This window comes from Malaya genurostris, chromosome 3 (assembly GCF_030247185.1).
Source record: "Malaya genurostris strain Urasoe2022 chromosome 3, Malgen_1.1, whole genome shotgun sequence".
NCBI classification, from domain to species: domain Eukaryota; kingdom Metazoa; phylum Arthropoda; class Insecta; order Diptera; family Culicidae; genus Malaya; species Malaya genurostris.
Genome location: NC_080572.1, coordinates 203462577 through 203606755, shown reverse-complemented (window position 1 = coordinate 203606755; position 144179 = coordinate 203462577). Strand labels below are relative to the sequence as shown.

General features: G+C 36.4%; 2 protein-coding genes across 3 annotated transcripts; both read left to right on the top strand.

The window, feature by feature from the left end:
- The first annotated feature begins 31256 nt into the window (after positions 1-31256).
- Positions 31257-49468, top strand: LOC131434858 (uncharacterized). 2 transcript variants are annotated; one of them, XM_058602071.1, is made up of 2 exons: positions 31257-31587; positions 48243-49468. In XM_058602071.1, the coding sequence occupies exons 1-2, from the start codon at positions 31582-31584 to the stop codon at positions 49362-49364; spliced, it is 1128 nt and encodes a 375-aa protein (XP_058458054.1). In that variant the 5' UTR covers positions 31257-31581; the 3' UTR covers positions 49365-49468. The 2 variants fall into 2 exon arrangements, with proteins under 2 accessions (XP_058458054.1, XP_058458055.1); XM_058602072.1 differs by lacking the exon at positions 48243-49468 and adding an exon at positions 46812-48049 and having other exon boundaries at positions 31260-31587.
- A 15830-nt stretch (positions 49469-65298) lies between these two features.
- On the top strand, positions 65299-125108 carry LOC131435973 (cadherin-23). The gene is made up of 7 exons (XM_058604294.1): positions 65299-66332; positions 108839-108982; positions 109210-111202; positions 114848-116214; positions 122372-122613; positions 122817-124243; positions 124311-125108. Exons 1-7 carry the CDS (start codon positions 66125-66127, stop codon positions 124420-124422), a joined length of 5493 nt encoding a protein of 1830 aa, XP_058460277.1. The 5' UTR covers positions 65299-66124; the 3' UTR covers positions 124423-125108.
- Positions 125109-144179: the final 19071 nt, after the last annotated feature.

The following is a 144179-nucleotide window of genomic DNA, read 5'->3' as shown; positions in this document are numbered from 1 at the left end:
GGTTATAAATTGAATGACTAAATTGATCGCCTTAAACAACAGGCACAAATATGTCAAATTCATATTAGTCAATTAAAAACACTCATGGTTTAACCACCTAGAGTTAGTGTCTGATTTACTAGCAAACAAAACGTGTCGTAACTCCACAACATTCAATCACTGAAAATATCCCGTATTTCTATGTGTCAGTTTTACACGATACGCTTTGTGCAACGATACGTTTAACTCATGTGTTTGGAATTTTGCGCGCCTTATTTTAGCATTGAATTTCACCTTGATGCTCATTCATACCAAACATTTAAGGCAACTTTGAGTTATTTTTGGATATTTTATACTACCTTAAATACAACAAGAGATATTCACGATTAAGTTCTACCCATTCTTGTACAGGGTAAAATTTGAAAAGTTGCTTCATAGTGAAGTAAAGCGAATTCACTACAATACAGCGATATAGTTACTTTGAACTTCGTTATTTTATTCAATTTACTTGAAATTCGTAAACCTTTTACTTAATTTGGCAAAAAGATTACCTTTCAAAATAATTACCGAAAGTCAAAAAAAAAGAAATTTAGTTTGCATATTTTGAGAATCTTTACTTAAATCGATCAGTGATGGGACATATATCATTTTCAAATCATCAAATTAGAAAATTTGGAGAACTGATTGGAAAATGATTTACGGGAATGACTTGATTGGTAACCCTATCACCTTTTACGCAGCCTACCTTGGTTCGATTCCTCAGAAAGTTTTGCCATCTCAAGAAGCGAATGAACGCCTCTAAACCTCTATTATTGAAGTATAAAATTGCAAAATGGTTAGCTCAGAAGCTACTTGAGATAATCAGGTATGCAAATTCTAAATTCCGATTCCGGCCCGTACACGATTGAAAATAAACAATCTTCACCGGTACCCGATCCGAACCCAGGAATGTTTTTTCGCAAACCTTTTTTCATTATAAACCCGAACATAACCCGACCTAAATGTCAACCGAACCGTGTCCGTTAAAAAATGAAAATTCGTCACTCATACCCGATTGGGATCCGACATTTTTTTCTGATCCTGAACTCGACTCTTACTTGTCGGGTTTCGAGCGCAAAAAAATAGATCACAGTTTTCATTTATTTTGCACATATCACCCTATATATCCTGAACCGACAGTCCGATCCAGAATAAACTCGGGAATTTTGCATGAGAAGCTAAGATCTTTAGTTTGAATCTGATTTTGCGAGAATCCTTTCAGTTATCTTAGAGAATTCCATTTTCAAGTTTTCATCACTATTTTCGTTACTTCCGAAACCGGATACCGGAGACCGGAAAATGATCTACAAACAGATTAATTATTGGAAAAACTCTGCTTAATCCACCTAGTAGTGTGATAATGCATTTCTCTTGCTTTTTAAATGTCGATTAAAAACATTCATCTTCAGAGCAAAAATTATTCACTATTAGTATTGTGAACTTATCAGATAACCTGATAGAAACTGTCTAACGCGTCTGAGATTTTTGAAAACGTTTTAAGTTTCTCCGAGAAATTTAAACGTAGTGATAAACACTGCGAATATTCGATTACGATTACGAATATTTACGATTACGATTACCTATAAGACTACATCTCACGAAATTCACCATAACCTTTCCCAACTTGATCGATGACAGCTTTTAAATAAACTTAAATTCATCTAAACTCATTAAGCAATCTCTACGAAAAATTTGATCATGAAAAATAGTGCGGTTAACCAGTTACGTCACTTCTACCATTATACATCCGGAACCGGAACTGTCCGTCATTTGAATTTCGAATTCAATCAATGATTCAATATTAGCTGTCAAACGAGTCTAAGATTGTTCAAATCGATTCAGCCTACTCTGAGGAAATAAAGCAAAAAGAAGTTTTTTATGTCTATTATGACAGTTATATTATTTTGACAGTTCCAGAACCGAAAGTGATAGCAGTTTGATCTTAAAAATTTATACATTATGCAATATGTTAGTAACTTCCAAACGACCCTAAGACCTAACACATCACTTTCCAAGTAGCACATGTACCTTGTTTATGAAAAATAAAAACAAAACAGATGCTGTACAATGGTTGCATGACAAACACGACGAAACAAATCGTATTATGATGATGACAATGGAATCAAAATAATGTTACGAATTGACATCTCATCATACTAAGTTACAATAAGTTCCAACGTAACTTTACATGAAATTTTCGAAATCGAAAAAATAATTTTGATGCCAAAAGGTTTAGAATTGCATGAAACGTCGAGATTTAGTGTCATCTCGAAACAATTTTTTTTTTAAATCGACTTTTTGGGAATATTAAAAATTTTCTAAGTCCCAGAAAGTTGATTTTTTCAAAAAAAAATTTTTTTGAGATAACACTAAATCTCGACTTTTCATGCAGTTTTAAGAGTTTCGGCACCAAAAAAAAATTTCGATTTTGGAAATTTCATGTACTCCCCCCTATGGTGCTTTTTCAAAATCGAAAATTTTCAACCCTTAACCACCAGCACCTCTTACGCATGTCCGATTTAGCTCAAATTTTGCATGAGGACATTTATCGAGGTGCTTAAACTTTTGAGAGCTAGCGCATTACGAAATTAAAAGTAATCCCAAAATATTGGCACCCTTATATTTATAAGAGCGGTAAAAAACAACGTGTTTTGTCGGTTACGTTACTTATACCATCATATCTCTGGAACCAAGAGTCACAGCCATTTGATCTTTGAACTTGATCAATGGCCCAATAGTATCTTTCAAACGAGCCCAAGCTTGTTTAAATCGGTTCAGCCATCTCTGAGAAAATTGAGCGCGTATAAATACAACGCGTTTTGTCGGTTACGTCACTTATACAATCATATATCCGGAACCAAAAGTCACAGCCATTTGATCTTCAAACTTGATCAATGGCCCGATAGTAGCTTTCAAACGAGCCAAAGTTTGTTAAAATCGATTCAGCCATCTCTGAGAAAATTGAGCGCGTTCAAATATCTTCGAAAAGTGCACACACACAGACATATTCCGATCTCGTCGAACTGAGTCGAATAGTATATAACACTATGGGTCTCCGATGCTCCGTTCGAAAGTCGGTTTTTCCAGTAATTTTAATACCTTTCTATAGAGAAAGGCAAAAAGGTCTAACTGAACATATTTCGACTTTTTAGCTGTAAATTTCATATGAAGGAAATAAAAATATGAACATTATTTTGTGTGTCAATGTTCTGAAACCCAAAATAACGAAGGCGCGCACGTTTTCAATAAGTACAATGATCAACTTCACCATAAATATCGAATAGCACTTAGATTTTAAGTAGATATAGTGAGTTTAAAGAATATTGAATTCTATATTTTAGCTCTCATTATCGGATGCCAATTTTTGGCCGTAAATGTTGAATGAAACATTCAATCAAATATTCTTTACTGAGAAGTTGTTTGGCAACCCTTGGTAAGTCGCACAAGCTCCGCCTCTTGCGCTTTTCAGATTACATAGCAGTTATAATGCACGTTGCAAAGTCTTCAACATGTTCAATGAATCTGTTTCATATAAGTTACTGTCATTGAAGTATAATAACATGTGCTACTTGGGTTAGTAAGTTTTGTAACTAACTAAGAAAAATACTGTTTTTCCAAACATCGATTTCACTCAAGAGCAATACAATCATTCCAACGGTTCTTTAACTTCCCGGTATCATGATTGTAGAAGGATTTTCAACCATCGTTTCCAGGATATTTTGCATTCAAACAATTTAAAAATGCTAGTCGATGAAAATTATACTATGTGCATTCCAAAATACTGAAACCTTAACCTTCCTTGCTGACTGTTGTGTCTTTGGACGCTTCTAACGTGTTTCACCGACTGCAGTTCACTCAGATAATCATCGTTTTGATATCAGAGTGAAGTAATGAATCCATGTGCTATCCATTGTCTCATATCGACGCCAAACACTGTTCTGAACCATCAACACGTTGTTGTTTTTATAGACTGTGAGTAAACGTGGCATTCACCTTGAAAAAAGCTTTCTCAAGGTCAAACGTTCATGCATAATTATAAACACACTGCCTTCTGATATCTTTACGGCCTCAGCTATTTCAAGCAATTAAAATTTACAATTAGATATAAGGAGTGTACCTAAAAGTAGTTAGCAACCTTGATTATTGAATAAAAAAGCGAAAAAATTTATACGAGGTCTGTTCAAAAAGTTCCCGGAATTTTTTAATTGCGCGCGTCTGGGAGTCCGGTGGTCAAAAAATTTTTTTTTATTGTGTTGGTACATATGTCCCTAATGTATGGTGAAATTTTCAGCTGTATTCATTGTTTACATTCTGTCTTGCAGTGGCTGGTGTAGGCGTGTTTTTATGAGCTCGGCGATTTTTGTTAGTTTAAACAATGGAAGAATTGAAGAGTCAAAGAATTTGTATTAAATTTTGCGTGAAAAATGAAATAAAGTGTAACCAAGTGTGCGAAATGTTACAGAGAGCCTACGGTGAGTCTGCTATGAAAAAACAAGTGTTTACGAGTGGTATAAGCGTTTCCAAGATGGCCGCGAAGACGTTGAAGACGACGAACGCTCCGGTCGACCCAGCACGTCAATAATCGATGAAAATGTGGGAAAAGTGGAAAAAAATGATTATGGATGATCGCCGAATCACTATTAGAGAAGTTGCTGATGAAGTTGGCATATCAGTTGGCTCATGCCATCATATTTTTTCAAATGTTTTGGGCATGAAACGAGTGGCAGCAAAATTCGTTCCAAAACTGCTGAATTTTGATCAAAAAAACAAACGCATTACCATCGCTCAGGAGCTGTTAAACGAAGTCAACGACGATCCAAATTTACTTGAAATTTCTTTCCTGTTCCCAAAGTTGAAGAGACCCATGAAAGGACAGCGTTTTTCATCGATTGAAGAGATAAAGGCAGAATCGCTGAGAGTGCTACAGAGCATTACAAAAAGTGACTATCAAGGGTGTTTCGAAGACTGGAAAAAACGCTGACATAAGTGTATTATATCTAGGGGGGATTACTTTGAAGGGTAGATGTAGACAAATAAATGAATGTTTTTTTAGAAAAATGAGAATTCCGGGTGCTTTTTGAATAGACCTCGTATGTATATTGTGACATCAGTTTTCGATATATTGTAGAAAAATTACATTTTTATGCATTGAAGAAAATCCTAGTTTCAGTGAAACGCTCGCACTTTGGACTTGACATTCTTTATTAAATTCTGCACAGTTACTTTTGTGACTTTCCTGGTGGCAGCTGTCCATTTTTTTTAACTCCTGCATGTTTTGGGATACTGTACCTTCCTTCCGAAAGTACCGCTTGACAATTGCCCAATACCTTTCAATTGGCCGAAGATCCGGGCAGTTCGGTGGGTTGATGTCCTTTTCCACGAATTGTACATTATTTTTGACAACCACTGTAGAACGGAGTTGGCGTAGTGGGCTGAAGCCAAATCCCGCCAGAAGAGAGGAGGAGCATTATGCTTTCTGTACAGTGTCAGCATTCTCTTCTTCAAACATTCTTCCTCGTACACCTTGACGTTAATTGTGCCCTTCGTGAAAAAATCGACGATCGCAAACCACAGGTACAAATTGCTTGCCAGACCAACACCTTCTGCCCAAACTTTTCCATCGCCACCGTGGTGTCAGCGTCGTCCAGGTCTTGGTACACCGATTTCGTATAATATTGCGGTCCGGGCAGCGCTCGAGTCTTCCTTGGTGTAGGTTTCGTCGTCGATCAGGATGCATCCGTCTTTATTCGGTAGAATCCGGTTATACAGTTTTCGCGCTCTTGTTTTGGCCAGAACTTGCTGTACCAGGGACTTTTTCGACACCTTCTGTTTCTTGTACGTTTTCAGGGAGTTCCGAACTTTGATCCGTTAAATCATCCCTGGTGTTGAACTGCTTGGCCGAGTCCCGCGTCGACGCCGATGGGTTTTTCCTGATGTACACAACCACTTTAAAGCCCCGGCCGGGCTGGCTGGGACCAGTTTTCCTACCGGATCGGGGCAAATCCTTCATGGAAAGGGTCTTACCGAACTTCTCGATAATATTTTTGACACTGTTGTGGTGTACTTTCACCCGTTTTGCAATTTCGTTGTACGTAACACCACTTTCTGAGCACCAAGTGTGCAGAATTTTCTTTCGCGTTTCCGGATCAATTCGACTCATTATTGAAACGATAAACCGTACCGAAACCAATCGATTGCGCAGCTGTTATTGACATGTAAACAAACATGTCACCGCAAAACACGCTGCAAAAAATTAAGCCATTTCAGAGTAATAACTGTATGAATGTTGCTAACTACTTATCGATACACTCCTTAACCAATTTGTGGACTATTTTTTATGTTTTCTGGAGTTACCATTTCAATTGGACGACCAGAACGTTCACCATCATCGGTGTCTGTACAACTACGTTTAAATTCAGCAAACCAATAACAAATCGTTCGTTTCAATGAAGTCCGGATAGCACTTTTAAAGCCATTTCTGAGCTTGTACAGTATTTTTTTCGTCAAGAAGATATGATAATCTAACACACGAAATTGTTCTGATTCCATTGTTTTGAAATTACAAAAGTGGCTGAGACTTTTTGCAGACGAATCTAAATCTCATAAAATTTCACACATAGTCTTTCGAAAGATGGTTCTTCATAAGCGTCATATTGATTTCACGATGATAGCACCATCTTTGTGTCAGTCACACGACTTATTGAGTGTTGTTTGTTAGGTTTGTTGAAATTGGCTTGGCTGTCTTCGAGAAAATTGAGCGAAGAGTGATCATTGGAACTCACTTAAACAGTCGTCGTCAGTTCATTTCTTCAAATAACAAACATCTCTGTCAATTGATTCAAATGTTGAGCTCCTAGTGAATACACAGTTGGTTAAAGATAATAACTAAACGGTCAACCAGTATTGATAACTGAAATGTTATTCTTTATTTTGAATACTTCGGAACACGTCTCAATGCATACCAAAAATCGAAAATTATCTATTCACACTTGCTGGCGATAATTGTAAGTTTAAATAAGAACCGCCACCCTTTGTTTATTAAACCGGTCGGACTAATCTCTGTCTGTCATCGCTGTTCATTCGAACTTGTTCACTGTCGGCTGCTGAAACAGTGAAACAGATGAATTCATTGATGCTTGAAACGGAGCAAGCGAAGCTTCAAATGACTAGACATGGTTATTAAATTGACTTTGAATATAGTGGATCTCATTTGAGGATGACAACAAAAGTCAAATTAACGAATTGGAGTATATTGACTGTGAAAGGCCAGAAATTTCATTCTAATCAAATAATTTCATACGAAAATGAAGTTTTGCTGCACTCACAGTGATAGCCATTTGATCGTCAAACTTGAATAATGAAATCAATTGTATCCTTTAACCGAGGCTAAACTTGTTGAAATCAATTAAGTCACCTCCGAGAAAAATCTATGAAAGCACGGACTCACACCGACGTTTTCCAATCTCGTCGAGCAGAACGGAATGGTATAAAACACTATAGGTCTCTCTGATAAAAAACCGGCTTTCTCAGCAAACCAGGGAAGTCAGATACGAACTACAAATTTCAAATAAAAAAATTATAGTAATTATCCGAGGAGTAACATTCGATCTGGATATTTGTTCGGAACATTTCCTTTAATTATAACAACCGGTAGTGCAATATTTCAAAAATATCGTTGGACAGTTAACAACGATTTCATACGCGTAACGACCTTTAACCCTAGTGAGTTCACTTACTGGTAAGATTAATCTAAACACAAAAATCCAAATGCAGCCCGAGACGGCAATGGAGCCTCACAAACAATCGTTCTCTAATGGTTTTTGCTCGAATGCGCTGGATGAGCCAGAGTACAATTGCACGATAATGTCACTTGTTCCGCCATGTGCGGTTGTATGGACGCTACCAAAAAATTAGACACGGTCCGACATTTACCAATCATCACTATTCTTTGTATGAACTTCCAAGGCAGCAAAAGCTTAGATCCTCGTCCAACGAATAAAATATCGTTTACGTGGAGCGTGTTTGAACTATCTGTTTGCCGAGCGATCATAATTGTACGGCAATCTGGCGGCAAATTCTGATGATTAGTTTTTTTTCTAATTCGAGACATCAATTACGAGGAATTCCGACATCTGTATCGGTGAATCGACGAGGACTCCCTTAACGAGCGGCTACGCCAAGGTCAGTCCGAGCAGCTAAACTGCGACCAGCAAGAGCAAAAACTCATGGGTAAATATTGGTCGAGTGAAGAATCGCGGAACTGGAAAGAAAATTTTCTAATTTGTTTGATGATGTTATCTCAATCCCTCTTATGGGTGCACGTGTCAGCCACCAGATATTTGTCGATGGGTAGAAGGCGGTAAAATGGTACATTGCTCTTGCCTCGGCACTTGGGTTGGGTAACCGCACTGACTATTTACTCGGCACAGAGACCGATTGAAGTATTTGATGTGCTATTTTATGGTTCGAGATTCAGTAGCATCAGCCTGACAGCGTTAAGTGATCGGTTAAACCAGCCATGCTCATGTTATTCGCTTAACATAACGAAGATTTATAGCGCGCCACGTGAATTTTGCAACAGATTTTGTATTGTTTGAGGATTGCTGCATATAGACAGTATTCAATATTTCGCGTCCATACCAAGGTAAACTGAAGTTATAGGATGAACAAATTGCGATCTTTGAACCAGGAAATGTATTGATTTTCATGCTTGTATCCAAGCCATGATTTTTAACATGTTCTTCTCACCAATTTTTTGCGCCGAAATTTTAATGAAACTGAAAGTCCATCAGAACACGATAGTACTGTAAAATTTTGGTAGCTATGTTTAATCATATGTGAGAATAAATGTCATTATTATGCGTAATTTTTTGTGTTCGTTCCATTGCAATTTACTAGAGGTATGAAGGCAATTTTAATTATGTATCCAGTGAACTTCTGTGTCAATACGTCGAACTCTGAATTTCCCAGTGCCGACGGTTCGAAAAACTCGGCGAGGAATATCGGCGGCAATCAAATGGATTTTATGCCGGATCCGGGATTCCAATACATGCATACACCGGCAGCTCAGTCATCACCGATGTGGAAAAAAACGTCCCGGAATAGTGCGAATAGACTTTTAGCGAATTGAGTAACTGGCCAACCATTCGGTTAAAGAATCAACGACTAATGAATAGAAGAAAATGAGCCTCATGAGCAAGTTTTTGCCGCTTGACCAAAAGAAGTTCGTTAGGCCATCAACTATCAAAATCTGTTCATAAGAAGATTTTACAAACCAGTTTCTAAGAATCCGATTTATTTTGCCTAATCACTTATAAAAAAAAAATCTTGAAACTTAGAAAAACACACTGAATTCTTGCATGACTATTTCGAAAAACACTCTTCTTCAAAGTACTCTTAAATTCTTGCAGTTATCACCTTGTATCTCCGGAATTTGAAGTTGGATCTAAATGAAATTTCGGTTTCATCTATATGATCCTGAGCTTTACTCACTATTATAATCACTGTAATGATAACAAGTAATCGACGCGTTTTTATATTATATGATTATGACTCATATATGTCGGCTGTCCTATTTTTGGCTTCCTCTATAAAAAGACAATAGGCTTGCTAAAAATACGACTTTTTATCGGAGCTCCATAGCACCAGCTTAGGAGATAACATGGGAGTAGTAACGTAAACTATAAAATCACTTTTCTGCCTTTCTCATAAAGAAAGGTTATGCAATTACTGTGAAAACCGACTTTTTAACCGAGACCCGGAGGGCCGAATGTCATACACCATTGGACTCAGCTCGACGAAAATGCCTGTGAGTGTCTGTATGTGTGTTTGTATGCATGTATGTAACAAAAATGTTCACTCGATTTTCTCGAAGATGGCTGGACCGATTTTCACAAACCTAGATTCAAATGAAAGGTCTCTTGGTCCCATAAAGTACTAATAAATTTATGAAAAATGAATAAAAAGTGCATTCGGTTTTCACAGAGGCCGCTCTATCGATTTTATTCAAACAAAATTTAAATTCAAGGCCTTGTAGTCCCATAGGTTGTTATTAAGGTGACCGTGCACAGAAGGCAAGGAAAATAAATTTACAAGTATTGGTGAAACAATACTTTTTCATATAGTAATAGTATTTGTGAGTAGAGAGGAATGAAATAATGATATTTGAGTGCTGAAAGGAATACAGGTGCAAGAAAAAAATGTAAACATTGAAACTATTCAAATCACCTAGCAGAACAGAGTGGACTTATCTCATCTTCATGCTCATTCTTGAGTTCACAAATTGCAATCATGCGACCAACAGAATTGTACCAAAGAAGATAGTTTACTGTTTGCCCTCGCTTGGTTCTTGGCATTTTTCTTACATTACAATGTAAAAAGGAAGCTGTTACATTGATGGATTAAGTATAGTAACACGAAATCAGAACAAACTCTGTTGCAATGGCTTTTTATATTAATTTTAATGTTTTAATATGAAGCTCCCATATTCAAAAAATACAAACCAACAAATTCTACATTTTCCGTTATAAAGACAACATCTTCGTTTTTGAATAGGAAAACAACATCACCCAGAGAACAGTCAAGTGGCACTTGACGAGAGGGCTTGATCACAAATCGGCTATTTGGTCAGAAACGATTTATCATGCAAATTTGACGATATAATTTCATATATTGACGAAAATATTTTAGAACTTTACCTATTGATACCAAATTATTGGATCCAGTACAGTTTCTAAATCCCGTGGTATTGTTTTGAACCGGCACATCTGGCAGTGCCATCTACCCAAAACACACTCTATCAACGTATTCCATCTATTTTCCTATTGATTTTCGCGAATGAGCGCTGCTTTCCTCTTCTTAGATGGACGAGGCATTTTGAAAAGATTTGCATTCCATAGCGACGGTAAATAAGACAACAGGGTTGCGGATAACTTGGAGGGGAAGCAATGTTTGAAATGGAAATAAGGGAAATGATATAGTTTTTTTTTTAATATTGAAATTTTAGATGGTGACATACGAAAGTAGTTTTGATTCGTGATTTTAACTATATCACTGTGCGACTTATTGAAAATAATGCCATTTTTAGTGCATTGCAAGGTTTTTTTCTCTAATTATGTATGGCATCACTGCCAATGTAAAAGGGTGGTATTACCAATACTAAAGCAAGCCGGCACACTAATTATCGTGGATATTTGTCATGGTCACCTTAAATTTCATCTAAATCCGACTTCCGGTTCGGGAGTTACGGGGTAAAATGTGCAAAATTAACTAAAAATGTGCAATCGATTTTCTCATAGACCGCTCATCCAAATTTCACTAGCGTAAATTCAAATTAAAGGTCCTACAACCCCATATAATCCTACCAAATTTCATACAGATACGACTCCCGGTTCCGGAATTACAGACTGATAGGTATAAAAATTGATTTTCAGGGACGAGTTTCGATAAATAACACGGCCAATTCTATCAAACACATTCAAATAGCCGTATATTTCTTGAGCTGGACAGATTTGGTTAGTTGATGACCAAATACATTGATTTTGGGTATACCGGATCTACGTTCCAGATTCCGGAAGTATCGAAAAAAGTAATCGTTTACTCCAAACCGGAAATCACTCCAATTTCTTAGAAACGGCTGAACCGGTTTTCATAATGTTCGATTCGAATGAAAAGTCTCTTGGTTTCATAGCCTGTTATTGAATATTATCCAGATTGAACTTTCAGCTCGGGAGTAACAGGGTTAAATGTGCAAAAATATTAAAAAGTGCACTCGAAATTCTAGGAGACTGGTCAACCGATATTAAATATTCGATCGTAAATATCTCTTGTTGTATATAACGTGTAAACATCATTTTTGCCTTTCTCATATAAAAAAGTTATGCAATCATTGTGAAAACCGACTTTTGAACTGAGACCCGTAGGGCCGAGTGTCAAACACTATTCGACTCGAATGTCTGTGTGTGTATGAGTGTAACGTTTTTTTGCTCTAACTTTTCTTAGAGATGGCTGATTTTCACAAGCTTAGATCCAAATGAAAGGTCTTATAATCCCATACAATATTTTTGAATTTTGTTTGGATGAGTCTTCCGGTTCCGGAGTTATGGAGTAAAATGCGCAAAAAATGAAAATATGTGTACTAGTTTTTCTTCAAGATGGCGTGACTGATTTTTGCAAACCTATTTGGTGAAGTGTGTTAAAAATTTTATACCATCACTTAAATGGGCGAAACAAGCACTTGAAATAATTTTCTAAACTGGCCTCAAAACTACTCCATTCGATAGTCATTATCAGTAGACGGCCAACAAAACTGATTCCGGCTATCTTGGCTCCCGGTTTCCGATTACGGAGGCACCGGAAATAGTGGTTATACTTTCCCAAATGGATCTCGTTCACTTTTCTCAGCGATGGTTTGGCCGATTTTCACAAACTTCGATTCCAATGAAAGGTCCTGTGGCCCCATACGGTATTCCTGCATTTCATCCGGATTCGAAATCCGATTCCGGAATTATGCGGTGCAGTGTTATTAGGTTATTCCTTCAAGAATCGAAGAAAAGTTCAAAGATTAATTTACTGTCACTTTCGACTTTCGACAGAGATGTAATGGAATAAGTGACACAACCGACAAAGCGCATGTTGTTTCCTCCGCTCAATTTTTTCCGAGATGACAGAATCGATTTCAATAGTCTTTTACTGGTTTGGAAGCCGACAAATCGCGTTTCTTTTTGTATAAGCACATTTTTCATATATTAGGTGTACAACTTTGCTTCCGCCGTTTTTTCCTAGATTTAAAGTTTTATTGAGAAAAAGTGCTTACAGATGTATTATTCAAAGTATTGTCCGTCGCTAGCGACAATTTTCTCCCATCTTTCCGGAAATTTTCGGATCCCGGCTCGAAAAAAGGAGTTTTGACGAAAGATTGAAAATGTTGATCTGCCATGGCGTGTGCCATCGAACAGAATAGGTGGAAGTCAGAAGGGGCGACATCTGGGGAATACGGCGGGTGGGGCAAGACTTCCCATTTCAACGTTTCCAGGTACTTTTTGACCACTTTTGCGACGTGAGGGCGAGCTTTGTCGTGTTGGAGGATGACTTTGCCATGTCGGCCTTGATACTGTGGCCGCTTTTCTTTTAGCGCGCGACTAAGGCGCATCAGTTGCGTTCGGTAGCGATCTCCTGTGATGGTTTCACCCAGTTTTAAGAGCTCGTAGTAAATTGTTATTCATCTTTGAAGGTTTTTTCTTTTCCACCATCATGTTTGTCTTCGACATCGAAATCACCATTTTTAAAACGTTGAAACCACTCCCGACACGTTCTTTTACTCAGAGCAGCATCACCGTAAGTTTCTGAAAGCATTCGATGCGCTTCAGTTGCATTTTTTTCGAATTGTAACAGAAAAGTAAAACTTCCCGCAAATGGCGAGAATTGGGCACATAAACAGACATTTTCAAGCGTGAATAATACGAAAACAAGAACTGTCACTGAAACGGCGATGACAATTCGTTAGGCACTGTACACACTCACTTTAAAGGCATTATCATCTATGTATTTCAACCAGCCTCATCCGGTAAGCCACCTATCGGAAAACGGCGGAAGCAAAGTTGTACACCTGATAGTAACCAATGCTCAAGTTAAAATCCATCATTAGTGATACTTTTGGTTCAAAAACTGCTGTTAGATTTTCGACGTATGAATTCAGCCAGTTAGAAATTTTAAAAAATATTGCAGAAAAGGTTTGTTACAATGAGACTGTCTGAATGACAAAAGAAAGGCATTGTAACACCTATAGGTGGATTAGGAAGAGGTCTTTATAATCGTACCCAAACCATTAGACTTCAAATTCAGCTAATTGTAACCTCCGGACAAAATATGATTTGCAGACATCTGTATATCATTCTAATAGACAAACATATATGCAGAACTAATTATGTAAAAAAAACATTGTTTATAGCCATGCAGAGGTATGTTTCACGGTACACAGTGAAAATATCTGAAAATTAAATATAACTGAATTTCTATGCTAACTTTAAAAAAGATTATGGAAATCTGCATTAGTGGCTGTCCATAAAATACGTCACGCTTTTTTTTTTTTGGTAATTTTCGACATCCAAGCGATATCCATAATTCCAAGCGATTGGTGCACCCAAACTTATTGACTAAAATTGTCAGTGCATAATTTAAGTTAAACCGTTTGAAGACACCTTATTTACCTTTTTTTTACTCATATCAGGCAAATTTATTAATTTTGCTAATTTACTCGCTCATCCGTGCACTTTTGCTGATCACAACAGAAATGATGTCCTGCATCATTCATTTCCGAATTTACAAGAAGAAGCTTTTACATCAACAAATACACGTTTTCCTATACAATGTAAACGCTTATTGTGGAGATTTTTTCAGGAAATAGGGCAGACCAGTAATATAATTAGTTATTTCAAAAATGCGCTTATTGAAAATATTGGACGTCACATTCCAACAACCCTACTCCCTTCCCCCTGTCACAAAAGGTCACGTTTTCTAAAACACCTCCCTCCCCCTTGCGGCGTGACGTCTTTTATGGACAGCCCCATTATACATAATTTTCCATTAAACATAACATGAATTTCCGAATATTTTTTCTTATTTTTTCCATTTGAGTTTGTGTCCAATTAATTTTTATACTTTCCGTCATGACTGATTGAGTTTTACCACAGAAAATAGAAAAACACGATTGAGTATTTTTTTCTAAACTTGTGTAAGTCTTAAGATTCTTAGTGTCTGTAGGATCATAGCACCAGCCATGTAATGGTTCTGTACGCTAAGAATCGGCTGTGAAGTCTGTTGAAACAGAAAGTCAAATTCTACAAAAGCAATACCATGTCATATGTGAGCCGGCATATCTCACAGAAAAAAATTATGAATTTTTCATGTGACGCAATTCTGCATATGGTACAACTCACAACTATTTAACTTTTCAAATGACGCAATATGCCACTAGTCTATAATTCTACAGAAACCGAGTATAATTTGCTCTCGGCTAGCAAGTGCGATTGTATGAATTTATATGCACCATTTACCCAGATATGAGCTTCTGCAGTTCAGTCTCTTAATTGACGTCTCTTTATGATCTAATGCTTCTCGGTTCGAGTCGCGCTGTTCCTATATCGATCCTTTGTTTTTATTTCATTCGATTTCAAGCAATGTAATTTTCAAATCACACAATTTTACATGTTCTTGGATATGAATTTGCGTGAAAAACTACGCTCCATCAATGTGAATTTAATAAGATGTAAAATCACAACACTTTTTCGAAAAGTGCTGTTATAACAGGTAATTTTATTTAAATGCGTCCAATTCATGTAGTTTTGAATCGAAGATGACTTTTTGGTCAATTGGTTTCTCGTCGAAACATTTATTTTGCGTTAACCGCCGACGTTTCGAAGGTTATACCTTCTTCTTCAAAGCAACTATAAATTTATGCATTAGTCCATTAGTTTTCACTCAACACAATGGTTTTACAAAATGTGCAACGATAAATATTTTTCTTCAAGTATGAAGTGACATTTAAAATAGTTATGAAATCATTTACTGCACATCGATTTAGATTGAGCTCTGAAATATTGCAACCACGAATATGTGACAGAAATGTAATGCAAGAAAATGGTTCACATTAGCAGAAACAGAAAACATCAATGCGTTTTGCAAACTCTAGTACTTACACGGTTGCTTTATATACAAATTAATCTGAATTTTACTGATTTTCAGATAAGTTTTTGACAAAGATTCTGTACGTACACACACCTAGAAAAAAGTTGTGTGAATTCACGTCTAATGAGATGGACATATCCGAGCCTCAAGAAGACTTCATTTTACAATTGATCTAAACATATTTTATGCATTTTTACACATTTTTTAGTGCAAAAGCCTGTAAGTTTACACACCTGCATGAAAAGTTGGGTATGTTTTACACATATTTAAATCATTATTGTAAAATTCAGTCAATTCACGCATTACGATCTTATTAATTAAGTCGGATTTGCGTCACCTGTAAGTTTCAAAATTTGTAGTTGTGCAGATTTCCTATTTTTGTATTGAAATACTGATTTTGCAGATTTTTGATAGTGTGAATTAAAAACATTCAATAATGATCGAGTTTAAAGATAATACCCACTTCGAAAAAAACATGTGATTTTACATCTTATTAGATGCACATAAATGGGGCTCGTCGCAGTTCACGCAAATATACGTGGAAGAACATTTAATATTGTCTCTTAAGTTCCATGATATGAAATTAATTGAAATAAAAAAATGAATGATAGCGACCGCCGCCACTTGAACCGAGAATCATTGGATCACAAAGTACGTCTTTTAATCGAGTGAGCCACAGAAGCACCCATCTTCTTGACTGTTAAAAGGTGCATTTAAATGAATACAGTCGCACCTGTTAGAAAAATTCAAGTTACAGTCGAAGCCAATCAAATTCAGGTTAGTCTAAAATTAAGTCATTACAAATGAAACTTTCCTTCATTTGAAAAATTAGGTCTTTATGAATTACATCGTATGAGGGATTCAGACACCTGCAAAATTCAATTTTTTAGTGGGTAGTACTGCTTTTTGACGTTGTAAAATTAAATAAAAAAAATATCATTGACAATAAACACTTCAAAAGGTTATCCCTGCTACTGACGGATTTTCTATGTTCACTTTTTCTTGCAATTATTGTAGCGTAATTAGTCATGTTTTCAAAATTTTCTTTTGAAATGACAGAAAGATGACGGCCTTGGTCTTAAAGTAAGGTAGTAAAATAAGATTGCTAATTACATTAGGCTAAAGTGGGGAAAGAAGCCATACCGTTCTTTTGATTAATAAAAACTGAACAGGAAATCACGAACCGTTACTGTGAATATTTCAAAACTACTATTAACATTCCTTATTAATCTAATGTATTTGTTTAGAGAAAAATCATTGACTATCATAATAAATAATTAGTAACTGTAAATACTTTCGCCGCTTTGCAGAGTGAGATGCCACTTGTTGTAAGCTGAACCGGGAAAGTACTCGTTCTCGATTGAAAAAAAAACTACAATTTTTTATATCAGTTCACTATTTTCACAAAATTGAAGAAGTAGAAAAATAAAAAAAAATCTGTTGCCTTTCTTCGACAAATTTCATACCTTCAGATTTTCAGGTAACCACAGATTTAACATTACACTAGGCTTCTTTTTATATTGGATAGGCATCCTAAAACTAAACAAGTGTGTCATATCAAATAAACATATCGAATGAAAAGAATGAAGCTCGAATCATCGATCAGATGAATTCGGTTGCTCAGAGTTCGGACAGTTATTTCCTAACATTCAATAAGGACAAAATTAGCATTGGATTCAATTAACACTTAACGCGATACTGATAAAAATCACAAAGCTGAAACAAATTTCATGCACCATGAGCGTCTAGCATGACTGTTGCATGGCGCTATCGGCGTCACCGGCTGGATTCAATGGCACTGATACGAGAATGGTTCTAAAATCGTTGTTATCTTTGTAATGAAATCACCACAAATTGAAATACGACGGAACTGTCAATTCAATTATAGATGTCTTTCGTATAGAGGAATAAAAATCCATAAACATGTCACCATCAGCATAGTTGCTCCGTTGAAACGGAAGTTCACTAATTTAACCCATCGCCGTTAAACCAGTTTTATGAGAGAACGATGAAGCTGCTTGTACATTGATTCCGATTATCACCCACACATTATCTTCACCTATATACCAGTCGCACTGGATTCGGTGAAAAATGTATCGAACAAATTAATCCAACAACGAAGATCGTTTGCCTCAACAGAGAATCATCTTAACATCACGACTCTTTGCACAACAGAAATGGTTTTTTTCGGTTGGTGACGGCAGAACGAACAGATTGGGTAGAATTTTTTTGGTGCCATGCATGACATCGGGTGGCCGTATGACTTTTCTCCTAGACACGGACTTTGTCGAATCGGTTACTGTTTTTAAAACTGAAAGAGATAGCATCGTGCGGAAATTGTTTTTCGTTTCATGGGTAGACTAATTTGTAACATTTTAGTTGCCTTAAACCATATCTTTATAATACATAAAATAGAGCTGTTTGTTCTCTACGTTAATCATTGAAACGAGTTCAATATCGAAAATGTACTAAAAGGCGTTCAAACCTCAAACGTCCATAGTAAACAATGATTTATGGTTTTAAATATCTTTTTTTGTTATTCAGACCATTTCAATCGAATCAAACACTACCCACAAGATGCAGTAATCGATTTAGGGCAAACTAGTTTTTGAAGTAAAGCCCTGACAAAGACACGCTCCACACAAATTGGTATTAGAAAATGATTGCCCCGAATTGGTAAAGGGCTCTCTTTTCATTTAACGACTTTGCCTTGGCAATACAGGTTTATTTCATAATGGAACATAATTCAACACTAGTTCCGATACCTACTAATCATATTTCATTGTTAATGCATTGTTTTTGGGGTAGTGCAGTGGCTCCCATTCCACTAATACTACCTTAGTGATTGTTAAACCTCGTCTAGCCTAGAAAAGAATGATAAAACCCATGAACAGATCAACTTAATTCTTATAATTATGTGCTTCAAGACTGTCGCAGTAAAAAGCGAATGCTTATCGCATTAGTCGGGGCATCATACAATATATTCGTTATTCGGTCTACGATCAATGCATAACGCAACTGTAGAAGTCTTCGATTTGGCCATGAGAAAAAATATTTTTAGAAAAATGAATGTCATAGTTTTAGAGTAGGTACCGTTATAATTTGGGGTAAAGTTGCGAGTAGCACACACCAACTTCATCTTGGCCGTTTCAATTTTGATAGTCAGAAAAGTATTGGCACGTATACAAGGAATCAGTACCATTTAACCTTTTCGGTTTCCTCGGAAACTTTTGTAAGGATGACAGTAGAATAATTCCTAGAATCACTTACATGATGACTATAGCAAATCTCAAATGACGGGTAAGTTCGTATTTGATAGTTTACCATAATTGTAAAACAATTTAATAAATTTCCGGCAAGAAATATATTGGACAGAATAATTGAATAAGAAAAATGAAAACTCGGTTTATTGGATTAATGTCTGAAATTTCCGTATGGTGGACAATACGCTTTGTTTTTCTCTTTTTAATTCAACAGTCTTGGAATCGTTAGAATTTGTTATTGGTTTGTGGATCAAGGTTACATAGCGGAGTTTCACGATTCCGAAAACATAATCATAGAAGTGATATAAGAAGCCAACGGTGACTTCATTTCCTTAAAAGTGCACACCTAGAAAAAATCGTATAAATTTATGTTTTCTGAGACCGACATATATGAGCGTCGAAAATGACTCAATTTTACAGTAAATCTAACTTATATTTTTGCATTCTGATATATTTTTAAGTGCTAAAGAATGTAAGTTTACACGTTTGCTTGAAAGGCGGGATCTGTTTCATTCGATTCGATTTGCACTACGACGACTTCCATGGCAAAACCGTCTTCAATTACCTAGCTATGAAAATCGCTGCGCTCTGATTGATCTTCCTACACTACAAAACAGACGAATTTTTCTTCAGCGACTGTTTGTCTTCGACTTACTTTCAAATAACATCGACTGCCCAGCGCTTTTGAAGAGATTGCATTTTAATATTCTTGGAAGATCGTTGCGGAGAACAGACTTTCTTCGACGATCATTCCATCGCACACAGTACGGTCAAAACAATCCTATGTATGTTTGTTATCATCGCTTCAATAGTGTTTATCATTTATTTGATTTTACAATGGACAAAGACGCATTTAAAATTAAAATATTTATGGTAGGTTAATGATAGTAGTTGTATAGTAATTAGTCTGTGCGATAATTTTATTTTAATCGAAGACAAATTTAAATAAATAAGGCGGGATATGTTTGGTATATATTTATGTCATTCTTGTAAAATTCAGTCGTTTCACGGATTACGTTCTTATGAATTGTGTCATATGTGGATTCGCGCCATCTGTACATTTCATAATTTTTTGCTGTGTGCTCATTTTACAATATATGAACCGTTAGTGTGAAACATAATTACCTATCTTGATACAAAACATTAACAAAATTCAAAATGGCATCAAATGTTTGGTTAGTCAAATGAAACTAAACCGTTTTTGAAAAAATGAAAGTTTCCTCGAATTCCACAATGAAGAATTTTAACTATTTAGGTATGATGCTAACGTAATAGTGACAAACAGATACTAGTATTTCGACTGCTATTTGCATTCATCCCCAGTCTGTGACTTCTAAACTGATAGACTGAGGATGTACGGACGAACGGATATATGTACAATTAAGAATAAATGCAAATAGCATTCAAAATACTAGTATCCAAAAATGGCTTTTATCGTATCAAAAAACGCTCTCTACCAACTCTTCACACAATTCAATCAGTGCCATCAAAGAGAGACGGATATCATCTCAGAAACAAGAAACAGGTATGATTAATTTTACATAGAATTGACACCAGTGCGAGAGCGAATTTCTCTCGATGACCTGTCTGAGCATCACGAGTTACCACGCTGCTGTGGGAATTCTCTCTGAAGCAACAAACGGTCGCTTATTCTCGTTTCGCGATACGATTCTATATGGGCAGTTAATAATTGCGATAGAATCATTTTACTATTCTTACCCCTTATTCTAATTATGTGCATATAACCTTTGTCTATGAAAATGTTTGCGAATGCTCCACACAAGGGTTTTGAAATATTGCAACCTAGTATGAGAATCATCAAGTCGAATCATCGATTCGATTTTCTGCGATAATTGTTAACTTGCGATTCTTTCTTGGTAAATTCCACACAGCAACGATCATTACCAGACTGTAAATTATTTTTACTAGCCGTGAAATACTCATAGTTTGAAGTGGAGCGAAGAAAGGTTCATGCATTGAAAGACACGAGTTCTTGTAGCATCTTCTACCGGAATGAAAATGTTGTATACAGTGTAGAGAAATATCGAGCAGCTTCTGTCAAATTATCGGCAATCACCAACACTGCTAATATCTGTCTGTCACTATAATGCTAGTGACATCCATTGCCGGTACCACGATTAAGAAATCATGAAAATCATGAAACATTAATTCTCATGAGATCATGCCTATTCCTGATGATTTTGTGAGCAAATCTCATAAAAAATTTCATGATTTAAATCATTTTGTTTATAATATCATTAAAAATAGGTATGATCTCATGAAAAGACACGTTTCATGACTTTCATAAATTCTTAATCATGGTACCGGCAATGGTTTTTCATCCGTGCGAAATAGTTAAAATTCTTCATAGTGGCATGTAGGAGAACTTTCCTTTATTTTCAAAAACGGTTTAAAAATGACGTGTTATTGTAAAAAATTTTGAGATTGACTTTTTTCAGTGTATGACTCAATTTAAAAATTTTTCAGTACTTTCTTTCGGTAGTTTGATTGATTTGAGGAGAATCACTAGTACTACACATTTTTTAGAATTTGTCATTTTTCAACTATTGATAAAAAAGCTTAGCCCTTTTCAAAAGCTTCAGACTAGATCAATTTTGGGAATATAAAGTATGCAAAGTGGCTTTTTATGTCAAAGTCGCGGAGATACCGAGGCTAATACAGACATTTTTGGAAAATTGAAAATAATACTCATTACAACTAGCTTTTTACCAAAGTTATCTATGTTTTTGTGTATCTTCGTCTATAATTCTCAATTTGTGATTTCGAAAAATTGGCAGTAGTTGAAGTAACCTACCCCAAAATCCAATATTTCAAACACTGCGGGACGAATGCGGACTGTAAAATTTATAACAGAAACAAATACAGTTGGGCGCCTTACGTCAAGAAACCTTCATGAGCGCGAAGAAAATAATATTATGTTCAAATGGATTGTCTGTTGGTTTCAACCTTCCTGCTTACCGTATAGCTACTATCTCGAAGCTTGGCGCCCTGCTGTATTAAATAATTGATGCAGAAACTGACTTTTGAGTCAATTTTTGAAAGACCATTTGATTTTTTCGCTACATATAGGGAAAGTTTTGCTTAAATATATAGTTAATCTTAATTTATCTGATTGTCTGAGCGTTCCTTAAGATTTTCTACATTGATAAGCATGCAACGAGCTTTATATGGCGGAAGTGGAAAAGTGGTTCAATTTAGTCTACGTAGAGCAAATTGTTTCTGGACTGATTCTATGTGCTCTTCATGCGTGACGTTGTATGGATTCCATACTACACCACAATATTCCAGTATTGGCCAAACGTACGTGATATATAATGCTTTAAGCTATTGTAGTTTTCGGTGAATGTGAGTTTAGAGTTTAAAATACCATGTGTAAAATCAATTTCGTTTTGGAACATTTCTGCATCAATGCATAAATAAGTACTTTTACATATTAAAGTAAGAAGGAAATGTCATTAACATACAAAATAAAAAAGAGAGAACCCAAATGGGAACCTTATGGAACACCAGAAGTGACATAGATTCATTCAAAAATATTATTTTGAAAGCGAACAACTTGCTTGCGATTCGAAAAAAACTGGCCTTTGAAAAAAACTGTGTCGATTATTTGTTAAATACGAATATCAATATGGGGGCATGTTTCGAAAATCCGTTAAGAATGTCAAGTTTAAAATTATCTATCCGGTTTAGCCGCACTTTTTGCCTTTTTCAATAGAAAGGTAATAGAATTGCTGGAAAAATCGACTTTTGAACAAACAATGTTCTCCGTTCAATTTTATATTTTCTGTCCGCTCAATTTTCTCCGAGATGCCTGAGCCGATTTGAACCAGTTCAGGCGCGTTTTAAAATTACTATTGGGATGTAAATCATTTTCGAAGATCAATTGGCTGTCATCTCCGGTTCTAGGAATAAAATGGGGGAAAGGACGCAACCGACAAAACGCTTTGTTTTTCATTCCGTTCAATTTTCTCGGGAATAGCTCAACCGATTTCTACAAACGTTCGAAAGCAGATAATGGGTTGTAAATTAGGTTCGAAGATCAATTGGCTGTACTTTCGGTTCCGGAGATATAAAGGCACAACCGACAAAACGCATTTATTTCCTCTCCGCTCAATTTTCTCCGAGATGGATTAACCGATTACAAAAACTTAGGCTCGTTTGAAATTATCTATCTATTAGATTGTGAATCAAGTTTGAAAATTAATTGGCAGTCAATTTTAGAAGATACAATAGTTTTAGTAACCCGCCGAATAACGCCTATCTGTCCCATGAAAGCGCGTTTACTAAATCAATACATGGATCGACATAATTACTGGTTTTATCCTCGGTTTCCCCCAAATCTCTAGAAAGTTTCATTCAAATCTGAGAGGGTGCTACCACCTCCGGATACGATTTGGCACAGAAATTCGTCAAAATTTGTGAAATCGCCCAGAAAAAAAGACTATTGTTATTTTTTGTTTAAATGTAGATAATTCAACTCTATTTGATAATTAAAATTGCTTTTAAAAAAATAACGTTGAGATAAAATTGAAATTGTTTTGTTATTGTAAAATGAAATTTCTCTTCACTTTTTAACAAATCTATACCATTCCTTAATAAATAATTACATTTGAATGAAATTTTCACAAATCAAAAATACGGAAAGAAATTGATATGTTTCAATGTTCTGGACCTTCAAAAAATAAAAAAAATACAATAAAACATCGTTGAATCAGAATCCGTCTAGAAATCGTATTGATAAAAAATTTCATAATTTTTATACAATAGACGAATTTTGCGCTAAATCGTATTCAGAGTTTGCAACACCTTCTCAGATTTTAATGAAACTTGTTGTACATAAAAAATTTGTCACAAAAAACCACTTTGCATGTTTCGTTTTTCCAAAAAAGATTACTAAGTTACAAAATAACTTAAAGTCGATTTGCAAAAAAAAAAAACATTTTAGATTTGGATGAAATTTGATTTGAGAAGAGATATTCAATCGACTCCACGAAAAATCTATACACGACCCACTGTCCTCAGGCCTTAAGAGCAGTAAAAAGGCTAGAGTAGCTAAAATTGTCTAATATCTTTCTCCAACAGTCATAGAACCTCTTAAATTTTCATATCAACAGATTAACAAATTTGAAATATGACTATATGGTCAGAATTCATAGGATCGCCCAGAAGAAATGATAAAAAATTTGTTTTGTTATAATTATATCGAAATGAACTTTTTCGTCACTTTCAACAAAATCATATCATTCTTTAACAAATGAACTTATCTGAAAGAAGGTTTCATGGATCATATATAATACAATAAACTTCTCCTTTTTTCCGAACGCAACCAGGAAACAGAAACGGATAAAATGGCGGACGCATTGAAACTGACTGTGTTTCACAGAAAAATATAAGACTTAATTTTTATCGCAACAACATACGTGTTTTTAAGCACTAATCGTATGTAAAATAAATTAGTTATTTTTTTAAATAGATTTATGAGATAAACCATAAAAGTCGAGATATTATATGAACAAGTAGAGGTATGCCATTCCCAGTGTTGCATTTTTCGGCTGTTCTCCAATTAAAAGAAACACAACTCGAGCGGTAAACTCAATGAATCAATCTGAAAATTTCAAAGGATATTCTCAGCTAAATTTCAAATACATTGTCAGGTGGATTTTTCGTATCAAAAAACTCACATCTAAACATACTGTCATCAACCCTTAATAAGTTCATTAAGAATTTCTCTGCTTGTTTCAGTTACGTCTCACCTTTCCATTTTATATCCTCACGTCCTTGTGTACTGATGCTATATAATTTACATATTCGTGCATCCATTGAAAAACAAATGTATATGATTTTTTGTGCCGTATTTTGCAAAAAAAAATGAAACAAAAAATTTTGAGGAATAAAAATTGCATTCGAATATTATAATTTTTTGAATTTTTTATCCAATGTTGAAGAAATATAAAGCGATCGATAAATGTTTCGATTTAAGAGAAATTTTTCATATCATCGTTGATGTACGTATCGTGTGATCTTACCATTCGACTCAGTTTGTACAGATCAGAAAATGTTTATTTGTGTTAGTAACAGAAATTTGTACTCACTTTTCTCAGAGATGGGAGATCCGAAAAACTCAAACTTAGATTTAAAGGAAAGATCTTATGGTTCCATGAACTGTTATTGATTTTTTTCGGAAATACAGAGTGAAGTGTGCTTAAAATCGCAAACCGTCGTTTGAACAAGACGATGCAAAAACTGAAAAAAAAATCTTCTTAATTTTTATATATAATATGAGATAGACATCATTACACAACTAGGTGGATTAAAACAGGGTTTTCCATTCCATTTAGAAAGAATGGCAATAAGAAAGAGAATATTTAAATAACCTGATTTCAATATATAAGATTAATAACGCTTACCCTAGGGAATTCCCGCCTGATCCAACAGCTGCCACATCCGCTAAACAATGACCTTGTATCCCAGCTCAATTTGAATATTAGATAATTTCCGAAGCTTATTCAATAAATCCAAAAGCGATCGATAACAAGGGACAAACCAAATGACTGGATTAAGAAACGAGCTTAAGAGACGAAATAGTAGTTTTTTTTAACGGAAGGCTCCCGTTCCTATATTTTATCCTGCAAAGGTTAAGGTTGCGCCTGGAGCTACACCATCCGATCAGCTGGTCTTGTAGCATTATTGCCGAACCGCAAACCATCGTCAACTTGACTATTTCGACGAAAATTTGGAAGCAAAAAAAAAAGAAATATTATTATTACTTGCATGAAAATGAGTAATATTTAAGAGAGTATGAGATAGATCTCGTTATACACGCAGAGAAAAAATAGTAAAAATGACCGAATTTGAGTTGCACACAACAATTTAAATAAGTGTTTTTTTTTAACTAATTTTCAAGGTCAGTTTCAAACAACTTTTGTTTAGATTTATATCCGTTTTCAAATTCTCAAATGTCTTGAATTACTTTTCTGGCTTTCTAAATTTCCAATTCGATCGATTCCCACGAAGTATTCCGATACCACATAATGTGGCTCTGGTATATTTCTTTTCATAGTATCCAATGATTCGGTGTTCCATCAGTCCTGTAGCTGCATCAAATATAACGTGTTACATAATGTTATGCAGTTTTTAGTAACATGATTAATTATCCACATATACACTTTAATTGTTACAAAAAACGTGCTTAATCTACCTAGCAGTGAGATGATACCTTTTTTATATCATCCGCATGTGTTTTATGCATGAATATTTTTCGGTGTTTTAGTTCTCATGACCACAATTTAATGACCGTCGTATCAAGCGGCATTTTAAAGTTCTATTCACTCATTACCCTGTAATGTTGAAACTGCAAATCGAATCGAATTTGAATCTAAAAGTGTAATAATCCATTGAACGTTCCATGATATGTCGAAGTAAGTTTCACTTTAGAGTTTTTCGCCATTATTTACGGTACTTCCAAAACCGGTATTCAGGAACCAGCATAAACGAAAACGATTCGTATGGCCATAAATTGATATGACGAATAAATTGCAATAGCTTTGAATTCAACTTTGAAGCTTTTTGGTGTTGTCATCTTCTATATCGGTTTGAATTTAAAAAGCTCACTACCTTGTAATTCCAGAATTGTAAAAGTCAAAGTCCTGGCATTACATTCCTGTTGTGATATTTTGCTTTTCTGTTTCAACAGACTTCGCAGCCGATTCTTAGTGTATATAATCATTGCATGGCTAGTACTATGGATCCTACTGACACTAAGAATCCTTCCAGGTCGGGGCTCGAACATACCGACAACTGGCTTGTAAGACCAGCGTCCTATGCATTGAGTCGCCAACCCGGGACAGAATTGGAAACTGGAATCGAATAAAACTCACCAATTTTGTATGGTACCATAAGGAACCGGAATTCGAAAATCGGTGTAGCCGAAGTCAGTTAAATCCACCTCAGGAGCTCATTTGATTCAAACTGTTTGAAAATCAGTATAGTCATCTTTAAGAAATCGTAGTGCGAATTAAATTTTTGGGTACCTTCCGAATAAGAAACTGAATACCACTAGAACTGAATTAAGTTTATTTGGTTATCGACTATCCAAATCTGCAAACCCGATAAGCCTGATGAATTTATGTGAAATAGACATTTTTATATTAATCACCCTGTATCCCCTAAACCGGAAGTTGGATCTGACTGAAAAGCAAGATGTTTTATAGGAGCTTAGAATTTTTCATTTGATTCTTAGATTATTCTTAGATTTCATTTGAATCTTAGATCGGTTCAGCCATCTACGAGAAAAATGGGTTACACAATTTTAATTTCGTTTCACATTTCATCCTGTAGTTCCGGAACCAGAAATCGGATCCATAATTCAGGAAACTTGTTTAGAACGACTTTTCATATGAATCTGAGTTTATAGAAAACGGTTGAGTCATCTACGAGAAAATTGAGTGAAATTATTGGTCACACACGCATTTCCTGATCTCGACGAACTAATGCGAATGGTATATGGGTGTTATGTTCTTCCAACATTTATTGCTGTAAGTAGTTTGAATCAGTATAATTTTGGAATTGCTTTCAACTGGAAAATGCTGCCATCATGTGGTTTACAATCATTATGTTGCCAAAAACGAACCGTGCTAAATTCGGTCAAAAGGATAATGTCATGAAAAAGGATGCTGTACACAGTCTTTTTGGTACTTAGGAACAATTGTATGTAACAGTATAAAAAATTGTGTTTCACGTTGCTCCCAAACATTGCTTTGTCATACAATGCACAAAACTCCTACTGCTGGAATAGGGGGAAAAGACGCTTACACAAAAATGTCGATGTTCTAATAGGTCCTTATTGTGGTTACTAGATTAAAATTGTTCTCACTTCTTTATGTATATTACTTACTGAAAATTGAATAATTTTAGATTGTTAAAATTTAAGTTGAATGTTCAGTTACAAATGGTTGTTGCTGTTGCTTACAAAATTATGATCATTATTGTTTCGATGTTATGTTTATGATTGCAGTTAAAAACATTTTAAAAGAGACACGCAATGCGGGATGCGATAATAAACATAAACGATTTCGAATTCGAAAAGAAGATGGGATTTATTTCATACTCCGAGCTTCAAAGCTATTTGTTAAACCGAAAAACGAAAATGGAGATAATTTTACAATCTTGATTAAATAAATTATTGTATGGATGATAAATACTATAAACAAAAGCATTTTGATGCTAAGAGTAATGAAAACTACTAAAAATGAGTGATATTCGCACAGCAACTTAAACTTTGTATGAAATCCTAATGTTTAGGTGTGTGTGAACTGAATACAGACTAGAATATACCTTGAACAAAAAATTGTTTGATTGCTTTTTTATATCGTTTATTTATACCCGACTTCAACAGTTTGTTTGTTTGTTTGTTTGTTTGTTTGTTTGTTCGTTTGTTTGTTTGTTTGTTTGTTTGTTTGTTTGTTTGTTTGTTTGTTTGTTTGTTTGTTTGTTTGTTTGTTTGTTTGTTTGTTTGTTTGTTTGTTTGTTTGTTTGTTTGTTTGTTTGTTTGTTTGTTTGTTTGTTTGTTTGTTTGTTTGTTTGTTTGTTTGTTTGTTTGTTTGTTTGTTTGTTTGTTTGTTTGTTTGTTTGTTTGTTTGTTTGTTTGTTTGTTTGTTTGTTTGTTTGTTTGTTTGTTTGTTTGTTTGTTTGTTTGTTTGTTTGTTTGTTTGTTTGTTTGTTTGTTTGTTTGTTTGTTTGTTTGTTTGTTTGTTTGTTTGTTTGTTTGTTTGTTTGTTTGTTTGTTTGTTTGTTTGTTTGTTTGTTTGTTTGTTTGTTTGTTTGTTTGTTTGTTTGTTTGTTTGTTTGTTTGTTTGTTTGTTTGTTTGTTTGTTTGTTTGTTTGTTTGTTTGTTTGTTTGTTTGTTTGTTTGTTTGTTTGTTTGTTTGTTTGTTTGTTTGTTTGTTTGTTTGTTTGTTTGTTTGTTTGTTTGTTTGTTTGTTTGTTTGTTTGTTTGTTTGTTTGTTTGTTTGTTTGTTTGTTTGTTTGTTTGTTTGTTTGTTTGTTTGTTTGTTTGTTTGTTTGTTTGTTTGTTTGTTTGTTTGTTTGTTTGTTTGTTTGTTTGTTTGTTTGTTTGTTTGTTTGTTTGTTTGTTTGTTTGTTTGTTTGTTTGTTTGTTTGTTTGTTTGTTTGTTTGTTTGTTTGTTTGTTTGTTTGTTTGTTTGTTTGTTTGTTTGTTTGTTTGTTTGTTTGTTTGTTTGTTTGTATCTTAATCGCTTATATATTTTTTATCTAATAATATCTTCTAATATGTAATATGTACCTCAAAAAACTTATTTCAAGATATCTATACGAACTATTAGGTGTCATTTTATCGGATTAAAAATACTCACTTTATAGAATATGTTGACTTGATCTTAAAATGTTACCACGAGATTCGTTTGAATATACGTTTACTTTCAGTTGCCACAAATAAGTGCTTTTAAATTACAAAAATCTTACTTAGTTCAATACAAAACAGTAATCACCAATTTATGAAATAAATTTATAACTTAACTCAGTTAACTTCACTTAATTCTTGAAGACTCTAGTTTTTTTTAATTCCTAATTAATAATTTTGCATGAATCGCGTAAATACGAAGCTTGGGACTTTTTCAACATACGTATTTACGGGTAAGTAATCGTAAGTGTTATGTATACCAAAATTTGTTATTTGTACATTTTTTTAAATTATTTAAATTATTCGTATTGTTGATACAAGTTGGACAAGTATATTTGTGTATCAGAATTAATGATACAAAATTAATGTACGTTGTTCAAATTGAAAAGCCCAATTATTAAAATGTTTTGCTCCTAAGTGGTTGGACTAAGTCAACGCAAAAAGGATCATAATTAAGAAGGAAGCAGGAATTTGATGTAAATCTACATATGACCCAATTCATGGAAACGTTATTCCAACATACTCAAAATTTCGAACAGGCATTTTATATACTTGTTTATAAACGTAAAATACATTACAATCCTTGAATCTTAAGTTAAATCGACAGTAAAATGTGTCAATTTTGACGCTCACATATTCGACGCATATTTTGAAGCTCGGTTTAAAAAAACGTGAATTCACACGGTTTTTTCAATGTGCAGGATTAAATCGATACTATTTAGGCCATCCTTCGTGATTCATGTTCACTATCGAGAACATATTCAGAGTTCCGAAGTCGGTTTGTATTTCTAATCCAGGGGTTCCCAAACTATTTTGGGTCATGGACCCCTTTACTTAAATTAACTTAGGCCTCAGATCCCTATCAACAAATTTCTTTGAAAACTTAATTTCTTGATTTTTTTAATATTGATGTAAAATGCTTACCAATTTCTACGGATGGTAAAATAAATAAAAGGGGGTCGATTTCTAGACCTTGATATCGATCCCAGGGGGTCTATACCGACCACTTTGGGAACCCTTTTCTTAACGAACGAGCACAATCAGTCCAGGAGTCCGAATTCCTATATTGTTGAATTTTAAAATCACTTTTGAATTTAATGGAAACGTTCATTACCTCCACCATAGCTTCAATACGGAGTACCAAGTAACGTAAAATTAGAACAAGTGATTATTCAACACAACACTACACAACAATTATATACAATATTCGATCGGAATTGATTAGTTTTTATTGTAATTGTAGACTATGTTATGTATGTAAATTGTCTGATGTTATGGCGGTTTCCGATGGCTTTTGAAAAAACTGGACTAAATTCCTTCTGAAAAAGACCAAACATAAATAAATGCATGCTTGTTGATATTTGTTTTTCATAGCAGAATAAATATTAATATATTTTCATATTTAAATAAAACGTCACACATTCAAATGTTAAACGGCATTTGACCAAAACCTATCTTTTCCAATAGTATGAAACTGTGACTGGAAGATATCCGTAAATTTCAAAAGAGAAAAATATTGTATCTCTAGTTATGATAAAAAGGTGTATCTGATACTTGTCGGGGTAAATAACGAAAGTTGATCTGAAAGGTCTAGTCAAAAGATTATGGAAACTACAGCTTTTTTACTCTGATAGCCGACAACCCTTTTCTTTTAATTATCCCCGGCGGTGGATTAATCTACCTTTGCTGACCACTAATAATGACAGAAACGACGGCGACGCTTCAATGATGGAGATGTCCACCTGAAAACATCTCATCTCGTGTTGTCTTCTGCAGCGTCGAGCGCCAATCTTGCCGGTGCCATGCAGTTTGCGACGCTTCTTGACCAATTAGATATAAATAAGACCGGTGCCTTAACGAGTGTTTTAGTTCCGAAGTGGCAATTGGGCAGGATCGTTGGTGTGCCGTCGTGTGCTCATAAATATAGAATAAATTAACATCTTAGAGTTCGCTCAGAAGTCTACATCTCGAGGCTGACCGGCGAGTTGGCAAATTGAAGGTGTGAAATTGGATCTTCTAGCCCGAAGAAACGAAACTTTTGTTCTCGTGTGCCGCTGTGCGAAACATTACGAAACTGTGATAACGAACAGGTGGTTGTGCAATATTTGCTTCTGGCTGTGAACTGAAAGTGAATCTTGGCAGTGAAATTCGAGAACTCGGAACTGATACTTGTGAGAGATGATGGTGAGTGAAAATAGACCGACATGGATACGATTTGAAGTAAAGTCAGTTACTCGCTCTGAAACAGAATAGCAAAAAATTACATTGGGCGGATACCCGGGTAGAAGTGATTTGCAAACCAATAACAAATTCTGTTATTAAAACCAAACATCTCAATGGTAGAAATTAACATTATTTAGTTTGAAATAAGAGTTAAAATATCAAAAATCATAACAAAACTTGCATGAGAAAATAGCTACAAAATATAAAATTCTGTCATTGTAATATGAAACCAAGAACAAAATATTTATAGAAGACTAATTTCTCAATTATTTTATATTCTAGCATTCAGAATAAAGTAATATCATAAGTATTTCTCTTATCTGATCCTGATGCAGTTTATTCAATAGTATTTTATTTGAAGATAGAACTACTCGATCAATTTACTTAATGAAATTGGAAAAGCTCATCAATAACAAAATAAGATATTATAACTAATTTTGATGTTAAACAGATATTGTATAATTTCTTGATTCCTTGGATGCAATATCACGAAAATATCAAGTATCGCTGTGATAACACAGAAACATCAAGCCAAGATATGATGGTAAAAGTTGTTATTATTTTAATCTTTGTTTGCTATTTACACCTACCCGGGTACTGTCTCAGAACAGGTGAAATTGGATACGATGCTCTACATTCGGAGCTACTGTTGTGTATCAGAACTTGATAAAACTCAAGTACAGCTAGTAGTATAAACGCAAAAAGACATTTCAACAGAGTTATGAGTGCAGCAAGCCAACCTTCTACAGTTCGGATTATGTTCACGTGGAACGACTGATACGGTTTATTTCTTTACTGAAAAACTTTTAGAACATCTGCAAAAATATTTATGATTATGGTTAAGTTTAAATTAAAATTGACTGGGGTGGGTGGTTCAGAGTATAAGCTGCAAATCTCGCAAGCCAGATATCGTATGTTCGAGTCCCGACCTGGTAGGATTTTTAGTGTCGTCAGGATTGCATAGTTTTGGCCAAGCAATTGTTCTTAAATACTGTCCAATCTACTGCAAAAGCGTGTTGAAACAGAAGGTCATGTTCCGCACCGGGATGTAGTTCCCTGGCTTGGCTTGGGTTTAGGTATTAGTTCAAAATGAGTTGTCAATTGAATTAGCTACAGAACGTCAAAACTTTTAGAAATCCGATTGTTCCTGTTTCTGAGACAAATCGACATCGAAGATTTGAACAAATATTTTTAATTTGATTTAATTGAACGAAAATTTAATCAAAATTATTTGAAAACAGTAATTAAAGTGACAAAAGCAATTTTAAGAATCAATTTTAAAATTCTCGGTTTCGCCTTCTAAAATTTATATTTTATAGATTTTATATCAAGGAATAGAATCCTCGGAACACTGCCATTAGGAAAATTCAAAGTCACGATTCTAAACTTCGTGGCTGACTATTGATAAGGCATAATACTTGACCAGAGCTACAATCATTCCGCCAGAATCCATACAGATCGGGATTGAACATTTGAACTTGTGAGCAATTTATAAGAATTCCGGCAACAGACAAAAATCGGGCAGTTTTCAAAATCAGAAGTTATGTCATTTTTTTGATGATTAACAATTGCAAACTCCCAATTTAATTTTTTTAATGAATAATAGGGTGTCAAAAAATTGTCATCTCTAACTTTTTAAAACGGAAGTACATAAATGCTTCAACACATAAAAAGTCACTAACGAAAATTTGAGCTGATTTGAACATGGGTGAGTTGTGCCGACTGGCGGTCAAAGCTTGAAATTTTTTAAACTTGAAAATTAAACAATCGGATAGATGTATAAATCACTAAATTTCTTAAATCGAAATTATTAGTTGAACTCAAATGTCTTAGCAATGCATGAAACATCGAGATCGGGTTTTATCGCAAACTTTTTTTTGCAGAAAAATCAACCTTATGAAATTTAGAAACTCCTTGAATTGTGATGCGGTTGAATTTTAATATTTTCGCTTTCAATGTAACTGCTTAATAGTTGTTCTCAATAGTATTCAAACGTCTCTTAGATCATCTCAACTCATGTTCTACATGTGGTATTTGGTATTTTATTTTTATAACTTCAGTCTTATGAAGATCTTCCCTGAAATCCTAAGCTTGAAATTTCCCATACTGGAACCGCAGGATAGCACCACTTACCCTTGTTCGATTTAGCTCAAATTGTGCATAGGGACTTTTGTGAGGTTCAAAATGGTTTAGCAACTACCATTTAATAATATTTTTTATGTTTCGTCTTCGACTCATCAGTGCAGAGCAGTTCAAATTGACCTGCTCTGCACTGATGAGTCAAAGATGAAATGTTCCACTTGCAGTCTAATGAATATAATATCAGCAGTCTATTAGATATCGTTCTTAGGTGGAATAGCAGAAAGCTTTTGGCAAATATTATTAAATTTGGTCAGTATCTAACGGTGAAAACAGATTAGAAAAATGACATGAGAATGCAACTATGTAATGAAGACCGCAAAAATGTTAGCGCATAGACGGGACTCGAACCCGTGGCTAGCTCGTAACCAGGGAAATAGTTTTACCAATTAAACTACCCTGCATATGAAAACACATGAAAAGAAAGCTCAATTGACTAGAGGAACCAAGCATGCTTCACTTTACTTGGCCACCACAGCATTCAATTATAGTCCTATGTCTACAGGGTCCGGCACTCGAAGTGTAACCAACTTCAGACCGCTCGCGCAGCTGACGCACGGGCATCAGCTCTCTAGAAATTTGCTAAATGACAGTTCGGAGTTGTATTGTTTACAAGCGCAAGAAACCATTTTGCCAAAATTGAACGTGAAAAAAAAATCTTGACTTGAGAGAGCGAAGGAGTTGCTTCGTTTGGCCGAAAGCGGTCAATTTCCGAACATTGTATTTTCTGACGAGAAAATTTTTCCAATTGAGCAATTCGTAAACTCTCAAAACGATAGGGTTTACTTGACCGACCGTTCATACGAGAATTTGATTCATCGATTGGCCACCAGGAGGCAGCACCCCAACAGATAATGGTTTGGGCCGCTGTAACCGCAGATGGGCGCTCTCCAATCGTTTTCATCGAGCCTGGCGTCAAGGTAAATGCGACATATTATCGGGAAAGTATTTTGGAGGTTGATTTGAAGCCGTGGGCAGACAAACATTTCGGTGGCAGACCATGGACGTTTCAGCAGGACTCGGCACCGTCTCACAAAGCTCGAGTGATCCAAGAATGGCTGAAAAACATCGTTCCGAACTTCATCACGTCCACACAATGGCTCTCGAATTCACCAGATGCGAATCCAATGGATTATTCTCTTTGGGCCATTTTGGAGAGCAAAGTCCGAACTAAAAGATACACCAGTCTCGAGGCACTGAAAAAAGTTATTGTCCGCGAGTGGGCCTAAATACCTGCAAGTCACATTCGGCAACTTGCGATTCGTTTTTTGACCGTCTCAAGGCCATAGTCAAGGCAAAAGGTGGTCATATCGAGCAAAGGTGAATTGATTCTGAATTTTATATTATTTTTACACATTTTGTACTTTGAATTAAGTAAAAGTAATTTTCCAAACTGAATTTATGGCCTTTTTAATTGGTTACACTTCGAGTGCCGGACCCTGTATGGAAACAGATTCAACAGAAACACACACCGCGTCACAAGTCTAAACAAACTAATCATTGGTTTAAATGGTCGTATTTCAACAACAACTTGAAGCTTTTTAAATTATTTTAGCCTTTTTACTTTTTTATTTATGACTTCTGGTCAGTCAGTATTTTTTACTTTTTTTCGGTTTTTTAACGATATCAAACTAACTAGAGATTATAAGAGGAGAAAGAATACGAAATCATAGAGCCATAGTACTCAAGGAAGAGCAAGGATGTGAAGAATAAAGTGCGGAAAAGTGAGACGTGACAAGGGTCATTTAAGTAAGCAGAAGGCTTCTCGTATCTAAACTTTTACCTTCTACCAGAGGAGTCGAACTTAGGCATCTTAGCGATACGAGTTATCCGAGTCTCTGATATGTCAGAAAGTAAAGGCAAAGGTCGTTCGTACAGTAAATGGACAGAAAGTAAAGGCAAAGGTCGTTTGCCGGTTCGGACAGTAAATGGCAAACGACCTTTGCCTTTACTTTCTGACATATCAGAGGCTCGGATAACTCGTATCGCTAAGATGCCTAAGTTCGACTCCTCTGGTAGAAGGTAAAAGTTTAGATACGAGAAGCCTTCTGCTTACTTAAATGACCCTTGTCACGTCTCACTTTTCCGCACTTTATTCTTCACATCCTTGCTCTTCCTTGAGTACTATGGCTCTATGATTTCATATTCTTTCTCCTCTTATAATCTCTAGTTAGTTTGATATCGTTAAAAAACCGAAAAAAATTATTTTAGCCGTAACTTTTTTTGTTTTTAAACTGTATCTGAAATTTATGTATGTGAAGTCTGATGACTGTTTTTGGAGTTTCTCTGATTTTTATCGCTAAATATTTTTAACCACATTAATCTCAAGTACTATTTTGAACATTCATGTTACCACTATTCAAAATCTTGCATTGTGTATCAATAAAGGGATTACATTTAGTTTTTGAGCCATAGAGGCGTGTTAAAATATCACGTTCAATATTTTCCTGATCATAGAATCATCCGTAAAACTGCTCTTCAATATGCATACTTGAAAAAAACACACTTTTCAGAATCAACCATAAAGCATGGTGCCTTCACAGGTAGACTGTGTACAGTGCGAACAATGAGTTTATGTTTTTAAATGAGTATTGAAATATTGAAGTAGATTTGTTGAAGAATGTATTATTTTTATTATACACAAGTCGTACCGCTTGAGAGAAACTTAAAGAACTTAATTTCCAGAAACTTACTAAACACCCAATGAAGCTTGCCTTGACTGTTGTTTTTGCATACAGAGTCAGCGTAAATTACAGTACCGAAAAATTCTTTATTTTTATTAGATGTTAATAAAACTAGTTTGTTAAACAACATCTACAAGCTAAATATTTAAAAAAAAAAAGGTCTGAACTTAACTGCTTTCAGGCCTGATGTATGAAGAACTATACTTTCAAATTTTATTAGGACTGGTAACATTGTGGAATCATCTTAGTAAATAGTGTTAGATAACCGAAGAAACTAATCGAACTTGATATTTCTGGCTCATAACATTCACAATTCGATATGGTACACATTATAAGAAATTTTAGTTATATATAGGTAGTGTGAGAAATAAATCAAATAGGAAAATCGATTCGCGAGACCAAGTAAAATATTTAAACTATCTTTGTAAATTGTGAACGAACAAAAATTTATTTGACTATAGGTTGAGAATCGGTACCAGATAGGCTGCGTGAATAGCGATGGTCTTATCCATCACGCTATTGTTTCAATAAAGTCATTGCTATTTGCAACGCACTTACCTAAATGACTACAATATGTTTGGGGTCATAAAGTCGAAAATTTGTTTTCGTTTGAGACGTTAGGGTAGACATTGCAAAATAAGTGCGTTGCAAACAGCAATGGCTTTACGTCTGCTTAGCAGTTTATGTTGATCCGCAAGGTTGCATTATCAGTCCAACATAATCTGCTAATACACTGATAAGCTGAATGCGAGACGTTAAATAATTAATATTTTTTAGCTTTTCCAGCAGCTACTAAGCAATAGAACATTTATCAGCACTCAACGAAAAACCGACTAGAAAAGAATGATAAATGATACAGCCGAAAAGAAAGTATGCGAAAAACTACCCCAAAGACGGAACTCGAGCCCGCTACTTCCTCCTATGTGCTGAAATCGTTCGGCCAATTGAACTACTCTGGATGTGATAAAACACAATTCAGAAAGAAAACCAGCTGAGAGAACTCCGTATATGCTCAGACTTTCATCGGCCGATGTGCGATTCAAAAAAAAATTTCACAAATAACCAATCGAATTTTCATTTCTGTTATTACAATCAACATTCTATTTCCAGCCTGATTTACTTTAGGTACTGATAACAATTTAACAACGTTCATAACGACTCACGTCATAACGAACAAAAGGATAAATCGACTCCAAAATACCGAGCGATCGAGCCCTTAAAAAAGTACAATCTAGCATTGATAGAGGATAATTTGACCTCAACGCCCCTCAAAGGTGCAAAACCAAATGACATCCTCGTATTAAACACTTGCTTTTCTGTTATTAACTGTTTTTATCATTGAATTTTGAGGCTTTTGTGTACAATTATACCTAGGAAACACATTACTATCCAGCACTATAGTGTTCGAAAAACTGTACAACTACAAAATAACACAGAAAGGGACCAAAATTTCTTATTATGTCATTCTATGAATACTCTTTGTTTCGGTCGTCCTCCTTATCCTTATTATTCAGCAATATTCAGTATGAAGTAGGACCCGAAGAACATATCATAACAAAATTATATCTAACTTTTTTTTACATCTTTGTGAATTTCGTTATTATAACTACGAACGAAACCAGAACTACCGTATGCGTGAAAATGTTTGCATCATTGAGTAATGCCAAAATTAAAAATTTTCGGTTCGGATTTTTTTTTTTATTTAAATTAACAATTATGCTAATCACTGTTCGATTCGAGTTTCCATTTGGTACCATTACGGCCTCCACAGAACCCGAGTTGACCTCAGAAGACCACTCTCGCGAATAGTTGACCTTTCTTTTTGGTTATGAAACCTACTCTAAATCTCCATTATAAGTAGACGGCCAAATAAACGAATTCTGGCTATTCCTTCAAGAGTGTAGGTAAATTATTTTGAAAAATAGCGCAGTATTTTATATGAGAAAATGATTGATATGAGAAAGGCATCATTGCACCAAAGCAAAAAAAGTCTTGGCATTACATTCCTTTTGTGGAATTTGGCCTTTCTGTTTCAACAGACTTCGCAGCCGATTCTTAATGTACAGAATCATTGCATGGCTAGTATTATGGATCCTACTGACACTAAGACATAATTTTCAATGATTTTGGGAGATTCAGAGTTATGCCCCACAACAAGAAACATTATGCCCCATCATGCAATATGCCCCTTGAAATGTCGATATAGAAGAAAAGCAGATAAAGAAGATATTCTTTGCATCAGAAATCAATTGCATAATCAATTAGTTACAATTGGAAACCAACATTTGTATCCTCCCAACGCTACATTTTGTTTTAATAACTGTTATAAATCTTTGAATGGTATTTGATTTCAAGTTTGAACTACTGGAGCAATTGAACTTAATAGCCTAGATTCATTTTACATCGGGCTCGATAACAAACTGTTTAAGCATTCCGTGCGAAAAACTTACTAAAAACTATAAATATTACAGCTATGTATAAACCACAAACCAATAATCGGTTCCACATACATGAAAAGTCATTTTTCTGAACAACGTTGAGAAAAATAAATTGTTGCCTTCAAACATTGCTAAAAACGTTAAATATATTATCAACGTAATGATTTATATCGACGGTTAATTTTCAGATATTCTTCAAAGCCTGATAGTAAATAGTTCGCGCAGTTCAATACAGGTGGAACAAAAATTTTGTTTTAGAAGAATTTACTCATAGTGTCATGTCTGTTAGTCTGTGGTTTAAAGTTTGCATGGGATTTAGTATGGCGAGTAAAGGATGTAGTATTTTTACAAAAAAAATCGGCCGGAGATCAACCTATAGACTATAGAAAACAGTGCATGTGTTATTTTTATAGATAATTTTACCAGGAAGAAAACCTTTGATAACTTCTAGACAATCCAACATTTGTAGAAAAGGCCATTAATGGAAAACCGACGCAAGATCCGGGCTCATTAATTGATATATCTATAGCCAATGCTGCTAGTGATAATAATATGATGTGACTTTCTATTATTATGCTATACCAGTTGAACTAAGATGTTTGATGTCTTCACGATTGTTGCTCAGCTTAGTATGAAGATTCTGTTCACGTGACAAGCCATGTACCAAAACTGTCGGATTGTTTTGCTGTCTTTGAACGTTTTTCCTACAAAAATAACACATGCACTCATTTTTAGAGTTTACAGGTTGATCTGCAGCCGATTTTTTTGTAAAAAGTCAATTTTCCAATATTAAATCCCATACGAACTTCAAACCTAGGACGTAAAAATATAGTTTCACCTATAGAGCTAAACCTTTGCGTAGTTCTTATGGGATCCAGAGCAAACAAGAAAAACTTGGTAAAACTGAAATCTAAATTTTGTTCCACCCTAATGCACAGGTCAAAAAAAACCATATTTATACCATCGTTTAAACATTATTACTCTTACGGTATATTAGCATTTGTTACTTTCGTTACTTGAAATTGCTCTTTTATAATGAACTTGTAACTGCTCATTGATCGATTATATACATCAATCAAGATGCGAAGTTATCTCGACCAGAAATGATTCCGGCTCTGAAATTGAAGAAGTCCAGAACACACTCGTACTAAACAGTCCGTATTTCCTTCGCATAATATGACTCGTATCAGATAAACCACTAATTGGTCACATGAACACTAAATAAAACATCAATGCAACTACTATAGTTTGTTATATCTTCAAACTCACAAAAAAAAAGTGAAATATTGTGATTTTTATTGAGTTACCACGTCTTATATGAAAAAAAGCTGATATATGCAAAAATGTTTATACATATTCATTAGGATTTGCCAATTTTAAAAAAAAATAACACAAAACAAATGGTTTCCTTTGTACCATTAAAGCTTATGAATGTTAGAAGCAAGCTTGCATTAGTATGGCAGCAAACTGGAGATAATGTTTAGATTGTTTTTTTTTTCTAAAAACTACCTAAAAGCGGAATCAGACAGAAGACGTTTCAAGTTGAATGGAAACGCGCTACCTAGTGCTACTTGACAAACAGATCAAAACGTAGATATTAGGGAAAAAAATGGTTCGCAATATACATGCAAAGTAGCCACATGATGAAGTTAAGGTTTGACCTTCTTGAATAAACCCGCGATTAGTGCCACTTAGAGTGCATCGGTAGTCCGGTGCTTTTCACAGGCCTCGTTTGACCCACTACTCGTTGATTTGACAAAATAACCCGTGGCTTAATAAGCTGGCCATTTTACGTTCACAAAGTTCATTCTCGTGCTAAAGTTAATCCCATCGACACGCGTTTCCCATGGAGGACAATGAGCTGGGGATGTCACCTTTGTTGGCGTGTTTCAGTCCAGCACGAAGCCACAGTTAAATTCACAAAGAGTGATGCTCGACACAGCCTCAATTTGACAAACGAAATCTCAATTTAGCGTAGGTTATACAAAACAGCAGTAATCAAGCGCATTCGTCACCTGTCGAAATGTTTGCTTTTTTTAACATAAGTCAATGTCAACTGCAATCAAAGTTCAAACTCCTTTGGGCAACCGAATGTTCATTTTTAGCTAACAACCAGCGGCGATCATTTTTCGTCGTTCACCCGCACATCGTGGACGCTAAAATGCAATAACACAAGGCGTGGAAGATTAATTTCAAAGGTGAATGCATCAATTATCGTGCTAATGCTGACCCAAGCCAACGAAAGTTGCTAAAAGATAATGCCATAAAAATATTGTGGCTTTGGTTGGATTTCTATATGCATTGAAATTAATTTGCTTTTCTATTTCTGGAAAAAATGCTTTCCAACATTGAGGCTATAATTATTCATTTGCATCATTTGACAACTTATCAATGTAAAAAAATGTCCCCATATACCAGTAATAACGGTTGGTAGAAATCAGTTTCCAAGAATAATTGCTTAACACCTACAGATACAGAAATAGACTCAGCACTTTTGAAACAGGATCGTTCCTTTCTTTTTGTATCATCATTTTTTGTAATTCATCTGATCATTAAATAACGGTTTACTAAAAAAAAACAAACTCCTAATAATGAATCAAGGCCTAAAATTGTTCATTTCTTCTAAATGCTATATTTATTCCTTTTGAACTACGCGAACAAACCAGCTCTTCGTGGTAACAATTAGATCATCGACCTTAGAGCAAAAAATATTTCTGGTAATTAAATGACTTAGAATCTTGTTACAGATCTTCCTACACAGCATGTATATAGTAATGCCAAAATGGGCACGTGGATTAAAATCAACCATTGCACTGTTGAAATATAAACGATGTTACGATCAAAAATTGGTTATGCAGGAATGTAAAAAAAATGTGTGACCAATTTAAACCTTTCATAAAGCTGGAACATGACATTTAAGATAATTTTCTGTTCAGCATATGTGTGTTCATTGGATTATAGTTTAACTCATTGCAAATTGATGATTTTAAAGAACATGCATTTGTTGTCGGCAACTCCTTTTGTTAGCTGTATGGGAGACCAAGGCTAAACCAGATACTCTTGTAAATTGAAAAATAAAACTTGGAGTAGGTAACAGAAACAGAAACATAGCCACGAGATTGACGTCGTATAGTTGTAGCGTTAAAGATATGTATAGATAATAACTTATTTGATACCGTTCGACCGTTTAAGACCGTGTTATAGTCCAGAAAAGGACCATTTGATTTTAAAAGATTGAGTTTGTACTCTAGGAAGTAGGGCGGCGATTTAGGACAGTTTTATAAAGAAAACCTCTACGTTACTTTTGTGATCCTGAAAAGGACCGTTAGTGGCCCTGGAGTCCTGGAAAAGACTATTGGGTTACGGTTGGTTTATATTCCAGGAAATAGGGCGCCATTCCAAGCCATTTGTAAGTTTGAGACTTGATCTAAAGGAAACCATTACAAAAATATAATCGTACAATCGCTCATATATTTCAATATTTCATAAATTTCAATATTTAAGTGAAGGAAACTATCAAAATGCTATAAGGGATTAATTTCTGGCGAAGGGCCAAATTGTGAAATTCTACAAGGCAGCTAAATTACAACTTTATTTTCGCTCGTTTGGTGTGAATGTTGTACAGCGAAAGGTGCACAAAGCCAATCAAACTATTCTTGATTTGCACTAAACTGATTATTTCTAATTCCGATTTACAAAGATGTAATCTTAGTAGTTCTTAGATAACATTTAGAGCCATTAGAAGGGTTGATTTTCTATAATGTTCCCCATCGTTATTCATTTTTCGTTTACTTTTTCTCCAATGCAAAGGACCAGCAGTTGGATGACGCAGTTGCTCTTGTTTGAAGCGAAACTCATACTTCAAACGTCCAACAGTAGATATGCTCACAGAAGAACTAGTTGTTGTTTTTCTGCGTTTAGGCTTGAGCAACGGAACCTCATATTCGCCATAGACTGAAACACCAGTTTAATATTGCCGGGTGTAGTTCCATTGTCTTAACGTAGATGGAAACCTGCGAACTTGTGTGTTCATGGATTATCATAGACTAAAGCTAGCAAACGTGTAACAGAGTCGATTTATAGATTCAGTTGATTTTGATGTTTCGTGTTTGGACCTATTTTTTTCACTATTTAATAAATGTTTACGTAATACACATGGTATTAACAAACAATCTTACACCTTCTTCCATTCGTTTAAAAAGTTATCAAGAAATCAAATCTGGAGTATTTTCGTTACACTTTCATATTGTTAAATTTTGAAAATGCATCCAAGTGAGTAAAGTAAAGAAAAACGAAGTCCTACGCCAAAAACATCCATCACAACTAGGTTTTCTCCCAAGCTATCTAATGAAAAACGAATACAGTAGGGTGCTAAATCTCAAGATACCTTAATCAGCGCATAAAGACTGTCCCAGAAAGTATGGAGGCACTTTGATTACGCTGTAAATAATTCACAAGTGTTAGATATTCAAATTTTATTCGATATACTGATAATATTAGACTACAACAACAGAATATTATTCTCAACATTTGCTACTTAGCCATTGTAGACTAGCTGGCGCACCTTCTTGCGAACGTTCCTCATTAAATTCCGTACAGACTTCTTGGCGACAAATTTTGACACTTTTTTCCAATCTTTTTCGAACTGTTGAATGGTTTCGGCTGCCGAGACATGTTTCCTAAGATGTGCCTTCGTTAATGCCCAAAATACCTCAATTGGTCGAAGTTGTGGGCACTTTGATGGATTCATGTCTTTTGGGACGAAAGTGACATTTTTGGTAGTATACCATTCTACTGTTGATTTCGAGTAGTGGCAAGAAGCAAGATCCGGCCAGAAGACAACAGGATCCTTGTGGCTTCGAATCATGGGTAAAAGTCGTTTTTGTTAAAATTCCTTGATGTATATTTCGCTGTTCATTGAAACAGTGGTGATGAAGAGTTTCGAAATCTTACCGCAGCTACAAATTGCTTGCCAGACCATAGCTTTCTTAACAAATTTTTCGACTTCAATCGATGTCTCGGACTGGTTTAACACTTGCCCTTCTCGCACCGTATAATATTGTGGTCCCGGTAAGGATTTGTAATCGAGTTTCACGTAGGTTTCGTCGTCCATGATTATGCAGTTCAAATTTCCAGCAAGAATCGTATTGTACAGCTTTCGAGCCCACGGGCTGATCTTTGCTTCTTATTTTGGACTACGTTTTGGTTGTTTTTGCTTCTTATAGGTTCGTTCTTTAGCACGAAGAACATCTGACTTCGAAGTGCCCACTTTTTTGGCCACATCCCGAACTCAAACCTCCTTTTTTTGCCCGATCGCCTTCAGTATACGTTTATCCAACTGAGGGTTAGCAGGACTTTTTTCTCGACCCGTTTTCCGGTTTATCCTCAAAGGTGTTATCCTCACCGAACTTCCTGATTGCATTTCGCACGGCTTTTTCACTTACTCCTTCCATTTTTTGCTATCTTTTTCAGTGACAGTCCGCGTTCTGTGCATTATTGGTACACAATTTTTCGACGTTGTTCTGCTGAAAGTCCACGCATTACGAAACAAACTAATGAAAACGAATAAACAACTGCACAAGTGGTTAGAGAAGAGTGTTAACAACAGGACGCAGCCATTGACAGATTCTGAACCATTGCGAAACGGCAGTGGTTTTTGGTTGCGTCCATACTTTCTAGGACAGTCTTTAGAATATGAAACGACATTTGAATGGATTGAAAATATATTTACTGTCTCGAAACTTAACGCCCTGCTGTACCAAATAGTTCATACCGACACTGACTTTAGAGTCTATATTGCAGACTATTTTTATGTTTCGCTACATGTAATTAACATTTGGCTTAAATATTTAGTACACGTAGTTTTAAAAAGTGATTCAAAACAGAATAGAAGTATATAGGTATAAATCTATTGGTAATTTTCAAGAATCTGTTAAAAATTACAATTCGAAAATGATGTTGTTGAATCTCACTTTTTTATACGGCTTATTCCCGCACAGAAAATTAATTTTCGAAACGCAATAATAATTTTGTTTTCCATGTAATTGAAAGCACTCAATAATCACTGTACTCCGAACGAAATGAACTGTACAAAGTACCAAAAATACCGCTGCGATGCATTATACGCGAAAAATCAGCTGAATTGACTCAGCTTTATCTACTAACTGACGTCTGTCTGTCACACGAAAGCGCATTTACAAAGTCAATCCATGGATCGAAACAGTTGTTGGTTATATGACATTTTAGCTGTCCAGTTCAGCCTCGGTCTCTCTTAATCAATAAAAATAAAAAAATTTTGATTGTAATTTTTAAGTTCTAACATTTATCGTCAAAAAATGGCGTTCGTACAGAAGATCCGAGGTGGACATATGGCCGAAATCATATTCAAAAATAATTGTCACGAATTTCAATTTTGAATTTGTCTTTCAAATAAATCCCACAATTTGATGATAATATTTGTACGACTTATTTTTAGAAAAGTTGTTACACTAAAAACACACTTTATAACATGATTTGTTTATATTGGTATCAATTTCTTCAATGTTTCACCTTCGACTCATCAGTGCACATAGCAGATCATGTGGGACTGCTAATGCCACCTCGCCCATCAACTAAGCAAACGTTTAGTATTTGCTATTTACAAAGCACTTGTTTCTACCGAAATGCAAGGTCCTTCCTAATGAGCCTAAAGAACGAAAAAAATTGGATCTTGCAAACAAGAGATTTGTAGAATTATGTTGAAATTGTATCTCGTTTTGATATTTATACCAAAAAAGACATATAAAAGATGATACAGTCCATAATTAGTTCTATGTAAATTGCACAAAAAATTTGATTTGTCAATAGTAGCATTTATTTACATATAAAACTATGATCAAATAATTTGTGCTTTTTTTGTCTTACTGATAGAAAAGGCAAATGAACTACAATTCACAATATTATTTTGCATGAATGTAATCTTAAACACAACAAGATACAATCGATACTAGCGAATTTATATCAAATTCAGATTTTGTTATGTATAATTCCAAAATTTTAAACAATAATCAATCAGATCGAGTTGTGACTGAACACCCAACTGAAGTCTTAATAATTTAAATATAATTGATTTTGCCATAAACAGTATCGAAAACATAACAAAATCAGTTCTTAAATTACAATGATTTGACGAAAATGCATACCAAAATACATGCACATTTTTGAAAGTCAAAGTTTGAGTTAAATCGGTTTTTACACCCGTGCAATAAAAATACTTCATAAATGAGTAAACATGTCTGAAATTTCACATCTAAAATATTCTCGATCGGTACAAAGTGTACACTCGATTTAACCCGAAAGCAAACGGAACATCTTAATACATAAATTCCGTTGACATTCCATGTGCTGGTTTCCTATGCGTCCCTCCAAGAAAACCCTCTAAATCGACAGCCCATCAACAAAGCATGTCCGCAATTATCAATTTCAAACCCCACTCGACAAGATCATGCCAACGAAAGAAAAAAACCAGCCAAAGTTTGCATTAACTCTGCTACCGAAAACTGCCATTTGTTTACATGCAGTCACCCATAAATGCTCTCGAAACTGGTCCGGCGGCATCTGCCTTCAAGCAATTTCAACAATGAATGCTCCGCGCATAAGGTTGCAGCAGAATTAGCTATGCAAGTCACTTCATTCAAAAAATGCATATTAGCTGTGATTACATAATTCGGTTTTAAGTCCATTTAGTTGTTGGCGATGTTTGTTCGTGCCATTTAGTCCGGTTAGTTTTGATGACCTTGAAATCCATGTTCGTCAACAGAAGTTTGGCAAAAAAAAGTTGTTTGGCTGTTGGCCTGAGATGGTGATCAAGCTCTATTATATGATCTTTGATGATACTGTGAGTACTTTTTCTGCTAATATTTATTTTTTCGTTTTGCACTTGTAGAGATGTGCGGCACTGATCGTTTTGGCACTGGCTGTCACAGCACATGCTGAGGATTTCAACGGATACTTTTATCCAAAGCCGAGTTGCGCTTTTCAACCTGGCCAGACGGTGTACGTAACGCAAACCCAAACCGATTATCAAGTATATACGGAAACGGTCCAAGGGAACATTCAACGTGATGAGCAAGTTATCACGCAGACCTCGTCAATTTATATTACATCGGCGTACACGCAAACGGTACCGGTTTATCAAACCGTTACTAAAACGAACACCTACTCTGTAACGATTCCGGCGGGACGTCCTCAAACGGTGTACAATACTATCACGCTACCTCCCGTTGTATCGACGTACGTTTCTACACAAATCCAAGCAACTCCAGTTTATCAGACGATCCGTGATGTTAGCACAGTGACACTTCCACCGCAAGTTATCCCTGCCCAGACGGTTTATAATACCGTTTCACTGCCACCAGTTACCAGAGTATCAACCGTCGTTCAAACTTCGACTATCCCAGTTATTCAAACTGTCCGGGATATTAGAACCGTTACTGTTCCGGCCGTTACGTTGCCACCACAAATCATCTATTCGACAGTGCAACAACCAGCACAGTACATCACCTCGACCGCTTATCTAACCTCTACCAGACAAGTCGTTCAAACGGTTCGTGACGTAGTCACTGTTCCGCCGGTTACCCTACCGGGCCAAATCTCCTATCAAACCATTACCCAACCAGCGAAAATTGTAGTTTCGACCGTCATCAGTACCACGGCTACTCCTGTGTATCGAACCATCACCAATACACAAACCATCACGCGCCGAGCACCGCCTGCCCAGTACCAAACCATCTACTCCACGATAACCGTTCAAGGACAACAACAGACTCAGCACAACGTCGCCACAACTACGCTTCGAGACGTCCAGTACATTACTAAAACCGTAACCAACACAGTCCCCGGTGCACTGTACGACGCACCGACTATCTATTCCACGATAACACTTCCAGGAGTAACAAAGACGTACTGTGGTCCTGAAAATACCTATTTGCCCGCCGCTGGCAATGGCAATAACGGAGGATTCGGACGGGGATTCAATCAGCGCTATAATCTGCTCTTCTAAGCAACCAACCAAGACCAAGTCACGTGATTAAAATACTCAAAAAAGCTGCCAGTGCCAGTTAATAAGAGATTGTTAACATAATGGTTAATAAATGTCTGCCTTTACGATAGTGATCTTCTAAACTAGTTCGAATTATTCCAAGAAAAATCACTGCCAAAGTTAGTAGATTATCTCATGGTCATTTTTTGTTTGTCTGTCTGAATCTTGCGAGTTAGTCTAGACACCTTGAGTATTCTCGACTGTTTAGCGATAACAATTCAACAAAATAATGAAACTGTTTTAATAAATGTTTACTTTCTCATTTTGAACCTGTAGAGATGTGCGGCGTTGATCGTTTTGGCACTGGCTGCCGCAGTTCGAGCAGATGATTTCAATGGATACTTCTACCCCAAGCCAAGTTGCGCTTTTCAACCTGATCAGACAGTATATGTCACGCAGACAACAACCGAATATCAGGTCTTCACAGAAACTGCCCAAGGACAGATCCTGTACGATGAACAAACCATCACTCAGTACTCCTCGATCTACATTACATCGGCCTACACAGAAACGGTACCGATATACCAAACGGAAACCCTGACAAACACTTACACCGTCACGGCACCTGCTGGACCTCCGCAAACCATCTACAACACGGTGACGCAGCCGCCGATTGTTTCTACCTATATATCTACACAAATTCAAGCGACTCCAGCTTACACGACAATTCGGGATGTGACCACGGTTACGCAGCCACCACGACAACTTCCGGCTCAAACCATTTACAACACCGTTTCACTGCCACCGGTTACTAGAACCTCAACGGTCGTTCAAACTGCGACCGTTCCGGTTATTCAAACTGTACAAGACGTCAGAACCATAACTGCTCCTCCGGTTACTCTGCCACCACAAGTCATCTACTCAACGGTTCAACAACCAGCCCAATACATCACAACAACATCCTATTACACAACCACCTCGCCCGTTGTTCAAACCGTTCGTGACACCGTTACTGTTCCACCAGTAACGTTACCGGGGCAAACCATTTACCAAACCATCTCGCAACCGGCTCAGACGGTTGTATCAACAGTCACCATCGCCAAGCCGACTCAAGTCTACCAAACAGTAACCAATACGCAAACCATATCTCTACCGGCGCCACCTGCCCAGTACACGACCTTGTACTCAACGGTCACCGTTCCGGGTCAGATTCAAACACAGAACAATGTCGCTACGACCACTCTGCATGATGTCCAGTACATTACCAAGACGGTCACCAGCACCATCCCCGGAATTCAGCACGACGCTCAAACCATCTACACCACGATTACGCTGCCAGCCGTTACCCAATCCTTCTGTGGTCCTCAAAACACCTACCTTCCGGCCGCCAATGGTAACAACGGTGGTTTTGATGGGTTCGCCAGAGGATTCAGCCAACGATTTAACCGACTTTTCTGAACAGCGCAGTTCAGCTATAAATGAAATACTCACAAACACTACCAACTCTAGCAAATAAGCGTCGTTCGAATTGTTGTAAATAAATGTGCGAAGGATCTATCGAATGCGTAGTTTTATTGGAATATCACACTCGTTGACTTACTTCAAATTTCCGTCATTAGGTTACAGTTTACTACAACTGTAACTTTACAACCTTTACGATTATTCAATCTGATGTTTAGTCTTTCATTTACACTGAATCACTATTTTTACTTCACTCAACCGGTTGAACCGTTTGAAGTTGGTCTAGGGTACAAATGTATCCAAACTAGCGCGTTTACGTTAGTGTTTTGTTGGGAGTAAAAAAATACGAAAATTTTATTATAACTATTTTGTGAGCAAAATATCTAATAGCGTATACATCATTGCTGAACAATTGATAAAATAACCTACAGCAGAGTAGTGGCATATACGAGTGAAGCGATGTCTCTCTAGCGTACGTACTGAACTCACCCCTATCCCTCTATTTCTCATCTTCTGCAGTCCACCTTCCTATCTTTTGCGTAAGTAATATACAATAGTTCAACCTATATATGGCGTTAATTGGAACAAATACACTTTTTAAACGGTTTGAAAAAAAATCCGCTAATAAAATAAACAAATTCAAAACGGTCGTCAAAAGTTGAGATAACTAAGTGCCCATAAGTTTTCCGAGTAAAGTTTAACATCAAAATTAGAACAAATTGATATTTGATTATGATAGCAACATCAGATTGAAATCCTAATATGATATCGACTGATCAAATTTTCAATTAATATGACATTATGTTATCATTTTGCTGTTTAAAGGCAAAGTTTTGTGAAACTCAAAAAATGAAAATATTAAAATCAACAACTTAGTGAATCAAATTTCAAATGGCAGCACAAAAGTACAAAGTCAAGTTTCAATGGAAGAATTATTCCTTCAATCCTTTGTTGCCTTTTACCGCAAAGAAACGATTTTTTCAACATGTTTTCAACTTTTACGCAAATAATGCTCTTTCTTTTTAACCACGAGAATATTGGTGTCAAACCACACGTCTGTGAGGCATTAGATAAATTGGCGATCATCGGTACCACGTTTGTCTGAAGCAGTTCAATCTGAATAATGGCATTCCCATCTCGCTGATCGTCTGCCGTAGAAGAAGCTTATTTTAGAATTTGATATGAGAAATATATTTAACGTCATCGATTTCCTTCTAGATACGTTAAGTATCCGATCCTGTAACATTTTTTGCGTTTAGTTTAAAAAAATGTTTCGATATTTATAATCATACGACGTCGTGAAGTTCATTCCAAAGTTTTCAGACCATTATTTTCAGTGCATCCAGAAATCAGAGATCTGGATGGCGAACATAATCTACTCGCCAAACCCGTTCTGAAAATACTCATAACTTTATATCCAACAGTATGGAAAAAGTAATTGTTTACGAAGTTCGAACATCGAACATTGAATGTCTCAGATTTAAGAACCTAGAGCTAATTCTTACTAATACTTCAGTGGCTTAGAGGAGCCACCAAGAAAATATATTTTTAAATAATATATTCCTAAGTAGTCCACAAACTGTGTCGAAGAACCTCTTCAAAACAATTCTCATTCCTAGTTTTAAATGCTTAGAACTTCATATTCTCATTTACGCTAGATACTATGAGAAGTATTTTATCAATCATCTAATAGATCTTGGACCTGTAATACACTTTTCTAAAGAAACCGTCTAACTAAATCTTCATAATTTTGAGTCACAGGACTAATTCTGCATCAAATGATCGTAAATTATAAGTCTACACAAGAACTAAAAATTTACTGAGAAGATTATGGTTCTATCTGTGGTCAGAAGCGAGATAATCGTTCATTGTCCCAATTAGATGAAAAAACAAATGATCTGGAATACCTTATTGCCGGATTCCTAATTCACGTTCCATGTGTTGTAGGAGACTTCACTGTACAACGTTCGGTCTTTAGAGCCTCTAACATGTGCGAGTTGTTTGAGATCAAGTAGATAACTCAATTTAATGTTGAAATGTTTGAATGCTATAGCTTTGGATATGAGAAGGACAAAGAGAACATTTTTATACTGTGCTCAAAAAGCCACACTGCTATCCACGGTGGATGCGGGATGGAAGCGACGCAACGAGTGTGCACTGACAGAAGCTACCTGCATACAACTTTGTGAAACAACACTGCTTGTCATATAACCGAACATTTTCCATCTCCTTATAGCTAGCACCTACAGTCCACAGCAATCGCAAAAAGTTCGCATTCTAAAACACCTAAGTTCGAAACAGGATTCTCTCGTGACGTGTCATTTCGAAAAAAATCGACATCATATTAGGTTTTCAATGGGCTTTCACTGAGAGCAAAACTAGTTTCCAGTTTGATGTCACGCAGCATTTTTTTGCTTTCAATTTTGATCTTTTAACCGTTAAAACGACTAAAACGATAGCAAATTAAGTAATCGATATATACGAACAGCACAACATCAAATTGAGTTTTCTTTTTGATCTCACACTCTACTCGGGTTCTATCTCATCCCTCCCTGTGTGTCTAACATTTGGTCGATAGAACGGCGTCGACTATATGCTATCGCCTTCTGCGTTAGTAGCAGAATGAGAGGGTACAAAGTGACTTGTATGTAATAGTTCATTTGAAACGCGAAAATTATTGAAACCCCATCAAATAGGTCAAGTATTTCGCCTTGACGAGATATTCCTGAAGTATATTTAAACCCTTAATGTGACTTTAAATTGTCAACTTATTTTCATGAAAACCGTTTGCAGCATTCTCTGCAATTCATAAATAAGCATTTTACATATCCTTGTATAATTTGCATAAAGTTGAAGAATAATTTTTTGTGTATAAGTAATAATTCTATTTTTATTAGAAGTGTTTTATGCAGGAGCGTCTATAGACAAAATATTCAGAACTGAAAAGTCTCACACCATGTTCAAAGGGTGTAATTGGCAGGTTCAAGAGACTGAAGGTTTGGAAGTTTTCAGTACGGTACGGTAAGAAATTATACATTTAATGCAAACTCGAGTATTGGTAAGATTTGAAAATGTTGGTTATTCATACAAAACTGAAAAACATAAACTGAGTACGCGACGGTTGCTTGCAAGAGTTCAAAAGTTTCTGTAATGTTTGAATCCATTTGACGCTAACATTCCACTTAGGCAGGGCTGGTCGATGGAACGATGACCTCGGAACATGATTTGCTCTGTTTACGAAATTTGGTTGAGTCAACACCTCCTGGAGTCCTGGACTAACGTTATTTGTATGTAAAAACAAAACACATGGCAACACATATTTTTTTCTGTAAACCTCTGCCAGACAGAGGGGCTTGAGATAGGTTAAACACACACACACCCACATCAAATAAACAATTTCAAAACCTTTACAATGCCGCATAAGTTTTGAAATTCGGTTATAAAATGCTAAAATGAAATGAAAAAGAGAGTATTTACGTAATTCACACACTAAGATTTATTTCCTTTGTTCGGTAATATTTTTGACGAGAACTTTCGGTAATCTATAGAAATAACCGATATTTCGGTACGTGAGTTTTATTTTACAATAATAATGCAAATTTTCACCGGACGATCAGTTTTACGTATATTTTCATTACAGAATTCTGTAAATAGATATACAATTGATACGGTAAATCTGAATAGTTGCCGAGTACGGTAAAAATCCGTTTGGTAAAGTTATCTTCCAATAACCGAACTTCTGTGAAAACTGATCGTCATGAAAATAACTGTCAAACAGTTAAATATTCAGTAAGTGTCTTTTTATCAATCAAACGAAAAAAAATTTGAAGGGTTCATCGAATGGATTGGGGTACAGGTGCTAAAGTTTTTAAAACTTTAGAACCATTGAAAACTTTTTCTCTACTTATGGGCAGAAAATAATAGTGTATCACTTGTCCACTTGCTGCCAACACAAATCGTTCAAGGGAAATTTCTGGTGGACTCGACGGATTGTGCAGTGTTTTGGAAGGCGCTCATAATTCCGGTCAGCCCGGACATTAGACACTTTTTAAATTTTTCGTGAAATAAAACCATTTTCGCCAAGAAGTCTGTAAATAAAACCATTGTTGCCAAGAAGTCTGTACAGAATTTAATGAGAAACGTTCGCAAGAAGGTGCGCCAGCTAGTCTACAATGGCTAAGTAGCAAATGTTGAGAATAATATTCTGTTGTTGTAAATTAATATTTACAGTATATTGAATAAAATTTTAATATCTAACACTTGAATTATTTACAGCGATATCAAAGTGCGTCCATACTTTATGGGATAGTCTTTAGTGAGCCCCAGTTCCTGTAAACAGCACTTGGAGATTTTATGTAAAAACTTGAACAGTCCATAAATTTTTTAGGAAAACGAAAGAAAACTAAAAAAGTCGAGCAGTCCATTAAACATTCATCACTCAGTTCGTCTAGAAGACATTATGCGTAATAGTCTAAAACTAATATGGTCATCTAAATCGAATCAATGGAATAATGGAATGATTCTAAAGGTATATTCGAACCTTTCCGGTCCGGTTCAGTGCCGGTACAGTTCCGGGTACGCACGCCTATATTCTTCTAACCGCTCCAACTGTCCGGACAAGTGTGAATACACGCATTTTAACGTGTGAAGGAATATTGGCATTCGTGCCCGGAAGTTGCATGACAGCTCAACATTAACTGTGATCGTCTTACGAATCGATGACGAAACGTGAAAAAATAATTATCAAGTCAATCGGCAATACTGTTTAGAAAAATTCACACTCAGACAACACGAAAAAGGTTCAGAATCTTTAAATTTCACTGTTCCAGCGGACGATGTGTTCAGTCGTTAATTAAAAATTACGTTATAATAATAGAACAGAGCATAAAATTTAAATCAATGACGCTAATGACACCTCCAAATTTTTACTGCGACTTAAGACCGGTTAAAATTGAGAATATTTCCAATATATAACATATTGGTGTTTCAACCACGCGCCAACCGGTTATGTGCCCAGACACGCTTCAATTCGATAAATGAATGAATGATTGGACTGAACAGGGCAAAAGTTAGGCAGTTGATTAATAAATAAATATTTATCTGTTTTAATTTATTTGGTTCTGGAGAATAGAAGCCTTTTACATAGGATAAATACGAGTATAACCGTTGGACTCTTTAGCCTTCAGCCTCCTTTAAGCCTTGTTTGAAAACAAGTCCGTTTGTTTGGAATGGCCACAGGAACAATTGTTTAGGGCAGCATATGAACTCTGGGTAAAATTATAGACGAGCACCTTGGGGAGGTGTGCTGTGAAAATCTGAGTATGTTTGCTAGAATATCAAGACCCTCTTATAAGATGCGGTCATTTAACAAAGTAACAGATCGGCTGAAAAGTTCGTATCGTTTCTATGAGAGGGCGCCACTAGAATTAAATCCATACCATTTTCAGTTAGTACCAACCTTCAAAAGATACGTGTATAAATTTGACAGCTGTCTGATTATTAGTTTGTGAGATATTGTATTTTGAGTGAAGCTACTTTTGTTATTGTGAAAAAAATGGAAAAAAAAATTTCGTGTGTTGATGAAACACTACTTTTTGATGAAAAAAAGTGCCGCCGATACCAAAAAATGGCTTGATGAGGGTTATCCAGACTCTGCACCGGGCGAAGCAACAATTCGTAAGTGGTTTGCAAAATTTCGTACTGGTCATATGAGCACCGAAGACGATGAACGCAGTGGACGTCCAAAAGAGGCTGTTACCGATGAAAACGTGAAAAAAATCCACAAAATGATTTTCAATGACCGTAAAGTGAAGTTGATCGAGATAGCTGACACCCTAAAGATATCAAAGGAACGTGTTGGACATATTATTCACGAATATTTGGATATGAGAAAGCTTTGTGCAAAATAGGTGCCGCGTGAGCTCACAATCGATCAAAAACAACAACGAATTGATGTTTCTGAGCAGTGTTTGGAGCTGTTATATCGAAATAAAACCGATTTTTTTCGTCGATATATAACAATGGACGAAACATGGCTCCATCACTTCACTCCGGAGTCCAATCGACAGTCAGCTGAGTGGACTGCAAACGATGAACCGAACCCAAAGCGTGGAAAGACTCAACAATCGGCCGGTAAGGTTATGGCGTCTGTATTTTGGGATTCGCATGGTATAATTTTCATCGACTACCTTGAAAAGGGAAAAACCATCAACAGTGACTATTATATAGCGTTAATAGAGCGTTTGAAGGACGAAATTTAAAAAAAAGGCCTCATTTGAAGAAGAAAAAAGTTTTGTTTCATCAAGACAATGCACCGTGTCACAAGTCGATGAAAACCATGCTGAAATTGAACGAATTGGGCTTCGAATTGCTCCCTCATCCACCGTATTCTCCAGATTTGGCCCCCAGTGACTTTTTCCTGTTTTCAGACCTCAAGAGAATGCTCGCTGGTAAAAAATTTAGAAGCAATGAAGAGGTAATCGCTGAAACTGAGGCCTATTTTGAGGCAAAGGACAAATCGTACTACAAAAATGGTATCGAAAAGTTGGAAGATCGCTATAATCGCTGTATCGCCTCTGATGGCAATTATGTTGAATAATAAAAACGAAGTTTGGCAAAAAAATGTGTGTTTCTATTAAACGATACGAACTTTTCAGCCGAACTGTTACGTTATTATGACTCGAGCGATTTCCGTCGATTTACGTCACCGGGAAAATTTTTATTATTGCATACCGTATAATTCATTCACGTAAGATTTGTAATTTAATTCCGCAAAGAATATTCAAGGTGCAATTAAAAACAGCAGTTATCAGAGTGGAATCAATTTAATTTCCATTTCCAAATTTTACATACTGGTTAATGATTCTATTCCGAAGCTAAGATAACTTAAACGATAGTTGAATTTATTATTACACAAAGTTTTATACATTAACAGTTTTCAAAGCTCGGCAAGGTATCAAATAATTATGAAAACCTTAGAGCCCTTAATCCCGTCCAATTAATATCATAAATGCGTTAATTTAGACAAAAGTCGAAAACAAAGTTTCTGTGAGTCGTCACTAAACAATGCTCGGGTACTGGAAATGTTCGTCTGATTGACGTAAACAAGAAGAAAAATTAGCATAGTTGCAATCTTGATAACCTCAATTAAATTGAAATCAAAATATAAATTCTACTTTGTACTAATTAATCATTCACGAATCCGAAACATGCAAGAAGCGACCTTCTTCTTAAATCGTAGCGGCGACATCCTACTCTTAACATGCAGTCTGTCTGCTTCGCGCTTGGCATTAAAATATGGGAGTCATTCACTACCGATTATCAATCCGAAAAGCAGCCAGACAGTAGCTAGGATGAACCGGAGAACAATTAAGAAAGAGCTGTATGAATAAATAGATGACGAACTGGAAAACTAGAAAATAAAATATCCCACGCTTGAGAATTCAACGTATTTGCATGAACTTCAGAACAAAAGCATACGTCAGAATGAATGAATAAGCCGGATGAAACAAAGCATGAGCGAAAAAGTTAGACCATATTATTACTAAGTGGATTAGTTCAAACAAAAAAAAAGACATTGCGAGTTCAGACATCACAGCGTTTACCTATATAATATACTAAAAATGCTCCTAATTCTGTGTATAAAATTCTTTTCTATAGCGATCCTGACATGAGACAATATCATAGACAAGCTTGAGTACTATTAATTCTTCAATATATTTGAATAAACGCGGTTGTTATCCTTCACACAAACAATAGTATTGACAAAATCTTGAGTGCATGCTGAAGCAGAAAGTAACGGCACACTTTCCTAACGCTACCAAATCAATATTTTTTCCGGTAGTTTGTTACATCTCATTGTTACTAATCAAATGTCAAATCAAACATAACTCATCAAAATATTTCATGCGTATTTCGAGAGATAGAAGAGATTTACGTTAAAAAAACACTGCGTCTTCGTGTACAGGTAGTACTCTATTTCTGAATTTACACTAAGAAAGTTAGCGAAACTGGTAAATGACGATATAAAAGCAACACGAATAGAAATCTGGAAGTTTGTGAAGGAATAGATGGACCTGATGAATAAATGAGTACGACATTCAAATTGAATATTAGAACAAATTCCACATGCCGGTTGTATCATATATGGCAAATAAAATATTCAAGTTAATTCCAAACATGGTGCAATTACACTGCTTCAATGGTAATGAATAAAATCGTTTTTAACGTCAAGTCACGGGCACAAAAGGTGTTCCTGTTCTAGGTGCACAATTTATGTCAGTTTTAAAATTTAAATCTGGAAATAATAACAAGAAAAACTGACAGCCCCAGCAGCGTTTAACTCGTTTTTCAAAAATACAAAAAATGAAACGGCAGCGTATCCAGTTTTAAATTTGACAGTAGAACTGTTCGAATAAATAAAACTAAAAAGGCTTGCTGGGTATACGTTTGTTCCTGTTTCAGTTCTATTATAAATCTTCCAAATGAAACTTCCAGCTGCTGAATTTACTCTTACCGTGGAATGAAAAAAAGCTCATGCTTTGGTTCACAGGAACTTCCAGTAGAACTCGTAAGTTCTGGACGGTTCCTAGGAGCTAGCTGCAACTGCATTGCCCATCTCTAGTTCCATACCTCTACTAAATAACACGGCAGCTATAAAACGAAAATCGTTCAAAATTAATCGCCTTAATGTAGGCTACTTGCCTCATTCATTATAGCTGAGACTTAGGGGAAATCTTACGTATAGCGTGCGTGTTTACAATCTTACATCTTCAAAGTTAAGAAGAATAAAATGAGCTAAGTTTGACATTTTTTTAAGGATTTTAAGCAAATTTGGTTTGAACAAACAAAATTCAATTTGCTGGTTGTACCATCGAATAAAAAAGCAAGTTGATTTATACAAGTTGCCTGGCTACACGCAGAAAAATAGAACACATTAGGTCGAATATATTGAATCTTTAAGCCAACTTCAAACAATTGTTTGAATCAAATTATACTATTTTTGAAATAAAATTTGAATCAAATAAAACTCTTTTTGAATCAAATTTAGTGTGGCAATGCATATGGATTCAAATTTCATAATTTTATTGAATCAAATCGAAAATTTATTTCATTCAAATGTTTGTTACAGTACAGTAAATGAATTTGAATCAAATATGTCGTTGGATAGATTCATATAAAAAATTATGTTGACTCTTGAATTAAACTGAATCAAATTTATTGAGTCTTAGCTTCAAATTCATGGATGTTGATTAAAAATTTTCGTCCTTGAATCAAACGCCAGAGATTATTGATTCTAAAATATTTTCATTGAATCTAGTTCAATACCGTACTTAGCACACAAAATGCATTTAACAATGAATAAAAAATCAATTTATAATAATTAGTCAGAACTTCTTCTCAAATCACAATTTATTGAATTTGAAAAAAATTCTTAAATGAATCTACACACAGTCGCACGAAAGCCTGTTTTTTTAAACAAAACTAATTTGCTTTGATTCAAATAACAATTGTCTTTGATTCCAAATAAAATGAAACTCAGGAGAAAATTAAATTTATTTGAATTTAAAGCACAATATATTTGAATTCAAAGCACAATATATTTGAGTTTAATGTATTTGAATCAAAGGAAAATGAAAATAAGCACTGATTCAAAATAAAACATTTTTGAATTCAAAGTGTAATATATTAAAATTTAAAATAAATTTTTCTGCGTGCCATTGTGAAAACCAACTTTTAAATCATATAAACCATTCGAGTCAGCTCGACGAACTGAGCAAATGTCTGAGTGTGTATGTGTGTGTATGTATGTATGTATGTATGTATGTATTTTTTTTATAATATAATATGCATAAAAAACGAAAAAAATTGTCACTCACTTTTTTCAGAGATGGTGTTACCGGTTTTCACAAACGAAAGATCTTATGGTACCATTTATCTTTATTCGACTTCCGGTTCCGGCATTATTTATTTATTTATTTATTTATTTATTTGAATCAACAGACATAATTTAGTCCAAATCATTATTTCTTAGTATATATAAAAAATTAGATCGTATGGCACGGCGTGGCAGATGGAAATCAAATCCTGATGAAACTCTGTTGAAGAACCGCTGCATTCCTGTAATAGCACCGTTAATTCCATAATTAGTGCGACGAAATGGTAAGCGAAGGAACAAACTGTTACGAAGAACACGTGATCGAACGTTGAGGTTGATTTAGCTAAGAAGCGCGGGGCAATCGATCCTATCAGTTAAAATATCAGATATTGTCATTGCTCGTGATAAATCACGTCGAAAATGCAGTGTGTCAATTCCAATTAACATCGCTCGACTTTCATAACTCGTGAGCTGTTGTGGATTATTCCAAGGGAACCGGCGCAGTGCAAAGCGAATAAATCTGCGTTGTATCGATTCGATCCGATTGACACCGTTGAGGTAGTAAGAATTCCATACCACTGAGCAATATTCAAGAATAGAGCGTACCAGCGAACAGTAAACAGTTTTCAGGCAGTAAATATCATTGAAATTTTTGGTTATCCGTATTACAAATCCCAAGCATCGGGAAGCTTTCGCAACTATGTAGCTAACATGTTGCTTAAACGTCAGTTTCTCATCCAGGAAAATGCCAAGATCGTTCACACATGTCGTCCTTTCAATTGAAGTGTCACCAATGCAGTATTCAAAACGAACAGGATTTTTCGTTCGTGTGAATGTTATGATAGAACATTTCTGGGGATTTAGAATCATTCGATTGATCTCACACCAGTCAGCAAAAATTAACAGTTGGCGTTGCAGGAATACAGCATCATCTATTTTCCGGATTATGTTATACATTTTTAGATCATCAGCAAATGAAAGCCGCGGACCTTCCAGGACAAAATTCACATCGTTAAAGTACAGCAAGAATATCATTGCTCCTAGATGACTCCTAGATGGTCCTAGATGACTGCCTTGTGGAATTCCGGAAGAAGCGCAAAACTCATCAGATACACAATCACCGATTCTTACGGCAAGACGTCGATCGCTTAGGTATGAATTAATCCAGCGAAGTACGTTCGAGCCAAAACCGAGTTTGTCTAGTTTAGCAATGGCGATAGCGTGATTTATTTTATCGAAGGCTGCCGACAGATCCGTATAAATGACGTCTGTTTGATAACCAACGGACATAGAATTTGTAACATAATTCGTAAGCGAAAGCAGATTTGTAGCAGTAGAACGTTTTGGCATAAATCCATGCTGAGTGTGTACAATATACTACTTACAATGGTGGAAAATTGGCTCAAGAACGATCATTTCAAAAAGCTTTGGGATGGCGCTGAGAAATGCAATCCCACGGTAGTTGTCAACTAGTTTTTTATTTCCTTTTTTATGAACTGGAAACATAAAAGAGGACTTCCACAGATCGGGAAATATTCCGGCAGTTAGTGATTTGAGGAACAAAAACGTAAGAGGTGCTGCTAAACTAGCAGAACATTTTCGCAGAACAATCGCCGGTATACCATCTGGCCCTAAAGAGTATATGCCATATTACAAAGCAATATGTAGAAAACTATTAGAAAATGCCCATTCAATTATCTTGGAAATTCCTTAATCGATTTTGACAAACTGAATTACAAATAAAAGGTCTTGAAATTCATTGAAAAGTCCCCCAAAAATGGATCCAGATCCGACTTTTAGTTTCGGTATTACAGCACGATAAGTGAAAATTTTTCAATTTCATGAGTTAGTTAGTGGTTATATAAATATACTTTGAGATTACTTGTCCTCGGTTTCCGCTTCCGAACGCACCGGTAATAGCGAAGAAAAGCTCCAAAAACGAAACTTACTTCGATTTCTCAGGAACGGTTTAACCGGGTTTCACAAATCATGATTCAAATTAATGCTCTTTGTGCCTTAAAAGATACCGTGCAATTCTATCCAGCTTCGACTGTTTCAAAATTATAGGGCAATGTGTATCAAAACATTCAAACTGGCATACAAAATTATGCAAAATCGGTACGTATAAGTACGTGCTGGTCCGGAACAAGAAAACGCAACTGCCTACCACACAGTGCGTTTTGTTCAATTTTGTATAGTGGGCAGGGTTGCTACATTTAAATATACATCAACTTGGCGTAACTGTTTACAAATTGCAAAGGTGATGGTAGTTTATACTGAAGAAAGTTTTTGATTTCATTCAAGTTTGAAAAAAAATCTTGATATAATTTTCTAGTGATTATTTTGAAAATATAAGTAATATGAGAAAGGCATCATTACACCACTAGGTGGATTGAAAAGGTTTTTATCCAGAGGCTTGCAAGAGAAACCGGCAAAACAAACATATCAAAAGCAATGAAAAAGGTAAAAATTATTTTAAAGAAAAATGTATCGTGGTGCACTTCAACAGTACGATTTCCTAACAAAATGTCTTTTTTTGTGTTAAAAGTAGAAACCAAAAATTATGGCAAGTTATCAAAACTGTTCAGATGAAAAATGAAGTGTTGAAGAAAGCAAGTATGGAAATACGAAGAATTTATAATGAAAATTATGAAAATCGGTTGAAAAGTTTTTCAGCTATAACGTTCGCCGCTACAGTACTGGTCGTCAAATGGTGAGATAACTAAGTCCTCACAAGTTCCTATTTCATGCCTTCCCGTGTGTCTATGATGACATTTGGTCAATAGAACGGCGCCGACTGGGTGCTATCGTCTTCTGCGTTAGTAGCAGAATAAGAAGGTGCGAAATGGCTTATAAGTCAAAGCCCATTCTAAAGTGCAATATTTATCATAGTATATTAAAACATATAATTCTGTTGTGTATTAAATTATTTGAATACTGTCCCAGAAAGTATGGACGCAACCAAAAACCGCTGCCATTTCATAATGGTTCAGAATCTGTAAATTTTTATGGCTGCGTCCTGTTGTTTACACTCTTCTCTAACCACTTGTGCAGTTGTTTATTCGTTTTCATTAGTTTGTTTCGAAATGCGTGACTTTCAGCAGAACAACGTCGAAAAAATGTGTACAAATGGTGCACAGAACGCGGACTGTCACTGAGAAAGATAGCAAAAATGGAAGGAGTAAGTGAAAGAGCCGAGCGAAATGCAATCAGGAAGTTCGGTGAGGATAACACCTTTGAGGATAAACCGAAAATGGGTCGAAAAAAAGGTCCTGTTAACCCTCAGTTGGATAAACGTATACTGAAGGTGTTCGAGCAAAAGAAGGAGGTTTCCGATCGGGAGGTGGCCAAAAAAGTTGGCACTTCGAAGTCAAATGTTCTTCATGCTAAAGAACGTTTGAATCTTCGAACCTATAAGAAGCAGAAACAAGCAAAACGTAGTCCGAAACAAGAGGCGTCAGGCCGAGGGTTCGAAAGCTGTACAGTACGATTCTTGCTGGAAATTTGAACTGCATAATCAGGGAAGACGAAACCTACGTGAAGCTCGATTACAAATCCTTGCCGGTACCAAAATATTATACGGTGCGAGAAAGGCAAGTGTTAAACCAGTCCGAGACATCGATTGAAGTCGAAAAATTTGGTAAGAAAGCTATGGTCTGGCAAGCAATTTGTAGCTGCGGTAAGATTTCTAAGCCCTTCATCACCACTGCTTCAATGAACAGCGAAATATACATCAAGGAATGTTTACAAAAACGACTTCTATTCATGATTCGAAGCCACAAGGATCCTGTTGTCTTCTGGCCAGATCTTGCCTCTTGCCACTACTCGAAATCAACGGTACAATGGTATACTACCAAAAATGTCACTTTCGTCCCAAAAGACATGAATCCATCAAATTGCCCACAACTTCGACCAATTGAGGAATATGGGCATTAACGAAGGCACATCTTAGGAAACATGTCTCGGCAGCCGAAACCATTCAACAGTTCGAAAAAGATTGGAGAAAAGTGTCAAAACTTGTCGCCAAGAAGTCTGTACGGCATTTAATGAGGAACGTTCGCAAGAAGGTGCGCCAGCTAGTTTACAATGGCTAAGTTGCAAATGTTGAGAATAATATTCTGTTGTTGTAGTCTATAATTATCTGTATATCGAATAAAATTTGAATATCTAACACATGTGAATTATTTACAGCGATTATTTTCAATATTATTATTATTATTATTATTATTATTATTATTATTATTATTATTTCATGGATTTGATGTGTAAGTACCAAAAAGGAGGTTTGAGGTTGTTTCGAAATCCAAGATAGCGACTTCCAGTTTATTGATATTTCTTGATTATGGGTATTTTCGAAGCGGGTTTGATGAATAGGTGCCAGAAACAAGATTCAGGGTCGTTCCAAAATCCAAGATGACGACTTTCGGTTTATTGATATTCCTTCAAAACACTTACAATATGAATATTTTCGAAACGGATTTAATATCTATAAACCGGAAGTCGCCGTTTTTGATTTCGAACCGACTTTAAACATAATTTTCCGGCTCCTAATGAAATCTGTTCAGAGAATAGTCATATTATAAGGGTTTTCAAAGTATTTCGATAAACCAAAAATCGCCATATTGGATTTCGAAAGGAACTCATATATCGTTTTCAGATATCTATTCATCATATATTCCAAAAATACCCATGTTCTTGGAATATCTGTAAACCAGAAGTTCCATCTTAGATTTTTACACAACCCCAAACATCATTTTCAAACACCTACTTTTCAAATCCGGAAACTAGACATATGATTCGGGGTTTCCACATTTATTACACAAAACTATTTTCGCGAAATAAATTCCAAATAACGTAAACTTTTTTTACGAACCACCTCGATCTACGATTTAGTTCGTAAACGGAGGTTTTGGTGTATAACAGAAGCATTACAATTTTTTCTCTTAATTTTCTACGTAATATAGCTTCTAAGGATTGAAGTAAATATACATCGACGGATTACAACGCAGTCCGTTTAAGGTAGACCGAGTAATAAGCAAAATAATATGACACAGAAAGAAATTATTAATTTTACAGGTGACATAATGCTTCAAACGATACAATTCATAACTAATGAACTTCTCAAATGACACAATATTCCATTCGTACAGAAATTTACTGGCTCCGAATGTAATTTGCACTCGGCTAGCAAGTGAGACTGTATGAATTTATATGCACGATTTACCAGCCAAGCAGATATGTACTTCTGTGGCTCAGTCGACTAATAGGTGTGCTTTGTGATCTAATGTTTTTCGGTTCAAGTCGCGTTGTTTTGATGTCGATCTTTTGATTTTTATTCCTTTCGTTTTCAAGTCATGTTATTTCCAAATCACACAATTTTCCATGATCTTCAAAAAAAAATTTGTGTGAAATATGACGCTCTATTTATGTGCATCTGATAAGATGTAAAATCACAAGAATTTTTCGAACTGTGGATGACACGATTATTGAGGTGGCTATTGTTACGATGCACCTAAATGAAACGAAGAAATTAAATCAACAACACACCATTCCGGGACTGAAAGAAGGATTTGTGTAATATTTAATGACGTACGTACAGGAAGATTTTTCGTTTGACAATAAGTTTATTTAAATCTCCTGGAAAGTTAAGTACACAAGTTTATGATAAAAACAAATTTATCGTCGTTGCTCCACGTTTTATGCAATTTTTTCATCTGTTATTGGACGTCAAAGAGTTGAAAAGTCGTTTGGCGAGAAACCCGCCCGCGAAGATTTATCACTCACTGTGAGTTTCAAATGTAAACAAAAACACCTGACAGCATCCAGCGACAGTAATGAAATTCACTCAGAGCATGAGTTACCGTTCGAAGCGACTCTGCAGACAATACCTGTACAACCACTATCAACCAAACTTCAGGTCTTAAGCATATATCGACCAAAGGCACGTTTACAGCAGACCAAAACAAAACAATATAACAACAACTTTTCTGTTCGGTTAGTTCTTTCTCTCCGCGGTTCGTCACTTCTCACCTTAAGTCACGAGCACCAGCCACTGGTAGACTCAATCCGTGAGCAACCTTTACCGCGATAAGACGTACGGTCCGGCTGCAACGCGTGCTGCACAATACAAGTGATACCTTCCTGCCATCCCATTTTGCTGTTACCTGGCCCCTGAGGTTTGGGAACGATGTACAGCGACTAGGAAAAGAAAGATCATTTCTCATCTGTGGAGTTCGTTCGGAACGCGATGTGTGAAGGTGAAGTGGTGGGCTTTCTTTGGCTCTCCGTTTGCCACCGTGTTTTCTGTCGTTTCATCGTTTGGAATGCGATCGGAAATTTCGTACTGGCCTAGTTTCACTCTGGATTAGGTTCTGCATCCGGGATCGAGTTGGGGCGAAGAGCTCGGTTGGTTCTGTGGTTCTTCTGAAAGTGGTGAAAGTAACAGAAGATTGCAATCGACCAAAGTGTATAATTAGAAATTGGTCGAAAATTAAGTTCTCAAAATTGGATAAATTTAGCAGATAGAGCAAATTAAGAGAGAAAAGTTTAAGGAATCGAATCAGCGATCGCAGCAGAAAGGCAAAGTTGTGCAACGTAAACCGTTTTGTGGTGTCCAAGAACTGGTGTTCGTGTTAGTGAAGCAATTCAATGGCTGCTGGTAGAGAGCTGACTGCAAGAAAATGCTCAACGAACAGTGACTAAAGACGGGTCACTTTGGGTTAGTCAGCACGATTTTCTCTCACGCTATCGAAATTTGCGCATCAGTGAGAAAGCCTTCCCCTTTTCGGACAAACGATAAATTCTGCTGGATCGAGCAGCTCGAGAAAACCACAACTTTGAAACAGTGCAAAAGACGTCATCGGAAACCATTCGAGTTGCGATGACGAGGTTTAAACTAACACCTCCAGCAAGGATGGTGATCCAACGACTGGTTTTTGCATCCGTATCGATTTTGCTGATTCTAGTCGAACCGGTTCGCTGTCAGATCATCAACCGAACACCGCACTTTATTCCTAGCTCCGGAGACATGTCTCGGTTTAGTCTGCCGGAAAATACACCGGTTGGAAGTGTCGTTTACCAGCTGAGAGGTGAGTTCATAAGATAAGACTGGGGGTATTCACTTTTATTTTCCTGCAAAGATCTCGATCGGGTTGTTTCAAAACGAACCTCACACCTGTCCTGTTTTTTTTACCTGCATGTTGCGTTCCGGTCCGGCTCCTTTCCTAAACTAGAAACACATCGGACGATTCTACTGAATGGTGCTATTTCTTCTTAGGTATCGAGCTCCGGTTTTTCAACTTTTGCTTCCCTCATAGGAAGCTCGTGGTTTTCTTCTTTTCTTTCTACATCCACTCAACTCAACTCCCCTAGCGACTACACTCGACCCATGCTCGTTTACTACGGTCTGTCGAGTAATCGACCTTCGGAAAAAGAATTGTAACTTGGCTCTAGAGATGATTCAAGAAACAAAGAGGCACAAAAAATTACATCAAATGTGATTGCCACGCTTTGACGAGCGTATTCCGCAACTTTCTCGGTTGGAATTTTTTCGCCATTCGGTGATGTTTTCACAACAAATGTCTAGATTTTTGTTGCTTGGGTGAAAACGGTACGAATATATAAGCAAAATGTATGACAGTTTCCAACAACTAATCGAAAAATCATGATGACAAAATACGAATAGTCACACGGTGTGTTTTACCATTTTTAATAAATATAAAAAATAGGTATAGAATTCGCTCAAACTTTAGAAAAATTTTCCGAGGCCGAAGGTCATAAACCATTCGATTCAGCTCGAAGAACTGAACGAATGTCCGTGTGTGTGTTGCCAACTAAGAGGTCGAGATCTCAGAGATGGCTGGATCGATTTTGATCAAACTAGTCGCAAATGAAAGGTCTCCCCGTCACCCTGAACGATATTGAATAGTTTTGAGATCGAATGTTTACTTTTTGAGTCATACAAAGTTTTATGTCAAACCTTTTGACAATATCTGTCACAATTGACCTTGAAAACGAAATATGTTTTTAGACTTAGATTTCGCACGGTAATAGCTATCCAACAAGCCATAGATTGTTGAAACCCGTCAATTTTAAACGGAGATATCGATATTTTTGTGTAAGCAACTTTTCGCCTTATTCTAGTAGTAGGAATTTTGAGCGCTGTATGATAAAGCAATGCTTGGGAGCAACGTGAAACAAGATTTTTATACTGTTACATACAATTGTTTCTAAATACCACAAAGACAGTGTACAGCATCCTTTTTCATGACATTTTGCCTCGGACCGATTTTAGCACGGTTCGTTTTTGGCAATATAATATTTCGAATATTGAAAGCAATTCCATAATTATATTGATTTAAACTACTTACAGCAATAAATGCTGGAAGAACATAACACCCATATACCATTCGAATCAGTTCGTCGAGATCAGAAAATGCGTGTGTGATCAATAATTTCACTCAATTTTCTCGGAGATGACTCAACCTTTTTCTACAAACTCAGATTCATATGAAAAGTCGCATGCTCCTAAACAAGGTTCCTGAATTTCAATTTGATCCGACTTCAGGTTCCGGAACTACAGGATGATATGTGAACGTAACGTAACTCATTTTTTCTCGACGAAAGCTGAACCGATCTAAGATTCAAATAAAATTTAGGAACCATTTAAGATTCCAATGAAAGGTCTTGAAATCCGATAAAACATCTTGCTTTTTAGTCAGATCCGACTTCCGGTTTAGGAAATACAGGGTGATTAGTATAAAAATGTCCATTTCACATGAATTAATCAGGTTTATCAGTCCCTTTCCCCTAAATCCCCCACCTTATATCTCCTAACCACTCCCAAATCCCTATCACAATCTGATACAAACCCGTCGAACGACCATAATTAGGTTAAAACCGAGGGTAAATAAACGATATAAATCAAATAATCAAGTTTTCGGATTAGCAGATTCAGATAGTCGATAACTAAATAAACTTATTTCAGTTTTAGTGGAATTCAGTTTTCGATTCTGAAGGTACCCAAAAATGTAATTCGCACTACGATTTTTCAAAGACTACACTGATGTTCAAACATTTTGAATCAAATGTAAACTATACAGCTCCTCAGGTGAACTTAACTGATTTCGGCTACACCGATTTTCGTATTCCGGTTCCAGTATTGAATCGTTTCTCAAGGCTCAATCGTTTTCTCAAAAAAGGGCAAATCGAATAAAAAAAAATCACCACTTTCTCTGCATACCATTTTTGAACGACTTTGCTGTAATGACAGCTTGTCAAATCTAGCCAAAACATTACGGGATGGTCGTGGGATCAAATGAATGGCAAAATTCGTTTTTGGAGACACTCTTTTCGGTATAGTTCCAATGTCATTGTCTTATTTGTAACGAAAACTTTCGTTTTTTGCCACAGTTGCAAATACCCTGCCAAATCAAAAATTTTCTTGTAAATTTGTCGGCAAAATCAAATTTAAATTTGGCTGGAACATCCTCCCGAGCCGTTGTCAAGTAAAATTTTTGACCTGGGATTTGCCCGAAGTCAGCCTTGACATAGGTTTCATCGTCCATCAGAAGACACCCGTCGAACTTGGTCAGCACCTGGTCATATAGTTTCCGAGCACGAATTTTGACCACACTATTCTGTTTTATGATCCGATTTGGCTGATTGCTAGCTCGGTACGACTTGATTCCTTCCCGAAGTCGAGTAGATGCAAAAAAAAACAATGGATTTTTCAAATAACTGTGCACAAATTTTTCCCTTCTTTCGGCTTCCATGTTGATTGTTTACAAAGTACAGTCGATTTGCGGAATGTCAAAAATCATACGTTAAGCTGACAAAATTCCCGACACGTGGGCGCCAAGAACTTCCAAATTCGTCCACCAGGAGCGCCACAATATGAGCAAAAGTTTGTTCCAATTCTAAATGAAGCAAGCTTTATTACTGACATTCTGCTTAAATTTTTTGTAAATCAATTTTTTTTTTAAATTTGTCAAAATTTCTTTAATTTCACTAGGCACAAAGGGAAAATTTTTCCTGAAATAAAAACTTTACTCGAAAAAAAAGTTTCTTTTGTGTAAAATTTTTCATTGAACACCCACTGAGAACGCGGTTAGATCCAGTTGGGTATTGAACGTCTGTTGAACAACATGCCGAACGAAATACTCGTTCTCTTTTTTGGAACGGTTTGTTGTTGTTTTCGTTCCTACAAAAATAGTTTGAAAGTTGAGTATTTTCTTCATATAAAAGGAAAATGTGTTGTTGTTCTACGCGAAGTAGAAGTATTCTATAGGTAGGTAGTGTTTATTTTAAAAATAGATAATTACAACCATCTAAAATTCTCCAGTAAAACTAATCCAACGAGGCTCCAACTTCTCATATTAAAAAAAAGGGCTCAACAATGGCCTCCTGTCTGCCGGGTTTGTTGAACGAAAAAAAAACTGGCAACCGGTTCAATGGTCTGTTTCAAAATCGGCAGACTATAGTCCCGATTCGGCCTCCCGTTGGACGATGTATTGGATTCGTGGGACCAACGGGTTGCAATGGTTCAACGTATCGGAGCAACGGAGTTACTAGTTTAGAGTGTAATGTTTACATGTTTCGTTGCAAACTGTCGTGTAATTATTGCGAAGGCTTCCAAGCAAGAAGTACTTCAACAACAAATGTTGTGCGCGTTTGTGGAAAATCCAGGCCAGTCCCAAAGGTAGCTCACCTTGATCAAAACGTTCCACCGTGTGGCGCACTCAGTCACCCGATTAGATTTTTTTATCGCACCACATTTGTCAGTGATATTCTATCAAATTTTCAGCTTGATACCTGGACTTTTATTAAAGTTACGCATCTGCGATTGTACGTGTCCTCAAATTTTTTACAATTTTCAAAATAGAATTGAATTTGCAACAACGAGTTTGCGTTAAATATTGCGTTAAAAACGGTTTCAATGATGCGGCGACATTGCAAATGTTAGAAGAATGTTTCGGTAACGATACTCTGAAGAAAACAGTCGTTTATCAGTGGCACGAACGCTTCAGAAGTGACCGTGAGTCTGTGAATGATGATGAGAGAAGCGGTAGGCCATCGGCATCGAAATCTGACGAAAACATCAACAAAATTAAAGAATAGATGACCGTAGACCGCTAATTGACTGTTAGGAGTATTATTTGGGCGGTATGAGACGTTTATGTGAAGCAATTCACCGAAAAAGACCAGATTTGTGGGCAAACAACTCGTGGATCTTGCATCACGATAACGCACCGTCACACAATACCATCGTCTCCGTGAACATTTGGCTAAAAACGAAACGAATACCATTCAGTAACCACCGAATTCACCTGATTAGGCTCCCTTCGACTTTTTACTATTCGGTCGACTCAAAAAACTATTCCGTGGAACGCTTTTCAGCACGGGCGTTCTGAAAAAATCGCAGATGGCTCTGATGGCCATAACGAAGACTGAATATTGAAAAAAAAATTTCTAGGATTGGATCCAGCCCTGACATAAGCGTGTTGCAGTCGATGGGGAGTACTTTGATGGAGACAATATCGATTTTGGTGAATAGCCTTATATTTTTAATTTCCTGAATAATTGCCGGGAACTTTTTCGATCAAGGTAGTAGTTGGGAATCGAAAATTCCCGTGTGATAAATCGTTCAGGAAGACCCGGACGACCCAGCGGCGAGCTGGTGGTAGAACAAAAGCGAAGAAAAAAGAAGTATTGCTTCCAGCACAATCCGAATCTTTTGACTCGGGACGAATCCTAAAAGGTCAAATCGTCCGTTTGTTTTATCCATCAGGTTATTAGGCGGGTCAGATGTCATGTCTTCAAGATAACGAAGGGGTCTAACCGAATCAATGAACAGAATGCGGTGACAAAATCCCGCGGAATCCCAGTAACTGTAACACGAGTTTGTGCAGACAAAATGAATCAAAATGGACGACGAACACCAAACAGATCCCCGACCTAGAATTTCTCGGCGGTATGTTTCACCTGGATGTTCCGTAGAAGTTTGGGAAGGTAAAGCTCTAATAATTTGCTAAGAACTACATAGTGTGGCAAGGGATCTGTGGATGCACTAGAAGCGCCCGTTGCTCAACCTTTGGTGCCACAAAAGTAACTGTCTGTTTTGGCCAGAACTGGCAGTTACCCGAAGCCGTTGATGGAGTCAACGATTTTGTTGTTGTACCGAAATAAAAACTTGCCATAATTGGGTGATTATGAAGGGAAAACGTTAGAAAATGGGTCTTCTAAAACGACTCAAATTATAAGGAAAAAGTTGATGAGAGTGCGGCTCAAGTGTGGTTTATGACGTAAGGCATGGTAAATTTTGGTCAATCAGTAGCCTTGGAAAGACAGACTTACTAATAATTGCTACTAGATATAACGTTAGTGAGAAAATGTAAAGAATTGCTCCAGAGAATGAACTCGAGTTGGCAATCTTTACCAATACAGGAACATTATTTTTACCAATCTCTGGATGTGATGAAGCACTGATCAGAACACAACCCGAATTTATATAGCTTCGTACATGTTTAGACCTTGCACTGTCGGAAACTGGATTATTATCATACAATGTGATATAAACCTACCACATTGATTATCATCCGCCATTAGTGTATGATAATAAGGCTAAAAAGAGACCTACTAATTTGATACATTCTACTCCATTCCATACCAAAAATCGATTTAAAAAGAAAACACTGGTATAGTGTATTGGAAATTGATGTTCGATGATGATGATACGCACAATCGCAGATGTACTCAATACAGCGTAACTTTTACAAATGTCCAATTATCAAGCTGAAAATTTGATAGATTATCAATGACAGATGTGGCGACCTAAAAAAATCTCATCGGGTGACAGAGCGCCACATAGTATTCTGGTGATTCTGGGAACTTTTTGATAAGGGTAGTGAAACACATTTCACTTTCAATTAATGTAACATTTTAAAATAATGCAAAATTTTAAAATCAATAGCTACGTTTATTGAAACAAGACAGGTAACTGCTGGGACTGTGTCATTGCTGAATTGTAGCTTTGACACCTCATTATTACGTTCAATTTTCCGATTGTACTGTGTATCATTGATAAGCTTCGAAAATGATAGTTTCAATTAGTTGTGCCAAATGTTAGCCAATCATATTAGAAAAATTATTATTATTTTAGTTATTTTGCGAACGCGGGATTTTCCGTGTAATTGCATTCTGGTCATCCAGCTGTTAAAGTCACTTTTGACGTTTTGTTCAGTCTTTGATCGTTGACAATCAATCGTAGATTGGTTTACACCAGAACAACGCTCCCAAATTGTGAAAATTTATTTCGAAAACAATAGTTTTAGTCGTGAAACGCACCGAATATTGCATGATGTTGGTGACATTTGTAACATTTTTGATTAAGTGGGTTTCACTCGATGAACAAGCCCAAGAGTTCTCGTTTGATTGACTTTAAAATTTGACAAAACATTCTTGATGTTTTATTATAACAAAATACTGAGAAAAGATTGATTTTTTGAAAGTGTTTGACCCTACCCGCCTCTTGAAAAAGAAAATTGATTCCTTCGATTTTTTAGACAGTAAACTTTAAAGCTGGTTTAATCGAAAGCACGTGTCCATCGTCTTTTAAACAGTGATGGCATTTCATCAGAGTGATACACGCTGGTGTAAGATTTATGTCTACACAGGGGATGCGCGAAGCGTACATCACACAGAAAGGAAAGCGTACTTCTTCTCAGTGTCGAATAGACAAGCGATAGCGCTGGCCTTGCCATGACAATCTTTTACGCAGCAAGGAAAAGCTAAATTTTAACGATAAATTGCGCTTTTGCTGAATATGCGTGCCAAACGCTTCTCTTATGCGAACCGTACACAAGAGTGCTCACCGGCGAGCACACTTCGGTGAAAATATTTGCATCAGAAAATTTTAGAGCTGTGTTCTAGCAGATTGGTGTGATCCAGTGCTAGAGTTGAAAGTAAATAAACTGGTATTCTCATGATGCGTTCACACTTTATTTAACAGTGGTGTATATGTGTGAAAGAGAAGAGCTCTCGTTGATGTTGTCAGTGCGAGGGGATAAATTATACTTGCTCCTCGTCACATAAAGTTTAAAAGTTTTCACACACTTTTCTATTACTAAAGGATAAAGTCAGCTAACAAACTAAATTTTTCAGGGGTTGTATTCAAATTTATATCGAACAAGCGAAAGTCAAATTGTTGCTAGTACTATCGAAGAAAAAAAGTAAGTTTATTTGTAAAAAATAGTAATTATAGTTAGAACTATGGCTCCTCTTCCGACGCGTGCTTTTTGCAAAGACTTTCTGCGAACACTTGAACTACTTGAACGGTTCGTTTCCCAAAAAAAATTACACCAAGAAATAGACATTGGAGAACAAATTACACAAATCAATAATGATAAAAAAAATAAAACGATTTAATATTTAACAATAATTCTTGAACATTACATAAGCAATTTAACACAACCCATATCCTATGTTTATTACTTCGGCGTCCCGCCGGGCAGTCTTGCGATATTTCACTGGAACCTTAGTCATGATTGATGTAAAATGTGTGAAGTATGTTTCAACTTTTTCGTAGCCTTGACGATCAGTTACTCTTGCGGTTTATAATCGATGGCCTTATTCAAGTAATCTGTATTTTCAGCATCATTGATTTACATGTAGAAAAAATTTCACTGGCTGGCATTAGTCACCACCCGGTCGTACAGCTAAATGTGTTCGAACCTAAACTATTAAGCAGCTCAGAAGTACAACTGACAGATCGTACAGCGAAGAGAGAGAGAGTAACGTTCGTCATCTTTTATGATCGCTGAAAAGGAGAGAGTAAGACATTGAAACCGCTCGAAATTAGCATAATACAACACAAATCGATGTGACGATACCGGTTTTCTGTATGTTTGGCGGATTGAAGCTTGCAACGTCCGAAGGAAAGAGGAAACATATCAGCTTCCAGGAAACCAATCCTCAAACAATGTGAATCACTTTCGTTTGCTTTCACTGAATTGAATATCGGAGATATTTTAAGAATGTCGAACGTGATTGTTTTATTGTCATATCGAAAAAAAATCAAATGGTTTTACAATTTGCTAGATGCAATAGCATCCCGATTCACATAACCGTACCTATATAATGTTTCTTTCAGTCCGTTTGTTCACGTTAAGTGAAGTGAAGTTTTTTCTAAGAGATTGGATCATCCTTGTTGCGGGTAATAAAATCATCAGAACACTTTGCTATTGCTGCTCATCATCAGTCACTCAATCAACTCATCAACGATACTCGTAATGACAAAAATCATGCCATTGAACAAGTAGCTTGCTGAACATTGAATTCATTACGATATTTCAATGTCATTTCAAAACTCAACTCCACACCATTGCTGCAGGTTTTGCATTTTTCTTTCTCTCTTTCGTATGTTTTGTTTACTAATCTAAAACTCAATAAGTAGCTCCCCTCCGTATATGACTGACCGAACATTTGCTCCTTTTTTTTTTGCAATTCATTTATGTGTTTCCCAAAATATCTCATCTTGATGGCCTTCGAGGGCGCGAAAAGTTTTCGTGCTCACTGTACATAGTGGTTTCCCAAGCTCGACTTTGACTACGTATACAAAAATAAACAACAGACAGCGCCCCTAAACTACTCACAAGGGTTTGCTCCGTTAAGCATGAAACCGTTCATTACGTCACTTTTACCAGTTAGGTTTTGGATTTGATCGACTATGGTTTGGCTTTCTTTTCTTCTAGTAAGCTAGGTGATTTTTTTCAACTAAGACGGTCTGCAAACACATTTAATTTATTTCATAATTGAAAAGATCATCAGGAGCGCTTTTTTATCACTTTTGGCTAAGAACTACTTTCAGTGTTTTCTTGTTTTGCCTTTCTCACAATCACTGTGAAAACCGACTTTTTAACCGAGACCCAGTGGGCCGAATGTCACACATCATTCGACTCAGCTCGACGAACTGAGCAAATGTCTGTGTTTGTCCATGTGTGTGTATGTGTGTATGTATGTAATAAAAATATTCACTCACTTTTCTCAGAGATGGCTAAACCGATTTTCACAAAATAAGATTCAAAAAAGGCGTTAAATACTATTGAATTTCATTTGGATCCGACTTTCGGTTCCGGAGTTACATGGTAATATGTGAAAATTGCAAAAAAAGTGTGCACTCAATTTCCTCTAAAACGGCTCAACCGATTTTCACAAACTAAGATTCAAATGAATGGTCTTACAGTTTCCTATAATTTTTATCTGGATCTGACTTCTGTTTCCGGAACAAAAGCGTGATAAGTGAAAAATTACCAATTCCACTCGTTTTTTCACGAACAATGGTCAAAAACAGGAACAAATGCCATAAAACTGTCAGATACATTTTTCTAGTTTGAAGAGTTTGTTAGTATGTGGGCAAAAAAACTTAATTCGGTACACCTGGTCCCCCCTTTTTCTGTTCCGAAATCACCGAAAGTAGCGAAGGAAAATTCCAAAAAAAAAACTCACTTCGATTTCTCTGCGATACTTGAACCGATTTTCACAAATCTTGATTTGAATTAAAGCTCATATTATCTTTAAAGCTACTGTGAAATTTCATCCGGATCCGACCTCCGGTTCCGCAGTTACACTAGGTGGATTGAAACAGGTTTTATGATTTATTTTTGGAGCAAAAGAGAGCTAATGTGCTAAGCTGCACTCTTAATAAACTTGTAATTTTGTCTTGGCAGCTTCAAACCCCACAACATTTGAACCCACAGAAAAAAATATCCAACTCATACTTTTTATAACAACTTTTCATGTCTTACAAAATAATACTGATGTCCAGAACTAATGCTAATCACTTCAGAGTCAGGATTTCAAATTTCGTTTTACTAATAGAACGTGGTTTAATTAATATTACGACATATTTGTAAATCTAAATAGTACTAGTAGAAGAAATGCGGCATCTCGCTTCCGTAACGATTAATATTGATGTTTCAGATCCTTGAAGTCATCTTCGCGAACAGGTAGTAAATTGTGATCTATACTCAATCGAAGATGATAACTCGGAAGATTTGAAAGGCAAACACGAAACTATTGCAAGTTGCAATTTGGAACATTATTTATCCGGTTAGGCGTCATTCATTAATTACGTAACGCCAAATTTAAAAAAAAAACACCTCTCCCCCAGGTCACAATTAGTTTATTACCCTCCTGAATGATTAGGTAACATATTTTGTCAACCCCCTCGGTCTACTTTGATTATTTTTTTTTTAATTCTATTCTATTCGACGCCTTCCTCAAAAATGTTTAGATCATTTTGAAGCACAAATCTTTTTGCAAAGCTTGAAACTTTGCTTAAGAAAATGCGATGAAGCTTTGCTTGAAAATAACAATGTTGCTTCAACTGAACAAAGCTATTAATGTTATATACATTCAATTGGTTAATGTGTGCAAAACAAATAAAGTGATATTATTTTTTTGAGTTTTCGCGCAACGGCTACTTTAGAGTTTTGCAAATTCCCTAAGATTGTAAATTTCCCTTTTAAAACCATCACGTTTACGTGCGTTCGTGCCAATCCGTCACAACAAGAGCAACAAATATTATTCGTTAGCATCCGGCGTACGACCGTAACTAGGTTAAATCCAAGTATAAATAAACGATATAAATTAAAAATAATTCATTAGCATCATAAAATGCTGCCGAAAATACGTTTAATGAATAAACTTTTGACTATGAAAAACCAAAACATCACGTCTAGTTTAAATTCAATCACATAATTTTAAGGCAAAACAAAGTACGGAGCATTGTAGAGTTTCTACAAACTTGATCTCGAGGAACGTGACCAAAATTTGTTTCGATAAGTACAATGTTTTGCAAAGATTGGACTGAAATTTGGAAAAATTTGGGAAACAAAGAGAGAGGCCTGTCTTTGCCAATAAGGAATGGCTATGCAACAACCACGAAAACCAACTTTTGAGCAGAGTCGAAATCGCATGCATGTGTGTGTGTATGTAACAAAAATAAGCACTCATTTTTATATGAGATAGCTTAGCCATTTTTCACAAATTTTTTTCGGATCCCACGTTGACTCATTTGATTTTAATAAACTTAGAACCGCATGAAAGGCCTTTTAGATTGCTATTGATTTACAGGATTAAGACTGTGAAGTAGCAATCAGCACGCAGTAACAAGTTTATAACAAAAAGCAACATTCGTAACAAACGCTGATGCAAGTCTGGTCTCTTTAGTTTTTAAAATAACAATATTTTCTAACAAGTATCGAAGAGCGAAACAGTTTGGATATAATTCTGTTATGAACTTTAATTCTTTTCATGTCAAACATTTTCGTAACACTCGAAGAATATTAGAAATATTTTTGCATAGACAGTTCATAACACAAGGGGTGTACCGATAGTAAGTAGTTCGCACAGTTCAATATAGGTGGAACTAGTGTCCCACGAAAAAAAAATTTTTAGAAGAATTTACTCAAAGTGTCATGTCTGTTAGTCTGTGCTATAAGTTTGCGAAAATCGATTTGGACATCTTGAAGAAAAGTTAGTGAGATACTTTTTGCAGTTTTCAATCACCATTTCCAATTCTTCCGAAACCGGACTCAGATGACCGGAATAGCCGAGGTTGATTCGTTTGCCAGTAACAAATATGACATAAAAAATGGAACAGTTTTGAACCTAGTTAAACCTAGACCTACTATCCCATGCTTTATTTAATTAAATTAAATTAAATTAAACGAAATTTAACAAACGAAGCGAACCAGCGTTTCTGTTACTTCTGCATATTTAAGTCAAGCAAAACAGCATGAATAAGCAGCATAAAACAAGCAGGATGATTATTATTATTATTATTATTATTATTATTATTATTATTATTATTATTATTATTATTATTATTATTATTATTATTGTTATTATTATTATTATTATTATTATTATTATTATTATTATTATTATTATTATTATTATTATTATTATTATTATTGAAATCACTACACAACTGACACAGTATTATTATAATTGAATATATTTTTTCAAATAAATTTGAATTCAATGCCATTCGTTTATTCTTTCGGTCGCCTCTTATCATGGAATAGCTAGAATTATTATCAACCGCAGCACCGTCTTTTAATAATATCACACACCAGTAGCAGACATCCGTAACCGTTTCGATTTCTTTATAGCGTGTACAAAATAGAACAAAGCACGCATCGTTCGTTTTTTGTTTACGTCTTCTTTCGGTGTTGTACATATTGTCAATCTACATGACCATTTGAAAACTTTGACGCTCATCACCCTGTAACTGCAGAACTGGAAGTCGGATCCGGATGAAATTTAAGAGTAGATTTAAAAATAATGTCAGCTAATACAAATCAAGATTTGTGAAAATCGGTTCAAGCATTGCAAAGAAATTGAAGTGAGTTCTATTTTTGGAATTTTTCTTCACCACTTACGGTGCTTCCGGAACTGGAAAGGGGGGGACCAGCAATGCCGAATTAAGTTTTTATGCCCACAAACTAACAAGATCTGTAAACTAGAAGAATTCATCAGACAGGTTTATGACATTTGTACCTGTTTTTATTATTGTTCGTGAAAAAATACGAATGAAATTGGTAATTTTCCACTTATCAAACTTTAGTTCCGGAACCCGAAGTTTGATCCGGATAAAATGTTCTAAAATTTGTTAGGAAACTATAAGACCTTTCATTTTAATCTTAGTTTGTGAAAATCGGTCGAGCCGTTTTAGAGAAAATTTAGTGCACGCTTTTTCTGTAATTTTTACATATTTTCATGTAACTCCGGAACCGGAAGTCGGATCCAAATGAAATTCAATTGCAGGCTATAGCACTATTAGACCTTTCATTTGAATCTAAGTTTGTGAAAATCGGTTCAGCCATCTTTGAAAAAAGTGAGTGCATATTTTTTTCCATTTTTTTTGTACATATCATCCTAGATCTCCGGAACCGGAAGTCGGATCGAGATAAAATTCAATAGCAGGCTATGAGACCAAGAGACCTTTCATTTGAATCTTAACTTGTAAAAATCGGTTCAGCCATATCCGAGAAGTCGAAATCTGGGCATTACATTCCTTTTGTGGAATTTGGCCTTTCTTTTGCAACAGACTTCGCAGCCGATTCTTAGAGTACAGAATCATTGCATGGCTAGTACTAAGAATCCTTCCAGGTCGGGGCTCGAACATACGACAACTGACTTGTAAGACGTCTTATGCATTGAGCCGCCAACCCGGGAACCCGGACCATGTTCGAGAAAAATGAGTGCATATTTTTGTCACACCCGCACACACACACACTCACACTCACACAAAATAGCAATTTAAAAAAACTAGAATATAATTCTACAGATTCGAGTCCCACATCGCACAGTGGGAAAAAATCTATGAAAACCCGCAAAGAATTCTGTAACTCATGAACTAATTGAGATAGGTAAACAAACTAAAGCGTTTCTTATGTAAAAATGTCCATAGAATTCAATGGAATATTTTACAATGGCCGCACGAGTCGCAATCCTGTTCGTTTTACCCCAAATGTACAGCAGTTTTGGGGTTTCCTATAACATTCGCTCTGTAACTTGAAAAGAACTCGAGTGCGGTATTCTGGAATAGCCTACTTTCATGTAAAAAAGTCTGAAGAATCAATTAGAAGAACCCACACTGGCCGCACGAAACGTTTTGGTGGCTATTTTACTGTAAATCGTCCTTAAATCTTGGTAAAACATCTTGCAAGTACGCTAAATCTAGCTTATCCCATGAGTTTAACAGAGTTATTAAGTTATTACTCGATTAATTATTCCATTATCAGTATTAATTTTTTTCAAACTATTCGGTAAGTTAAATATTTCAATATTAGTTTTAAACTAGTCGATAAATTTTTTTGTTGATTACCTGGCTTATTGAACGATTTCTCGTCATGATTATCATTTAAATCATGATCGTATTGAACTTCAAAAATTGCATCAAGATTGACAGCTATCGTCAACAACTCGTTCTGATTTATAATTACTCATGGCTTGGTGATGCATGTCTGTGAACAAAGGCCACAAGATGAGATTGAAAATATTACTACAGCTGTGCCGCATTCTGTTCGATTGAGTTGTCTATTATTTATTTTGGAGCTGAAAATGACCAACTGGAGTTAGTTTCAGTGAATTTCACTCTCCCGCGGACATGAAACCTCTTCATATTTCGCAAGAGCAGATTGCGAATGTTCAAATGATTTTTTTCTTTGAATCTAATGTAACTAAAATTAATTTAACAGTAATCGAAATAACAATTTCTTGTTAACACAAAAGTCAGTGACTGAAGCGCGGCACATGCTGAAAAAGGGTTCGTAAATCCATATTTAGTTCTGGTGTAGGTAACTCAGAAGAAAAGAATACGTTCGAAAATAACGATGATGAATATCTAATAGTAGCAATCGTAAGAGCTAGGAGCAATTAATTCGAGATTGACGTAGATCTGCCACTAATGCTACCTTGCAAAAAGCGCAACGGACACATAGCCAGTCGAAATCAATCAGTTTTCAAGATAATCTTACGTTATATTTGTTTTGATTTTGTTTTGTATTAAACATATTCTACTGTTTCAAATCCATAACTTGTTTCATGACTGTTGATTTACACGTGAAAAGCTCTATTCTTCTTACCCCGAACACCTAATGAAAACGTACCCCGAAAATAAGTTACACCATTACTAGCGAAACATAGTCGGATCATACAATCCGTGAAAATCGGCTCATCTGCTCATTCATTGGCACAGCCGTTTAACATAAAAACACCTATTAGCTGTGTTTATGCAACTGTGGAATAAATCAAACGAAACGCTAACTCTTCAACAATCAACATGGACCAGCTAAAATATTGGTTGAATCAAATTTTCCGCTAAAACGAAATGAAAAAATATAAATGCTGTTGTTCGTCAGTGGATCAAATGCTGCGCCGCACAACTTCCAAATCACCTTCAGCTGCCGCTTTTCTCAAGCCACCTTACGAAGGTACATCCAATAGATCTCTGTGAGACACATCGCACATAAAAGAAGCATCTCACGTAGAAACTCTCAGATCTTTGGTATTTCAATTTTGCTCTCTCCACACACAAAAAAAAACAATCGACCAACAGGTGAAAGCGACGAACCTGAACCTCTCATTAGCATCCAACGTTGGGATCTGTTTGAAAGTTTGAAAGTTATTGCTACATAATAAGACGGTTGCTGTTAGCACCATTGTATTTCCGCTTTGTTTACTACTGCCTACTCGGTCAATCGACCCAGTTTTAGTTCCCGCCAGCACTTGTGTTTGACAACCAGTCCCGTATTGCGTTGGAAAATACTATGCAATACTGCAATAACCGTCCCAACAGCAATGCATTCGCACTATCGCAAATAGGAAAAATTTTCCGGACCGTTCCAGAAGCGAGTGGTCCGCAATGGTTTGCGTCGGAGCCAAAATCCTAAAATCAAACACCGGGCGTGCTGCGCGAAAACAGTGGACACTTTTACTTTTGGGGTGATTCCGAAATACCTACGGCGGAGAGAGCGTTCGCGAATTGCCGAAATACGGCGCTGTGAAAGTCCAATCTCTCTCGAGATGCATTTGACGGTAGGATTTGTGTTCGAGAGAGTATTAACCTAACGAAAAATGAGTGAAACCAACGGCTTTAATGTACTGCACTTGATGCATTATCAGTTCCAAAAACACATTTCCATTTCAATTCTCGATTGGGTTTTTACGATCTTGTTTCCACCCAAGTGCAGCATCTGACTGTAAAATTTTTAAATTTGTAGAAGTAAAATATTACTGGTGGTGTACGTGTTATGTAAAAAGATTTAGGTGTTTGATACTAATCCGATTCCTGCAGCTTATATTTTGTGATTTCTAGACACATACTTCACGTTACTTCAGGGATCCCATTCATAGTGGTCCTGAAAATAACCATTCAAGACTGCGATGGAATTTGATACTATGCTATTCAAAATCATGAATGTTCTTACTTTTATTTACGTTTCGTCTTAGACTCGTCAGTGCAGAGCAACTGAACTGCTTAGAGCGAACTTAAACAGTTCTACTTGAACCGCTAAGCAGACGTAAGGTTCATGCTATTTGCAAAACACTTTCTGATTGGCACCGAAATGACCATACCTGAATCGGCCAGTATTAGCCGAAAATAATGTTTTTCGTTCGACACGTCAGCAAAGACATGGTACTACGTGACGAACTGAGCAAATGTCTGTGTGTGTATATGTGTGTGACAAATATTGTCACTCACTTTGCTAGGAGTTGGCTGACCCGATTTTCACAAATTTAGATTCAAATAACATGTCTTATGGTCCCATACAAAGTTCCTGATTATCATTTGAATCCGACTTCCAGTTTCGGAATTACAGGGTAATATGCACCAGAAATGTGAAAATAATATAACTCACTTTTCTCGGAGATGGCTGAACCGACTTTCACCATCTTAAATTCAACTGAAAGATCTTAAGATGCCATAAGAATATACCAATTTTCATTCAGATCAAAGCTCTGGTTCGAAGGTAGGGTGCTTAGAGTAAAAATATCGATTTCAAGAATATTTTTTTATAAGCTACCTCTTTATATTACCTACCGAATTTCTCTAGTTTACAGACCATGAGAGTCTGTAATCAAATAAACCATTGATAGTCCCATAAATGATTTTCTGAATTTTATCCAAGTCCGACTACCGGTATAATTTTTACAAAAACCAAATCGTCATAGAGTATCGTAAAAAAATTTGTAGGTCATATTAGTGAAGTACCGACAATAGTAAGCAAATGTGATAAAATGGAGGTCACTTAACGTTCTCACATATGATTGAATAGATTTTCATGTAACAGAAATCTTCAAAACTCTTTTCTAAACTCTTTCAAATTGTAGTATTTCAGGGAATTCCTGCTACAAAATATAGCAGAAAATGAATAATATGAGAATCGTATCATTACACCACTAGTTGGATTAAAACAGGTTTTGTGTTTTGTGTAAACTTAGCGGTGTCTTTGAGAAATATTTATTCGAAAACAATTTTTAGAGAAATTCGGATGCCCTGGAAAGTATCGTTTAGACTGTTAGTGATGAAAGATGCTGATCATGATCATCCAGCGCATCATGATCGAAGTCATCCTGCGTTTTCCTCGAATTTCGACGAACTTCGATGAATACGTATCTCGTGAGAGGCAAATGGCGCATAAAACTAAATTCGCAAATGATTCACTTGCTGATGTGCACAGTAACCTTCCTTTCGGCTTTAACGAACCGCTCAAAGTGCAAGACGGATCGAAACTTATTCTTATTTTGTGAGTGGGCTTTTCTTAAATGCAAACGCAGACATTGGAGAATACGAAATTCCAAAGACACCCGTGAGCTTAATTATAGGCTAACTGCATATCTCGAAATAGCGATTAAAGCGACACCTTGTGAGGGCTGGCGTCGTCAGCGTGGTACTCTGTTATATCCTTAGCCATGGTTTTACAAGCTAAACTCGACTATTTTCATTAATAATATTTGCATAATCAGATGAAGTATGAGCACGGTAAAATTCCTTAGTAAATTGTTGAGGAAAGGAATTAAATAAGGAAGAGCGAAATTACAATGGGTTTCTCCAGGGAACTGTTTTGCGCACCAATAGCTCGCTAAGACGCGAAAATTTGTGTTATCCCGTTTTTTAGGTATCTTTACTTCGTGTCGATTCCCTTAATCGAGGGTAGGGTCTAACACTTTTGAAAAATCATTCATTATTTTCTTTATATTTTCTTATAGTAACACATTTTAAGAATATTCTGTGAAATTTTCAAGCCTATTGGATCGAAACCCTAGAAGTTATGGACCTTTATCTATGGCTCTCATTCTGCAAAGAAACAAGAGCTCGGCGCACAGACAATAGATTTCTACTTCGATTGACTTTGACACTTGACAAAACATTCTGAAAATGTTTCATTATAATAAATCATAAAAGAAAAAATATGATTTTTTGAAAGTGTTAGGTCTTACGGGCTCCCTGAAGTAATAAATTGCTTCCGTTGATTTTATAGACAAAAAAAAATTTAAACGCCTTTTTCTCCAAAGCAGGTTTTGAAAGTCCGTGTCCATCGTCATTCAAAAACTACTGCACCAATCTTTTTCAAATTTTGCCCACACTTTCTACATATTTAAAATAGACCCCAACGTTTTCCTTTTCGTTGTTTGTTACTTTGGAGAGGTTTTACAGCTACAAAATAGCGGATTTTTTTGTGAAAAATCGTAGTTTTCGCTTTGAACAACCACAAAAAATTAAAAAAAAATCAAACAGAAACATTGTGGTCTAGAAAAACTTCTACTCTAACTATACTGCGTTTATTTGTTCACTTCTGATTAGTCTGCGCTGAGATACAGTGGACACCGCAAATCATGATTTGTAAGAAGCGTCTCTAAAAATACCTCTTCACCGACTTATTTCTCAATATTTTTTCACGAAAAAATTACTAAACGTTGTTCGAATGATGCTTTTTATCATGCAAAAAATTTGAACGAAAATTCTGGAAAACAATCGCAAAAATGATGATTTTTTTCATCGTTTTGACCCTTAACCCTTAAGGAAACTCGCGTACAAAAACGATTAACCACACCTAATCTCACTACATACATTTGAATACTCTTGCATCAATGTTTCAGCCTTCTTCTATAGAGGGTAATAGCATTACAGAAAAAAATGACTTTTGATCGAGCTCGATCAGACGACAAGCTCGACGAGATCGGAAAACGTTTCTCAGTGTTTGTGTGTGTTGAAGGCTGAACCAATTAAAATAATCTTAGATTCGTTTGAAAGCTACTATTGAGTTATTGGTGAAGTTTGAAGATCAAATGGCTATCCTTACCGGTCCCAGAGAAATGATGATATAAGTGACGTAAACGACAAGTCAGTTTTTATCTACCAGTAATTGTTTTATTTTAGACTCGTTCGTTATCATTTGTTTCAGATAGAAATAACGAAGGAACATTTTTACACCTCCCAAGAGGTTTTGGGAACAACTAAGGAAAAACTAACGCATATTAGAGTGATACGTTTAGTAACGAATCTTAAGACACTCATTTCTAGAAGTGTATTTTCATATTTATTTAAGGCCTGATCACAGTGAGTCGCGTGAAAATTGTGAATCCACCACGTGATTACCTCAATTCCCTTTTTCGTCTGTTTGTTTAAGAAAGTTATGATGGAAAAACTACATTTTGGGAGCCTCATATCAATTATGTTCCTTATATCGACATCGATGCATTTTAAAGGGCCCATGTGTTCGAACAATTTTCTTGTAGTAACATGTTTTATAATTCTTCAAAAGGCTTGAATTCACTACCAATGTATGCAAATTAAAACTTATAACTCACTTCTAAGTCGATTAATGACAACTTCGATTTTATTCAAAGAAGAAGACAGTTCCAAAGAAGAAGACAGTTTTTCTGAATGCAATGAAGTCCCAAAATCAACCTCTGAAACTCAAACAGAAAACGTATTTTGATGAGGTTGGGACCACTGAGCACTCTGTTAAAAGTGAATGGATTTTTGGTTTTGAAACTATGCAATCCAATTATTGCAATTACAAAAAACTGAGCATTTTGACATCTAACTATGTATAACTTAAAAAATAAACATCAAATCGCAAAACCAATCTGTTGCGTATTGGCTGACGAGAAGACCTTTCATTGGCGATTAGTCTCGGCATCTCTGAGATCTTGACCTCTTTGTGAACAACACACACACACGATCATTTGCTGAGTTCGTCGAGCTGAACCGGTTGGCCCTCCGGGCATCGGGTATTTTCCCAAAATTCGTGCGAATCCTATACTTAATTTTTTATATTTACAAAAATATTGTGAAAACTCATTAAAAAAATCTGGTTTTTGCGGATAATACGAACAGAAGCGTTTAAAATTCCAGTTGCGTGTATGTAAATGAAGAAAATAGAGACCATTGTAAACTTTGAAAGCTATCACACTTAGTTGGTCATTTCATAAACTCGATGCAGCGCACCGCGCTGGAGACGCTATGCGCCACTTAGTGGCGCTTCCGGAGCTGCGCAGGTAGCCTATACGAAACTGTCGTCTCTGCTAGGGGAAACAATGGTGATGGCTTTGGAATCAGAGAAAGTTAGACATTGTTTGGTTTAATTTCCGGTTTAATCTAGTAGAACCGAGGCTTAGAAATATTTCCAAGCAAGAAGTTTAATAATATCGAAAATCTGTTTGAAATTGTTTGATCTGTAGATGTTCAAAACCAAAAAAATGTTCAAAGAAAAAAATGACTTTTGATCGAGCTCGATCAGACGACAAGCTCGACGAGATCGGAAAACGTTTCTCAGTGTTTGTGTGTGTTGAAGGCTGAACCAATTAAAATAATCTTAGATTCGTTTGAAAGCTACTATTGAGTTATTGGTGAAGTTTGAAGATCAAATGGCTATCCTTACCGGTCCCAGAGAAATGATGATATAAGTGACGTAAACGACAAGTCAGTTTTTATCTACCAGTAATTGTTTTATTTTAGACTCGTTCGTTATCATTTGTTTCAGATAGAAATAACGAAGGAACATTTTTACACCTCCCAAGAGGTTTTGGGAACAACTAAGGAAAAACTAACGCATATTAGAGTGATACGTTTAGTAACGAATCTTAAGACACTCATTTCTAGAAGTGTATTTTCATATTTATTTAAGGCCTGATCACAGTGAGTCGCGTGAAAATTGTGAATCCACCACGTGATTACCTCAATTCCCTTTTTCGTCTGTTTGTTTAAGAAAGTTATGATGGAAAAACTACATTTTGGGAGCCTCATATCAATTATGTTCCTTATATCGACATCGATGCATTTTAAAGGGCCCATGTGTTCGAACAATTTTCTTGTAGTAACATGTTTTATAATTCTTCAAAAGGCTTGAATTCACTACCAATGTATGCAAATTAAAACTTATAACTCACTTCTAAGTCGATTAATGACAACTTCGATTTTATTCAAAGAAGAAGACAGTTCCAAAGAAGAAGACAGTTTTTCTGAATGCAATGAAGTCCCAAAATCAACCTCTGAAACTCAAACAGAAAACGTATTTTGATGAGGTTGGGACCACTGAGCACTCTGTTAAAAGTGAATGGATTTTTGGTTTTGAAACTATGCAATCCAATTATTGCAATTACAAAAAACTGAGCATTTTGACATCTAACTATGTATAACTTAAAAAATAAACATCAAATCGCAAAACCAATCTGTTGCGTATTGGCTGACGAGAAGACCTTTCATTGGCGATTAGTCTCGGCATCTCTGAGATCTTGACCTCTTTGTGAACAACACACACACACGATCATTTGCTGAGTTCGTCGAGCTGAACCGGTTGGCCCTCCGGGCATCGGGTATTTTCCCAAAATTCGTGCGAATCCTATACTTAATTTTTTATATTTACAAAAATATTGTGAAAACTCATTAAAAAAATCTGGTTTTTGCGGATAATACGAACAGAAGCGTTTAAAATTCCAGTTGCGTGTATGTAAATGAAGAAAATAGAGACCATTGTAAACTTTGAAAGCTATCACACTTAGTTGGTCATTTCATAAACTCGATGCAGCGCACCGCGCTGGAGACGCTATGCGCCACTTAGTGGCGCTTCCGGAGCTGCGCAGGTAGCCTATACGAAACTGTCGTCTCTGCTAGGGGAAACAATGGTGATGGCTTTGGAATCAGAGAAAGTTAGACATTGTTTGGTTTAATTTCCGGTTTAATCTAGTAGAACCGAGGCTTAGAAATATTTCCAAGCAAGAAGTTTAATAATATCGAAAATCTGTTTGAAATTGTTTGATCTGTAGATGTTCAAAACCTGACAAGTTTTTGTACGATTTTATTTTCCATATTTTGAACCCGCACCACTACACAGAAAATAACTTCATAGTCCTACGTCAAAAACTTCCACCAGTTTTAAAACGTGCAAGACTAAAAGTTTGTCTCTTATTTCTCCATCCTGGCCTACAGTGCAATATACTTCGTGAATTATTAGATACAACATATCAAAAACTTGTTTTATTCAATAGTGCAATGATGCCTTCTTCATATCACTATATTCAGAATACTTCCGAATAAGAGCAAGAAAGTTTGTTTAGCCAGAAACTAGCATGATCTACTAAATAAAAATAATGTTGAGCCAATTCAGTAGGATTTTCCGTTTCCTTGCATCGTCATCCTAAAACACTGCTCAAAAGTTCAAACTAACTTCAACATGTAATTTAAGAACCGGAAGTTTGATGCGAATAAATCTCAATAGTAGCTTATGGAACCACAAGAGCATTCATTTTAGCCTAAGTTAGTGAAAATCGATCCAACTATCTCTGATATAGTGAAGTGAGTTCCGCTTAGGTGATTTTAACCACTAATTCCAATCATTCCGAATCCTGTAACTGGGAACTGATACAAACGAAGTCGGCTCGTTTCGCCAGCAAGTCATATAAACTACAAATTTAACCAGTTTTGAGGTGAATTTAGGAAAAAATACGTTTTTTTGCGTCACCACTCTAAACTACGGCTCACAATTCAGAACAAACTGCAAATCCTATCGGGTTGTGTGAACTATTGACGTAGGACTACACAATTCGTGTTAAAATCACTCGTAGCATTTGTTTTGAATAGTAAGATAGCTATATTTTTATGTTTCATATAATCTTATTATTGTGAATGCAATTTTCGATAATAATTGTTTGAGAATGTTCGATACCTTTTGAGAGAACCGTTCAGTTTGTTCGTAGCTCGTTCATCCAGCAGTCCAGTGTCATGCTGCATTTTTCTCGAATTCGAAGAAACAGCAGAACTTCGATAAAAATGTATCTCGTGCAAACAAAACAAATACATAAACTGACCAGCCGCTGATGTACATAGCAGCTTCTTCAACGGCACTAACGAAGCGCACAGAGCGCAAACCGGTTTGATACTGATTCTTGTTTGGCAAAGGTTTTATGTCATTGCCTCTCATATGAGGCGAACGGCGCATAAAATAATTTCGTAGAAGACTCCCTTGCCGATGTGCTCAGTAGTAACCTTCTCTACGACAGTATCGAACATCACAGAGTGCAAATCGTATTGTGTAAGCGATTTTTTTAAATGCGAACGCGCACACATTAGAAAGCGGAAATCTTATGGAAATCGTGAACTTATGAACAAGAAACTGTCGTCTTTATTAGGGGAAACCATGAGTATGACTTGGGAAACAAAACTATGGGTCATTGTTCGTTACTAATTGTAGTAGAATGTGTAGAACTATTTCGAAGCGGTAGGTGTAATGATATTATAAATCTGTTTTAAATTAATTGAACTGTAGATGTTCACAACCCGACTACTGTTTGTACGTTTTTATTTTCCGTATTTCGAATCCAGAAACCAAGACGTCAAAACAAAAATACCTTTTTGCGAGTTAAATGAATTTCAAGTCTCATTTTCACTAAAAATAATGTAACAGTTTTTTACAGCTCATACTTTCTCTACATAGCGACAATAATTGCCGAAGACACCAAATCAATCGGAGTTGCCTTTCTCTATTTTACCTTTCTCTATAGAAAGGTAATAGAATTGCTGGAGAACCCGACTTCCGATCAGGGCTCCGGAGACCCTTAGAATGCGTATAAAAAATTGGATCGAATTAAAAAAATGCAAAAATTTAATTTAACAAAAAACCTTGATATCCAGTACAATTGCTCTACTTGAGCATTCTTTTCGTTACGAATGCGAATTTCACATCAGTCTTTTGGTACAATAAAAATCGACGACCAAATACGTCCACACCAAATATCAGGATTTTTAATCTAATTAAGATTGCACCAGTAGCCATGTAATTTTTATGTATATGGAGGGCTTTTTCACATATTAATAGTAATTTTCTCACATTTCCAAATATGAACAAACGGTACATAAACATTGACCTTAACTTTGAAAATTCGCTTGTTACACAAAATTGAAGCTAATGTACGTCGTGATAATTACTTAACAATCGCTAATTAATTCCACATGCATACGACTACGCTTGCTCACTAAGCGGCATTAGAAGTGTGCTACGCGAGCATAAACCGTTTCTTCAGGTACTCATTCGATGAACTGCCAGCGTCGATTGATGAACGAGTACGAACTGGAATAGATAAGCTAGAGTGTATTGCAATTTGCCGACATTGTTCCTGGTATCGATTAAAGATTGATACGTCTTCTAGAACACTGAAACGAATCTTCTTTCTTATGAAAACAAAGTTGTTAGAAGTGCAGCTTTTCATCTTGATTATTACAAGAAAAAAAATCCGACATAACTTAACTATGATCTGCATCTGGCGGCGATCAACGAGTAACTAGTCGACATTTAGCCATATGCGGCGACATAGCTCGGTAAGTAATGAGAAAAACAGCTAAATGCACTTTCATTTTTACATTCATCACCCATACTCGATACTGAACCGCAGCCCCCTTTGGAAGCCTGTACATACTCCAGTGAACCAGTTTCTCATGACATTTGGCTTTTTTGTACTTGAAATGTGTGCGAGTCCATAATGTGCGGCGCTGAAAAGTGCTCACGGGCGTGTGTTTGCTCGTGAGAGGTGATCGAGAAGCCTTTGGCCTTCAATCAGTTCAACAGCCGAGTAGCTGCAAGATCCCGTGGAGTATTTGTTACAGTTATGTAATGGGCGCTAATTAGTTTATAAATTATTCATACTATCGTGCGCATGAATGAAATAGTCATATGATTTAATGGTTAGTTAGCTGTCGATCTGTAATAGATCATAAATATTTAATGTAACAAGCCTGTACTCTTCATATGATCAGGAAAATCATGCATTTTTTTCAATTAATCCATAAATAGTTAATTTTATCGTTATAGAAATTTGAAAACTATATTATTTTTCTCAATTATGCATTGAAAAATCAGAACCATTTGTGAATCAAAGTGATAGTGCGCACGTAAGACAATTGATTTTAAAAATTACAAAGGTCACATGAACCTCCGGGACTGGAAGAACGCAAAACACTAAACAGTGCAAGTGTTTAACGTTATACTCTCCTCAATTTGAATGATTCCTTCGGCCCATAGTTTACCATTTCAGGTAAAAGTGTTCGTTTTTTGTGGTGTAATAATAATGTAATTGGTTCGTTGTTTCTGTAGTCGTAGAAGAATTTTCCTTGGAGTTGTCGGAATTCTCAAAGGAATATATTATTGATACATACAAAGGACATATTTCACTAACCTTATGCGTAATACGAGTGTTATTACTTATGTATTTGGCCCAAAAATTAAAACAGTAGGGAAAGATGCTCGGTTGCCGGCACCCCACGTTACTTTTGACAGAAAGCAGATAGCGTCATTCCGACAAATATCGTGTGTATGGGTGTGTGTAATAGCAGCACGTTCTCTTTGTGCCGAATACCAAAGCAAACAGACGATTGTACTTTTTGCTGCGTTTAAAATAAACTTTAATTGCGTGAAAATCAACACAAAAATTGCGTGAAAATCAACACAAAACTTTGTTTATAGTATCATAAATTGAAAAGCATCAATCGAAAAGGTGAGTGGATTGAATATTTATTAGGTGAAACGCTCTATTTCGTGATTTAATAACGGATGCTATCAAAATTTTCGTAACCAAAGTTTTTTTTTGTCTTTTTTTAAATGTTTACCGACTTCGATTACCGGCACCCAAAGGTGTTCGGTTACCGACAACACCAGTTTTTTCGACAAATCGTGAGAAATTGTCAGTGACATGCAGAGATGCCAAATTTGCAAATTTGTCTGTAAATTATCAAATTTCGTAGTTAACCTGCAAATCTTTTTTCGACTGAAGACTTTTTACAGACTTTTGAAACTTCGATTGTTTGCAGACATTCGTCAGAAATTACTGACTTTTGAAATTTTTTTTCGTTTTTGCTAGCTAAACTTATTGTACTACCTGTCATCTCAGGTGATATGCAACACGTGGACATGGTTTTTTAACACTTCAACAGCTTCTTCAAGAATATTGAATCTCTCTCAACGCAGTTTATTCTTCACGGAAGGGAACAAATACCAATCGTTAGGTGCCAAGTCAAGACAATACGATGTGTGACTCATCAATTCGACGTTTTATATTCGGTTGTTTGAGCCGATGTGTGAGAGCTTGCATTATCGTGATGAAAAATTATTTTCCGTCTTGCGTTTCGTTTTCTTTATTTCACGAATAACTTCTTGCAAACAAATGGTGGCATACCAATCAAAATTGGTGGTCTTATGATCTTCTAAAGCAACGGTAGCAATATGAGCCGGTGTTCCACAGGGTTCGAGCGTAGCTCCAATCTTGTATAATATTCTCACTTCTGATCTTCCAAATCTACCCGTTGGGTGTCAGAAATCGCTATTCTGTGACGACACAAGTCTGTTAGCCACAGGTAGAAATCTAAGAGTGATCTGCAGTCGCCTACAAAGAAGTTTAAATATTTTCAGTGATTATCTGTCCAAATGGAAAATTAAACCAAATGCAGCAAAAACGCAATTAGTTATCTTTCCTCATAAGCCAAGAGCTTCTTTTCTTAAACCAAACAATAATCACATTCTCAAATTGAATGGCTTGGAATTGACATGGTCTGATCAAGCTAAATACTTAGGTTCAACGTATGACAAAAAAATTACTTTCAAGGATCACATTGAAGGAATCCAAGCAAAGTGTAATAAATATATTACAGGGTCCGGCACTCGAAGTGTAACCAATTAAAAAAGGCATAAATTCAGTTTGGAAAATTACTTTTACTTAATTCAAAGTACAAAATGTGTAAAAATAATACAAAATTCAGAATCAATTCACTTTTGCTCGATATGACCACCTTTTGCCTTGACTTGATGACTTGAGAGAGCGAAGGAGTTGCTTCGTTTTGCCGAAAGCGGTCAATTTCCGAACATTGTATTTTCTGACGAGAAAATTTTTCCAACGGAGCAATTCGTAAACTCTCAAAACGATAGGGTTTACTTGACCGACCGTTCATATGAGAATTTGAGTCATCGATTGGCCACCAGGAGGCAGCACCCGCAACAGATAATGGTTTGGGCCGCTGTAACCGCAGATGGGCGCTCTCCAATCGTTTTCATCGAGCCTGGCGTCAAGGTAAATGCCACATATTATCGGGAAAGTATTCTGGAGGTTGCTTTGAAGCCGTGGGCAGACAAACATTTCGGTGGCAGACCATGGACGTTTCAGCAGGACTCGGCACCGTCTCACAAAGCTCGAGTGAACCAAGAATGGCTGAAAAACAACGTTCCGAACTTCATCACGTCCACACAATGGCTCTCGAATTCACCAGATGCGAATCCAATGGATTATTCTCTTTGGGCCATTTTGGAGAGCAAAGTCCGAACTAAAAGATACACCAGTCTCGAGGCGCTGAAAAAAGTTATAGTTCGCGAGTGGGCCAAAATACCTGCAAGTCACATTCGGCCAAACGAAGCAACTCCTTCGCTCTCTCAAGTCATCAAGTCAAGGCAAAAGGTGGTCATATCGAGCAAAAGTGAATTGATTCTGAATTTTGTATTATTTTTACACATTTTGTACTTTGAATTAAGTAAAAGTAATTTTCCAAACTGAATTTATGGCCTTTTTAATTGGTTACACTTCGAGTGCCGGACCCTGTAAATGCTTATATCCTCTTATAAACAGAAATTCTAAGCTCTGTCTAAAAAACAAATTGTTAATTTATAAACAAATTTTCAGACCAGTCATGCTTTATGCAGTACCAATTTGGTCAAGTTGTGGTTCCACCAGGAAGAAAACGCTTCAAAAGATTCAGAATAAAATTCTGAAAATGATTTTGAAGCGTCCTCCCTGGTTTAGTACAAATGAGTTACACAGACTCACAAATATAGAACCATTAGATGTAATGTCACATAATATCATAAGAGAATTCCGACAAAAATCAATGCAATCTTCAATTGAATCGATTCGCTCTCTGTATTAGTTAGTAAGTTAGTATATAAGTTCCTTTTCCCCATTACACAATACAAGTAGGTTTAGAATTTTCCCTACACACAAGTCATATATATAATAGGGCTGAAAAGTCACCACTTGTGGCTGAACACCCAATTTAAATCTTAATAATTTAATTTTAACTCATATTCCAATAAATAGTTATTTAAAAAAAACGGTAGCAATATGTCCGTTTATACCGAAAAAACAAGCTACCATTTTCTTTGATGTGCTTCAAGCGCGAACAACTTTTGTTGGATTAGGTTCTTCTTAAAACACCCATACAGTTCCTATTTTTACCTGGAGCTGTTAGCGGAATATATTCAATAGTTGTACTTCTTATGTACCATTTAATTCGACTATTTCACTGTCACGTTATTACACTTTCACAAAGTCACTACACTTTAATGAAGCATAACAAACGTTACAATACAGATACGCGTATTTCGGAATGTTATTTACATCCTTCTTCATTGTATCGGTTTTATAAGTTTGTTTGAAAGAATGCTGTAATGCTGCTCCTTTTATACGAAATGTCTTATTGTCAACGAGTAAAAACGGGAAGAAACAGGTAGTAACAAACCGGGTAGGACGGTAGTTTGATTGTCAGCGGAGGGTAACAAACTGAAGAAGTGGGAGATTAAGAGATTAAGTATTTTCTAAATCTATTTGTATGTTATGTGTCGGTAATAACTTGAATAGACAAGAGGGCTTATTTCCTTGGTCACGATTTAATAAAGAAATGGAGTTATTTTTGAAGATTTCTAAACTTTCGGGTGTGTCTGATTTCCATGGGTTGAAAATTTGTCTTATGATTTTTATGTCGTTGATAGTGAGTTCATGATCTTCAGAAAAGGCATGTTCAGCTACTTTTGACTTGAAATGATGTAGTAGTCCTTTCTCTAATTCTTTAGATGCTTTCGCTACTTCAGCGATTTTGTATACCCCAGATTTTTTCAAATTATCCGTAGGATCTTTGTAGAACCTAGTAAATTTTTCAATTGACAGTTCATGCTACTGAATACTAAATCTAGGCCAAATTTATTTAGTTGTGATTTCAAAGGAAGTGCAATGTTTGGATTGAAGTCCACCGATATTCTTTTTAAATTTTCCGATGGAGGAGGCAGACTTGTAAGTGATTGTTTTTTCAACAATCTTAACTTTTTGTCGAGGATTGTTTGGATTGAACGCTCCGGATATCCATTGAGCTTTCCAATTCATAAAAAAAAGTTTTTCTCTTTTATTGCAGCATTTCTCTTAAGGGGTAAGGTCAGTATTCTGTGAATCATATGGTGGAAAACTGCCATTTTGTGTTGGTGGGAATGATTAGTAGTATTTGGTATTACCCGCTCTGTGTTGGTTGGCTTCCTGTATATCTCGAAATTTAAGGTTTTTGCCTCTCTGACAATGAGGATATCTAAGAAAGGAAAACTGTTGTCTTTCTCCTCCTCATATGTGAATTTAATGTTTTTATGTAAGTTATTAATCATTTGTAAGAAAGTTGATAAATCATTGCGTTTGATGATACAGAATATATCATCAACGTATCTCCACCAGCGATTAGGTAATAATCCCTGCTTTTTCAAAAGTTCTTCAAGATTTGCCATAAACAATTCGCATAAAAACGGGGAGAGCGGATTAACCATTGGTGCCCCTTGTAACTGTTTATAACCCATACAGTTGACTGCTGTTTAGTTTCCGGCTTATATGTATAAACCCATGTTTCGTCACCTGTGTAGATGTTATACAATAAATTTGAATCACCAAGATTGATTTTTTCAGCATTTTTTGTACCAATCGATACAAATCTTTTTTGAGCGATTATCAAATTATGTGGGATCCAACGTAAACAAATTTTTTCACGACCAAATGCTCATGAAAAATAACATATAAGCTTTTCGCACTAATGCCCAAGGCTGCCTCCATTTCACAGTACGTCACATGGCGATCTTCCATTTTCGATGTTTTCTGGCAAAACACCTGGTTTTTGACGACCTTCTTTGAAGCCCTCAGCAAGAGAATTACGACCACGAATTGAAATCATTATACCAGTTTCTTACAGTCGCATATTATGGTGCTACACTGCCAAGTTGATTGAAGCTTGATAATCCACGACAAAAATCGTAATAAATCAGTGCACGAAAGCGTTCACGATTCAATTCCATTTCTTTTTCAAAAAAAAAATTAAAAAAAGTAAAATTTTCAACTCACTGTAAACAAAACAAATAGCGCTCAAATGACAGAATGTTCTTAAGATGGTAATGGTTAAAAATGTCAAACTTTATGCTGATAACGTCAAATCCACCGAGCAACACTTAGTGTTGCCAAGGCTATATACATAAGTAACAACCTAGGAATCATCAATTATCCCGCATTTTCTACGTACGGATCCCACAATCGTGAGGACTTAAAAAAATGTTCCTTCACAGAGTTATAAAGAGAAATATACGGAAAAAAGGAATCGTAGCGTTTTAAATCTAATAGCATGTGAAAATTAACAAATTTAAATTCACGCAAATTTACAATCAAGAGCATGTTTTGTACTATTCACCTGGCTTGGAAATCAATGAATTTAGAAAAAAATCCTCTGCCTAATCCACCTAGTTGTGTAATAATGGCTTTTTCTTGTCATTTAAACAATCTTATTATAACATAATTTTTCATTAAGATAATTTCTGACACGCATAATTTCTGATAAAATTTCCTTTAGATTGAATCGGTTAGTTCACAAAAGCGGAATTCAGCGCTTACAATACAAATTCGACAACATTTTCGAAATCAAAAGTATCAGCACCAATACATTTGAACATGATCATTGGTTACTTACTGAAAAAATAACCGAAACCAGAAGTTTTATCAAAATCGAACTTGATCAATGATCCATTAAGGTGAAATTCAGTGAAATGCGTGCGTTGCGAATTTCACCAATCATTCAGAAACTGGATCGATTTTCGAAAGACAAAAGAATACTTAACTTTTCTCAATTAAATTTATAATAACTAAGTATGCCAGGAATTTTTAATTTTAGCTTTGTAAGAGCACGTTCAGGAGTGTTCCAGTTCTAGATGCATAATTTATGTCAGTTTTAAAATTTAAATCCGGAAATCATAACAAGAAAAACTAGCAGCCCCAGCAGTGTTTTACTAGTGTTTCAAAAATACAAAAAATATAACGGCAGTTTATACCAGTTTTAAATTTAGCTGGGGATACGTTGATTCAATTTTAGTTCTATTATAGATCGTCCATATAAAACTTCCAGCTGCTGAATTTACTCTAAAGCCGTAATTGGATTTCGAAAACTATGATTGGTAACTGTTCTCTTATACGAGGATGTTTTAAAAATTGAAAAACAGTATTTGAAGCGATTTTTTACAAAAAAAATCTGATTTCCGTGATGCCTCGTGTGCGCTGTTTCGTACAGTACTGGTGTGGGAAATAAACGGTGGGATTGCTGGCATACATCGTGAGCAAAATCACATAAGAAACAATAAACCAAAACAGTAGCAATTGGGTTTATTATCGAAATGATAGAATATTGCGTACAAAAAATTAAAAATGTGAAGAAAAAAAATCGTTTTCCGCACTATCGTTGATTGTATTGTATTTGCGGAAATGTCAAAAACTTTCATCTCGCAGGTATGAGTTTCATTATAAATTGGAGTGTTACCGTAGAACTTACAGAAAAATCTAAACCGTATTTTTGGGTATTAGAATAATAATTCTGATGCCTCCTTCTTTGTTACTGTTAGTTACTGCAGTGCAAGGACTGACAAGGACGTTAGTGTTAGTCCAAAAATAGTAGCAAAACAATGCTGTGTGTGTATGTGTAAATAGATGGTTTTCCATCGTTGAGAAAACACATTTAAACCATTTAAAATTCAGCGTTGCTGAAAGATGATATTTCAAACAAAACGCTGGCTCGTTTCAATTAGAAGTGAAAAATGAAAAAAGTTCTACCCCAAACCTAGGCTTGATAAAATCGGTTAAGGATCAAGAGTAAACAAAGTTAACTTGTGTTGGTAATTTGTGTATTACGTACATTTTATGTGATACGTATGCCATAGATCTGTGTATTCATATATGCAGTGCACCGAGTTTATCAAAGTGGATTGCACGATTGAGATTCAAACAATCTTGTTTCACAATAATTGATTCTCAAATGAATGTTAAGCCTGACATCTTGGGTGAAATATCAGTTTTGATAAATATTACACCAACATTTGATGGAAAATTGCTTACATTCTATGAATGTAGATTTTAATTTCCTAATAGAAAAGTTAGCAACACTGCTTCAATGCATTTGTATTAGATTGCGCTACACAAAATAAACAAAACTAAATATTTTCTGTTACAAAAGCAGTTTGCCGGAAAAATAAATAGTTTTACGACAGCATTCCATATCCATTGCATTTCACGTGTTAAATTCAAGGTTCCTTTTTTGACGGATTACTAATAGAAGGTACGTAGATCTTTATATCGCAATAATTTCTGCAAGAGGAAATCCATACAGGAATGTGTTTGTTGCTAATCAAATGTGTGAGTGGAAGTAAGCTGAAACTGAAATAATTTTTCTCGAGCAGTTTTAAGGAAAATGGAAGAGTTATTGACTAAGATTTTCGCTATTCTTGAATTGCAATTTTAAGTAGTATGAACCGATTGGTTTATTTTACAACCATATGGAAAATTTATTGAGTGAAATCAGGAAAAGAAGCGCCGGAATTTGTTTTTACGCACACATTGTTGGCATTGCTCATACATTTGCAAAGAGTCTTGCTCCTTAAGACATATCCGAGCAATTTGAGCGAAGAGAAAAATCTCTGCACAGTGCCAACACAGACATTTTTCGATCTCATCGAGCTAAGTCGAATGGTACATAACACCATAGGGCTCCGATCATATATCGGTTTTACCAGCAATTTCCTTCAGTAGAGAAAGACGAAACAATCATACAACTTACACATTGTTCCATCACCTATGTTACTTTGTCACCCACTTTGAGTCGGGTTTTAGAAAGACTAGATTGATCTGAAATGATTATTCAAAAGCATGAAAATACACTAAACGAAAGTGTACTTCAAACTCAAATTTTCGATCAGCACCCATCTAATAATCAGTTAAATATACCATAAGGAAGAGAATCAACAAAATACGTATACGTATGTATAATGTACAGAAAAGCTTATCTCAAGTTTTGAAGCAGAAATAATATAATATTATGTATTATTGATATATCAAATATATTATTAGTATAAAAACGTATCGAAAGTCCACTGCGGTCAATCACCAAAAAAAATTCCTAGTTTCTATGTGTCGGTTTTACATCATCTGCTTTGTGCGAAGATTCGTTCTACTCAAGCAGCCACACTTTGGTACGCACTCCCTGGCACAGAATTTCACCTTAACAGCTTTCAAACGAGCCAATTATTGTCGAGTGTCATAAAGTAGGTAATTCAATTACCTTACCTTTCTCTGCTCGTTGACAAGGTTACAGAATCTTTTTAGGTCAGATTTTAAACTATTCTGAACGCGACATGGATAAGCTTTGTATTTTAATCAGTTCTGCAATGACTGACTGGACACATCTATTGAGGAAGCCGAATGAATGAGAAACTCACAGAAAAGGTGATTCTTTGGAAAAAGATACACTCGGAGACAGGACTTGAACTTTCTTTTGTATGCAATCCGTGCATACGCGATTACCATTTCCGAGTTCGACTGACCTTAGTTATGGCGACTTTACGTCAAAACAACTGAAAGAATTAATTAATATCATTTTTTTAATCGTTTGTAGCGATTGTTTAGGAACAAGTAGTGAGATCGTAAATGGGAGAAAGAATACTTTTCTCGCTGATAATAGTACATTTGTAGTTCCTCAAACTTAGATTTGACGATATCGGATACAAAATCTCAGTGGAGCAGTAGTATGCGCCCTTAGCATAGTAAAGCAGTCCAGTCCAGCGATAGCACCTTATTACTAAAACCAAATATCTGAATGCTCAAAATCTAAGACAAAATATCAATCATCATAACTGCTATAAGACTAGACTAGTAAAAAAGATCACTGATCAGTTAGTGTATAAACCCATGCTTCCGAAAACTTTAATTCTCTTTAATTCTGTTCCCAAAGCTCATAAACCATCATTAGATCCGAAATTATTCCTTTTTCGTCATTCCGATGAAATATTGACTCACTAATCCACCCACTTATACTCATTACGTTATTATCGACACAATTTCCATATCATTACCCTACACGAAGGCATTTGTTCAATTGAAACAATTACGAAACTTGCTCATCCTTGCCTTTGTTCGAGTGAAACATATATGCTATAATTGAACCGTCCTCCGCGACTGGGTGTTTCCTCGTCGATGAACTTCATCTCACTTTCGTTTGAATTCGAAGCGAAAGCACGCCGACCTTCCGACTAATTTGCGTTTCATGTTACGAATGCGGGAATTCTGCTCTCGAATTCGTTTCACTGGCTGCAATTATCCGCGTTTACCATCTCACAGTGGCACCCGAAGATAATGCGTATGCCGGGAAGGTGAATGCAAATTCCGCGCCACTTCATGGACCATGGACCAAAGCTACGGTGCGGAAAAATATATACGGGCAGAAATTTTGACACATCGAATGAATTTAATTGTGCAAATAAAAGGACTTAACGAAACAAACGATTAAATGATTAAAACTCAAAATGACATCAATAATGACTTTCTAGTGCACGATTCTGCTATACCTACTAACGGAACTGCCAGAAGAACACAATTTGTAGTATAACGGAATGCGTCAGCAAAGAGAAAAACAATCTCTTGGTCATTCAACGAACTTCGAAAGTTTGATTTATTCATGATTCATCAATTTTCGGTCGGTTCACTTCAACATACACCTCACCTCAGAATCATCGTTTCCACTGTTTAGTCATTCCAACCACACCGAAAGAGCCGCCTTGCCATTGTATGCGAAAGTTGTCCCACTTCTCATCACCCGTCTCGTTTGTAAACATGAGTGCGATAAACATCCCCCGCTTTCAATGGTTGACGACAGTAAATCGAAGAAGATTTCTAACGCGCTGCTAAAATTTGTGGAGGCTGATGAAGCAGGTTGACGACGATAGAGTCAAATAAATCAACTATGCTTCCTAGTAATATTTGGCAGTGCCAGAAATGAATAGCAATGCTACCGACTTCGATTTGGATAAATCTTGACACACGTCTTCATCACAGCAAACCATTTGTTTTGCTCGGTCGAAAAGACCACTTCGACTCAAGACTAACTTTTCAAAAGGGAAAATGTACTTTTGCATGCACTTTCTTAAAATTTTTGTTACTCAAAAACTGTTTCCGGAATCGTGAGACTGTCGTAACTACAGTAAGTTTCTAGGGAATTGAAAAGCCTGGCCTACAAGTTCGAATAGTTTTACAATCTGCTTCGAAAATTTCGAAAAACCTAGGGGAAAGTGTTCGGTTACCGGCACCCTTTTTATTTTAAGCTCATAACCTCTGACTTAGTGCACATAATGCGAACATATATACATCAATGGAAAGCTAAAGACCCTAGCTAACAACTGATTAAGAAATTAAGTTGATTCCTTTGACTAAATAAAAATTATTATCAATTTAGTAATGTGATAAATTTTGGCCATTTCAAAAGAGGTGTTCGGTTACGCACTCCAAGAAATTTCGCTAAAAATAGAAAAATTCAAGTGAAGACTGCAATCATTCATAAAAAAACATAATTTTTCTTTTCGAAGGCGTTTTGGACAAAAGTCTTCATTGTCTGATGATAACTTCGCATTGGCTCTCTTGGCCGATGATTTGAATGGTGGTGCCTTTGATGTTGATTTGGTCGGTCTTCCACCGGCTTCGCAACATTGCATACGTTACTGCAGCCGAATTTATTGGTTTCTTATCCACTAATTAATGGCATTTATCAGTGCATTAAAGTTCGACTAAGACGATTTGTTTGGAGTCGCCATGGCTAACAGAACCAGAAAACCAAAGTTTTTACTTATATGACGGATGTTTTGAAGCTGTCAATTTGTCTACGTGTTCCAGAGATGCCAGTTAGTACAATAAGTTTAGTTATTGTACTAATTTAGCTGTAAATTCTGAAGTATGTAAAAAATATGTAAATTTCAAAAGTATGTAAAAACTCTTCAGACGGAAACAGTTTTGCAGGTTAACTACGAAATTTGTTAATTTACAAACAAATTTGCAGATTTGGCATCTCTGCATCCGTCACATTACAAATGCAGCAAAAAACAACGAAAAAACAATTACTATGTCATGTCAAAAAGCCTTGGTATTACATTCCTGTAGTGGAATTTGACCTTCTGTTTCAACAGACTTCGCAGTCGATTCAGAGTGTACAGAACCAGTGCATGACTAGTGCTACACGATTCTACTGACACTACGAATCCTTCCAGGTCGGGGCTCGAACATACCCAGTAGTCGTAAGACCAGCGCCCTATGCATTGAACCGCCAACCCGGGATCAGTCTGTCATGTCATGTCAACAAGTATTGAATTGATATTTTTAAAATCGTAACAAACATTATTTCTAATGAATAAGTTTTACATTTGATTTACAAAACAAGTGCTAATTTCTCGAAGATAAATATGAAAATTTTTCTATATATGAATGAATGATAATTTGAGTTGATCGTTCGACTACACAGAAAGAAATTATGAATTCTACAGGTGACATAATTCTTCGAACGATACAATTCATAACTAGTTAACTTCGCAAATGACACAATATTCCATTCGTACAGAAATTTACTGGCTCCGAGTGTAATTTGCACTCGGCTAGCAAGTGAGACTGTATGAATTTATATGCACGATTTACCAGCCAAGCAGCTAACATATCTACTTCTGTGGTTCAGTCGACTAACAGGTGTGCTTTGTGATCTAATGTTTTTCGGTTCAAGTCGCGTTGTTGATGTAGATCTTTTGATTTTTATTCCTTTCGTTTTAAACCCAAATGTTCAAATCACACAATTTTACATGTTCTTGAATATACATTTTTATGATGATACATTTAGTTGTACGCCTGAAATTTTCAAGTGCCTTCGAACAAATGTTTGTGCACCGATTTTTGTAAAAATAAAAAAAACTATTCTTCTTCAATGAGAATCGTCGGAAAGGTGTTGAAAATATGCATATGATAATTTCCACACATTCTTAATTTTTTAGATCATTTTGAAGAAATGTATTTCAATTAACCTGAGAAATCCAGAAAAGTTTTTTTTATATTTTCCAATATGGCATCGATCGCAACAAAACAGTATATTCATTAATCTTTCCCACCCTATGTTTATGATACGCACTATAGATACTAATTTTGGTAAGCCCGTGTATTATAGTTGCACAAACAATTTGTTAAGCCGGTGGTACACATATACCTGCAAAAAAAGCTTTGATGAACTTAACTTTTCGTTCACTATCTTCAAAAGTAATGTCAGGCAAAGATTGTTTTTATCGTATCAAAGAAAACTCTCTAGTAACTTTTCATACGATTCAATCAGTGCCATCGAAGAGAGACGGATATCATCTCAGCAACAAAAACCCGGCATGGTTCATTTAATATAGAAAAGACACCAGTGCGAAAGTGAATTTCTCTCGTTGACCCGTCTCAGCATCATCGGTTAGCACGCTGCTGTAAGGATTCGCTCTGAAGCAACAAACGGTAGCTCATTCTCGTTTTGCGATCCGATTCTTTGCGGGCAGTGGATAATTGTGATAGAATCATTTTACTATTGCAGCTTATTCTAATTATGTGCATATAACTTTTGTACAAGTTATGTCTATGAAAATGTCTGTGAAAGCTCCACATAAGCGTTTTGAAATATTGCCACCTAGTATGAGAATCATCAAGTCGAGTCATCGATTCGATTTTCTGCGATAATTGACAACTTGCGATTCTCTCTTGGTAAATTCCACACAGCGCCGATCGTTACCAGACTGTATCTTTTTGTTAAGGGTCGTGAAATACACAGAGTATGATGTGGAGCGAATAAATGTATAAAAATTCTCGCACGGTTCATTCTTTGAGAGACAGCGAGTTCTTGTTGCATCATCTACCAGATTCAACATGGTGTATAGGATGTAGACAAATATCGAACCGCTTTCAACTAAATGATCGTCAATCACCAACACTGATGTCAGGTCTGCTCATTAGTTCAGCAAAGAGTAAATCATATACAAGTTTTATGATTAAGTTTGTTTCCATTGCGTATGTAATGTTTTATTTCTGCTGCTTTTATGATATTGTTCTCATGTCTTTTAAATGAAGTAATGTCATTTCTAAAAATGATGAAAACTGCACACACTGACATAAATTTATGGGACAATCAAAACTATGCAGACTTAGCATAAAAATATTATTTACAGCATCAATCCGGATTAGCATTTTTTACTATTTTACCTGTTTTTATAAATATAAAAAATAGGTATAGAATTCGCTCAAACTTTAGAAAAAGGGCCGAGTGTCACATACCAATCGGTTCAGCTCAACCAACTGAACAAATGTCCGTTCGAGTGTTGTCAACAAAGAGGTCAAGATCTAATAGATGACTGGACCGATTTTGATCAAACTGGTCGCAAATGAGAATTGAATGGTTTTGAGATCGGATGTTTACTTTTTGAGTTATAAGAAAATTTATGTCAATATCTGTCACCATTTACCTTGAGAACAGAATTATGTTTTTACATAGACATAGATTCCGCACGGCAATAGGTACCCAACAAGCCATAGATTGTTGAAATCCATCCATTTCTAACGGAGATATCGATATTTAGCGTGTAAGCGACTTTTCACCCACCCGCATACAATTGGCTTGAAGCCGAAAATTTTGGTTCTTTGGTTCTAGTTCACTGTCAAATGCTTTGTTTAGGCAGTGGTCACACGTTCACATTTTTCTTCATCCGGTTGCACCAACATAAGGAAACGATTTCGATGGAATATAATCAAACTATAATAAACCACAATTTATTTTTCTTATTCAAAAAGAGGTCAAATTACTTGTTTTATAGAGAATACTAGACTAGAGTTATATTTATATTGGGTTTGAAGAAATTAACTTTTGACACCAGTGTGGTTTGATTATATGGTATGAACGTAGCTTAACATGTTGTTGACAACAACGCCATCAAAACAAAATGCGTCGGTTTCTGGAACCAGCTTCCATAGCAGGGGGGTGTTTTCACCTTACTCCAGTAGTAGGAGTTTACGCACTTGATGATAAAGCGATGTTTCGGAGCAAAGTGAAACACGATTTTCAATACTGTTTTCTGCCATTGTTTCTTAGCACCTAAAAGACTATGTACAGCACCCTTTTTCATGACGTTTCGATGTTAGCACAGTTCGTTTTTGGCAACATAATCGTTCGATCATGACATATGTATTAGAAAGATGGCAGTATTTACAAATTCAAAACAATTTCACGTTTATATTGTTTCATGTTGCTTGCAACAATCATTGCTGGAAGAACACAACTTCTTACACCCTTATATCATTCAAAAAAGTTCGTCGAGATGAGCAAATTTCATTATTTTCTTGGAGATGGCTGATTTCTACAAACTAGGAATCATATGAACAGTCCTATGTTCCCATATAAGGTTTCTGAGTTTCATTTGGATCCGACTTCTGGTTACGGAACTACAGGATGATATATGTAATGGGATTACAATAATGTCATTCATTTTGCTAGTAGATGACTGAACCGATTTCGTCAGTAGCAACGAAATTATAAAGATATACCTATATTTTGAGAGTGGTATTTATATATACGATTCAATTTCTTTCATATAGTACCGGTAGAAGTACTATAGGAGATAAAGGCTCAATATAAATAGAAATATTCGGTGCATTTCGTTCACAATATACATTCCTTTCAGTTTTTAGCGGATTGTTATTGATAATATAATTATTTGTCTATATTGTTTTGTAAGCTGCAATAAATAACTTCATTTGTCGATGCCTTTCTTTCAGCCTACCTGGACTCGATTCCCAGCCTCGCACACAGGGTCAAAAGATTTTTCTGGCCCGAAGTGGTGAAGGACTTTAAGGTTAAAATCTGTCATTTGTTACCATTTCTTCATTTTTAAGAAAATGGATTACCTGTTTGTAATTGTATGATATTTGAGATATTTGTACGATTTGTTGGGAGTATCGTAACCTCATTTGATAGTGTTTCCAATGTTTAATAAGTTTTGGAGGTATTCATACTTACTTTTCTAAGTTAGCGTTCCAGACCATATTCACGTGTTCGTCAAATCTTAAAGGGTCCCTATCCTTATCACTATTTTTTGCAGCCATGTTTTTGAATATTCCATATTGCGAAGATATAACTGAATGAATTTGATTTGCTGATGGCAAGAGATTTTCGAAAGACTTCAACTAATCATAAAATTTTGATGCTCGAGTTTATCGTTATATTCTTTGGAAAAAATACTACTGTATTATCCCACCGTACGTTATATCATACGTTCAAATGCTAACAAAAATTTGTCTATTGTTTAACATATATTTTTGGAATTTCACTTCTGAAATAACTAATTTGAATCTTTGGCAATGGTTTGTCAAAAGATGGAAATTTTTCCTATGGTTTCGAACATAAGATTCACACGAATATGTCGCTCACTTTTCTTTGGTCATTTGTGTGAACTTTGCTAGGTTAAAATACAAATAAAACGTTGACACTTGAGAACAATTTTAAAATACAAAGAAATTAGAAGTGTAATCTATCAACTAGTGCTCTAGTAAAGCTGTTAGGTATTAAACTTTCAAAGTAAACATGCATTAAAATATAGGAAGTTTTGCTATGATATATCATACGCTAGGACATAATGGGTTAAGATCCCGTAAAACTGCTTGTTTCTTAATTAAAATTCGATTTCCGGTTCAGGAAATACAGGTGTGAAAATTTCACAGAAAAATTTGTCGGGTTTATCGGGTTCACAGATTTTGAGAGTCGACGCCCAAATAAACTTATTTCAGTTTTACCGGTATTCGGTTTTCAATCCCAGAAGGTACCCAAAAATTTTATGTAATTTCGAATCTAATGTAATGGTTAACAATCCATTAGGCGAATTTAACTGAATTTAACACCGATTCCTGAAAGTTGCGGGAATAGAGAAGTTAAAAGGAGGCCAAAACTAAATTAATAAGCAAAAATTCAAATTAAAATAAACTTATGGACCCATACAAAATTGGTGAACTTTATCAAATTCTGACTTCAGATTCTGAAATTACAGGGTGATGAGGTTTTAAAATTCAAACCGTCATAGAAGATGATGATACCAAAAAATTTTCAAAGGTGGGCTTAAAACTATTTCAATTCATTCGTCATACTAATTCATTCATATTCGAACTATTTTTGGTTACGCTGGTCTCTGATTACCGTTACTGGAAGTACCACAAATAATGTCAAAAACTTTAAAGAGGACTAATTAACAGGGTGTTTAGTACAGTATTTATGATAGAATAAATTTTTTTTACACCATTGAATTCTACTTTAGGTATATCACGTCACTATACACATTCATTATGTGTCTCACAACACTTTTAAAACATGTATAAAAGACGTCACATCACAGATACGTACAAAGAAAGTTTTAATATTTTCCCGTTACAAGTTTGACTACATCACATAAAATCGAATAAAGCAACCGCTTGTTTGGCAACTTTGCCGAGCCGATTTTATTTCTCTCTCATGTTTCGTTACGTTACCAGGACACGGGAGCATCAAAAATGGCGCCGCCATAGAAATCGACTTACCTTCACAAAAAAAACATTCACTTCATTTTTATCACAACAACATGTATATTTTTATGCACTAAACGCATCTAAATTAAATTATCTAGAAATTGTCAGGATAGATTTTTGATCCATTCTTTTGAAGGCGAGATATTCAATGAACAAGTTGAAAGACTGCGTTTTTAGCTATGCAATTCTTCCTTCAGAAAAAAGACTTTCCCAACCACTAAAGTCAATGAATCTTTCTGAAATTTTCACAGAATAATCTAAACTAAATTTCCAAGAGATTCGATAAGTTACATTTACCCCAACAAACTAATAACAATTTGTCAGCTGAGAAATTCGTACATGGTGGTAACGTTACACAACCCGCATCAAATAAATATCCGAGGCGAGATTTCGAAAATTCATATTATTACGTCAATTTTGCTGAAATGAATTTGTCTGCTTAGACCAGCTTGAAACTTATAAACCTGCGTTAGGTGTTAAAGAGACAAACTAATTTATTCAATTGAGGTATGACGTTCCTATGATCATCGAAATACTGATCACATAAAGTATTCGAGTTAAAATTCAAACCAGTAAACCCAGATTGGTGCCATTTGTGAAAAAAAAATTCCGCAATGATGGTACTAAACTGAACGGTGTTTTGCTAGTTGAACGCAAAAAGACGGTCACAACGTGCTCGGAGTATTGACGATCGCCACACTAGCGGTACCGCGCACACCGCTGCTAGCAGGTTCTGACTTTTTAATTTTTCCGTTAGCTTGTTTCCACCCGTTTTTTTTTTTTGCACGACGAGCGACGAACAGCCAACTAAAACCAATATATTTCACCTTCCGTTTTTCAGGCGTTGACCCCGAAGGAGGCAAACTGCGATACAGTATATCTGGACCCGTTTTCAGTGTGGATCGTGAGACCGGCGTGGTTCGATTACGGCAGTCCCTGGATCGCGAGTTGCAGGACAGCGTGGAAGTGATCATTAGTCTAACAGGTATTCAAATCGACTTCCCTTCGCCAATGGATATTATAATCGTGCAGCGAACTGGTTCAATCGGTGCTAGAGTAATCGCCATGATGCTAGCAATTAATTGCCATGGCAAAATGTCTTACATCACACCGATAATACCGGCCGACATGCTGTTACTAAAACACTTTCACAATCGTTAACTTGCATTTTCTTTATTTCTCTCTGTGTATTTATTTCTGCGTTTTCATTAGACGAAGGCACACTGGGTACGGAACCGAACACTGTCTCGCTGAGGCGTGAAATTCCTATTCGTGACTACAACGACAACACCCCAACGTTCGTTGGACGACCCTACAGTGCATCGTTGAGTGAGTCCACCAAGCCGGGTTCGATCGTCAAAATAAGCCCGGAGATCATAGTGACGGATTTGGACGAGGGCATGAATGCCGATGTGAAGCTGTCCTGCTATCTAGATCCCACTAAAGAAAACGATGACATTTGTGAGGTTTTCGAGGTACGGACTGAAAAAATAGCCCAGGGAAAGTACGGGGCTCAAATCGTTCTAAGGAAGCCCCTGGATTTCGAAACAAGACCATCCTACATCCTAACAATCCAGGCTAAAGATGGTGCGATAACAAATCCGCTCAAATCGTATGCAACCATTGCTATCACGATTATTGACGTACAGGATCAACCACCCGTTTTCATCAATGCGCCCTATTCGGCGTCTATTCCCGAAAATACTCCCGAAGGAACCATCGTTCTGACGATTAATGCAACAGATGGAGACACTGGTAGTCCACGACCAATTGTACTCTCGTTGGAAAACGAACAGATGGGACACTTCAAACTCAAACATGTGGGTGACCACCGGTCGGGTATTGCCAATCTAATAACTACGGATCGAATGCTTGATCGGGAAGATCTGAAAATTATTCGCAATGGCGGAGCATACACATTCTCCGTGCGTGCCACCGAACTCATTAATAATGAAATCCCCGGGGACTCGACAAGCTCGCAGGTCACTATAGTTCTCACAGATGTTGACGACCATATTCCAGAGTTCAACAAACCATCATTCGAAGTGTCGATTCCGGAGAATCTAGAAAACGACACACCTTTACCGGATCTTGCCATTATTGTCACCGATATGGATCTAGGAGCCAACAGTAGATACACGCTTTCCCTAAGAAATGTTCACAACTCCGAAGGTGTGTTCGGTGTAACACCTATCCAAGGTGAGGGACGTACACCAGTAGTCGTAAAAGTGAAAGACTCCACGAAGCTAGACTACGATGTGCGAAATCCTGACTTGCGGAAGTTTGTGTTTGACATAGTCGCTTCGGTCAACGAAGAAGAAAAATCCAAAACTCAAGTAACTGTTCATCTTCAGGATGCTAACGATAATTCACCCGTTTTCCCACGCGCGAACTACAAGCTACGCGTGAAGGAAAATTCTCCCAAAGGTTTCAAGATTGCGAATATTACAGCAATCGACAATGACACCGGAGCATTCGGCAAGCTGACGTACACGGTAAAGGGATTCGGTGCAGATTACTTCTACACAGATCCTTCCAGTGGTGGAGTTTTCGTCAATCTAAATCTGGACTATGAAATGCAAAAAAGTTATAGTTTGGCGCTTGTAGCCACTGATGGAGGCGGTCGTGAAACCAACGCTAATCTTTTAATTGACATAATGGATGTCAACGATAACTACCCGACATTCGAATCGCTGGAGTACACCAGAACGATTCGGGAAGGAGCGACTGAATTCGAGCCACAGTTCTTCGTCCACGCCACGGACAGAGACGGTCCGCAGCAAGGTGGAGGAAAAGTGTCCTATTCGATCGAATCGGAAAACAGTATCTCCGGACATGTGTTCACCGTTGATCCCATCAGCGGTGAAATCAAAATAACTCGTCCCGTCAACTCAATGGACACCGAGCGGGGACAATACGAACTGATTCTGGTTGCTACCGATCATGGTATGCCACCGTTGAAGAATAATACCAGGGTGCTGGTTCGAGTTGGAATTTCCGGAAATCAACGCCCCATTTTCAAGGGTCTATTCACTAACGGTAAAAACGATATTCCCGGTCCGCCCAGCTATAGGGTCAGCATTCCCGAGAATGCTCCTGCCGGGTACGTTGTTGCGAATGTTAGTGCTACGGATCCGGACGGCCTCGATGACCTCTTGATGTATAAAATCGTTGGAGCGAGTGATAATTTCGAGATTAACGACAAGTAAGTATTCGCTTTTTTTCCTGCTTGAAATGGTTGAATGACATTAGGTATAAATACGTTAAGCATCAGTGATGGCAATTATTCTCAGCTAGTTCACAAGAAAAGAAAGTTATAAGCCGGATTCACTAAAACCTCAAATTACTCGAACTTATACACGCTGGTGTAAGTTTTATGTCTACATTGGGGATACAGCAAGCGAACACCACACAAAATGGAAAACGTACTTCTTCTCAGTGTCGAATATACAGACTTTGAGTGTGTAATTATGTTTACAGAAGCTGGTGCGAGTCAACCAAATCCTCCTCGCATGAATCGCTCTCACGGGCTCTAGCCTAATATACTCCCAAGTGTTCACTGGTGCGGGCTGTTGAGAGAACACTTCTGTGATTTATTTTAATTTATAGATGATAGTTATAGCCTTGCTATAAAATTCTTTTCGCAGCAAGGAAAAGCGAAATTTCAACGATAAATTGTATTTTTGCTGAATATGCGTGACCCACGCTTTTCCTATGCGAGCCTCACAGAATTTGAGAACAGTAAACTCTGCACTAGCGCTTTGGTGTGATTCAGTGCTAGGGGCGAAAGAAAATAAACACGCGCTCATTAAGCGTACATACTCTATATAACAGTGGTGTATATGTGTGAAAGAGAAGAACTCTCATTGATGTTGTTAGTGCGAGGGGAGTAATTATACTTGCTCTTCATCACACAGAGGCAGAGATGGCATTTCACCAGAGTGATACACGCTGGCGTCAGATTCTTGTCCACACCGAGGATGCAAAAAACGAAGCATCGCACAAAGAGGAAAGCGCACATCTTTTCAGTGTCGAATAGACAGCATTTGAGTGTGTGCTTGTGGTTAAAGCAGCTGGTGCGAGTGAAACACATTCTCTTCGCATGAATCGCTCTCACGCGCTCTCGTCTAAATACACCCGAGTGACCACTGGCGCGTGATGATGAGCAAACACTTCTGTGAACTTCAATTATTAGAGAGAGTATCTCGCCTTGCTATGAAAAATTTGCAAGGAAAACCGAAAATTTTACTATAAATTGTTTTATTTTGCTGATTTTGCGTGTCCTCGCTTCTTCTACGCAAACCATACACCAGAGTGCTCACCGGCGTGTAACCTCTGTGAAAGTATCTGCATCCACCTCAGAGAATTTATTAGCTAATGCTCTAGCACTTAGGTGCGATTCAGTGGAGGAGGTAAAAGGAAATAAACAAACGCTTCCACTACGAGTTATTTATGGTTATCTCATACCTACTACTGAAAATTTTATTATAAATTGCTGACCATATATCCAATAATATGGACAACAAATTATATTGCTGCTTTATATACAACAAGAGATATTCGCGATTAAGTTCAACCTATTCATGTAGAGCAGGGGTTCCCAAACTATTTTGGGTCATGGACCCCTTTACTAAAATTAACTTAGGCCTCAGACCCCCAATAACAAATTCCTTTGAAAATCCAATTTCTTGCTTTTTTAATATTGATGTAAAATGCTTACCAATTACTGCAGATGGTCAAATAAACACTAAACTTTTTAGCTTGAATATTTCAAATAACAACTTATATCACGCAATAGGGGGTCGATTTCTAGACCTCGTCGACCCCCATAATAAATTTTCGTTTACGTCGACCCCCGCAAAAGGATATCGACTCCAAGGGGTCTATATCGACCACTTTGGGAACCCCTGGTGGAGAGTAAATTTTGATAAGGCGCTTCATAGTAAATTAAGTCGTATACAAGACAAAAACTTAATCTTCACGCCCCATACTCATGATTCACTGAAGCCCTCGGATGACTGAATATATTCCTGAAACAGATCAGAATAGACCAGTAAGTAATATGTAGCTAACCATCACTATGAACAGTATTGAATAGTTTGCAAACAAATTGGCAAAACGCAAGATCTGACCAGAAGACAGTAGGATTCTTGTGGTTTCGAATCGAGAGTAGCAGTCATTTTTGTAAACATTTCTTGATGCCGAAGGAGTCATTTCGCCGACAGGGTCATTTCGCCGCAAGTCATTTCGTCGAAAGCCATTTCGCCGAATTATTCATTAGTCTCAGCATTGATAAAATAAAGACAAAAAACAATAATTATTTTAATTCCCGTTTTGTTGACCTACAATCGTACTTCTGAAATGATCCAGACACTTGAATCATTTTTGTAAGTTTATTTATGATCCTCAGAATGGAATTCCCAGAAAACTTGTTGACTTTATTAGTGTTCCTATCAGGCAATTGTTCGTAAAAAATTACCCTTTCGACGAAATGGCCCTTCCGGCGAAATAACCCTTTCGGCGAAATGACCCGTTGTGTATCATGAATTCCTTCCACAAGGCCAGACTGTCAACAAGGAATATCATTTCGCGGTATGAGACGTTTGCGTGAAGCAATTCACCAAAAAAGACCATATTTGCGGGCAAATAACTCGTGGCTCAGCAACCACCGAATTCACCTGATTTGGCTCTCTGCGACTTTTTCCTATTCGGTCGACTCAAGAAACCGTTCCGAGAAACGCGTTTCAGCATCAGAGATTAGATTATGGAAAAATCGCAGAAGGCTCTGATGGCCGTACCAAAAACTGAATATAAAAATTGTTTCGAGGATTGGATCAAGTGCTGGCATAAGTGTGTTGCAGTCGATGAGGAGTACTTTGAAGAAGACAATATCGATTTTGATGAATAATATTATATTTTTAATTTTCTGAATAAATTTCGAGAGCTTTTTGATCACGGTAGTATTGCTGTTCATCGTTGTGATGAAGGTCGATGAAAATGAATCTTACCGCGGCCACAAATAGCTTGCCAGTTCATAGTATTCTTCTAAATTTTTCAGCTTGAACAGATGTCTCGAATTGTCTCAATATTTGCCTTTTTCGCACCACCATATTAATGGTTTCATACATGTGGACAATTCTCGAGTTTTAGCTTTTTGTGATACGTCCAATGATGTCGCAACCTGTTTTTGGCACAGAGCCAGCTAAGTCTTTGGCATATTTTTTAAACAACCAATGTCCATGAACTTTCCACATCATACCACAGGTTAACACTCATGTCCAAACTTCCAATATGATTCATGATATCATACACTCCAAACTAAAATTTGCTGGTGGCGTCATCTTCGTTTAAAACGTTGAAAACTTACTTTCGCCAAGTGGTGAAACTCTTAACGACAACAATGTTGTATCGTGTTAGTGCGGTGACAATTCGAGTATTTCGCGAGAAAGAAAGAATTGTTTTTCTCCGCACTTCGACGACTTGACGTTGCAACACAACGAGGTTTTCACTGATCGTCCAGTGAGAAGAACGTCCATTGGGCTATAAACGAAAATTAACTGGCAATATAGCTTAACTTGCAGTGCCATAAATTCGGCGTCATCTCAAGTGAGGTGACATCAATCAGAAGAAAAAAGAAGAAGTTCTCCGGAACTCAAATGGTTTATTGTTCACCACAGATACAGAGGATAAGCCAACTGTTTTCAGTATCCTAACTAAATTTTTCATTCTTTCGATTGTACAATATGCTTAACGTATTTAAGCCTAACACCATAAAGTACTTTGGGATTCAGCTTTATTAATTTATGTTCATATAGCTTTCAAATAATAATGTTTCTTTTCCGTTTCCTAGAACCGGTCAGATAACCGTCGCCCGAGATACCCGCCTGGATCGCGATACAAACCCGGAGAGTTATACCATTGTAGTAAACGCCATCGATGCGGGCATTCCTATCCCAGAAACGGCCACCACAACCGTGTTCGTCAAAATACAAGACGTCAACGATAAACCACCAAAGTTCACTCGGCAAAGTTACACCGCGTACGTTTCGGAACGCACGAGCATTGATTCGGAGGTAATCAAGGTAACCGCCACCGATACCGACGTGAACGCTAAGATTATGTACGCGATTGTCGATCCGATCTCGGCCAAAACCAAAGCTGGCATACCGCTCCTGTCAACCTCGCCATATGACTTCAGGACTGCTTTCCGGATCAGTGAAACCGATGGTGTAATCTACGTGAATAATACACTGGACTATAACTATGCGGCGGTTGTTTCTTTAACGGTCCGTGCGGTGGATGTTAACGCGGAATACAACATGGACATGCAACAGGACCGAGCGGATGTGACGTTGTTTATTCAATCTTTCAAAGACACTAATCCAGTCTTCAAAAACAAAGGATGGAACACCATTAGACCAAAGATAGAAGTCAACATAAAAGAAGAACTACCGATTGGCAGTGTGGTGATGAAAATTGAAGCTGAAGATCCAGTTGCCGACATACCGATAGTGGACTTTGAACTGGTAATGCCTGATGTAGATGGATGCTTTAGTTTGAACGAAAAAACTGGTGATGTAATTCTGAATAAACGTCTGGATTACGAAACAGCTAACAAGAGACACATAGACTTCGTGGTTCGTGGTATGACAAGTAATCGGAAAAGACAATCTTTGGCATACGTTAATGTGAGTGTGGAGAATGTCAACGATAATGCACCCATTTTCGAGAAAGAAATTTATCGAGTAACGGTTATGGAATCCGACCGATATCCACATCAATTAATCACAGTCAAGGCAACCGACAACGATGCAGTATTTACGGAAAAGGATAGATTATCCGGTTTTAACAGTGTGTGGTACAGCTTGGCAGGATCGCATGCTAATTTATTTATGATCAATAATAAAACTGGCGAAATTTGCCTGGCTAAGGGTCAAAGCTTAGATCGAGAAAAGCAATCAGTATTGAAACTATCTGCCATTGCCGAAGATATGCCAGGGAAAGCCGGTGATGCCAAGCGGGGCTATGCTGAGGTCATCGTTGATGTTCTGGATGTCAACGACAATGCACCAAATTTTGGGCAGAAATCGTACACCGCCGTGATACCGGAAAATGTCCTTGCTGATACGTTTGTCATCGCCATTACAGCGCATGATCCTGATGAAGGACCTGGTGGGGAAGTGCGGTACGATTTTCTAAACGAAGGAGAAGCTAATGGTAAGTGATTTTTAATTTTGATCTAAGGATAACAATTTTAGCGTTGAGTTAAATTGTGTTAAATTAGTTCAAATATAACCAAATTTTTAACAATGAGCATCAATTTACGCCAAGCGCAATAATGTAATTTTTTCTTAACATTGTAAATTTATCATACCAAGCTTGATATTCTGTTCGGACTGACGATCAGATCATTTGAAACGTGTATTTCACATGCTAAGAAGTTTAATTGGCAAAACGATTTACCCGGTTAGGAGAATTCAGGAATGTTAAACAAGACATAGCTATTTTTATAAAACTAAAAATATTAATATGCTGAAACCTCAAAACTTATAAGAAAAGCACGAACATGAAAATAAATTTATTAAGTTTACGATACTTTGCAAAACGTCATCGAAATTATAATCGATTGTTTCTAATACGCTATAAATGGAAATATTTCAATTTTTGTTATACGGTGAATCATTTTTTAATTATATCTTGATTCGGGTTTCGATACATTTTAAGTTTTCTGTTCGGATACTGGTAAAGTTTTTTATATTTTTATCGGATACGTGTAGGGTTCGAGTTTGGAAAAAAATTAATCTCGGGTTCGGGTAAAAATTTTATTTTCGTTCGGGTACGGGTTCGGGTTTGAAAAAATGCTTACCCGAGCATCTTTAGTTGATAGTGACCAATATCAGCTGTGTGGCCAACGCTTGGAGTGTTGCAATCCTAGCAAATAATCAACATTCACTTTTATATAGGGTTTCCAGGTGCGTGTTTTGGCAGCACTCTTTTGGTGTTCAACGCGATTTAGGAAGTCATCCTTTTACTAAGAATTGAACTCGGATCGTTTCCTGGCGCTTTGAACAAGTCAATCCGATACATCATGTTTTTATTGAAAAAAATCAGATTTGTCATAAAGATGAACGAGCCATTATGGCCAACACAGCTAAACTATTCTATTTGAAGAGAACATGGATAAATTTAACAAATTTACGTCTAGTATGAAAAACGTTACGCAAGTTTAAAAGCGTCGCAATAGTTATCGGCACAACTTTTTAGCCCGTAATACAAAGTCAAATTTATCATAGTAGCGTTATGTGAAAATCAAATTTACAGACACTATTAGAGATTTCTTTTGCAATCGTAAAAAGTGGTTAGTTAACGAAAAGATTTCTCGTCTCTTGTTTCTTATTTAGACAGCACCAAGAATAGCATTGAAAAACTCCAATATGGTGCTTACGTTAAGTCAATCCGAAAAACTGCTTTCCAATTGAGCTACCCTAATGATGTAGGACAATTTGATATTTGATGAAAGAGTCGTAGTCGTCATGTATTTCTACCGTTCTAAGTTATTTTTACCGCTCAATTTTCTCAGAGATGGCTGAACCGATTTTAACAACTTATTCAACAGTTACTATTGGGTTATTGATCAAATATCCTGTTCCAGAGATATTATGGTATAAGTGACATAACCAACAAAACACGTTGTTTTTCACCGTTCAATTTTCTCAGAGATGGTTCAACCGATTTTAACAGGCTCATTTGAAAGCCACTATTGAGTTATGGAGCAAGTTCAAAGATCAAATGGCTGTCACTTCTGGCTCCTAACAAATAATGGTATTAGTGACGTAAACGAATAACCGCACATTTATCATCAGCTGAATTTTCTCGAAGATGATTTAACAAATTTCGATGAACAGACTTATTTGAAGACTAACAATGTCAATCAAATTTGAAAGGGTAATGGCGAAAATTTCCGTTTCGAGAGATGCAATGTTATATGTGACGTAACCGACAAATTCCAGTGTTTTTTCAATGCAACGAAATTTCTCGGCGATAAAAGAGTCGATATCGAAAGACTTAGACTAGTTTGAAAGCTACTATTAGGTTATTCGATTAGCTCACAATACTAATGCTCGAGGATGAAATCTTACAAATGTTTTAATGAGAATATTTAAATGACAAGAGAAAGGCATTATCACACCACTAGGTGGATTAAATGGGGTTTTTTATTCATTCTTATTGTGACCGTATACCACAAGTGAGATTTTTTTTAATAGGTTTCATGTCCGACTCGTCAGCGCTGCTAGTGTTCCATAACAATTCAACATGAATTGTATGACAGACGGAAAATACTACTCTACTTGAATAGCATTATTTCCAATGTATATTCTTACGTCCTCAATTCGAAACTTACTATCGGAGGCGATCTACAACGACGCAACTTCTTCTTTTTATAATTTTGATTACTACAAATTTTACTACCGTAAAATTTTCTCAGCACCAGTATTCATAATTGATTCCTAGTTGACGTGTTCGCTGTTAGCTAATTCGTAAATGTGACCAGTAATTTACAAGGATGAGAACAGTTTTGCCCGAACACGACGTATGAAGGAACAGAATCGATTAAGTTCGTAAAAAGCCCACATGTTCTATTCCGGATACCAGGAGAAAGCTCCTATACACCATCTTTTTCGATAGAATTAAGCTGCCGTACTGGAACATAAACATCGTCATGGTAACCACTTATTCGTAAAATCAGGGTTTTTTTCAAAACTTTGGAATTTTCACGGTATATTACTTTCATTTGGGTCGAATATTTTTTGAATGGGCCTAATTTTGGTGTTTTGATTGTTTTTGTACAAGTCTAGAACCTAATGACAAGTGGGGCTGGGGTCCACTAGGAGATTAGTAGTACCTATTAGCTCTCTCCGGACAGTACCAGCCTAGATGCCGTGTGGAATCCGGCGGAAAAAAATCAGCCAAGAATTGATCCACTGGGTTCCTGCTTCCATGTCGTAAAAGGCGACAATTGCAGGAGTTTCTTTTTCCTTTCAGTTATCAGATATTTTTAATGTTTTACTTCTGATTATTCTATTTTACTAAATTATCTCTTCATTCAACCTATCAATTTCCGTCTAGCTTCGGAGAAAAGTTTTATTTGGAATGTTTTCTACTTCCATGTTATTGATTGTCTTTCAGGATTATGAATTGAATGATAAAAATCAACTAATGCACAAATCCGTTGATATTACAAAGTTAATAACAGAGATAACATATATCGGTATATTGAATACATAGTAAAAAACAATTGATATTAATATTTCAAACAACAAATTATCATTTTTGTCGGTAGCCGGCTGCCCAGATCCAGAGATTTATTAATAATTTTAATGAATAATTTAAATAATAAAATGGAAATAATAAAGAATCAAGACGCGCGTGAAATCTGATGACCTTTATTTGGTGACTTAAAATGATTTTATAACAACTGTTTAGAATATGTCAATGCAATGAATCAACTATTTCGTCTAAATCCTATTCACTCGTTTATTTTGTAATTTCATTTATAAAAAATAGGGAAGTTTTTATTCTTTACGCGATAGTATTGCAAATTTTCCTTCAGTTTCCTCGAACAAGAGCTGTGAATCTAGACTTCCCGGAACTTTAATATTGGATATTTTTGAAACGTTCACTCGGGAACTCAGTGAGTTTAGTAGTGCATCCGAGCATCTTGAAACCGGAACATACTGAGTCGCGCGCGAATAATACCAATACTGAAATTTTTACTAGCAAATTACCTTCTCCCGTGACATTTGTGGAGGGCGCAGTAGTATATACGGCCTCTAGTAACAACAAGTGTTGGACTAACATCCCTTCCCATCTAGAATTACCAGAACTCCCTGTACAATTTCAGCTAATCCCGATCAGTAACGAGTAGTAACCAGGGGTGGTCGCTCAAGCTCAAGTCTAGAACGTAATGACAAGCAGAGATGTCTATCTCCTCTGTGTGACGAAGAGCAAGTAAAATTTCTCCCCATCATTACCTCTTTCACTGAATCGCACCAAAGTGCTAGAGCATTAGGTAATAAATTCTCTGAGGTGGATGCAGATACTTTCACTGAGGTGTACACGCCGGTGAGCACTCTGCTGTATGGTTTGCGTAGAAGAAGCGTGAACATGCAAAATCAGCAAAATAAAACAATTTATCTTAAAATTTTCGGTTTTCCTTGCAAATTTTTCATAGCAAGGCCAGATCTACTCTCTATTAATTGAAGTTCACAGAAGTGTTCGCTCACCATCACGCGCCAGTGGTCACTTGGGTGTATTTAGACGAGAGCGCGTGTGAGCGATTCATGCGAAGAGAATGTGTTTCACTCGCGCCAGCTGCTTTAACCACAAGCACACACTCAAATGCTGTCTATTCGACACTGACAAGAAGTGCGCTTTCCTTTTTGTGCGGTGCTTCGTTTTTTGCATCCTCTGTGTGGACAAGAATCTGACTCCAGCGTGTATCACTCTGGTGAAATGCCATCTCTGATTACAAGTAGAGCTGCTAAAAGTCATTTTCATTTACTCAAAAAAAGTCGAAAATAATGAAAAATAAATATCTCTGTGTAGTATCGATATTCAACCGAAGCTTCGACAATCCATAATGACAAAAAACGATACACAATGATTTTTACCTGTTGGTGCTCGTATCTATAGTAGTTTTGGTTACCGAAGAAGTTCTAGAGTGTAATAATTTTGATTTATCATATTTTAGATAAAGGGAAGCCCAATTTTACAGTTTTTAAATGTATTGAAGAACGTTTGAGAAGTAAATTTCGACTAAACTACCATGGGCACGATATTTTAGTTTCGTCTTGTCGTAGGGAAACGAGTGTCGTTGGCATTGACAGACTCTTCTGTTCAAGTGAGAGACTAAAATGTTTCCTCTCTCTTCGTTTGTCTTGAATGCGATTATTTACGAATGAGACCGTAAACAAATCGAAGATGAGGTTGTAGAATTGTATTCTTTCATAGAATAGGGTACAGTGTTATAATACGCCCCCCCCCCCCCCCCCTCAAGTACTGATATATTTTCTTCAAGAATGTAGGCATTTTAGGTGTTTTGCAAACCTGAGGAACATCATTTACAATGGTTTCGGTAGAAGTAATGAGAATTAATTGATACAAATACATTTTCCATAACGACAACATCCTCAGTTTTTTCGCTTGCCATAGACGTAATGCCCCAGCAACTGTATAATATGCCTCACAACAATTCAGTGGTGTGCCCACAAAAATGATGCAATATGCCCCTTAAAATGTCGATATAGAAGAAAAGCAGATAAAGAAAATATTCTTTGCATCAGACATCAATTGCTTAACCAATTCATTACAATTGGAAACCAACATTTTCGATACTCCCAAAGCTACATTTTGTTTTAATAACCGTTATAAATCATTAAAACAATATTTTAGCTCGAAGCATACTGGTGAATCGAAGGTGGAGCATAATGTTCGTAGAGTGACTGTTATGAGAAAATTCATATATTAAAGAAAAGGCTTAGTTTCTCAGGATTTTTAAACTGTAAATAGAGACATTAGCACTTCTAAAAGATAATTACTAAGTAGCAACCGACCATTAGACTTTTTACACGGTTAATATGCTTGTTTAGTCTAAGCCAAACCTTACATCGAAAAGCTGCCTAATGATTTTTTCAGTGTTTTCATATTTTTCAGCAAACGACAACTGCCAAACTTACATAGCAGAAAGATCTTACGAAGAGATAGTGTTAGTGATAAAATTTTCGTTTAGAAAAGTCTTGAATACTTAAAGCAGGAAGGGAGGCCTTAGTTTTCTCAGAATCAGTATTCACCATTGCTTCGTAGTTGCCGTATTAGCTGTTAGCTGATTCGTAAACGTTACCAGTAATTTACGAAAATACGAACGGTAGAAGAAATATTTTTTCACAGAAAATTAACCAGTACAATAACAATACGATTGATTTTGTAGAAGTCTAGGACGTAATGACAGGTAGAGCTAATAAAAATCATTTTCATTGACTCAAAATAGACGAAAGTGACGAAAAATAAATGTCACTGTGCATACTGTGCACTATTGATATTCAACTTAGAAGCTTCGAGAATGACAGTGACAGGAAACGATACACAATAATTTTTATCTGTTGGTGCTCGTATCTATAGTAGTTATGTTTAATATGACTTTTCGCATGGCATAAGTTATTTTGAAAGGTCTAAAAAATATTACAAAACTCAATGTAAAAAAAATTTGTTTGATTTATTTTCGAATATCTAACGTTAACCGCAACAAAGTCGAATTATTATCTTAACTTACTCAATACCATACAAAGTTTTGTTAACTTTCACTCTATCGCCACAGGTCTCCTGCACATTAACCCAAAAACGGGTGAAATCAAGACTAAAGTTCTTCTAACCGGAAAAGGTAGATCGGACCCGTACGAGTTGATTGTTCGTGCCCAGGATAACGGAAGCCAGCTGCCGAAGCAACGTTCGCTATACAGCGATGTCACCTTCACACTGTACATCGGCGACATCAGTGCAAACGACGGTATTCCTTTCTTCATTGCACCGAAAGTGGGACAAATAGCAAATGTGACCGAGGTGAGTTGATCCGTTGCTTGCCAGGATGATAAAGTGCACACTCATATGCCGCTTTGAATTGAAAACAAAACCCCTGACTTTTGGTAAGGGAATGAATTTTGATTGATGACCACTGATCCGAGCGAAGTGCAAATCTGTGGGAGGGGAAACAAATAGCTGTTTTGACGTTTAATTGATGAGTTGGCTTGTTTTTCTATTTTCAGAATGCTACAATAGGCGCACCCGTATTTCAGGTTATTGCAAGTGATCCTGACAGTCCTGCCACTGCTAGTGGCACACTTCGGTATCGAATCCAATCCGACATCGAAGATGCGAAATCGTTCAGGATTGACGATAAATCTGGCTTGATTTCTACGACAAAATCTCTCGACCGGGAGACAAAAGCCATGTACAACATCATTATAGAAGTCAGTGACATGGGGGAACCTCCACAAGCTTCAACGATTGTCTTGAGAATTAATGTGCTGGATATTGATGACCATAAGCCCCGATTTGAGCGAGATGTGGACGCACAGCCAATTGAAATGATGATTCTAGAGGAGCAACCCGCCGGTTCCATAGTCGGTAACATTTCTGCCATAGATGAGGACATTGGCGAAAATGGAGCAATCGATTACGAATTCATCGATGGTAATGAATTGGGATTATTCAAAATATCTCGGACTCATACCAATGCCGCTATTATCACAACTACACAGCCTATAGATCGCGAAAAGTTTGAATTCGTGAGTCTTACTATAAAGTGTTTCAAATATAAGACTGATCCGGTACCGACCTCATCCATGTACAATAAATATGATAGATCAGAACATAAGATCTTTATTCACATAGCTGACATTGATGATCATTTACCACAGTTTGAAAAGGAAAACCAAACAATCGGAATTCGGCACTATGTCCCCATTGATACCCCCATTGTAACGTGTAGAGCATACGACGAGGACCCAGCAGCAGCTACAATTTATTACAGTTTGGAAAATGTGACATTCGTCCCACAGTTCTTCCGTCGAGACAACAGGTCGGAAAACTATAGCAACGTATTTAGTTTGAACAATGCTACCGGAGAAATTCGCACCACTAGCAGTATGTCCGACTTTGTTGATGGATACTTCCAGGTTACCATGAAGGCAAATAACTCACGAAACTTGGAGCGTTTTGCGGAGAACCACCTGAAAATATTCGTTATCCGTGATAAATCTTTGCTGCGATTCGTTTTCTCCAAGCCTCCTTCGGAAGTGACTACCGTTTTGGAGAATTTTGCAACTGAGATACAGTCCAAGCTGACGCAATCCAATCTGGAATTGTCGCTTTTTGATGCTCAAGTTCTCGCTAAACCGGATCATAGTTTAGATTTCAGTTCGACTAGTTCCTGTTTCCAGCTGTCCCGATATGGTTCGGCACTTTCGCCACAGGATATGCTGAAATTGATGGACAGTCAGGAGATGAAAGATGTTCTTCTGGAAACGTACATGAAATATTCGGTACACAAAATTGACTCATGCTCAGTATCACGGAAGCCCCAAACGGCAGCACTGATAGCATCCTCAGGTGCCTGGTTGGTCATACTGGCCGGTTTGATTGGATTTGCCGCGTTTGTTTCCACCATGACTGCCTGCTGTTTAGCTAGAAGGTAAACTATTAACCCGAACTGGGACTTTTTTCCGCCAGTTTTAATACTATCCCAATTTCTATTCTAGATATAAAGCACAGCTTCGAATCACACCTTCATCGCAGCGAATGGGAAGCTCGGACATTTACGGCAGTGCCACTCCGGTATTATATACCGAGCCCGTCTATGGAGTTCTGTAGCAAGCTAACACTAAAACGTTAAATTAACACAGTCTGTACAAAACAAGTCATACGAAAGTTGTAGAAATGTCGCAAAAATCAAGGCGCGAAACGTGTGTCACTAGAGAACGAATGCGTTACTCTGGTGAGCCATGGTCACGGCCATTCGCCAGAACTGAAAACAAGCCGATGTTGTGAAACTTGCCTCTCACCGTAACAATGATAGACTATTGGGAAGAACGGCACGCCATAGCCTTGGAACTATGTGCCGTCACAAGAAAGAAAAAAAATGTTAAGTTTTGACTGTTTGCAAAGGAAAAAAAGCAAATAAAACAATAGTTAGAATAAGCTATTTATTTTTAAATGTAAAAGTTCATCAGAGTGGCAAACAAAACGTGTTTCGGTCATTAAGGAAAATGTGTACGGAAGAAAGTCTAGCCGATGTGAGTTTGTGAAACTTGTTGCAAGGCGATACCGCCGTGTTGAAGCGTGGTAGGATGAATGAAACGTGAGATTTTTTTGTAAATATCTTAGCTAAAAATGATAAATAAAATTTTAATACACAAAAACCGCTTCTGTGTATAGAAAATGTTGTAAATTGAAATGTCCATTCAAAGAATCGGAATCATGCATCAGAAGCATACCGTGTTTTCAAATATAGATTGGATTAATATCATCAAGTTCCAAAGTGTCGTCATCTGAACTAAAATCGGTTAGCAAACTATCAGCTGATAGCTTCAAGTTTCATGTGAGACCACATCTCATGGGTGGAATTCCATCGCATTCGAAGGTTTGCTAAGCAAAACTTTATCAAATGTTTGTTATGATTGAACCCAAAGTCCAGAAATTGGATAAACAATCAATTTTGATTAGTTTTAGACGAATACTTCTACTTCATCCATAAGGTTGATAAAGGAAAGTTAGAGGATTTGAGTCTCTGGGGAAACTTTACTTATCCATTACTAGGAGTACTGATAGTAGCATATATTGTTCTTATATTTTAATTCATATTTTTCTCGTAAGGAGTGTATCGAAAATAAGCTATCCACATACATTTGTGTTGTACGCATATATTTGTGATGGTTTTTTATGCTCAAATCACAGCATGCTGTGCGTTTGGCTGTCAGCTTTCGTTTGTTTACTTGTTTGTGCGGTTGAAATTCCGCATTTTCAAAATGTCGCGTCGAATTGAAAATTGAAGCTCGGGACACATGGCTAAGTGAGAAGGATATTACTATGCAAAAATTGGCAAAGCGGTTTGGAATTCATCATGCCAGTGTTAAGACCAGCATTAATAAATTTGGGGAACACTATTCTTTGAATGAGCTACCAGGAAGAGGCAGAAATCCCGGTTCGTCCAACTCGAAACTGGACCAGAAAGTGGTGTCTTTAATCATGAAGAGCAAATCAATGTCAATACTAGATTTGGCCAAAAAAGCGTATCAAGAGGCGAAATCACCTGAATTCTACAAGAAGCAGAAAATCTCGAAACAAAGTGTAGAACAGAAGAAGTGAGCAGCAACAAGGGCCCGGAAATTGTATTCGCGTGTTTTGCAGGATCCAGATGCATGCGTTTTGATGGACGATGAGACTTATGTAAAAAAGACCTCAAAAACCCTTCCAGGTCCACAATACTTTACTATCGTCGTTGGGGAGGATGAGGACAGGTCCATTCAAGTTGAGAAATTCGGTCGAAAGATACTGGTATGGCAAGCAATGTGTTCTTGTGGTTTGAAGTCAACCATTTTTTACACTACCGGAACTATAAATGCAAAAATCTATCGATCTGAGTGTCTCAAGAAGAGATTGCTGCCTTTATATAAGAAGCATAGTACACCTCCAAGGTTTTGGCCGGATTTAGCGTCGGCTCACTATGTTAAAACCACTCTAAATGGACTTGCGGAAAAGGGTACAAATTTCGTTGAAAAAAATATCAGCCCTCAGCTTCGACCCATCGAACGTTACTGGGCAATCGTGAAGAGGGTCTTTAAGAAGACTAAAGTAAGGCAGCTGGGAACATGCTGGGAACATGCTGGAGTTCAAAAAAATTTTTGCTTCAGCGTCCAAAAAATGCGATGCAACACTTGTCCGGAACTTGATGAAGAGCGTTCGATCAAAAGCTCGAAAATTCGTGAAGGAATAACTTAGATTTCATCCGGTTTTCATTATGCTCAAGTTTAACCTCGTACAATAAAGGATGAATTTTTAGTTTGAATAAAATATTATTTTTTATCATAATTCGAAAGAAAAATTTGTGGGTAGATTATTTTCGATACACTCCTTAACTATTGTGTGATTACACCAAATACAAATTAATAGTATTAATAGCAATAATAGCATTAATTTTACGTCTGCCTAGCGGATTATGTTCAGGTCGCGATAGTAGTTCAACATGAACTGCTACGCAATGATGAGTCAAAGACGAAACGTAAAACAAGTATGAAAATGATTATGTGCACCGAGCATAAATTTGGGGGTAAAAGAGCAAGCTTTTTTTACCAATTTTTTGAAGTTCCGCGTTTACAAAAAAAAGCCTTTTTTCAACAGCCTACACAGAAAAATCGAATGATGATACAAAAATTCATCCAAGCCATGAAAAGTACCTCTTTTCCTTTCCTTTTAAAAAAAAACAACCTTATTGTTTATTCAATAAAAAAAGTTAAAAATTAATAAACAAATAAAAAAAATTAAAACTTGGGCCTAATTTTCTTCTGTCTGAGAGCATCTGTCGAAATGAGAAAAATCTGACAAATAAATCTGGAACATTGGCAACTCTGGGTGTGAAACAAACAAACAGTGATCAATTGTTAGAGTGTTAGAAGAATCAAGAGGACGACATCATTATAGCATGCTGTGATTGGCTCTTGAAAGGTCAATTCAAACCGATTTTTCAATAGTGTACTATTGAAATACCAAAACGACGTTGCATTACATGTTTTCAATGCCAAAAAATGTTCTATGTAAACAAAAAGTCTACGTAGCCTTTAAATTTAAGGGAAAAGACTACGTAGAGGAACAGGGGTGGGGGGAATTATAAAGTTCCGGATTTAGATCTACGTGATTTATGGACGATCACTAATAAATAAAATAAATAAACAAGATAAATATGAGAAACTCCTATGTTTTTCCTCTTTTACGAAATGAAGGCAGGCACCACCTATCCGGAAAAATACATTATAGGTACAGTCAAACTCGCAGTGATCCCTAGCCTTTCCTTATGCATTTTCGTAGAATATAAAGTAAATGCAAATCATAATGAGAGAAAGTGGCCAAAAATCTATGGAAAATATATTCTACACGATATTTAATTACTAGTTCCAGTTTCCGAGAACATAATCAAATCCAGTTTGGCTCTTAATTTTCCTTACGCCTAAGCTGTTCGACAAACAACGTCCTTGTTCGAAATTACGATGGATTGAATTTGCGAGCGGGCCTAGTTTAATCGAATTAGATCACTATTTGATTTGCTGACGTTATTTGGAATGCACCAAAAATAAATTTCGAGAAAATACTGTCCGTTCTAATTTAAAATTATGCTCTTAGTCATATTTCCATCAGCGGTTTCAATTGTTCCATCACATCAATCATTTATTTGTCGTAATAAATAAAGATCATCCCTACTAAATAGCAATACTTTATAATTTTCCACCGGTAATGACACTGAAAATACTTTAAAATAACATTATTTCACAACATGAAAGGATTATTCCTCATCATCTGTACCGCAAACACTAGAGCACGTTGATTTTTTTTTCGATTTATCCTCGTACAGTTTCTTTGTAATCCTTTAATCAGTTACGCACCAACGGCGACCAGTTGTCATACTGACATCCGAGCACGATAAGAGTAGAGGAAATAAAATTCAAATTACAAGCATTAAGCCGCACTGAGGCGTGGTCGCCCTGTTCGAAATCACTTTGCCTGGACCATAATGAATACATTTCACCGGCTAATCTGGCCGATCTCGGCTTGTATCTACACGACAGAAAGCAAAAAGTTTAAAACTTTTTAGCATTACCCCCGCGAAAGCGTTTGTTCTACATCGAAAAGTATCAAAATAAATGTTACAGCTATTTGAAGGACAATAGGGGAAGAGTAAATCAGCACCCCTTTGCTCGCAGTGATCAAACTGGCGACGGATGGGATGATGGCGAGGCGGTCACGATTTGCTCTTGAGCTGCGGACTGATATTCTAGCCTGCCTGAAACCGTTGACAGTGTGCACGTGTTATGCTATGGTTTCACATGACTTTCTCTGAACGATCCAGTTTGACTGTTTTTGTACAGCACCTGGGTTTCGTAGATAAAACTCATCAAACTGAAAAGTTTTTAAACAAGTGTTCATGCACAAATGAAATATTGCCACGAGTATTTGCACTGAGATAACCCAACATTACATGAATGGAAATGGTGAACACGAAATTATTACAACATAGTTGATTTGCTATAAAATGTAATGTATTCGTCAAATAAAAACCAAATTTACAGGACAATTTTTTGCATGTCCCGCACTTTCTCTCACATTTTTGCATGATCATGGCCCAATAGCTTTCGATTGGTCGTAGTTCCGGACAGTTCGATGGAGTCATGGAAGTCATGGAGTCATGGTCCTTATGGACAAAATGCACAGAATCAAACTCATAGTATTCCAGTATTTAGATTGGAAACATGAAATTTAATACTTTAATCCGACATTTTTTATACAATCAGACGTTTTGAACTTAAAGACTGTCCCAGAAAGTATGGACGCACTTTGATTTTGCTGTAACTATTTCACAAATGTTAGATATTCAAATTTTATTCGATATACTGATAATATTAGACTACAACAACAGAATATTATTCTCAACATTTGCTACTTAGCCATTGTAGACTAGCTGGCGCACCATCTTGCGAACGTTCCTCATTAAATTCCGTACAGACTTCTTGGCGACAAGTTTTGACACTTTTTCCAATCTATTTTGAACTGTTGAATGGTTTCGGCTGCCAAGACATGTTTCCTAAGATGTGCCTTCGTTAATGCTCAAAATACCTCAATTGGTCGAAGTTGTGGGCAATTTGGTGGATTCATGTCTTTTGGGACGAAAGTGACATTTTTGGTAGTATACCATTCTTCCGTTGATTTCGAGTAGTGGCAAAAGGCAAGATCTGGCCAGAAGACAACAGGATCCTTGTGGCTTCGAATCATGGGTAGATGTCGTTTTTGTAAACATTCCTTGATGTATATTTTGCAGTGGTGATGAAGGGTTTCGAAATCTTACCGCAGCTACAAATTGCTTGCCAGACCATAGCTTTCTTACCATATTTTCCGACTTCAATCGATGTCTCGGACTGGTTTAACAATTGCCCTTCTCGCACCGTGTAATATTGTGGTCCCGGCAAGGATTTGTAATCGAGTTTCACGTAGGTTTCGTCGTCCATTATTATGCAGTTCAAATTTCCAGCAAGAATGGTATTGTACAGCTTTCGAACTCTCGGCCTGATCGATGCTTCTTGTTTCGGACTACGATTTGGTTGTTTCTGCTTCTTATAGGTTCGAAGATTCAAACGTTCTTTAGCACGAAGAACAGTTTACTTCGAAGTGCCCACTTTTTTGGCCACATCCCGAACTGAAACCTCCTTCTTTTGCTCGAACGCCTTCAGTATACGTTTATCCAACTGAGGGTTAGCAGGACCTTTTTTTCGACCCGCTTTCGGTTTATCCTCCTCACCGAACTTCCTGATTGCATTTCGCAAGGCTTTTTCACTTACTCCTTCCATTTTTGCTATCTTTCTCAGTGACAGTCCGCGTTCTGTGCACCATTTGTACACAATTTTTCGACGTTGTTCTGCTGAAAGTCCACGCATTTCGAAACAAACTAAGGAAAACGAATAAACAACTGCACAAGTGGTTAGAGAAGAGTGTAAACAACAGGACGCAGCCATAAAAATTGACAGATTCTGAACCATTGCGAAATGATAGCGGTTTTTGGTTGCGTCCATACTTTCTGGGACAGTCTTTATTTTTTGCCTAGAAAAACATTTGTACTTACATTTATGGGAAATCAGTTTTCATATGTGTTAGAAATTTCTGTTATTTTAACTACTAACGAGACCACATTTAGAACAGAATCTGTTTCGGATATTGATTTCTATTATACCCTTGTTATTACTTGTTAGCTTGCAGCTCACTTTATCTGTTCGGCATCTCCATGTAGAGTTCCCTAGCCTGGACGTTGGCAACAGTTCGCTCCAGTTCATCGCGCCTTGCATGTTTTTTAACCTGGTATGCAAGTGATCAAGCTCTTGCTTTGACTTTCTGAATACCACTTTGCGATACACTAACCTTTCTGGAAACATCAAGTGAAGCAATCTTAAGATATCGAGGAAAACTAATTGGGGGCATAATTCTACGTAGTCGGATAGTGCGAATAGCCTTACTGCGTTCTGTGTATTCGAAGAACTCAGATTAGTTTAATTTGTTTTTGGCCGATTTAACCGCAGTTGCTTGGAATTGCTCCGTTAAAGTTATTCAAATACACAAAATTGCTGCCGATAAAAAATTAAATAAATTAAATTAAAACACAATTATATAACGCGGAATATGTCGATTATTTCATTTCGGATTTGCATATTTCAGTGAGAGAAACTATCAAAATGCGGTGCGGGATTAATTACTGGCACTCAGAAGGACCAAATTATGGAATTATCAACGATATTAAACACCGTTTGAAACATTTTTCTCGAACGCGAAGTAGTCAAATGCTGGCTTTATTCGTACTCGTGTGGTGTGAATTTCGCACTTCTATATTTGCACTAAGCTGATGATTTTTATCTCCGATTTGCAAAAAAAGCAATCTTCAAACGATTTGTGGAAACATATATTGGAGAAGCCAAATGAATGAGAAACTCACAGGAAAGATGATTTTTTGGTAAAAGATACGCTCAAAGACAGGACTCGAACCTGCGTTCTTATGCAATTTAGCCCTCCTAAGCCTTGTGATAGACACGACTCTACCACACGACCGGGATTTGGTAGTACATCGAGCATGATCTAAATCCTAGCCGCCTCACGACTGGTATTATATATCCAAACATCCTTTCTGTTCATCAGACAACAAACACTAGTCTTCTCGCTCAAGTACTGTGGTTAGGAAAGTATATTTATAATCACTTGCTGCCTTCTCTATTGTGCCAGTTGCTGACTGGTTATCGTTATATGTATCCACTCAGTCATTGCAAAAAAAAATATTTGAAGATCTTCTGATGACATTTGGAGTTATTAGAATGACTAATTTTGCATAATGTTCCCCATCGTTGTCCACTTTCCAACAGATCTTCTTAGAAGGTAAACTGGCTCTGCGAACGTCCGGCAATTGATTCAATACTGATCTGAACTCTTGATACTGGAACTGGAACTGAGCTCTGAACCTGAACCAACCGGAATGATGCACACGTGCTCAATCAACTGCAAGCTGTAACTGTAAATATATCAAATGTTAACCTTTTATACCTACCCAGGTTCGAGAAAGGCGTCATGAGTTTTCTTCTTTGATACCCGTTGATACCAAACATTTAAGAAAACTTTCTTTTTCCTTAAATACGTTTATTTCTTAAGGCAATTTACGTAAGTTATTCTTCGCCGTAGCATCACTTTTACATAAAATCCTCATCCTAATATAATACTAATATAGTCACAATGATTTGAGTTTAATAAAACATATTCCTCTAATTTTTTCAATATCATATTACTTGAACCAATCGATAAATTATAAAATAAGCTGAAATTTGTTCACATTTTGTTGTTGATTTCATAACCTATTTCGAGTTTTATTTTATCAGCACATCATTTTTATTAAAATTTTAAGAAAACTTTAATTTGAATTATTTATGATTATGTCATACAACTGAACATGTTATCATAAAATGATGATCATATTTCCGATGGCATGTAGCAAAAATTATGTTGATACGTTAGATACAACAAGAGATATTCACGATCAAAAACTTATCACTCTCGCAGAGGGTAAAATTTGAAAAGGCGCCCCATAGCCAAGTAAGTCGTATTCACGACAAAACAAGATTTGTTGGCCAAAAACTAATATAACATGCAAGTTAAAACAGTCTTGGCAAGCAATCCAGTCATTTACGAAAAAATTGTTCTCATAGAATGCGCCGCGTTTCTGCCCAGCAGATCAAATCCACCGTGTCACAAGTCGATCGTTACGATGGCTAAATTCCATGAATCTATTTAAATTTCAAATTTAATTTCGAATTGCTACCGCGTCCACTATTTTCACCAAATTCAGCACCCAAGGACTCAGTTGTTGTTGGATTTAACATAGAAGCTTGCTGGAAAGACATTTGCGTCGTATGATGAGAAAATCGCTGAGACAAAGACTGACAAATCGTCTCGTATAAAGGTGGTGCTGGAATATTGGAACGCCTTTGGAACAATTGTATTGCTCTTCAAGGAAAATTCATTGAGGAAAAAAAATCGAAACTTCAAGTGGATGTTGTTTTTTTTATGACAGTCCAGGAACATTTTGAACGACGTCTTAACTAGTTCTCTGTGTCTGAATTTGCTGTATTGTAGTTCTACCAAATATCTATTACCATAAAAACCATACCATATTACCATAATAGCCGTCAATTTACTTGATCTTATGACATTTGACAGATGACAATCGATCTAGAACCCTTAGACTAGTTTTTAGACTTTTACACCGAGTCAGTTTTTTCTGGTTGGTAATTTTTTCTGTATGTCTAAAGCGCCAAAATCCATATACAACTATTGCTGCAGGCGATTATAAAAAAATATCGCAGTACAATATAATCATAAAAAATTATAAAAACCGCAAAAACAGTCATGTTTAACACAGCTAGCTCAATAGCTCAGCTACTTCGGTTCCATTTATCGATGTTATGACAACTACTAGTTAGAAATATTTCTACGCATCGGCGGGTGGGGCAAGACTTCCCATTTCAGCGTTTCCAGGTACTTTTTGACCACTTTTGCGACGTTAGGCCGAGCATTGTCGTGTTGGAGGATGACTTTGTCATGTCGCTCTTGATATTGTGGCCGCTTTTCTTTTAGCGCGCGACTAAGGCGCATCAGTTGAGTTCGGTAGCGATCTCCTGTTATGGTTTCACCCGGGTTTAAGAGCTCCGAGCTGATCCCACCAAATACAAATCATAACCTTGGCGCCGTGAATATTCGGTTTTGCAACGAAGTAGCATGCCCGGGCTTTCCCCATGATTTTATGCATTTAGGATTATCGCACCGAACCCACTTTTCATCACTGGTTACGATTCAATGTAAAAACCCCTCACGATTTTGTCTTTGAAGCAGTTGTTCACATACAAATAGACGGCGCTCGATGTCCCTCGGTTTCAACTCGTACGGCACCCAGTTTCCTTCTTTCTGAATCATGCCCAGCTCTTCTTGGATTTGGCACGAATCTTCGTCAAGCAATGCTTCTAGTTGTTCATCTTTGAAGGTTTTTTCTCTTCCACCACCATGTTTGTCTTCGACATCGATATAACCATTTTTAAAACGTTGAAACCACTCCCAACACATTCTGTTACTCAGAGCAGCATCACCGTAAGTTTCTGAGAGCATTCGAAGCGCTTCAGCTGCATTTTTTTCGAATTGTAACAGAAAAGTAAAACTTCCCGCAAATGGCGAGAATTGGGCACATAAACAGACATTTTCGAGTGTGAATAATACGAAAACAAGAACAACTGTCACTGAAACGGCGACGACAATTCGTTGGGCACTGTACACACTCACTTTAAAGGCATTATCATCAATGTCCTTTGACCAGCTTTAGCCGGTACAGCCACCGGCGGAAGCAAAGCAAAGTTGTACACCTGATATAGAAAAAATAAGAACCATAACTAATCGCCTTGAAATGAAGTTTTTGCGAAAATCTCCATGTTTTAAAAAGATAATTTTTGTGATTCGTCGTTATGCTTTTAATGAATTTGTTTCGTTGCATCAAAATTTATGCATACGTTTTGAAAATGAACAATAAATGTCCATAACATTCCCTTATTTTCAGTATATCGGAGTTTATTTCATGTAAATAAACGCAACGATATAAAATATCATAATGGCGGCCATGAAATTTTCCTTAATGCAAATTAAACTTAACCCACGAAGTAATAAATCAAACAGCCCACAACAAATGTGTCATAAATGTACTTTATCAAATCAAAATGTACTCTGAGTGAAACTGTCATCCAATGAACACGCACACACACCCTGCTTGAAACCACTCAAATAGAAAGTCCTACTCCTGACAACCATATTCTGCAGATATTGCGCTCTCCGATTATTACTTCAACAACACGGGGTCTGAGTGATCAGCGACTTCGTTTGTATTAAGCTAATGTCGTTTTTCATTGAGAACAGGGCCGGTGAAAGAGGTTGGTACGGTGGGTAGTACTACCCACCCGAAAATTCTAAAGATGGGTAATTACCCATCTGAAGTTTTCGGCGAAAAACAATGATAATAATAGTATCATTTATACCAATATGAATTTTGTTATTGTAAATCGGAATAACAAATAAAATCAAAATTATAGAATTTTAGTACTCAAGGTAGAGTAAGGATGTGAAGGTATACAACAGTAAGGTGCGACGTGACAAGGTTTATTTGAGCAAGCTGAAGTCTTTTCTTAGTACCTTAACATTCACCTTCTAGTAGAGGAGTCGAGTTGAATTAACTGATTTTAGATATCGTTACACATGCTGCTTGGGTATGCAGTGATGTATATTTTATATAATTGGTGATTGGTGATTTAGTAACTAACCATGTCTAATTTTCTCTTTTTCCCAAACCATCTACTAACAGATACGACATACGATCGGAGCCCAATTCGTTTAATTTAGCTATTGTTTTCATTGGCTTGTGGCACGGTGCATTGTCTTGGTTAAATATAACTTTTTCTCAATCATATGAGACTGTTCATTCGATTTTGATTTTCAAACGCTTCAATAACTCTATGTAACGTTCACTTTTGATGGTACTCTCCTTTTTAAAATAATCGATCTTAATTATATTCGACCATATAAAAACTGACGTCATGATTGTTCCAGCTACCTGTTGTGTTTTCGGAAGGGTTTTTCCGCCTGAATGCGGAGGAAATGGTGGATCCATGTTTCTTCCATTGTCTCATATCAACGCAAGGAATCCTTTTTATTGCGACTAAACAGCCCCAAACAGCTCTCTGGATCATTAATGCGTTGTTGCTTTTGTTTTATTGGAAGCAAACATGGCACCTATTTGAAAAAAAACCATTTGCATGCCCAGATTTTCGCGCAAGATCGTTAAAGTATATTCAGTTGAGGTGCTAACCATCTCAGCACATCTAATCTATCCAGGAATAATTTTGCCGTCATCCAATACGATCATTAAAACTTGCCTAATCCATTGTTTTTAATGGATCTGAGTGCGAGTAACACTTCTCAACCCATCGCTGAGTGCTGGGCTAGTGCGGTTTTTTTTCCTTCAAGAAGCAATGTTTCATCAATACAAGGAATTCGTTATTTTCATTTTTTCGTAAATTAATAAGTAACGTCACTTATATGTCGGTAGGTTTAGTGTTTGTGGTACGATTGATGTCAAAATGTAACACAAGTCATCTGAAGGTTGTTACTTTCGAAAAATAAGGTTTTGTTTTTTTGACACGCACATCAGTCTCTGGATTTGTTTTGTGCGCCGTTCTTTACGCACGGGACACATTTTGATCGAAAATCAACTGTTTCTTTGTCTTCGAGGGATTCTTAGTGTCAGTAGGATCGTACCACCAGCCATGCAGTGGTTCTGTATGTAATGAGTCGGGTGCGAATTCTGTTGAAAAAGAACGTCAAATTCCCGAAAAGGAATGGCATTGCTTTTCAGTCATGGAGAATTAGATGAATGAGTTCAGCACCTGCCATCAGTGGTTTTGAAACTTGTTATGTAGTCCTATGTCAACTGCTCAAACAACCCGAGACAAAGTACCGAAAATGCTTCAGATTTCGAATTTACTTGTCTCATACAAAGTTATAGCAAGGTTTTATTAAAAAATCGACCTTTCTCTTTTAAGGGATAAGTATCATTTCTACTTATACCATTAATACTTCGACATGGGGGGTCCCCCCTCCCTACGAAAAATTACCCACCTGGGCTTAACATGTTTCACCGGCCCTGATTGAGAACACTCGTGGAGTGTTTTGCTCGATTCGTGCACTTTTCGTGCAGTCGGGCAATCAAAACAGGTGCACTGTGTTTCATTGATTTGCACCGCACGAAAAAAATGCACTTTCGGGGCAATTCGCGGGCAACTATTTTGCATCCGTTTCCTTTTCCGAGCAGCAAGCGTGCAAACCAAACTATACAAAACCGTTTCATTGATCGGCTGTCAGGGCAAAACACTGGCACCGAGCGAGTGAAATCAATGAAAAACGACATAAGTATTGGCATTATATTCCACTCTCAGTGCACATAACCATTGCATTGTATCCGATTCATAGCGTACATAACCTTTGCATGGCTGATGCTTCCTTGTCGGGGCTTGAACATACAACAACTGGCTTGCAAGAGCAGTGCCCAATGCATTAGACCGCCAATCCAGGACATTATCTGTTTGGAATGTAATTAAAAATCTAAAACTCCCAAATCATTAGGTATTACCTTTTTCGTACACTGAATATGTACTGTTAAATATTGTCTAACTTATTTTCATATTTCCTAGATTATTCGAAATATGTGGGCATTTGTATATTGTGCTTGAATTCTGTTTATTAATAGTAGATAGTATTTTTGAATATTTTTTTTTTCGTCGAACCATACCTTAGAAATATTCTTTTTCTAAAATTAATTTTTTTTACGTGTCATTTGAGTCGAATTCTTCTGATACGTCAAAACTACAGAAATTGTATTATTGATACATTGTTGAAAGTATCAAAAGAATATACTTTTAGAAAAATTTTACTCAAATTAACATTCAGTATCGGAAACCAATAGATATTAGTCGTAGAACGCGTTCATCAGTCAATTGCCCACTTACAATACTTATCCGTCACACTTCCATAAGAACAGCCAGCCAAAGTTAAACAAATGCAGCATAAAATTGCTAACCCCTTTTGCTGTTTTAAAATAAAACACCACCATTCATACCACCCCTTCCGTCGAAAAGCAAACAGTAAAAAAAAACTACTAACTGGTAGAATGATGTCATAAAAAACGGATCCTGTAAAACCATTCAAGTACAACAAAACACGGACCCGGGAAGAGGAAAACGTTCGCCGTCATTCGCGTTATCGGTATAATGTTAAAAAAATTATGTTAGTTTTTCTGCAACCTGGTGCATGGAACGCGAAAAGCAGAAGCTATTTTTCATGTGTATGCTTTTCAGGCACATAGAGAGAGAGAGGGGAAAATGTCATAAATTTCGTCATAATCATAATCGGTGCAGCGATGATCGTATATAGTGACAGCGGGTTAACGGATTTTCTTCCAGAAAAGGGTTAGTGTGCTTTTGTGGAATGGCTTGAAGCTAAATAACTTGCTCACTCTGGTCAGCGAATTGGACTATGAGGGTAATCAACATAGGAAAGTACTGTTAAACTGAAGAGTTGCAGTATCTTTAATGGTTGAACGGATCTTCGGAACGACTCAGCAGTCCATCGGGGGATCACGCCGCTGAAGTGTCATCGAGTTTATCGTCGGAAGCCGAAGGGTGATAATGGCAAATATTTGAATATGGTTTGCTAAGTGCTGTACAAATAACTGATTGCAACAGAAACCGAATGTACTACTCGTTTTTATTGTAGATTCTAATCAATAGTTTTTGTTACTTCGTTTAGAGAGAAAAAGGGCATCTTATTTGGTTTTATACAAACTTTGTATTGCAACAACTGCAAAGGTGGGCACAAACATTGAAGACGATTAATTAACTTCGTTCGACTTCAAGATTAATTTAATAATTTTTTAGCCGGATATTACTTACGTACCGGACATCAAAATGTTCCGTCAACTTGACGTTGTATTCCTTCATATCAATAGCTTATAATTATGATACCTTGATTATAATCATGATACCTTACACGTAAATATTACTACTTCATTAGTAAAACAGTCATTTGACCCATACAATAAAAATCATTGTTGGCAAACCGTATGTTCTATGTGAATTTCATTTATCTACCACTGGGAAATCACATGCAACCTATTTGAAATCGAAATAACATTTATCTGAGATTCATTTAACGATTATGTGCATATCTAATAACAATCTAATGATTTTCAATTTACTAATCATCAGCATTGTTACAAATGATTAAATGAAAATTGTTCATCATTCCATTCAGAATCTCATTGCCTCCATTATACTTAAAAATCGTCATATTTCCACACAGTTTTCGTAGATTCCAAGGATGTTCGCAGTTGTTCGACTTGAAAATATTCTGCATTCTAAAAATATAGTCTAATTTATATTATGCATTTTAATCCCTAGTATAAATTTATCTTTAAAAGCTTGGGAATTCCAAACCTGCTAGCACTCACCTCTACATTACTTGACGCAAATTTTAATTTGAACATTCTTTCACTGTTTACAGTCACGTAATATGAAATGAAATCGGCTTACCTGCTTCACATATAATAGATAAGTGCTGCAGGCTTAAAAATTAACAACCTTCGATTTAAAAAATTATTAATGTACATATGAATGCTACATGATTCATATGAATGTAATATGGTAATCTTTTTTCAATACGTATGGGAATTTCCACATGAAATTTATGTGTGGTTTTGGCTCAGTATAAGGCTGCATTTATTTCGAAAACCGCACTACTAAATTCGTTATCGTCACTGCGAAACCTCCTTTTTTATATTTCAGCAGAACTGTTTACATTCATGTAAGGCAACTTGGTTCAACATTACACAAAGATAAAGCAAAGTCCATGCAAACAGTCCTACTGAACTATCAAGAACGAACCCTTATTTATTGGTGTCGTGAAAACTTAATTAGGTTTTACACAAATATGATATAGCTACACAAAATTCTCTAAAATAACGGTAGTTTGTTTACTTACTTTCTAATTTGAATATATGTTATTGAAAACGTAAACAAGCTACCGGTGCATGTCAAACATGAACTTAATTCATCACGAGTTAATTTATGATGTCTAATACACATTTAGTACTCGCTCTTATTTGGATGTAATCAAGGTTTCCATCTCTGCCCTACACAAATGAATGATCGTGATAATGGAAAATTGGGCAACTTGACAACATGCCTACTACTCGAATTTGACAGTTTCTCTGTAGCAGGTCATTTGTTTCTATTCCTTGAAGAGCGACATTTACATCGCGATTGGAACCATGAATCAGAGAATATATGTACAAAAGTACCCGAAAATACGTATGTTGTCTTTACTCAAGCAATAAAATTGTTCCGTTCTTTTTTGCTGAATTTGGCTTCTTGCCATTGCGGCAAAAAGGTTCCTGTAGTGCTATACCACGAAAAATGTTCAAGTGATATCCAAAGACACGAATTTTCTCAACGCGCCAGAACTTCGCTCAATGGAAAAATATTGGGCCAGCATCAAGCGTAACCTCAAGAATACTTGTCAGCGGAATGCAGATCAAAGCAAATTGGAGTTCTACAACCAAGAAGGGAAAAAAGAGGAAAAAAGATTTTTCTTCATTTTCTATGGATCGAATTTGTACATTGTCAGTACGGAATGACTTCCAAATCGATCGAATCAGAAACCAGTCCCCAGTTGTCAGGTCTCGTCTTAGCATTTAATCTAATGTCGTTTTCGTTTTTAAATTGCACTACACTGGTGTAGCGAAAGCTGCACTGAAACCGTTCGTTTTTACCAATTGCACTACACCAGTGCTACACTTTTTCTGCACTGATACCACTGGTGTAGCACTCATCAAAAGTTTGGTGTAGCTCTGTGCAATGGAATCGTTTATTGTAGTCAATGGTTACTGTTTATGTTTTCGTCATTTTTGTTCGTTTATTCATACCTCAGTGTAGCACTGCACCGGTGTAGTGCAAATTAAAAACGAAAACGCCATAAGCAAACCTGACAGAGTGAATGCGTTTGCGATAACAGTGCATCGCATTGAATCGCTTCGCGTTCCGCGCTCACTGTGACGTTGCCCCTGGGTTGTTGTCACAGTGCAAACGTCACGCAAAGCGTCACGACGCGCATGCAATCTAGTTACATTTTTTAAAACAACCTGTCAGAATGAGCTCGATGCGGTAAAAGTGCATCGCAACCAAACACTTCGTAAATCGTCACGCGAAGTATCTAGGAGCGCATGCGAGCTAGTTTCAAATCGCGTTCTCTCTGACAGCAATGTAAGGCTGTGAATCATTTCGCGAATTTAAAATGTTGACTGATATCTGCTCGAGAGTATGGTTATTTTGAAAGATCGATAGTTATTTTTCTACAATGAAACAAATCTTTCAAAAAAGTGGAAGTTTTAGATCACTTTACACTAAGATTTAATTCCTTTGTTCGGTAATATTTTTGACGAACTTTCGGTAATCTATAGAAATAACCGATATTTCGGTACATGAGTTTTATTTTACAATAATTATACAAATTTTCACCAGAAAATCAGTTTTACGTAAATTTTCATTACATAATTCTGTATATAGATATACAATTCATACCGTAAATCAGAATAGTCGCCGAGTACGGTAAAAACCATGCTGTCCGTATTATAGAATTATCTTCTAATAACCGAACTTCTGTGAAAACTGATTGTCGTGAAAGTAGCTGTCAAACAGTTATTAAAATTTTCAGTAAGTGTTTTTATTACCCAAACGAAAAAATTTTTGAAGTATTCATCGAATGAATTTTGGTACAGGTGCTAAAGTTTTTAAAACATTAGAGCCACTGAAAGGATTTTGCTTACTTATAGAAAATAATTTTGTATCACTTGTCCACTTGCTGCCTACACAAATCATTCGAGGGTAATTTCTGGTGTACTCGACGGATTGTGCAGTGTTTTGGAAGGCGCATACTATAGCCACAACAGGTTGAAATTATCTTCATTCATTCTTAGGATTCGTGTTGTTTTTCTAAATCCGAAAATCCAGAGTTTTAACCAATCAATCAATCCGTTAGATCCATTTGGTTTAAAGTTTACGGTAGTTGTTTGACAGTTCAGCAATTACCGAATGATCGGTAATCAATTCAATTACCGAACGTTCAACTGTTGAAAATTCGGGAAAAAATTACCGAATTCTGCGAAAGTGTGTAGTAATAATAACTTCTGTGTAATTCTGCCAGAAAAAAGTTTAATTATAATGTCAAACAAAGTAAGTTTTTCCCAACATTCTTTTTTACATTTTCTATATTACAATTGAACGGCTGAAAGCAAAAATCGGCTAAGTGTAATTCAGCTTGGAAAACTCGTTTTAGTATTTTTGAATGCAAAAATTGGATTAAAAAATTGAGAGTAAAAATCGTACACATATTTTGCAACGCAAGAATCGTTTAACAACATCGTTGAATGCAAAAACCAGACAAAAATTAAACCGGGTCTTCCAAAACAAATATATTTATCCGTTTTTTTTGCATTCAAAGTTTTTACCAACTGTGGGAACGCAGCATAGATCAGGTTGCCCGTAACAAACAAGCAAACCATGCTTCGTTCACAACGGCAGTCGGTAAGAACTTTTAATGCAAAAACCGGATAAATACATTTGTTTTTAAAGAACCGGTTAAGTTTTTGTCCGATTTTTGCATTCAAAGTTTTTCTGTCCTGTTCTTGTAAAAACGATGTTTTTGAAAGATTCTTGGATTGCAAAAACTATGTCCGGTTATGTAGGGGTTAGCCAAATTTTGGGCTAGGGCACATAACCGTTTTTTCTCTCAATAATGTTTTTATCCGGTTTTTGCATTCAAAAATACTTGAACGGGTTTTCCAAACTAAGACGCACTTATCCGACTTTTGCATTCAGTCGTTCAACTATTATACAACTTTTTATAAAATTCAAATAACTTTCTATCAGCCAAACTTGGAATTGGGCCGTAGTTTTAGTTAAATTTAGCAAATCGATAGAAAGTAACACTTAAAGGTCAAGTTTTAGCTAACAATTCACAGCTAAATTAGCTGAATTCACAGTAGAGATGGGCAAAACAGTTCATTTCAAAAAATCGTTTCGAACTTGATAGTGCTTCCGAACGAACTAGATATCCTGAATGAGTCTTCCGTTCTTCTGGAAGAATGAGTGAACAAAAGTTTTTAGTTGAAGAACGATAGTTCTCGAATGTTCTCAAAACATATAAAAGTAATTGTATTTTATAAGCAAGTTCACTCATTATTGTATATTTCGAAATGGTCGTACTTTTTAGGGATACAGTATAGGAATTGCATATATTAGCGTTATTGAACTCACTATTGAAAAGTTTGTTACCAACGAAATATATTTATTTGCTCTTATGGTTATGCTCTCTCACAGAAACATAAAATTTCTGAAGAACGAATGAACGCTTCTGGAGAACTCGTTCTTTCGGTAGAACTATCGAGTTCTGAACGGTTCTTTGAAATAAACTGAATCGGCAAGTGTGGAAGCTGATACGGTTAATGAGTAGAATTTACATTCCTGCTACTTCACCTGGTTGTATGAAACTATGTACTTCTACCTGTAGATGAAACATTAAACTATCACCTGACGACGACGACGACCAAGTAAATATTCAAATTTGAACATATGCTTGAAATTGCATATCATACCTTTCTTTATTCGAAAACGCGACTGTTGTTTACTCTATTGTTCGCGTGTTAATGCCACCAAAAGTAAACATTTTCATTTTTGCTGCACCGCCTATTGCTGACTGATAAGTTAGCAACAACCTGTGTACAACATTCAGGTGTAAATATTACTACTGGTGTAAATATTTGATCGCACTGAAAGCAGTTACCAGTGTTACCACAGCTGGCATTGCATAGCAAAAGGCGATTTTCACCAACAGAAGTAATAACGACAGTATTATAGCAGCTTGAACATACAAAATAAGCAGAACAGATTAGATTTACGTATACGAACTATACCAAAAGAAAAATTGAAAAGAGGTAAATCGAGTGATGGTGTAACGATAACACAAAGCAGCAGCCGCAAATAGTTGTTAAACTATGGGCTTTCGAAAAACATATCTCTTCTATCAACCAGTTTGTACAAACTCCCATCATATGCTCACATTTGCTAGAATGTAAGCAGCCCATAAATTATGTAATGTTTTGTCATTTTTAAAACAAACATGGAAAATTTAATTTATGCAAACGATTCCAATTGGGAACGCTTCTTCAAACTCTGTAAAGAACGACGGGCTGATTTTGAATATGCACCACCGTCATTTAACCAAGCGGAGAGTAACCAATCCGATGCAAGAAGGGTCCAATGTCTTGCTCGTCTGACGGTAGCCAATTTGAATAACAATCACAGTGGTAATGAGCCTTTTGACTTCTGCCGAGTCCGAGGGTTCCTGTTGCCTGGATCCAAATGCACCGCACGGTAAGAGAGGATAACGAGTCAAAGTTTTCTAGCTGACGGTTGATGAGCATGAAATTGATGAGCCCGAGATATTTAATTAAAACCGTTATTGCACTTTTCATCATCGGGATCGGTATGACAGAACCAGAAATTAATGAGTATCAAGGGAATCGTCACATAACAAGTGGTTCTTTTGGCATCCACTAAATCAACTGGTCAACTCTGCCTCAAGGGACACCTAAAACTAGATTTGGGCATAACAAAGCAATCGTAATCGGCGAAACA

Excerpts from the sequence above, each read along its gene's own strand:
- LOC131435973 (XM_058604294.1), top strand. The coding sequence starts at position 66,125 with ATGACGAGGTTTAAACTAACACCTCCAGCAAGGATGGTGATCCAACGA. Across the intron at positions 111,203-114,847 it reads AATTTCGAGATTAACGACAA|AACCGGTCAGATAACCGTCG; the intron begins GTAAGTATTCGC and ends TCCGTTTCCTAG. Across the intron at positions 124,244-124,310 it reads GCCTGCTGTTTAGCTAGAAG|ATATAAAGCACAGCTTCGAA; the intron begins GTAAACTATTAA and ends TTTCTATTCTAG.